The sequence below is a fragment of the Dermacentor andersoni genome, chromosome 4 (assembly GCF_023375885.2).
Source record: "Dermacentor andersoni chromosome 4, qqDerAnde1_hic_scaffold, whole genome shotgun sequence".
Taxonomy (NCBI): domain Eukaryota; kingdom Metazoa; phylum Arthropoda; class Arachnida; order Ixodida; family Ixodidae; genus Dermacentor; species Dermacentor andersoni.
The window spans coordinates 83,456,875-83,581,740 of NC_092817.1; the positions used below are offsets into that span (position 1 = coordinate 83,456,875).

General features: G+C 46.7%; 2 protein-coding genes across 4 annotated transcripts; both read right to left on the reverse strand.

Annotated features, from left to right (window-relative positions):
- Positions 1–16,627: 16,627 nt before the first annotated feature.
- Positions 16,628–68,930, reverse strand: RhoGAP102A (Rho GTPase activating protein at 102A). Of its 2 annotated transcripts, none has more exons than XM_055073983.2 (12): positions 67,964–68,930; positions 44,940–45,070; positions 43,960–44,116; positions 42,474–42,572; positions 39,613–39,833; positions 33,818–33,944; positions 30,197–30,252; positions 28,965–29,118; positions 21,387–21,538; positions 19,819–20,001; positions 19,584–19,684; positions 16,628–17,594 (listed from the first exon to the last, which is right to left on the reverse strand). In XM_055073983.2, exons 1-12 carry the CDS (start codon positions 67,998–68,000, stop codon positions 16,802–16,804), a joined length of 2,211 nt encoding a protein of 736 aa, XP_054929958.1. In that variant the 5' UTR covers positions 68,001–68,930; the 3' UTR covers positions 16,628–16,801. The 2 variants fall into 2 exon arrangements, with proteins under 2 accessions (XP_054929958.1, XP_050039304.1); XM_050183347.3 differs by having other exon boundaries at positions 39,613–39,836; positions 67,964–68,929.
- A 14,381-nt stretch (positions 68,931–83,311) lies between these two features.
- On the reverse strand, positions 83,312–117,835 carry RhoGAP15B (RhoGAP_ARAP and RA_ARAPs domain-containing protein RhoGAP15B). Of its 2 annotated transcripts, XM_050183354.2 has the most exons (19): positions 117,446–117,835; positions 114,824–116,608; positions 112,893–112,954; positions 112,739–112,812; positions 110,779–111,107; positions 107,542–107,793; positions 107,320–107,397; positions 105,769–105,903; positions 101,898–102,003; positions 99,303–99,492; positions 98,426–98,503; positions 97,011–97,082; positions 92,338–92,452; positions 91,493–91,629; positions 91,284–91,403; positions 89,744–89,826; positions 89,111–89,152; positions 86,994–87,094; positions 83,312–83,415 (listed from the first exon to the last, which is right to left on the reverse strand). In XM_050183354.2, exons 2-19 carry the CDS (start codon positions 116,583–116,585, stop codon positions 83,378–83,380), a joined length of 3,774 nt encoding a protein of 1,257 aa, XP_050039311.1. In that variant the 5' UTR covers positions 116,586–116,608; positions 117,446–117,835; the 3' UTR covers positions 83,312–83,377. The 2 variants fall into 2 exon arrangements, with proteins under 2 accessions (XP_050039311.1, XP_050039310.1); XM_050183353.2 differs by lacking the exon at positions 83,312–83,415 and having other exon boundaries at positions 83,564–87,094.
- Between the last annotated feature and the right edge of the window lie 7,031 nt (positions 117,836–124,866).

Genomic DNA, 124,866 nt, shown 5'->3' on the forward strand with positions numbered 1-124,866 from the left:
TCCATGAAAAATATTTTGAGGAAACAAAAAATTGTGCAGTAAAGGGTTAAAAACGTTTGCACCCTTTGGGGCTTATCTTGTCCCACAACGATAATCGTCATCTACCTTGCCCCCAATTTCTGTCTTTAACGCTGCGAGCCAGCTAGTTCCAGGCCGCGAACGACATGAACGTAGAAGAGCACGCATTTGGGCTGGTTGGTTCATGATTACCCCTGATTCCTCTGTTGATTATTATTACCCCTGTTCGTGATTCTCCCCTGCGCATGCTGAATTCTATTGATTCTGTGCTTTGAGATAGCGGCGGACTGAAAGAATAGAGACACTTGGTTGTTAGTCAGCGCTGGTGTCTGTGTCCCTCTCCTCGTCCTGTTGTTTAGAGCTATTTTACTGCTGGTAGACATGAACGTGACATAGCATCTGCTGTGGTACTGCACCGAATAAATGGTGTCCGAATTTACACGTTCTAGAGGTGGCGCCCTCTGGGGAAACAAATGCAAGTCTTGAAGGCTATGCTTTTGCTGTTTGTATGCGGCGGTAGGGATTGCGGGAGCCGGAAAGCGTCATATAGACATTATGTTTTGGACATCACCTGTTTGATTAGGTTTGTTGCATTTAAAGGAAACCGTTACAATCTAGTGACTATCGGAAGCAACATTTTGATTTAGGCCAGCAAATGTTTTATAAAGATTGCCGATCTAAATAATCGCCAATGCTATAACGGATGCAGTTTACAGAACTGCGATATCTGTTTCTGGCGCAGAATTGCTCATTGGTAAACTTCGTGCTTTCTTTTTAACCCTTTGAGGGTCAAAGACGTAAATATACGGCGCCGCGAACAAGTTTCAAGTGATCGATGCCGTATATCTACAATGCCGTCTGTATGTATGAAATAAGCGCAAGATTTTAAAGTCTCTGTTGCCCAGCGAGTTCTGTCACCCTATACGGATACAAGTTTCTATCTTCCTTTTTTTTTTCCCTCCATAGTCTATTGGTTTTAATTCCACGGCTAGTACACACCAGCGCGTAGACGACCGCTCGCGGCATCGCCGTGCGCGGGCGCACGGCGGTTAATTTTGGTTTCATTTGTCGCGCTCGCAGAAACTGATGTCTATCTGTGGTTTTTAATGTGTCAAAGGGTCACCGCCATATGCTAAAATCCCTCAATAAATATCAGAAGTAGCGCCATCCTTTGAAGATTGCCGCCGTCCTCCTCCCCTGCGCTTTCTCTCGACGCTTGGCCCTCCCGTTGGCCCAACGCCGTCGCGTGCTCTCGCGCGCTTTTTTCTTGCTTGATTTTTTTTTTCTTTCGCCGCCATCGTGGTGCCAAACATGGCGAGCGGCGTACGCAGGCACCACGTTTAGCGCCTCCTTAGTGCTTTTGTAGCGTAGTTCCGTGTTTGCGATGCCGCGTTGCTGTGCCTTCGGGTGCAGCACAAGCGAAAGTGACGGCAAGCGACTATTCTGTATTTGATCTGCCGAGCGAGAGCGGCGCGGATGAATTGTTCTGGCTTTAAAGAATCAGGCGGACTGACTTCAACCCAACACAATGGTCCCGACTCTGTGAGGTAAGCGAGCGATTCTTCGCTCATCACTAATCTCATATGCTGCTAGCTGTTGCATGCGGCTTCTTTAGTATTTTCGCCCTCCTAAGTGCCGCATGTTCGCGCTGCGTTTATTTGCAACTTTCGTGTCCGACTTCAGTCAAGTCGTCTTCAAACGCACGTGCTTTTTGTCATCACAGGCTGGCTGAGCAGACGTAGAAATAGCACTGAACGTACTGTAAGTGGCGCAGTGCGTATCATCTGTCACATCCGTAACTTGCGCGGCTTCAATGGCTTCCACCCTGTCAAGGCATTCCCCTTGCAGCAGCATCACAGTGCGTGGGGACGGGTTGCTAACAAAGATAGCGCTGGATCCCTCAGTGACTTCTACGGTCGCAAAAGGTAGCAGCAGACCTTTTCGGGTGCAAAAGCGGTCGGATGGAGAAAGTAGCACAGTGGTCTCGGAGAGGCTGTTGCAATAGACGGATACAACCGTTGACGAGTTCGGGTGGGCTGTGTGTCATCTTTGACGGGTAGCTTGTTCGAAGTCGAAGGACTGTCGACCAGCGTCAAGTCCGACAATGGCGAGAGTTCCATATCGGCGCGTGCGCAATAAATCACTGCATTGCAGCGGGAGAGAAAATCCTAGCCTAAGATGAGGTCATGCGAGCGTGAGGATATTGACACGTGTACTTTACCTTTTCAGGTGACCCCTTTTCACCACCTAACAAATGTTATCGCACAGCGCAGGACGCGCCTGCATGTATTGGGAGTTTCTCGAATGTTATCGATGGTTCTGTCCACTGTTATCACCGAACCTTGTGTAATCTGATTTCATGTATGCGCAACGCGAATGGTGTAGAACTTTCTCGAAGACACGTAAGCACCAGCGACTACTCTGGAACCTTCGATGACTGATGTATAAAAGCCAACGCGCTTGACCCGCTGAGATTTTCGACGATTGGCGACTATGTTCGCCGCTATCGTTCTTTGAGTGTAGCCTGTTTTTGAGAACACAGGTTCGTCCAATAAAACGCCACTTTCGTCATTCACAGTTTTGCTGCCTTCTTCACCATCACTACTACGTGACAATATGATCATATATGATGATGAATTCGACAGCGTATAAAACGTCCGCAATGACAAGACGAGCGGTGCACGCCGCTATGGGGTGAATACGCTGGGCGCTGGCTGTATGGATAGTCCAGGAAGTAGCGTCGTCACTTTTCGAAGCAAACGGCTAAGTTGCACAGTCATAACGGATACGGCGGCGCCAGTGTCCACAAGCGCAGATGCTTGAACACAAACACGTCTATCACACTCGATGGGCTTCGTTGAAGGCTTTCAGATTTCGATAGCGTCGCAGGCTGTGCCTCGTGGACTGCGACGACTAGTTTTTCCCCTCACGAGCGAAGGGACGAGGCCGCATCGGCGATAGTGAGCGACGACGTGCAGAAGGCGAGCGGCGGGCCTCGGGCGTACTGCCGGTGGCAAGACACAAGGTGGGTCATCATATGGGCGGGGAGAAACGACAAGACGACTTGTCGGGTAAGATGCGGTGCTAGAAGGCTGCAGGCGATTGCAAAAGCGTGCCACGTGGCCAGCGTAGCTGCACGCAAAGCAGATGGGCCACCTATTCGCCTTGGCATGTCCTATCCATGGCACATCGATGGGGGCGAAATGCGAAAACACCCGTGTACTTAGATTTAGGTGCACGTTAAAGAACCCCAGGTGGTCGAAATTTCCGGAGTCCTCCACTACGGCGTGCCTCATAATCAGAAAGTGGTTTTGGCACGTAAAACCCCATAATTTAATTTTTTTTTATCCGTGGCACAGGAGGCGTTGTACGAGGCGGCTGGTAGACTGGCTGCGCGGTGGCCTGCGGTCGGGGTCTTGACAGGACGTCGGCGTAGGTGAGAGGTGCACATTGCGGAAGTGGTTGGGGCCAGGCGACGACATCGGCGTAGCTAAGTACACTCTAAAAACAGTTTGCACCCTTTGGGGTGTATATTTGTCCCACAACAATAATCGTCATCTGCCTTGCTTGCGTTTCCTTTCTTGAAAACTCTGCGCTCGCTACTTTCCTGTCGAGAATGCTGCGTCACACTGATAACGCGCATGCCGTTCGTGACTGGGAAGTACCGGGCTCGCAGCGTTAAGAAAGGAAACGCGGGCAAGACAGATGACGATTATTGTTGCGGGACAAAAATACACCCCAAAGGGTGCAACTGTTTTTAGAGTGTACACTCTTAAACAAATGTACGCCCTTTGGGGTGTATATTTGCCACACTACGATATAATCATCAGTCTTGCTTGCGTTTCCTTTCTTGAAAACGATGCGCTCGCTACTTTCCTGTCGAGGATGCTTTGTCATGCTGATAACCCTCATGCCGTTCGTGACTTGGAAGTTCCGGGCTCGCTGCGTTAAAGAAAGGAAATGCGGACAAAACAGATGACGACTATCGTTGTGGGGCAAGATACGACCCAAAGGGCGCAATTTTGCTTAAGAGTGTAGTGCAGGCGCGCGGATCTGTGGGGGCCAGGTGACGACGTCTACGGAGCTTAGTTGCAGCCGCAGGAACAGTTTGGCGGAGCTCAGGCAAAGCATTGATCTCGTGCTCAGAGGGAGGTATTCTTGGTCGGGGGTTGAAAGGTGGGGCTAAGTGCAGCGCGGTAACTGTCTCTCAATAGAGGACACCTCAACCGCACCGCGAAAAGATGAAGGGAGAGAAAGGTGGGGTGGAAGTACAGCAGCGACAAGAGAGGATCCCTATAGGCGCGTCACGGGACAAGCTCAAAGATGGTCGGCATCATCGGCGAAGGTTAGCAGAGCACGGAACAGCATTCCGGCAGGAAAGTTGCAGCCCGAAACGTGCAGAATGTGTTCCACCGCCAAGTAAGGGAGGCTATACTGACGGTAGACGCTGACGAGGGATACTCGCGCTGCGGTGGTAGCCGGGCACTCGTAGAGCAGGTACTGTCGTGCTCAATGGCGCGGCGTAGCGGAGGCACAAAACGCGAGGGGAGCTTCTGCATGTATGATGCGGCTGCGCAAAGGTCAGCAATGATAGTTGGCGGGAAACCTCCCCACGGACGAACGCCTTCATTTCCTCGAGCAATGCAGGCTGGTCCGAAATTGTAGTCAAACCAACGAGGGGTTCGTCGCGCGATGAAGAGCGACGGGTCGACTACCGCTGCCGCCGTAACTCTTCACAGCTTTGGCACAATGTGATGATTTCGGCCACTGAGCGAGGATTCTTGGCGAGCAATAGGTTGAAGTCGTCGTTTTCGAAACTTTTCAGCGCGTGTCTGATCCGATCAGACCCCGCGATGGTCGAGTATGCTTTCTTGTATATGTCAAGGATGTCTTCAGTGTAACTGGTGAATGATTCACCCGTCTACTGAGAGCGCGCCCTCAAACGCTGCTCGGCGCGCAGCTTACGAACAGCGGGACGACCAAATACATCGACAAGGGCGGTGTTGAAGGCGGACCAGGTCGCGAAGTCTGTTTAGTGGTTGTTGTATATGCTGGCGACACCCTCGAGGTAGAACGGCACATAGTTCAGTTTGGCTGGCTCGTCCCACTTGTTATGCGCGCTGACCCTCTCCTATGTGGTGAGCCAGTCCTCCACATTGGTGGTGTTAGCCGCGCCAGTGAAAGTTGCAGGGTCGCAGTGACGAGGTACACTGCGAGGTACACATACGGTCGGTGCAGGAGAGGTTGTTTGCTGGGAGGCGTCCTGAGACATGACAGATGGCAGGGTATGGAATCGTAGTTCCAGCGTGAGAGGTTTGAGGGTAGAGCACTCTCCACCAAATGTTAAGGTATTCATTTGATCGGACTACAACATATATATACAACTACAACATATATATATATATATATATATATATATATATATATATATATATATATATATATATATATATATATATATATGAAGCCAACAAACAAATATACCAAGAACAACACAGGGAAAATTACTTGTACTTACTCACTGAAGTAATAATTAATTAATTAAGCTTACTGAGAAACAGGAAGAAGCGCCATTACGAAAGTGCTAAGCGCTTGTGCACGCAAGCAGTTTGGGACACGTACCAGGAAAGCTTGAAAATTTACTGTTCTGCCCTGTCTTCAGCTAAAGATAAATACTTCACTCATGACCTACCATCACTTTTAAAATCTAATCCGAGAAAGTTCTGGCACATTATAAGCCCAGATCAGGACCACACTAACATTTCTTTACACAACAATAACACTTCCATACCAGATAATCAGTGTGCTTCTACTTTAAATACTTATTTTTCTTCTATATTCACCACAGAAGATCAGGCTGATCTGCCAGACACATCGGAGCTGAACTACCAATACATGTCACCAATTGAAATAACATTTGAAGGCGTCGCATGCCTGATAAATAACCTGAAGCTAACCACATCCTTTGGCATTGACGACATTAATTATAAAATTCTGAAAAACACCGTCACAGCATCTAGTAAAATTCTGTCTTACATTTTCAGGAAATCTTTAGAGACTGGACAGCTGCCTTCAGATTGGAAGATAGCAAAGGTCATACCCATATTTAAGTCAGGTAATAAACACGCACCGAAAAACTACCGTCCAATATCATTAACATCTATATGCTGTAAAATGCTCGAACATGTCATTGCATCAAATGTCTACAGTCACCTGGAAGCCAACAAATTTTTCTTTTCTAACCAGCACGGATTTCGGAGGAACTTCTCTTGTGAAACGCAATTGCTAGAATTAACAACTGATTTGCATGCTAACATGGAATAGGATCTCCAAACTGATTGTGCTTTTCTAGACTTTTCAAAAGCGTTTGACCTCGTAGCACATTGCCGTTTGATTTTGAAATGATGTGCTCTTAAATTAGATTATCTTACATTAACATGGATTCGCAATTTCCTTTCTAATCGTCAGCAATTCACAGCAGTTAATAATTTTTCCCCTCCTCTTTCGCACGTTACTTCAGGTGTACCATAACGCAGCGTTCTTGTGCCATTACTATTTCTAATATACATTAACGACTTACCCAATAGCATTTCCTCGCACGTGCGCATTTTTGCAGACGACTGAATTCTTTACCGTTCCATCAAATGTGCCGATGATCATGCAATCCTCCAAAAAGATCTTGAACTTATTTCTCTTTGGTGTAAGACTTGGATAATGAAGCTTAACGTTTCTAAATGTAAAATTATCTCTTTTAGCCGCAAGCATATTAAATATACGTTTCCTTACCACACAACATCACTATTTTGCATGATACTCAATATAATTATCTTGTTGTTCACCTAACTTCGACTCTCTTGTGGTCAACGCACATTGCATACATATGCGCCAATGCTTCAAGATCATTAGGGTACATAAGACACAAGTTGCATAATTCTACTAAAGACATTCGTAAACTAGCTTATCTAACATTTGTTCGACCTCAGCTTGAATACGCCGCATCCGTCTGGTCTCCCCATCAGAAATACTTGATCTGAAAACTCGAATCTATCCGGAGTAGGGCTGCACGTTTTAGTTAACGTTGTTCTGACTATAATAAAAGCATAACACAAATTAAACTCGACTTCTCACTACAGCCCTTGCATGATAGTCGTAATATAGCCCTGCTATCATTATTTCATAACTATGTCCATGATACAGCACCATCAGTCCTGCCTCTTGAACCTCCTCATTACAGGTCACACCGGCTGTACAATCAGTTCAATTTCATGCGTATCTACGGAAACACTAGTTCATTTAACTACTCCGCTCCTCCAAGAGCCATTCGCCTTTGGAACAATCTTTCTAACGCCATCACTTATGAAAGTGGCCAGGAAAAATTCCGGCATCTTCTAGCAACGCATTTCTCAAACTCTACATAACCTAACGTGCTATTTTTTCTTGAGTTTCCTGTTATTATTGTGCTACTACTCCTTAAGTACTGTTTTATTATAGCCAAATATTGTCCCGCTCGCTCTGTAATTCTATTGGTTATATTTTCCTTTGTGCAAATTTCTTGTTCACTGACCTCTCGCGTTCAAAAGCATTCGCTTTGTCTTTTGCACAATTTTTAACACTACATTACTGCATGTTAGCGCATTTCTTACACTGTATTTTTTGTATACGCATTCACATATGTATTCTAAATATTGTATAACCTTTGAGTGTACTCTCCCCCTTTGCACAATGCCTCTAGGGGCCCGTAAGGTATTTTAAATAAATAAATAAATAAATAAATAAATAAATAAATAAATAAATAATGGAACTGAAAGTGTATAAGAAATCCACTTTCATTTCCATTAATTTATAATTTCTGTCGGATGACGGCGCCAATGCATGCTGCTGGCTGAGAGCTGCCGAGGAGATAAAGGACCTCCTGCCACTTCTCCGTAGCCAGTCACGCAGCGGTGGCCTCCGCGATCAGTCCGCGACCGCCGGAGCTGATCGCGGAGGCCACGACGCAGCCGACCTTGTTCACCGAACGCACGCTTGAGAGCAGCACAATACGACTGCGCAACCACTCCGCCACGTGGCTTTTTTTCATATTTCGCAGGCCTTCTTTGCAACCCGGAAAAAAGGGCTACGTGAGACGTATCGTACAGGAAATAACTCGATCGGTGGTTTCTAAAGGTGCTCTACAAATCTGCGTATCCTACTTGGGGTCCTCTGCCAATAATTAAAATGTTGGGTAATTAAACTTAATTAGTGGGTTATGGGGAAAACAAAATATTGCCCGAGTACAGGCCAGTGCAAATAGTATGCGTCTGGTGTAATTCGCTTCCAACGCGCCTTTCGTTTTTAAAATCTTAGCTCAAGATACGCGGGACACCCAGTATATATTCATTTCTGTTGCATGATGACCCGTTTCACATAGTTTGTCGCGCACATCACCTAAGGGTGCTTTGTTTTGTTGCTTCAATGTGAAATTTGCCCATATGCGCCTATTCTTTATAATGACTTTGATTAGGTAGTCAGCTCTAAACGCCATAGGCCTTATCACTTCGTATGAGAAGACCTGCCCATATTTAAAATATATATTATATCAACGTGCATCACAGTTCTATAGAGTTGTATTACTCTTTGAAAACTTCTAACACATTTTTTTTTTTCCAGCTGAGAAAGATTATCGGACGGCGACATGTCCGAGCGCAGGCGATCGCGAGGAAGTACGAGAACCACCCCACTTCCTGGTACGTAGACACGGCCAGCACCGCGAGAAGCACCGCATTCGTCACCAGCGTAGTCGATCAATCACGGAAACTAAATAAATGCGTCGTCGATCTCCAGAGCGAGCGCTGCGGAGGCAGTTGAACTGGCGACAGTGTTAGGCATCACGACGAGACCGTACTGAGAGTGCGTCAATATTATGACGGACTCTCAGACTGCATGCAAAAAAATTTTCCAGGGCCGCGTGCACATCGCATTCCGAGTGGAGCGCACCAGCTCCCGCTATACATACAAATCGTGTGGTCTACGTTTTGTCGAGTCCCTACGCGGCAATCAGAAGGCACACGCCTACGCCCGAGCACTGCACACCAGAAGCCGCGAGAGGGCCGCGCCGAGCAGTTCAACCCCGAGCCCAACCTACACACACATCCTACGACACTATCGCCATTCACGAAGAACACTACCGCCGCCTCACAATGACCTGACGCGAGAGGAAGCCGTAATATGGCGAAAACATCAAAGAAACACGTATCCACGTTTGGGTATCTGTCACGCCATGTGCCTTGCGCCGTATTCCCATAAGCGCCCACACTGCGATCAACGCGTGACGCTTTAACACATGGTATGGGCTTGCGCAAGCACTCCCCAGCTCATACCCATAACAGACCCCACCACACGGCAATGGGAGGCAGCGCTGTCCAGCTCCGACTCGACGGACCAGCTCAACCTGGTCAACCGAGCGAGAAGGGCAGCTCAGGCCGCTGGACTCCTGGACTGAGGGGACCACCCACTGCACAGCGGAAGAGATACATACGCTCGTGTGCTCTTTTCTGTAAAGTTTACTCTCTCTCCCACCTCTCGATGAGAGAAATGAAGGTCTAGCTTCTCCCCTCTTTAATATTGCGCTCAATCCGTGGCACTGATGATGATGATGATAGCAACTTTATTGTACCGCCGGATAAGGAGGCCCCTACTCCCCGTCCCCGGCACACAGGCCTTGGGGACGGGGGCCGGAACCTCCGCGATTAGAAGCAAGCAAAGAGGTCTTGACTCTTCGCGGCTTCTTCCGCCAGGCGGATGGCGTGTTGCTGTGGAGTAGGGTCCTCGCTCCGCAGCAGGGCTTCCCAGGCCTCTCTACAATTTATATTTGCTTTAGCCCCTGGTGAGCTGGCGCATTCCCAGATTATGTGATCGAGGGTCCCTCTCGCCCCACAGTGTTTGCACTCATCGTTTTCTCTATCATGCATAACATGGTATGCCCAGACCGGGTTTACGAAGTTCCCAGCTTGCAGGCGCCGCCATGCGACTGCCTCTCTATTGTTTAGACTTTTATCCGGTGGTGGCACCAGTCTCCTGCGTAGCCGATAATTTTCGACAATCTCTGTATAATTTTGCAGACGCTCGTCCATGTTCCGGCAGTCGGGCGGTTCCACAGCCACCCGGAAGTAGAGAGCTCGGGCTAACTCGTGGGCCGCCTCGTTGCCAGGAACGGACGTGTGTGCAGGGGTCCAAATTAGGCTAATTTTTCTGTTCAGCCGTCTACTGGCCAGAACCCTTGCCGCTTCCGGCGAGATCCTGCCCTTTCCAAAATTCCAGATGGCCGTTTTGCTATCGCTAATTATGAAATTTGCTTCCGTTCCCACGCAAGCGAGCGCTATCGCAACTTCTTCAGCCGTTTCCGAGTTGCGGCTTCTAATGGTGGCGGCCGATACGGGGGCACCTCGGCCGTCGACCACCGAGGCGACAGCCGCACCCGACTTGCCACTTGCCGCGTCCACGTACGCAACCGACTTGCTGTCCATTGAATCAAAGCGTTTGATTAGTGCTTCTGCTCTTTTTTCCCTCCTCTCCGTGTTGAATATGGGATGCATGTTACGAGGGAGGGGGGGAATGATTATATTTTCTCGGCAGTCCAGCGGGATGTTTGTCTTGCCTCGTAGTCCCCTATCTGTTTGCAGGCCTACCATTTCGAGGATAGCTCTGCCCGTGGTCGTCCGGCTTAATCTTTCAAGCTGCGAAATTCTGACAGCCTCCGCTATTTCGTCCCAGGTATTGTGCACTCCCATAGAGAGGAGCTTTTCTGTGGAGGTGGTAATTGGTAAGCCTAAGGCCCTCTTTATGCACCGTCGGATGAGCGAGTCGAGTTTCCTCTTCTCCTCTGACCTGATGTTTAAGAAAGGCGTAGCATAGCACACGCGGCTTATTACATATGCTTGGGTTAGTTTAAGCAAGCTTCTTTCCTTCAGGCCTCGTCCTTTCAGCGCGACCCTTCTAAATATGCCAAGTGCTTGCGTGGCAAAGCCCTCTAGATTTTTTATTGTCCCATCATTATATCCGTTTTCCTGTATGAAAAGTCCTAGGATTCTGATTTGGTTAACCTTTGGGACTGGTTTCCCCTCTATTTTAATGTCAAATTCCCAGCTACGCTTGCACCGGAGCGACTTTGGGTTGTAGACGAATAACTCCGATTTTTGTGGTGAGCACGAGAGACCCCTACTGGCAGCATAGTCCACGACAGTGTCCGCCGCCGCCTGCAGGCGCTCCTCGATGCTCGCATCGCTCCCCTGGTTGGTCCAGAGGGTGATGTCATCCGCATAAATACTGAAATTTAGCCCCTGTATGCTTCTCAGGGCTTCGGGGAGGCCCCTCATTGCCACGTTGAAGAGGAACGGGGACAGAACCGAGCCCTGCGGCGTGCCCCTGCTTCCTAATTTCAGTTTTGGAGATGTAATATCTTGGAACTTCATGCAGGCAGTTCTGTCTGACAGAAAGTCCTTGACATAGTCGAATGTTCGCGCGCCTACCCCGATTTCTTGGAGACCGTGGAGTATCGCTTCGTGTTTAACATTATCAAAAGCCTTTGTCAAGTCCAGGCCGAGGATTACCTTGGCGTCTCTAGAACGTGAGTCGATTATGTCATGTTTTAGTCGGAGCATCACGTCCTGCGTACACAAGCCCGGTCGGAAACCGATGATCTCGTGCGGCCACAGGTCGTTCTGCTCCATAAAGTGCGTCAGTCTGGTCTGGACTACGCGCTCCATCAATTTCCCCATGCATGAGGTTAGGGAAATGGGTCTTAGATTTTCTAGTTTAGGAGGTTTGCCCGGCTTTGGAATTAGGATCATGTTTGCCATCTTCCACTGGCGTGGCAGGTGGCCTTTAGTCCAAATTTCTTGCATGTACTCCGTCAGAGCGCTGATGGAGGCATCGTCCAGATTTCTTAGAATTTTGTTTGTTATCCCGTCAGGGCCCGGGGCTGATTTGGTTTTTAGTCCCAATATTACTGCCCTGACCTCCGCCTCCGTGATGGGTGCGTCGAGCTCCTCATTGGGAGCTCCGTCGTATTCCGGGAGGGGGGTGCTATGCGTATCGCCAATGTACATGGTGATCAGTTTGTCCATAAATTCCACGTCTGTACCCTCATACGCGTGCCTGGCTTTTGATAATCTAATTCCCGATAGGGTTTTCGAATTAGTCGGATCTAGTAGGTGTCTCAGCAGACCCCACGTTTTGGAAAGGCTCATGCCCCTCTCCATCTCGTCGCATCTGCTGCACCAATTCTGTTCGCATAATTTGATCGCGTAATTTTCAATTTCTTTGTTATGTCTAGCAATCCGCCTTCTAAGATTACGGTTCCATTTTTGCTTCTTTAGTCTGCGCTCCATACCACGTTTTGCCTCCCACATGTGAAGCAGTTTGCTATCTATTACTTCCGGGGCATCGTCCCCTTCAATCGTCTTGGTTGCCTCTTCAACGTGACGCGCGATGACCTCCGTCCATTTCTCTATGTTTGTGATTTTCCCTATGGCAGCTTTCTCTCGCTTCTCCCTAAATAATCCCCATTCAGTGATCCTCGGTTGACGCACACGACGCGTCTTCACCCTTTTTTTAAGGATCGAGGCCAGAACGAAATGATCACTTCCGAAATTGAGCTCCGAGTTTTTCCAATTCAGATCTGTCATGTTTTTTGAGAAGGTCAGGTCAGGGGAGGTGTCTGCGCACACGCTGTTACCCACCCTGGTCGGACAGCTAGGGTCCGTGTGTAGGGTGAGTCCTAGCTCGTGCGCGTCCTCCCATAGCTGCCTACCTTTTGGATCTTGCTTAGCGTAACCCCATTCCGGATGCGCTGCATTAAAGTCACCTACTATTAGCAAGGGATTAATCCCGGCTGCCTGAATAGCTTTGCGAAAGAGGGCCCTGAATCGCACCTTTCTCTGCTGTGGAGTGCTGTACAAGTTTAATAGGAACACGCTCGGTTCCTCTTTTCGTCCCGTAATAATTTCCAGAAGCACTGCCTCAATGTCTCTCGAGTTGATTTCGTGCACGATTGCCGCAATATTCCTCTTAATGAACGTAGTGACGCGAGATTTCTCACCCCTGTCACTTGAAAAAGCTTGGTATCCCGAGAGTTGTGCTGCTTTGCCCGTCTCCTGCAGGGCTATAGCTAGCGGTTTCTCATCTAATAGCGTCAAGTACTGTTGCACTAACGCTCGCTTGCGTTGGAAGCCGCGACAGTTCCACTGCCAGATTACAGACTCACTTTGCGCGCCTCTGGCCATGTTGGAGCTGGTCGAGTTGTTCCTCCGCTTTTAGTTGCCATTGTCCGATGGCTACTAATTCTGCCCTTTGTTTTTGTACTTCACCCGTAAGGGCTTGGATCTGGCTTTGAGTCTGCTGTATTGCTCCCATAATTTGGGCCATGAAAGAATCAAATTTAGCTTCGATTTTGGCTTCTAATCTTTTCTCTAGTGCCACCAACGGATCAACGTCTTCCCCTTTGCGTTTCATTGGGGGTGGTCTAGCCGATTCGATAATCATATTTTCCTCCTCCGGTGCCGCAGGCTGCATGGGAGTCGCAGCCATAGGGACCGGGCGGGTTGGTTTCGATACCAATTTTGGTTGCGCGTTGTGGTTGGAGGGGGACCCCGTGCACGCCTGTGATTTTGATCTATGCAACTCTTGAGTGAGCTTATTAATGACCTCTTTAAGCTCCCCAACGTCTTTCCGTAATTTATCGATCTCCTCATCTTTCTTATCTTTTGCCTGGGAAACCCCACTGCCAAAGCTTACATTGTTTCGGTCCCTGCTCTGCTTCCGCTTCTTAGTCCATGGGTTCGCCGGGTCCCTGGAGCTTGATCTCCCCCTTTGTCTGGATCCGGAGCGGCCCCTGGTGCGGGACCGCGAACGGCCACGCTGCTGTTGCCCTCCGGTGGTCTCCTCCAGCCTCGGAAAGGAGTCGGTTGTGACGCGAAAGTCCTCGTTTCCGCGCCTGACCTTGGAACAACCCCTGGGATTCACTTCGGCAGTCGCTCCGGCTTGCTGCTGCTTTTGAAGTTGCTGCTGCTGTAGCATGTTGGTCTTTCGTTCCCACTGCCTCTTCTTCACCTCGTAAGGAACACGGTAGAGTTCTCTGCATTTTCTGTCACCGAGCGGGTGTCCTTTCCCGCACAGTTGACACTTGGGTTCACATAAATGGTCTTGTGGTGGTTGTTCCATGCCACAGCCACGACACTTCACATTCTCGGGGTCCGGGCAGACGTCCTCGCGGTGTCCGAGCCGCCCGCAGGCGTTACAAACTTCGTACTTCTTGCGGTAGATTACGCAGCGTTGCGCCACGGGCGTAAGCCTCACCCACCGCGGCACCTCTTTGTCTTCGAACAGTATTAAAACTGTCCTCGACGTTCTTCCGAGTCGTCGTACTCCCAGGACCGGGGGATTCCCGTAGATTTGCAACCTTTTCAAGATGTCTGCGTCCGAGAAGGACAAAGGGACTTCATGCACGACGCCTTTTCCGCAGTCGTCCGGCATAGCGACGTACGTAGTCATTTCAATTTTTTCCCCTTCGAACACGAGGAGCTTCAAGTCGGCGTATTTTCGCTTCCTCTCCGCGCTGATGGTAGCGACAAGAATGGAATGTTGCTTCACATTCATCAGGATGACGTCCTCTCCGGCGGCGTCTGGACTGACGCCAGCCTCCCTAAGTATTACGTCTGCCAAATACGCACTTCTGTATTTCATTAGACGTACGAGACCGCCGTGCGGCCTCATGACTACTTTCTCGGCGCCATCCGGAAGTCGGGCAAATTGCCTTTCAACCGACTTAGCCGCCATCTTCCTCCCTGCGAGCTTCTCGGCGGCTCGCTGCCGTTCCATATGTCGTGCCTCGTTGTTCACTAGGGGGGCCGCTTTTCCTTTCTTCTTTCTAATGTACCATTGCCCCGGCACGTTCAATTCTTCCGGATCGATCTCCGTACCTTCTACGGTCTCCATCATAGTCTTCGAGCTGCGCCTCCGCCGCCGCCGCCGCCGGTGGCGGCGTTTTTCCAAGGTGGGCCCTCGTTTTCCCACGATATTGAGACTTTGAAGCGTTCGACGCGCTGCATGGTGAGCTAAGCCTAAGGCTCGGCATACCGTGGCACTGATGACTTTACTGTGACGTCATCGCCAGCTCGTATACTTCGCTTTCTGCCTACGTACGTATGCTTACCATTGTGCCCACAGTCTGCGTGCTTCAGAGACCGCAGCACCAACTTGTTGCGAACGTGGAGATCTTCATCTTTATAGATTTTGGGACAAGGCTGACCGTGTGTGCCATGGCGCAACGGCGACTCGAGCTAAAGAGCACCTTGTGCGAATATATAAACGTGTGTAGAGAATAAAAGGAGAATAAAAAAATAACTTTTTAAGGTGCTATATGTTTTTGGAAGGCGAGTTAAGTGTTGGTGTAAATGGCCTTGCGAAAATATTGCGAGCGACTGTGAAAAAAAAAAAAAAAAAACGGCCGTGGCTTAGTTTGGTTAAGCCTGGTGATTGCGAAGCAATAGTGTGTTATTCTCGGATCAGCTGGTACTCAGCTTCATGCCGACGAGAGTCGGTGGAAGTCTTGGGTTATGCTAGTGTTATGGCTTACAGTGAATCATCTAAGAGGAAGTCATCCGTCGAATCCGTGTATGCCGACAAACATTTCCCTCACCAGCGTGTCCATTACAAAACCTTCCAGTATCGATTGGCCGACGGTGCGGTAACACTCCATTTTCTCCGCGTCGTAAGATATGCCCACTCGGTGCTTGCAGTAGCGTTCGTTAAAGTACGGTAGCGTTACGCCGTAATAAATGTTAGGGTTATTGTCCCCGTCCAAAATGCGATACAGTTTGTTGTACGCGCCCCTGGTGAGAGGAGCGGGAGTTAGACCGCCGTTGGTGGCTACTGTCTCGCCTCGCGACGGCGTGAGATGGGGCCCCGTTTTTACACAGCTGTTGTGACGTCACACCGACCGTAGCGCCCCTGGTGAGAGGAGCGGGAGTTAGGCCGCCGTTGGTGGCTACCGCCTTGCCTCGCGACGGCGTGAGATGGGGCCCCGTTTTTACACAGCTGGTGTGACGTCACTCTAGGTCACGCGGTGTGACGTCACGCAGCGAGGTCACGCTAAAGGTCAATGGTGCCTACCACTGCCTCGCCACGGAACGCTGAAGTGCGACCTAAAGTAGTATTGCTTCGCAATAAAAAAAAAATTCGAGGCAGTATCGACCACATCTTGCACAGCCAGAGGCACTTTCCCTCGCCCATCGCTCGCTCCGCGCCCCTGCACAGCAGTACCGTGCAATGGGAAGTCGGGAAAGTGACGGCCAGTGCAATAAAGAGTCGCGAGACCAGTGCACAGACGTTGGAAACTCGTTGCATCGTGCTTGTAATTTGCTCCAGTCCTCAAGCGTACACACTCGTAGAAGCCATGCGCAAGAAGAGAAGCACCTGACGTAGTGCTGGTAGTACCCAACAAAGCCAGGTGCGCGCCCTCCACTATAGAAGCATCGCCGCTATGCGAGGAACGCCTCGTGAGAAGCTCTCCTCGTTTGCAAGCGTGCTTTTTCGTCTCTCCCAACATCCTCCCCAATGAAGACGAAAGAGACGCCACCGTCATTTTTTTCTTTCCAGGGTGATTAAAAAAAAGAAAAGACAGAAAAATAATGTCGAAAACGGCATTCTGTCGACTGGGGTCCCACGCTCAGCAGAGGCAGCTGGCCGATGACGAGAGAAGTGTGCGGAGGTGTGGACACAGCGTCTGTGGGATATCGCGCGCTCACTACTTGTGCCGCTTGTCCGTGTGCTCGGACGAGATGATCTCGCAGCGCCGCCACTTCTCGGTCTGGAAGCGCACCTCGCGACTGTCCCTGCGTGGCACGGGCCGCGACGGCGGCTGGGACGCCGCGTCGCCCGAGTCGCGCCGCGATTCCGACGAAGCGCCGAAGAAGCTCAGTATGGACGACGCTGACTTGCTCTTGTTGATCTTGAACGTCTTCTCCTCCTTCTCCTTGCTGCTCAGGAACCGGCGCGAAGATCCCTTGGACTTGCGAGCTGTCGGCGTCGGCGCCGCCTCGATGGTCAAGGTCACCTCCTCCTCGGTCGTCGTGGACGGAGGCGATGCTTCCCGCGTCGACTTCCTCAGGGGCCTCGCCGACGATCGGTCCACCGCCACGGTCGACTCCGACGTGGCGTCGGCGAGGTACGCAACCACGTTGGGCGCCGAGGGCATTTTGAGCGTGAAGGACACCTCGACGTCGCCACCACCTTCGTCAGCGTCGTCGCCGCCGTCGTCGCCGCCGTCTGGACCGCAGCCCTTGGACGACGTCGCGGGAGCCCGCCGCCGCTCGCTGGCCCCGCGTGCCTCGGGCGTGATCAATATGTAAGGAACCGAGTCGTCCTTCTGCTGCGTCGGTGCAGTGGAGCGACGTTCCCGGCCCCGATGCGTCGTCGTCGTCGTCGTGGTGACGGGTCGCATGAGCACTGTCCGCAGTTGTTCATCTTCCGGTTCCTCTTCGTCGTCCTCCGCGTTGGCGCCGTCGAAGACTTGGTCGCTGCCGTCATCATCTTGAGATCTGCGAAGACGGCGTGGAAAAGGAAACTTAGCTCTCGACGTGGCTGCGCTTAGAACTCGATGACAAAGCGGCTGTTTCCCTGTCAAGAATTCATTCATTCATTCATTCATTCATTCATTCATTCATTCATTCATTCATTCATTCATTATCCACTACACTTATTCTAGCTTCAAAGCTTTACTTTAACTGACAGATCGCCTTAAACTATACACGCATATGCTATGTCGCCTGTAGGAGATTGTAAATGTTCTAAATGGTTCATTTTCTGAGGCTTTTCATGCTTTCAAGATTTTACCGGGGATCTTTCTTTAATTTCTTCTTTTTCTAGAAAGAAAGGAGCGACGAGTGCACAAAAAAACGTAGCGCTATATGAGAACAAATGAGCGCGATGTTCCAATGTATAAATGAGCCAAAAATGGCGGGGCAGCTGCTGAAACCAGGTCTCTAACCGCTGTATATGTGGGTGCAACTTTGTATTCGCAGTTGCAGTGGGACTGCGCCCACTTTCAACGAAGAAAGACGCGTGTATAATGTCCTGAACATTGCTTCTCCACCCGCGGTGTGCTTGCCTGAAAGTACGGATATCTGTGAAGTCGGCCTGGAAATGGAATGCGATCAGTGCATCGTGCGTTAGATCTATGGCAAAAAATGCGCCGCGTACCACAAGTAGCAGTACGGATTGAGCAGTTACATCACTCGCTGTATAGACATTGCTGTATATGACGTCACTTGCTGTATAAACACGTTAAGTGAACCACGGAAATCACTTCGCTAGCGATAGGGAAATGAAACATGAATTGCAGCGCGGCTATTTGCACTCCTATAAACGACGGCTTTCAATTGTTGGCTTATGACTGTACCATAAGCTTATAAGTTAAATAAGATACTTGAGAAGAAGCCAATTAAGGACCGCGTAACGAGTGATGAAACGAGAGATATAACAATTGCGACGTTAAGAGACATGAAGACAGAAAATGGGTATAGCCGCTGTTCTGTATAGCCAAGTTTAAGATGAACAGATTGATTTGGCCATGTCATATAATGCGTATATAACAGATAACCGTCGGTCTATTAGAGTTACAGAATGGCCGCCAAGGGAAGAGGGTATACACAGTAGAGGACTCCAGAGAACAAGGTGGTGTAATGAAGTTAGGAAATCTGCCCACATAGGATGGTGTCGGCTTCATGGTGCAACATAGGGTTGACTGGAGACGGTTGAGAGAGCTAAAGCCTGTGTCCTGCGGTGGACGTAAATTATTCTGACGAGGACGATATCAGAATCACGCGCGTCTGACAGCGTTACAATGTTGCGCAGTCAATACTGCGAGAAAAGCCCGGGTTATTGTGGGCCACAATGTAATGAACAAAGAAAAAAAGAGTATTAAAAAAAGGAACACTAAGGAATAACATTAAGTCAGTAAAGACTGATAAAGTATTCTTTCAAAATTTCGTTTTCGTTAATATCGCGGTAATAGGTTGATCATTAGAAGAAAATGTAGGTCAAATTTATTGAAAATGTAGATCAAATTTATTCTTTTAAATATTTCTTACAAACACCCAGCGCCGGTACCCCTGTGTGATGTCACAGATTTCAAAGCTTTTTTTTTCGTTTTTTGGGCTCTTGTGGCTCTAACAAAAATTCTCTAAACCTGTCGAGTTGAACGTTTGGCTCCTTGGCAGTACACTGTAGTCCATCTTTGCCGATAAAGAATTAAGCTAGTCCCAATCATATGCCATAAAGATCTATGACGTCACAGCTAGCTGGTGCGGGAACTTCGCGGCGGGCGTCGCCACCCGTCTTTCAATTTTTTTTTAGTCTTTTCTAGTCCTTATCACACCTTGTTCTCTCATGGAATAACAGCGGCTTTCTGCGTAGTGCAGATGAGCAATCTGCTAATACCGATCGACTTAGCTTTCTCCCTGGCATCCCTTTAAAGTGAACTGACGCGAAGGTAGGGAACCGGGACAAAGGAAAAAGAAAAAGATTACCCAGGTGCGCTGTAGTAGCGCCTCCTGAGGAGAATTTCGAGGTCCTCGGGGCTCTCGACGAGTAGTCTTTTGTAAAGACTGTCCAAGTCTTCAGCCGAGACCTACGCCAGACGACAGACAGAGGCAGAAAAGAAGAGAACGAGGACGGTTCGCATTACACGGAAGGAGGAAAGTAATGCACAGTTGCGGACAACATGGCACGTTCTCGGGAACGCTCACTGCGAGGCGCGCTCACCCGAAACAGTTCCTCGTAGTTCTCGATCAGCTGCCGCACCACGAGGATGACCTCGCAGCGTTCTTCGGCCCTCTCGAGGTTCTCCACGATGAACTTGTCCTTCTCGGAGGTCTTGCTGAAGCGCAGAATGTTCGGTCCCAGCATGGTGGCCAGATTGTGGGCGTCCATCTTGTTTCCCGGAAGCTGCGGTAATACGTGCGCGTATGCACAGGCGGCGTTGCATATCTATCCATGTGCTGCGTCCGAGGCGACGATAACGCTTTTCAGTTGGCGTATAACTGTACAATGAGCACCAACTTTGAACCGCAGCGCTGTGCGGAACAATTCGAACTGTGTATACGGTCAACGAGGACCAGAACGATTACGCGAATCTCAGTGCAATAAACGTACAGTGCGGTCTACTTAGAGAGCTGACAAAACTGTATCACGCGGAAGTGGTGGAAAAATAAATGTGAAACCGGTGCTGTGTGGATGAAATGGCATGTGTTATACAGCATGTCCCGCGTAACTTTAGCCACATTGAAAATATGTAAATGCCGCGTAGCTGGACAGAGCCAAGATAATGTTGTTTGCTGTCGCATAGAGATACTCAAATCACTTTTTTTCAATTCCGCCTAATTAGACAATTAGTCTTTATTAATTAATCGACTTCTCAAATATTATAATGAGATGAAAAGTGTCAATGTGGAAGTCGTAGAGCGACATGAAAAACTCCCGATGCAGCTTTCGTTTGCTAATTACGTGCTACATAAAAGTGTTTTTCCGATCGTGAAAGAAGCCCGCAAATGCACGCAAAATTGCGGCGCGACCAGGCGCGGACTGACCGCTCGGGGCACTTTGCGTGTTTTCGCGGGCTTCTTTCTCGCTCAGAAAAACACTTTCATGTAGCACGTAACGAGCAAACAAAAGCTGCATCGGGAGTTTTTCATGTCGCTCTACGACTTCCTCATTGGCACTTTCCACCTAAATATAATATTTGAGAAGTTGATTAATTAGTTAGTACTAATTATGTAATTAGGCAGAATGAAAGAAATAATCTGAGTATCTCCAAGCGACAGCAAACAACATTATCTTGGCTCTGTCCAGCTGCGCGGCATTTACATATGTTTAAAGTTTGGCTAAAGTTACATGGGACACCCTGTATATGGCTCACGCTACGGAGGTTATATTGAGCGTAGCATCATTTGTATAATCGAGCACAAAATTATTGTCTTCACTGCAGACGCAAAACAGAGACCGATAGATTGTAGCGTATATGCAGTGCATTTTCAGTAGTGCATGCGCATTGCGGAAGTATGCAGACGAAAACTGAGTTAACGCTTTGCCGAGCTACGCCCCCCCTCCCCCTCCCCTGCCACCGCCTGCATGCTCTAGCTTTGCCGCAACACACATGCACAGACAGTACTTGGTGGTAGCGGATCAAGTAAAGGTCAGGGGCCGTATTCTGAAACGATCCACTTCGGCGATAGTATCGCCAAAGCGGATCGTTTCAGAATACGGCCGCTGGAGGCCAAGTAGTCGTGCAGCTTGCTCCACTCCCGCACGTCCAAAGCGCGCGTGGCACTCACGGGTTGCCCTGTAGAAGACTTCTTGTCGACCGCGTGCTCGGCCACGGTGCTTAGGAACTTGAGCAGGGCCCACAGGGTGTCTCTGCTGTGCGTGGGTAGGAGCCGCACCAACTGCCGCAGGATGTCCAGCTGCTTGCTGCGCTCCCGAACACCTGCGAGAGCAACGGTGGGCGATCTTGAGCCACGCCACTATAACCATATAGATCCCCGCGCAGTAATGCCAAGGTAACGCGGCAAGACTTTCCAACGGCCACCGTGTCGACGCTTGCCGCAACACTTTAGCAATGAAGAACGCCCACATTTCTTTGGTGTTCGTTCTTCATATCGCGACGGATTCGACTGCCGTGACGGATTATAAACTCCACGGAATTATATAACGGTTCAGTAGTTATACATGGCTGTTTCAGCACCATGTGTAATTTTTTTGTCTCTTCAACAGAGAGAGAGAGAGAGAGAAAAAAAGTTTATTGCTCAGTTAAGCGGAGTTATGGCAGGTCTGGGTGGGGCCCTCAGTCCAGGGCTCCACTGGCTCTTGCGGCTCGCTGAGCTTGGTCCAGGAGGGCCAACTGGCTCCCCTGATCCTCGCTTGCGAGTAGTGCCTCCCACTGCCGTACGAAGTCTGTGACGCTTAGAAAAGGTGAATTGACGTTGCTTGGCCGAGCCGTACATTCCCACGTTATGTGGGCCAGCGTGGGTTTTGCGCCGCACCACGGGCAGGTGTCGGCGTAATGTGTCGGGTGCTTCTTGTGTAAGAGGTTTAGGTGTGGGTATGAGTTTGTTTGTATGCGACGCCAGTCTTGGGCTTGTCTTCTGTTTAGTTTGCAGTGCGGAAGGCCGTAGGTCCGTCTCTCCCTCCTCTGATTCTCTAATATGTCGCGCACTGCGGACAGTGGTTCCTCTAGGGTTCTGGCCGCTGCTCGGTCGTTGCTTCCTCGAGCTATGCGGTCTGCCCTTTCGTTCCCGTCGAGTCCGTTGTGCGCGGGGCACCATGTAATGCCGTGGTCCAGGTCCAGTCGTGAGCCGAGTATTCTTTGGGCGCTACGCGGTAGCATTCCCCGCATGAAGAGTCGACACGCTGCCTGCGAGTCTGTAAGCACATGAGCCGACTGACCCTTAAAGTCGGCGTCTCGTATCGCCAGCGCTATTGCCGCTGCCTCTGCTGTGCATACCGAGGTAGTCTTAACCGTAGCGGTTATCGTGGTGACTCTATTGGTTGCGGCGATCGCGTAGAAGTCCCTGCGAGTGGTTGCACTCGCGTCCGTGTAGTAGACGGCCGGATCCTTGCCGAATCGCTTCTGCAGAGTCCTCGTCCTGGCCTGTCTGCGGCCTGCGTGGTACCTGGCACTCATATTTCTTGGTATAGGTGAGACATGGACGTGCTCCCTCAACTCTCGTGACAACAAGTCTGTTTCGTCTCCGCAGAACAAGGGTCGAGCGTTGTATCCCAGTCTTTGGAGAATAGAGCGGCCCTGGGGCGTAGAGCTCAGCCTTTCTCTTTGCGATATCAGAACTGCAGAGGCATGTTCTTCATATTTGTTGTAAATACCCAACCGCTCCAGGCGCTCCGTGCTGACTGTATTCGGGAGTCCCAGAGCAGATTTGTATGCCGTTCTGATAAGGGTGTCCACCTTCTTCATTTCAGTTTGGTTAAGTTTTTGGAACGGCAGGCCGTAAGTAATGCGGCTAATCGCAAATGCTTGCACCAGCCTAATAGTTTCTTCTTCCGCGAGTCCGTTGCGGCTGCGTCCAACTCGCCATATCATACGTGCCACACTCTTAACGGTTGGTGTTAAGCTCCGAATTGTGGCATCGACGTTGCCATTCGCTTGGATAAGCAGGCCAAGCACTCTCATTTGGGCGACTTCATGAATAGCCTTGCCGTCGAGATGTAAGTCTATCCTCGGTGTGGTAGTTTTCTTATGACGCTTGCTGCGTACGCACATGAACTCTGATTTTTCGGGTGCGCACGTCATACCCGCGTGCTTGGTGAAGTTCACTACCTTGTCTATGGCCTCCTGTAATAGGTCCTGTTTTTCTCCGTAAGAACCCCGGTGTGCCCACAAGGTTATGTCATCGGCATAGATCGTACATCCGAGGTCCCGTGCTTGCTCGAGTTCTAGGGCCAGTCGCCTCATCCCGACATTGAAAAGAAGAGGTGACAAGATTGAGCCCTGTGGAGTTCCTCGGTTGGGCATCGCGAAGACGTCAGAGCGCGTGCTGCCCAATCCAATCGTTGCCTTTCTGTCGCGAAGGAAGGTAAGGACGTACCGAAACACCCTTCTTCCGCAACCTATGTCTTCCAGACCTTCGAGGATTGCTTCGTGAGAGATCGTGTCAAACGCTTTTTTGACATCGAGCGCCACAACTATCCTGGCTTCTTTGCTTCGTGGCGGGTCCAAAACTTCGTCGCGAAGCATAAGAAAGGCGTCCTGTGCCGAGACGTGTGGCCTAAAGCCAAGCATAGAGTGGGGAAAAAGTTCATTCCGCTCGATGTAGTTGCTCAGTCGTGTTTGGATCACCTTCTCAAAAAGCTTCCCTGCACACGACGTCAGCGATATTGGTCTCAAGTTTTGCAGATCTCTGGGTTTAGCCGGTTTCGGTATGAGTATGATAGTAGCCTCTTTCCAGTCTTCTGGCAGTTCTCCGTCGTCGGACCATACATTATCGTTGAAATAGGTCGCAAGCTGGTGCAGTGATTCCTGACTCAGGTTGCGCAGCATCGCATTTGTAATGTGGTCCGGACCCGGTGCGGTGTTCTTACGGAAAGATTGTGCGGCTGCATAGAGCTCTGCCGTTGTTATGGGCGCGTCCAGCTCCGCGTTGTCTGGTCCCTCATAGTTGTATTGCACTGATGTTGTGTCCGGTACTCCTATGTAGACGCTCTTAAGATCCTCAATGAGGGCATCGGCCGTGCCATCGTATTCATTTTCAATTAATTTCAGTGTTCTGTTTGTGGTGGTCCGTGTTCCTGTCGGATCTATCATACTGCGCAGAATAGCCCATGTTCGTTTTGTGCTAAGCGTTCCTTTGAGTGCATCACAAAACTGAAGGAAATTGGTGTCTTGCAGCTGCTGCGCGTACTCACTGGCTTCCTGTGCAAGTCTGGCTATCCTGATCCTGAGTTTTCTGTTGTGTCTCTGTCTCTTCCAACGTTTGGTCAGACTTCTCCGCGCGTCCCACAGGTGTAGTAGATGCCTGTCTACTGCCGGTGTTTCGACTGTTGTCGATATCTCCCGTGTAGTGCTTCTGTGTATTCTCCTGATGAATTCCGTCCATTCTGTAGCACTATCGCACGGTGTGGCCTGCCTTTGCTTCTGTCTATAAGCTGTCCAATCGGTTATGGTGGCTTTTCCTAATTTATGGCGAACCCGCGTCGTGTTAACTGAGACACTAATAATGCAGTGATCACTGCCAAGGTCTTCGCCTAGGTTGGTCCAGGTAATACCTCTGTCATTGTTGCTGAAAGTTAGGTCCGGCGTGGTATCTTTGACTACACTGTTTCCCGTTCTGGTTGGTTCATCCGGTCGCGTCAGCAGGACCAGCTTATGCTCCTCCGCGAGGTCGGCTAGCCGTTGGCCCTTAGGAGTGCCTCGATCATAGCCCCAATCAGAGTGCGGAGCGTTAAAGTCCCCTAGGATAATTGCCCGGTCGTTGCTTTTCACTTTGCGCAATGCGGCCGTCACTAGCACGTCGAACTTTGCCTTCCTATCTCTAGGTGGGCTGTAGACGTTGGCAATAACTGTCTTTGGCTTGCAGCGTCTACATGGCCATACCGTGAGAACCTGATGTTGGACACCGCAGTTAGGGACGTAGTCCACGCTCACCGCTATGTCCGCCCGTGTCAGTGCTGCTATCTGAGGATGGTCAGGGTGCGTGTGCATCTTGTATCCTCTGAGGTTCGGTATGTTCTTGCCTGGTTCTTGTATGCATATTATATCCGGGGGAACAGGCGTCGCATCTATAAAACTCAAAAGTGCTGCGTGTTTAGTTCTAAGAGTCCTGCAGTTCCACTGCCAGACCTCGAGGTTTTCGGCTACTCTCGTGTGGCGATTAGCCATCTATAGTACTTTCGCTGTCGGTCAGCTCTCTCTCTTTAGGTCTGCGTGCAGGAGCTCCCGGGCTGGCACATTTTCGTTTGTGCGGTCCCTCTTTCGTGGCATGAGAAGAGGAGTCCTCTATCTGTCGTTTGAGCTTGTACAGCTCTGCGAAAAGAAGTTGGATTTGTCGGGATATGGTATCCAGTTTATCGTCTTTTCCTGTCACCTGTGTGTTCGCGTTCTTGGTTTCTCCTGGCTTGGCTTTGTTCGTGCGGGGCTCATTCCTTTGTTTCAAATCAGCTAGCTCCCTTCGAATTTCTGCAAGGCTGTCCTTTAAGATTCTGTTCTCCTCTAAGATTTTTTGATAGGCTGGACTCTGAGTTACTGGATCGGCAGTGGGAGACACTATTCGCGCCCAGCTTACCTGTTGTGAGGCGATGGCCGCCTTCTGATGTTTAGCCTGCGGAGCCCTCTCCTGTTTGAGGGCTAGAGGCTTGACATTGCGTGCCAAGGATGTTGACCTAGATCTCTGACGACTCCGCCGCCTGGTACGCGATCTCGATCTGGATCTCGATGTTCCTTCTTGTCTGAATTTGGAGGGGGTCCCCTCTTGACGTTGAGGGAGCTCCGGAAAGTCACTGAGCTCCAATTCTTCGTCTTCTGTTGCAAACCACCGGGGTCGGTGTTGTTGAGCAGCTTTGTGCGCTCCGCTTCTCGGCCGGCCTTGTGGTCGTGTTTGCTTCAGGCGTTTTTTGCAGCTTCGGTCGCCGGTGAGGTGCTGCCCCCCGCAAGCGGCACATCGCGGTGAGCACTCGTGTCCGTCTTCGGGCTCGAGCGCCCCACAGATTCCACACACTTTTGTGTCCGGTTGCGGGCAAACGTCCGTGCGGTGGCCGACGCTGTGACAAATCTTGCAAACCTGCACCGAGTTGCGGTATGGATGACACGCCATTTCCCCACCGCAATAGTAGACGAACCGCGGTAGGACCGTGCCGAGGAATGTGATGACTGCGCTCTTCGAGTCCCCTAGCATTCTTGCCTGGATTATCTCGATGCCCTGGGTACGGACTCGGAGGTTTGCCTTGATTGTCTCTCCGGGCGTGTGCGGGGGCAGTCCATGAATGACACCTCTGACGGCGCCTTCTCCTGTAGCAGCGTACGCATTGAACGCGTGCGTCTTGCCATTGACTGTGAGAGCTGTGATCTTGCGTAGGAGATTAGCTGTCTCTTCCTCAGACGTTGAGACTATTGCGATGTTTGATCCCTGTTTTATGCGCAGTATAAAATGCTCACCCTTTACTTTGTTGTGGCAGGCCGCGATCACTGCTTCTGCGAGCATCGGACTGGTTAGAGTTTTCAACGGGAGTCCTTGGTGCGGGCGGAGAATGATCTTGAAGTCATCCCGCGGCAGTGGTGGTAACTTGTTCCGTCGCACCTTGCGTCGGCGGATGGGGGGCGAGTTCTGTTCCTTCTGCGAAGGGTCGTTCCGTTTTGCCTGCAGGCGTTCCTTCGCTTGTTGCCGTTTTTGGCGGAGCGTTAGCACCGTCTGCCATCCCTCTTCGTCGGGTTCTCTCGTAAACCGCCGCAGGTCCTCAGCGTCCGTGAGAAGCGTTGTATTAGTTTCATCTTTACGAGGAGTTAAAGCTTCGGAAAAATCCATGCCGTCTTCCTCCGTACTGGGTTTCGGTTGGGACGGCACGCCATTTGAGGCGCCCGCCGCAACAGAAGCGATTTGAGACGCCATATGCGTCGGTGTCTTGTGTCAGACGCTGCACCGACGCGACGCGGCGGGAGCTCTAGTAATATGCTTCACATAAAACACAAATGGAGCATTAAGAGAAAACAAGTACTAGCTTCTTCCCATGCACAGAGGAGACAGTTGTACCTAATTAATTGCGAAAGCTTTGCTCATGAAATTCATGGCCGTGGTCATTGAAAAAGAAAAGGTTGCACGATGCTGGCAGTGTGCAAGATTTTCAACGACCCGGATTCTGCGGCACAATTTGTCCCTCAAGAAAGCCAAACTTCTTACTGTTTGGGCTCAGCGAGCACTCTTGAAAGCAGTGATTGTTTACCCATAAACAGCTGTTACGCGAAAGTGTTCACATTACGCGATAGCGAGAAAGGGACGCCAACAGCAGCGGAGGGCACCACGTGCTGAAGCTGGCTTACCAAGTCAGGTTCTTTGCACTGCATATTTTACTTCACGTTACGTCGCGTCGCCTATAGCAGGGCAAATGACCTGGTCGAGTTCGCAGACATTTGCTGCGCGCTGGCATCTATAGACCTGAGCCTTAATTAATTCAGTAAAAGAAGGCGGGCCTTGTCCACCAATGTGAAGCAAAGCTCACAGTGCAAAGTACCTGGCTTTAGAGCTATATAGGACAAGTGCAGACACCCTAGAACCCTCCTCCAACCCCCCCCCCCCCCCCCCCAATACGATAACTACTACGATAATCTGCGAAACGCGCGGTAGTCGGGCGCCTCTACTTGAAAGCCGAATGTGCTCAAGAATATTTTGCAAGTGGCATGTTTATGAGGAGTTAATGCAGACGCGGTTAATGCGCTGGAAAATATCTCTGACCGACTCCTCCGCCCGACTCGCTGACGCTCCCTAACGCTCGTTTTTTCGGAAGCACTGCCCCCAACGAATGGCTCATTCCGTCTGCTTCTCGCGCACGAGAACAAAATGCAAGTGCTTCAACTCTTGGCTCATTGTATGCCGACGACCTTCCGCGGATGTCCCAGGAGTGAAACAGACTTCATGCTAACGCGCGAGGTGTGTGCAGACAAGAGCGCGGTCAAAGACCACTGGTTTTGAAATGAAACGGCTGTTAGTTCGTGATGCTGTGCGCACCATCCTTATGCCGTTTATTTTTGTTAGTTAGTGTTCTAGCCTACGGAAAATTGGGCATGAAGCAGGACAATACTGCAGCTTTGCTACCGAAGAACAAGGTGATATTATTGAACGCGTTGTAATATGTTCAAAACCATTCAGTTAGATGCACCTTTAATAAACATATATACTTCTATATCTGCAGCGTCACTGAGCACAAATCTAAAGCCGAAGTCATTACCCTGTCATCACGCGGTAACAACAACAAAAAAAATTGTCCCTTTCAAAAGTTTTACTTCTCTTATCTAAGTCATTCAGTCATTCCACCGGCTATTTCGTACCTCAACAGAAAGACTGAGAGAGAGAGAGAGAGAGATTGTGGCGAGGTAAAGGCGCCATTTCGTGCTCATGCGCCTATTCATCAGCCCGCATCAATCGTCAATGCGCAGTTTACCTTCCTCCCACCGAAGCTTCTGCACAGCTATCATTACTCTTTGCCAAGTTATCAAAGGACTGGAGTGACTTGCCGCCTGCGACTGTGGCCTTCTCCAAGTAACCCATCAGAGTTTCAAGTCTTTACTTCCTGAAATCATTCGCCGACGCGAAGCTCACCCTTAATGTGACATAGCTTTTATTAGCGGTTTTTGAGGCGTTCAAAAATACAATAAACGCATGAAAACAGTTGGGAAGAAATGCGGCACTCACGCTGAGTGTACAAAAAGGGCTGGTACAGGTCTCTGGTCAGGAGAGGCTGCGGCAGGTCTCGCAGATACTCCTTGAGCAGCTGCGCCACGTCGTGCGGCTGTGGTCGCTCCTGGTCCAGGTGAACCTCGCGGCCGCTGTCGAACTCCTCGCGCAGCTGCGTTCATTTATTCATTCATGCATTCGGTCATTTGCACTGAGTGCTCTTTGTGCTACGAAACGGCATGCGTACAACAAACTGTAAAGTTTTGTGGCCTGTACTGACTCTGGAACTGCGGTTTCGCTGAAGTGTTGAGACATTCGCTATACAAACGACCTGTAAGTACAGGTGGTCTAGTTGATCACTGCTTGGCAGCCATTGCTATCAAGCGCTCATTTTCCGACTTATTTTGCTTGCGACATACCATTCCGTACATTTTATTCACGAATTGAGGTATTATTGGAAACTGCCTTTCACGCATAGAGCACGCGATAAGAATGCAAATGAGCATAAATTCAGACTCAAACAGGAAAGAATAAATCAAAACGGCTGCAATGAATGATCACTTCAGAGCGTGACGTACAATTTCATGCATATTTGCTCTCTATAAACACACTGTAATCTCAACTCTTCGTGTCGGGTAACTCAATCACAGCAATTTCGATTGTTCTGGCAGACGCGGAGGAGCAAGGACACGTGCTAGCGTCGCGTGACTTTTTTTAATAAGTACGAGATATACAAATGCTAAACGCGAAGGAAAAAAATAAAATGCTCCGATTAAGCCACGAAACTTCAGAGGATCAACATTGGGCGAACAAATTAAGACCTAAACTTGAAGCATGCAAAGCACGATGCTGTGTCCTGAACTTGTCTTTGTCATCTGACAAAGGCAAGTCCTCTTGTCGGAACGTTGGCTCCAGGCTAACGTTTCTTTTGCTAGCTTATATACCGCGCATATAACTAGCAAGTATACAATTTCCTGCGTGCTTTTTTCTTGTTTGAATTTCATGGGATCAAAGTTCTCTCATTTGTCTCGTTCACGGAGACGCAACTATGGTCAATCGCCGTGAGTGGTTCATAATGACAGGCCCGTATTTCGGTATTGCCACTGACATTTGTGCATTTTATAGAAGCACAATACTGTGAATGTTTCTCTTTTAAATGCAATTTCATTCACCCAATAACAAAAAGAATAAAAAAGAAAAAAGAAGATGAACTTCACCACACTACAAACAAGGCAGCGTTGTATCATTACCTGGCGCACTCTCCGCTTGGAGCCGCTGACCCTAAATATGCCCACGGTGTTGAGACCTGCAAAGTAAGAACGGCACACTGTTAGCGCCCATGTCCTGCATCACAGAAAGCAAAGGTTAAAAAATAAAGAGAGTGATAAGAGAGGGGGAAAAGAGAGAGCAAGAGGCCTTTGCCGTCCTTGACGAAACCACTCGCCAGATGTGATTCACTTAGAGCAGTTCACTGTCCACGGATGTCTAGATCAAGGTGCTTTGATCAAAATACTGGTAGGTTAAGAGGTGTCACAAACGCGCTAACTGCCGCCTTTCCACATAAAACGCAAAAAAAAAAAAGAGATACTTCTTGCCAAGCACAGGTATGGAACAGCACGCATTTATTTGCATGATTAGCGTTTCTTTAAGCAAGCTCTGCTAGGAGGCACTCACACAAAGAAAAACAATATCGGAGTGTTGCGTTTCAAGTAAGTTCTTTGTGCTAGTGCGACAGCAGCTTAAAGCTCGAAACAACGCTTGCCGTGTCCGTCAGTCCGTCCTGTTAATCTAGGATGACGGCCGATGTCGTCAAGTCGTCGTTGTTATTGTGTAGTCGTCGTCAGACCACCGCCTTGTGTTCGCCATGGGGCGACGCAAAACGAAACGTTGCCCGTCGCCACTGAGATTTCAAACTCTTGTCCCTGCGGCAATGCGTGGTTGGAAGTTCTAAGCACTAACCTTTGCGGTTTAGCGCTTGGTAACAGGTGGTGTCCAAAGCCCAAAGCCACACTCCATGTAGCGACGGCTCTTTCTGGGTAACAGGAGCTAGTCTCGAAGGCCATGCTTTTGCTAAGCCTAAATACACATAAAAGAAGCCGTGTTTTGGGTTTGACCCATTCGTGCTGGCTCTCGCGCTCCACGCAGGCTCTGAGAGTGGTGGCATCAGTGGCAGTATCGCGGAGGACACGACAGACAATGCCGTAGCGGACGAGAACGACATTGTGTGAATCGCAAAAAAAAAAGAAAAAAAAGAAAGAAAAAAATTGATTAAATGACGCTGTCCACGGTGAGAGCCAGTTGTCGCCACAGAAAACGAGTTCAGCACTTCTGAGCCATAACTATAGCTGAAGTCTGCATATTTCTTCGCTTTCGTGTTTAGTTAAAGAGTATACGCGGAAGAAGGCAGAAGGAAGGTCAGAACAGTATGATCAATGCTAACAGCGAGCGTATGATGCGTTAGCATTAATGCGAACAAGATACTGTAGCACGTACTCAGCCAACCAGACTTTGTTCGTACGCGCGCAGTAAAAGTCCTGAAACCTTTGTTTTCGAGCGAGCATTCTAGTAGCAGAGTCAACACTGAACTAAATCACAACAGGTCTTCCAAAAATTGCATTCAGTCTTGAACCGGTTAACTGTGAACTTACAGAAAGAAATGTCTTCGCTAACTGAATATATTTGCGACAAATCACATCTCCCTCCAAGTCGCGTTCGCGCTCATTTAACGCTGACTATCTCTATCGATATCCCGACCTCTACGCGCTTCTGAAAGCATCAAAACGTACGTAAGGGGTACCTTTTAAAGCTGGTTTCACCACATTAAGAAACCTTGTGTGGGGAAGCTTACACCTGAAATTTATCTTGCTCTAGAGGTTATCGCCTCTAAAAAGAAGCTTGCGAGTGACTTCATTATGGTGCTTCTTTACAAACCCATTTCAATTTCACCACACGGAGCCTTCAAATAAGTTTCAGTTTCGCCTTTTAGAAAACCCCGCTAAATTTAGCAGGAAACTTGAACAATAAATAAAAGAGACAGCAAGCTGCAAAAGTTGCAAGTATGTAGGGCCCTCCCGCTGGCGCCAGATTGTCGCATTTGAAACACATATTGATGAATGAACTTTGCTCAGATGCGCACAAGAAAGCTATTTACGTGAGCTCAATGCACGAGGCATTTCTATTTTTTAATATATATAACTGAACGCATCAAGATTATCTGCTTACAGTCTACGGGATAACTACGGGATAACATATTTATGTTTTCTTGACAAATTAGGGGGCTGAAAATGTGCGACTGGAAGTTTTCTCCAACAGAAGAAGAGGGAGAAACGAGGGGCCCGATTTTTGCTAGTCACAACCATACGAAACCAACAGACAAATGAAGCCAAGAAAAGCATAGCCCAATTTACTTGTTTTTAATTGAAATGTAGAAGTGATAACGTAAATAAAAATCAAAAGGGGCGAAGAAACAACTTGCTGCAGGTGAGATCCGAACCCACGTCTTCGCATTACGTACGCGATGTCCTTCCCAATTGAGCTACCGCGGCGCCGTTCTTCCATATACAATTTTTGGGAATCGCATATACGTACTAGATCTAGCCCTGGGAGTGTTAGCCAGCGCCGCAACTCACGGCAATGGCGGCGGATGTCTAACATAATTTCTTTCGCAAGCGTCACGTAGAACGTGAACATGGGAGTGGGAGACTGGCCACTAAACCCTAGTATATGGCCCCTGAAGGCATCAAAGCTGCCGTAGTCAAGACGCTCGCTGTGTAATGAACGAGAAGAAGCGGCTGCGTCCTCTGATACAGCCTACCAAAATTCTTTTCATTCGCTTTAATGTCCGTTTTTAATTTCTACATATAAGTTAAAGAAAAGACAGTTACCCTAATATTTTCTTGGTTTCATATGATTGGAAGTTTTCTGGGGTCACAACTGAATTGCTGCCACAAACATTTCTACGATTATCTACTGCTTTTTGTTACACTGCTTCTTTTCCAGAGTTTTACTGAATACAACATTATACAGGACTTCCACGCTCGGCCGGGCGTTCCGCTTGCATTTTTAGCAAAACATGTAGCAACCAAATATAGTGCTGATATAAAACAATGTTGCTCCCTGCAGACGTCATTTAACCTATAAACTGGCATTTTAAACAACCCAAGGTTAGGTACAGCCGGGCGCGCTTTTGTATGGGCGTCCAGTTGGTTCGAACGTAAGGCCAGTATGGGCGCCAACCCATATCACATGGCATCACTATACTGTCTCGATAGAAGCCGCTCGCCCTCCAATGCACATTGACGGTCCTGAGGTGCGGTGCCACCGCCTCCAGAAAACCGGAGAACGCTGTAGCTGACCGTTTCTTTCTTTTCAATTTATAGCGAAGCTGTGTGTACGAGAGTTCCGCAACGGGGCTTTTTTTTTGTGCGGTGGCGGTACCATGTGGCGACATAGTCGGTATCGAAGAGGCACAACCTTACTGTAGCGAGCGGAGCCGGCGCAGCATACATAAAAATTCGTCGGGTATAGCGGAGAGCATGAAAGTGTCAATTATCGAATATAGTGAAGCGTTTGCAAAGTCTTGAGCAGTTTTCAGGCAGTGGTAAACCAGGCTTCTAGGACTTCCGAAAAGCGCGAGAGTTCTCTCGGACAGCTTCGCTGTCTTTGATGTATGTGTTGCTCGAATTTGCATACTTTTGCGAAGGCCACTTTTTTTTCCTTAACAGCGATGGCTCTCGGAGCGCCACTCGTCTTAGGCGTAGACATGCGCAAAAGTAGGTTGGAGGCGAAGAGAGTGGAGGGGGGGGGAAGGCCACGAGCTTCGGATCGAAAAGGTCACGTGCTTTGCGTCAGCGACACCGAGGTACGCGTACCGTAGTTCTCGAGGTAGTGCAGGCAGCAGTTGATGACGCGCGGCACCTGAGGCCCGTGCACGGCGAGACAGTCGTCGTCGCCGGGATCCGTGGTCGAGCTGCGGTGCCGTAGAGACTCCACCGAATCCTGCATGTGCGGAAGAGGGCAGGGGTCTTACGCACCTGCTCATAGAAATAAGACAGCCTACCTTAATCTAACCCCCCCTCCCCCCCTCCCTCACACACACACCCCTGCCAACCCCCTATCTTTCTTTTAGTGTTGTGCATTTGTCGTCGATCGACTGCCACTTTTCGGGTCCCGCCGGGTGTAAGTGGGCGGATCGTCGTTAATTGTCAATCCTATATACGGGAGTGCCAAATATTTGAAAGCGGGAGTAGTTGCGGCCTGTTTCGGCTCTGGATGGTCTTCGCCCATACGCCGAGCAAAATAAAAAAAAGAAAGAAAGAGAGAGCGAGCGAGTGAGAGAAAAACAAGAAAGAGAACTATCATTGTAATTTCGTCACGGCAACTATACGTAAAAAAATTCCATAGTTCCTTTTAATACGGGGTGATCATATTTAACGTTCATGGAATTTTTGGAAATAGCCTGTTGCAGATAGTAACATAATTCCAGTCCTTGAACTAGATCGTTAAGAGAGGCGGACATTACTCAGGCGAAGAATTTAAACACATATTCAAATGACTAACGAAACTGCACTAATTAACTTCTTAATTATTTACTTTACGCCACATAGTGCAATTTACAAATTGTAGCCGGTGAGTTTGTCAGGCGTATCCACCTGCACATGCACAGCCAATCATTACAGTGTTGGATGAACGGCCATACCCGCAGCGCACGCAGAAAACAGCATTTTTCTCTAGTATTTGTAGTTTTTCATTTTTATTTATTTATTTTGTTTATTTAGCATTGATTCAGACACAGTGAAGATCTTGGATGGTAAGGCTAAATGGACAACAATAGTCTACCTGACTAAGGCCTTGTCACCCATACATTGCTCAACGGTGAGGTAGCATAGCATAAAATATAGCGTGCGTACATATCAATGGCATGCATTTCATATACATAGCATACATTATAAACATACGTGCATTAAATACCTGTAGCATTCATTACACAGCTTTCTAAGTAGGAACATATTAGGTCCAACAAAGTAATATGTGTAAGAAAAAGAAACATAAATGTATATACAAGCAAGTTCTACAGACGTGCAGGATAAGTAACTGAGCTCGTACACTAAAAAAGAAAAAAAGAAAAAAAACTTACACTAGAACTGTTCGTAAGAACAGATGACACACAATCATAATGTTCAACATATTAGTAGCTAAGGCGCCCTGCCATTGGCGAACAGCTCTTGCGAAACACCGCCCTGAAACTGAGACAGCAGCCAAAAGCGTATCCCCGCGGCATTAGTTATAGCATCCAATAGGGGCCCAGTGAGGAATAAATAAATGAAAAGCGCAATATTGTAAACTCGCTGACTTTAAGGTCTTTCAAGCCGTTGGCGAGCCAGAAAGAAAAAAATCGTTAGCACGTGTCGTTCCTTCGGGCAGCTTTCCAAAATCACTTAGGACGCGCCGTGAGTGAACGTAAAGAAGCGAGGTAGGGCCGAACAGACGACGGGGAAAGAACGTCTTCGCGAGTCAGAGGGGAGGGGTGGAAGCGGCGGGGGGGGGGGGGGTTAAATGCAAATGAGGAACTTCAATCGTACCGCTCGGTGCTGAGTGAGTTACTTCGTGGGAGCGAACCGCGCCGACTCGGGGTGCGCGCGGTTTTCTTGTCACACTTAGTGCGCGGCGACGGAACGGGAAGACGAACGCTGCTAAATGCGTCTTGTCCGGACGGTCTGGTCTAACTACTGCCGTCGTCGTTGTCTACACGAGAAACAGCTTGGGAGACGCCGAGTACAGAACAGACAGCATTTCAAGGCAGGCCTGCGCCGGAAGAGAGGCGCAGGTTCTGCTGGCGCTGGTTGGCCATGGGCTCCTCGTTGCCACTTTGCGAAGGTCGCTCGCTCGCTATAGATTTAGTTCACGCGCTGACTAACAGCGCGACGTGTGCCACGCCGAGCTATACGCACGGTGCGGATTTGCTTTGCAGGCTTGCGGAAGGCTCGTCAAAAAAGAACAATCAGCGTGACCGTAACTAAACCGTACTCTTCTCGGGGCTCGGATGTTAATGCGATCTTTATTTCCACCACGTCGAACGTGATGGTCGAGGTCTGGAGCAAAAACTGTCGTTATGACGACGCATGGCAGAGCGGACGGAGCCAGCCACCTATATAAATAGCAACACGAAAATTACACACTCTCTAATTGTGCACAAAACACTCGAGGAAAAGAAAATGAAGACAGGCAACAAACAACTACCAAATGCTGGCGGAACATCTCTAAATAATAATCGAAAAGGCATCCTACAGTAAAAGAGTAATGCTACAGCAAGAGCTAGTACTATCGTCGGAATGAAGAAAAGAAAGATTTAAATAATAAATTCCCAAAGTATACTAAATTAAATTCTTGGATTTTAGATAAGAACTATTTGATTTTCAGTCACGCCGAAGTGGTGGACTGCAGAATAATTTTGACCACCTGGGGTTCTTTATCGTGCCCCCATTGCACGCTATACACACTGGCGTTCTGGCATTTCGCCCCCATCAAAATGCTGCGGCCGCGGCCGAGATTTGATCCCGCGACCTCGTGCTTAGCAGCGCAATGCCATAACCACAATGCCACTGCGGCGGGTCGCAAAATATATGGGTTGAAAAAAAATTGAACAAGAGTGAAACACAACTATGAAATATCACGAATACATTATGCGGAACGAAAAACCAGAAACCAGTTACGTAGGTCCCACGCACTGTGCGAATAAATTGGTGTTATATTTGCGAAACATTTTGCGGGATAGCTGGCTATAGCCAGCATCGTTATGGGTTATGTTACCAGCTGTACGAACGTGTTTTTTGCAAGGCGGGCAGTTGTGTGTGTGACGCAAAGCGCGCGCATGACGGCAGCAGCAAGAAGATGACGATCGTATGAAGGCGATGGCATGATTTCTACTGTACGCCCGTTCGACTCGAGTTTACGACAAGACGATTGTCCGGTTCTACATGGGTACTGAACGGGCGTATACACGAGAGAAACATGGATAATGACGTCATCTACGACTAAACGCTATGCTATCGTACGCGTATATATATATATGCCATGCTTGGTGTATGTTAAAACGACAATGGGGCACAACTGTACTCCGGCGCAGGGACGGTAAAAACCTGTCCGCTATTCCGGCAAACGGGGTGGTTTGGGTGGATTGCCGGATGGGCGGGGCAGTAAGCGTGAGCGGCCGGAGCGGATGCAGCTGCCTGGTGGCGTATAGAGTTCAACCAGACAAACACAGTGCTAAAGTTGCAGTAACCTACTATGTTCTCCTTCGCTGCTGGTGCAAAATACACTACTACACCGCCGTCGAAAATTTACACCAGCAGCTAAGCAGAATATAGTAATTGGCTTTGTGTTTGTGTGGTTAAGCATTGCATCAACAGCTGGCGCCACCAATCTGGCCGCTCACGTTTACGACCCCCACGCTCATCCGGCAAACCGCTCGCGCTTGCCGGAATACCGGACGCACTAAAATTCTCTAATGTCACGCAGCACATGCATATCGTTAGCTGCTAAGGAAGTAAGGTTGGGGAACATGGGCAGATCCCGAAGGCGGTGCGTGCCGTCTAACTCAGCGCGTGAAAGCGCTAGCTCTCACGAGGGGAGAACGCATGCACAGGGCGCGCGCCGAACCTCGTAAAGGGCACTGACACGAGATCAGTACGCGTATACGATTGTGGCCTAATGATTATAGCACAGCGGGCTGCTGCGCAGGAAGCGAGAAGTCCGATTCCACCGTCGGCCTCATTATATGAGGAGGTCCGAGACGAGGCGAGACAAGAACATACCTACCTACTTAACGCAAAGTGCCTGGAATGAGGCAAATAATGGTTCGCCGTAAGACTGGCGCTACAAAACTGAAAACTAATCATTGCTTTAGTTTGATTCCTGAATAAAGATACATTCATTTCAAACAACAGTTTTGCAATGCTTGATTTCTCCGCGTACTGTAACAAAAGTCCCTTTTATGTGAGGCTATGCAATAGTCTAGGCAGCACGCTATTTAATGTTCCTAATCCAGGCTATGAGCGTTCATTTGCAGCAGTTCCATAGAGCGCCGCACCACCTGTTTGAACTCGACTGCATGTTATTACATTAACATGCCTTTTATTTATTTTCTTTTACGCACGAAAGCTGATTTTTGGTATAAACGGCATGATATCTCGGTCGCAGCAAACGTGAAGTTATCCTAAGTATGTTGTCATAACGAAGATGCGCGTCGTAAAAAAATCAACAAAGCACAAATAAATCACGAAATATAGAAAATCTCAGCCTGTTTCGAACATGGTTCTCTTTCGATTAGAAATTTGGTTCAATAGCCGCAGGCACCATCGTAACGCGCATGCATCTACAACACGAAAAAAAAAAAATAGCCCTTGCGAAAACTTGCAGCTATTTGGGTAAAAAGCGCCGGCAACGGGAAACTCCGCAGAGTAAAACATGAAACTGGCGCGGACACGGCCTCCGAGATCGCACAGCACGCTGCTGTAAAAAGTGGACAGTCACTTAAGTACCCTTACGTTATTTGAATGCGAAAGCATGAGTACTTGTCTAAGTTATTACCTTCACTTAAAACTCCACCCTAATTAACCTTAATCCATTTTGCTCTAATTTGTACCAACCTTAATTCACGTTAATCCACGTTAATCCACCTTAATTTACCTTAATTCACTCTAATCCACTCTGATCTAATGTTGGGAATTGTCCAGGTCGCTTTTTGGGGGTGCGGGCTACGCCGTGATTTCGCACTGCGGGCCGCAGCAGGTCCAGAGCCAGGAACGTGACGTCATCACTTGGTCACGTGAGTTTTTTTTTTCTTTTTTTGCCATCCGATGTTACCGCCGGACGCCGGATTTTTTCGCTTCATGGGGCGTATAAATAGGTCGGTAAAATGAGGGCGTCCGACAACGGCGCGAGGCAGGCTTTCATCGATCACGTCTTCGCTGTTTCAGAAAGAAATATGTTGCCTATGGGCTAGCTGATTGGATACATATACATATATATATTACAACTATGCAGCGCAATCATTTTCCCATCCATGTTCGCGAGAGAATTCAAAAGCTTTTTCTCTATGGCCTTGCATCCGTTCTCTTGGCCCAATGTCTCTTTCTCGTTGATGCATAAAGCTACCGGGAACGCGGAGGCTGATGCCCGAGCTGAGCGTAAGGGCAGTAGTCCAGTTGTGGGCCGGTGTCCAACCCTATTCATTTCTCATCATCTGTACCGCTGAGTGGCCGATCTGCACGATATAGCGAACGAATGCCGGATGGCAAGAAAAAAAAAAGAAAATAGAAGAATCGTTACGTAATACGAGCCCCGCATGTCGGCGTCGGCTCGATTTTGTGCGTCATACACACATAGGCAGCTTTTCTATTAGGAGGCAGCGAGCGGCTACCCCGGCCACACACACACACGCACACACGCACACACGCACGCACACACACACACACACACACACACACACACACACACACACACACACACACACACACACACACACACACACACACAAACACACACACACACACACACACACACACACACACACACACACACACACACACACACACACACACACACACACACACGCACACGCACACGCACAGAAACATCGAGAGGGGGCCACTCGGTCGAGACTCGCCTTCCTGGAGTCCTCGGTGGAGAAGTCGGCGAGCGAGGACAGCGAGCTCTCGCTGGCGTTGTCCGAGCGGCGCGACAGGGCGTCCGCCGCGGCCACGTCCGGCCCCAGGTCCCACGGCGACCAGGGAGCCGGCTGGGCCAGCGTCGAGTCCGGGAACCGCTGCCGGTCGCTCTGCACCACCTGCTGCAGCCCCACGCCGAACACCTGGCCACACGGAATGTCTGCTGCAGGAGAGCAGAAAACGGCAGAGATGATTCTTATGCCATATGTGTGTATGCAAGCCACAAATCGCGTTGTAGCCAGTTGGGAGACCATATAGAATCATCGCTTTAGAACCGCGGTTTGACAGCTTTACAGCAGTTAATGTGAACGTTGGCTGATTTATTAGTTCACGCGTGAGGCGAAGATGAGAAAACTTACATTTTTTTTTGCAGATTCGCATGCTATAGTTCTCGAAGCATGATGCCTGTGGAAGCAATTAAGCTGATTTGGGAGAGCTGGTTCATCGTTGACATATAAGCTTTTACAGAGCAGTATAGACAGTGCTCGTGTGTGTGTGTGTGTGTGTGTGTGTGTGTGTGTTCCTCTGTCTCCGTTCTCGTTTACCGAGCTACAAAAGTCTACAACGTCAACATGCGGGAAGTTTCGTATGCCCTTACTACCAGAAAGCTCTGTTTGTAAACGTGCCACCATCATATTTGACAGCGCGCATGGCGCCACTTGTCACAAGCGCTGACAGGCACGCCCATGTGTACCGGGCTGTCATGCTGACGTGAAATGTCACTTGCGATTGCTGCACATTACCCTAGCTTACACCTACATGTTGCGCGGTGCCTGATTTAGAGCACGGTATAAGGCTTATTTTATGTCTGACTTCACCATTCAAGCTTTTCCATGTACAAATCGGATTGCTATCTCGATTCCAAAAGAAAGTATTCGTTATTGGAAAGCTATTTCTTCCCGCAAACTATACATCAACAGTTCTTCTTTACCAAACGTAAGTCAATGGCAAAACTTACTGTATGCGCGGCCGTTTTATTTTTCTTCATTTTTCGCTTTTGAGCTCGGTCATCGCTTTAGTTTGCTAACACTTAATGCACTGCAGATTTGACATTCTCACGGGACATTCACATCACTTGGTCATTGTAACTGCACGGTAAGGCACAGACGTGTCGCCTCGTCAAGTTGAATGTCTCCCATGAACTTTGATTACTGTAGCCCTCTCGTTAATGCTAAAACATGTGCCGCTGTTGTCCGCAGTGTACTTACAGACCAGGGAACCTACTGCGCAGTATTTTCCCTCGGAAATGTCTCCGTCTCACAAGACTTGTCCGTTGCTCAGAACGCAAAATGACTGACCAGTCCACCTAACCTCGTTGAGGCATCCCTGATATATTGCCTCAAAAAAGCATATAACTAGGCTGAGTGCACTCGACAAGTTTCAATAGCGTAGAACGTTGCCAAATCGGTCGACAATGGGGTTCTGCCATATCAATGTACTGTATGCAGATAAAGTCAACGTATAGCTCACCAAAACAACCATGCGCCGGGAAAAAGATCGCCGAGGACCAATTCTGAAAAGTTTACATTTTATGCGCGATACGGTCGTGCACCATACTGCGTGCATGGCCGCCTCGAGCAGATGTAATAGAGTGCCCCCCCCCCCCCCCCCTTGGCGCCTCGTGATTTCTAAGGAGCTTAGTCGATCTATTGGTACCCATGTCGTAGCGCGTCTTATGATACGCGACGTTCTCGGAGCCTCATTAACGCGCTGAACGTCATCGACTTCTTCGACTTTTTATGAACGTCGCAGCTTCACTGAATAACTCTCGGCAACTGATAAGCACTGTCTTGTTTAACCCAAGTGCTTTTACTGTCCACTGTGTGGTCTCTGCTTCGCAGACGTCTATCCTCTTGGAAGAAGCATACGATTAGGTGTCATGACAACGTGGTGTTGTGAACTCAAAAGTGGATAAACTATGACGGTGACATGCAGGACGCGACGGGAAGGCAAGGGGAACTAGTGCCATTCGCACATTCGCACCAGAGCGCGAATCCCAGCGCAGTTTGGCGAGGGAACTTACGCCCTGTCGCCGCGCGCCTTTCCAATTTTATGCAGCCCGTCTCACGCGTCTCCGAATAAAAGAAAAGAAGAAAAGAAACGTGCTAAACATGTCGCTCCATCACAACCGGCTCTACGAGCGAAAAACATCGGTAGCAGGGGTCGCCAAACTCACCACGGGCCTGTCAAGTAAACCTCTCCGCTCGCCTGACGTCACTGAGTGGTGGCGAATGAACGCGCGTACCTGCTTGAAACCAGATTACTCGCAGCGCGACGCAAAGCTGCAGGTTTTCGTTGGCACACGCGATGGTGCCATCCACTCCCGTGATGCCAGGGCGTGACTCAACGTAGTACGTCACGTGTTTACTAACGCAGCGTGCGCGTGCGTGCGAAGTAATAGTTTCGCTGTCTGGAAAACTCAAAACAGGGGCGCGACGTCTAAGGAGGTTCCGGAAGAGCGAACGCTGCGGTATGCAAATGAAACATTGCCTTAGGAAGCGCTGGGGGAAAAAAAAAAGAAGCGTACATGGTCTTCAATATGCGTGAAACAAAATAACCCCAGCGCTCGACGTTTCCTGCACCCTGTGGTAGGTTTTGAAATATGTGCGATTGGCACAACTCAACAACAGGATTTCGTTGAATAATGCTGGAAGTCAGTGAAAACTCGCTTCTCACCAACACGCCACGCGGAATGCAAGAAACGCCGCGCGTTCCAGACGTCACGTTTCAGTATCACTGACTGCACACTCGTACGTCTCGAGCTTGACGGACCAAGACGAGTACATGCGCGTATTCTTACCACTTTCTTTGCGACTTTCGAAAAAGCTCGTGGTAATGGCCTTCTTGCGAAGTAGGGCGGGCCGTCTCCGAAGTTTCGCCGAGGCCTCCGTGCTGTCCTCTGCACGTACAGACCACAGATGAAGAAAGCTGTGAGGCGGGACTCCTTCAATGGCTACTGAGGCTGAAGATAAGAGTACTGTTATATGCAATTCGCTATTCAATGCAGCACGTGCACAGCGATATGAACTGTGAACTGAGAAGCCTTCGCGTGAAACCACCTGTTGGGCTTTCGACATAGGCTCACCAGTGTTTAGGATCAACAGGAGTGATCTACAAGCCCACACGATGTATGTGCCGACTCAAGAGTATACGCTCCCACGAGCAGCAGTCAGCACATGATGCCACACGCCTCAACACCCATGAAACCGCTAAAACGCGGCCTGAGTCAACAACGTTTCGTACAAGATCGCATTTATCTTTATATTGGCATTTCGCCAGCACTCAATGGAGAGAACTGCAGGTACACTGCAGGACTTTCGTTGTCCACACGCTTTGTTTGAAATGATTCAAGCCTGCAGTGCAGAGCGGGAGGTCGCTCTTGGTGGTCCTCAGGCACGACAAGCGTATGTGCTAGCTGATGAAACCGGACCACAGTGAGCGAACGCGCGGGCACACGTTTAAAACCTCGAGAGCTGCGGAAAAATGAAAGAAAAGAAAGGAAAGCGGGTTTGCACAGAGCTTTTACACAAAACCGAGGCTACTACACAAATTCGTAAGAACTGCTCGTGATTCGCTGGCCGCCTTCGCTAAAAACAACTATATATTGGCCGGCGCCGGTTCCTCCGAACTGGTTTAGCGTTAGACTATTTAGTTTATAAACACGGGCTCAAAATTTTGTTGACCCTTTCGACTGCAGCTCGTGACGGCGTTTATGAAAATTGAGGCCCACCGACGTATTTCAGACCTAGTTACCTCGCGGAGCTTATCCATGGCACGCATGATATGGGTACTCTTGAGCGGAATCACAAGAACTAGTGGAGCAATCGAACGGTAGTTGAAACTGGGCCGCTGCAATTACAAGCCACGTCATGCCATGGAGCAAACCGCACAAGGGCACAAAAAACAGGAAACTTGTTTACACAGTGCGAGACCTATAATATACGTGACCGAAAGTGCGTTTGCATCGCGTGTACCGTAGGCCGCTTGTTGGAGACAACTTGGTTTCGCTAAAGCGTTGCCGGTTGGACTGGTGGCCGTTACTCATGCTTCTCGCCACGCGACTGACTTTCCTTCCACGCTAGCCTTAGCAGTTGTTAAGACGCAAAGCTTAGGTGTGCCTGATCGCCTCCTTCTGTCGTCTTCGGTGCACAGAGTGCGTGCAGCGTGACTACAGCGGTGGCCTGCCCAATAAGGCAGCATTTAGCTGAGATGGCAGTTATCTCGACCAAGCGAATTACAGTAAACGGCTTCGTATTGCACTGGAGCACTGGTATATGAGCGCCCACCTCTGGGTATGTCTACTTTGCAGCCGATGCCGATGCTTTGCAGCCTATTTACAGCCAGCGGCCGGAAGCCCATGGCCTCCGCCTCGGTGAGCGCCACGAGCGTCGTCGGCCGGAGCGTCAGTCGGCCCCCGGTCCGGGAACGCCACCGGCAGCAACCCTGCACGCGCCGGTAGAGCATCTCGTATACAAGCCCCCGGGCCAGTGCAGTACTGACAAATCAAAGGTGCACAACGGCTGCGTGTGCGCCTGCGCGCCTGCATGTGCTTCCGTACTACAGGGATATGGTACGCGATCGGCTCATTCCATCGTTGGCATCACTGGCTTTCGCAGCTACGGACCTTAATCGTCGTCTAACACTTTAGCACATTCAGACTCGAAACGTTTCACAACTTGTGTTTTCGACATTCTCAATTCTCTCTCTCTCTCTCTCTCTCTCTCTCAAAGCCAACCCTGACAAGGTGAGGTCTCCTTTTAGAGACAGCGAAGGTCGTAATGTAAGCGCATTTGGAGTCCTGCGTTTGCCCATCTGCAGTGAATTCGTCGCTGCAAGCTCTTCTCTCATCCCCTTCCTTGAGTCTTCACCCTGCTTATTTCCGTCTCGTAGTATAGTTCATTTGTTAAGATATGGTTTCTGAGAGAGGGACACGCATTTGAAAATCATTGGTAAACTTTTGAGTGACGGCGCCGAGTGCTAACCTTGCGCGTAGTCACGGGCGTTCGAACGTCTTTTGAGCGTTTAAGTCGGCAAAATAGTCAAGACAACGATGAAGAGAGCAAAGCTTATGCAACCAAAGCGAGTCTTAGCGTCTCTGCAGTTCAAAGCAATATTTAACTGTGGGATTTCGCTTCTCGGATCCATTACAGAACTAGCATTTTTCTTTTTTCTTTTGCTCACATGCAGTTCTTTTTCAAGTTTATCATATAACACACCCATGCCCTGTGGGAGCTAAAGCGAAGGAGACGCAGCAAGTGGCACCCACCTCGGGGGTCCAGCTGCAGATGCTGAGCGTGGACACCCTGGACTGGGACTTGGCTCGCGACCTCCACAGCTTGCGGGGAACGTTGGACAGCCGGCCGGACGGACGACCAGCGTGCTGCTGTTGCTGCATTCCTGAAGAAAACGAGTTCAGCCCCCCGAAACGTATTACTTGAGGTTTTTATTAATGCGCTAACATTCTTAGGATACTTCAAACACTTTCCGGGGGCTATATCTATTTATGTTTGCATCTAACCGTTTTCCCGCCTACCTGTCTAGTCCGTGGTCGAACAGTTAGTGCATCGGGCTGCTGTGCTGAGGTACCAGGCTGCGAGACCAACCGTAGGACCAACTTGGATCAGTGAGTATGTGGCAATGTGTACATAAGTGCCGCTCTTCAACGAACCTCTTTCACGCCTACATGGATCATTTTAGACGTGATAATGGTTGGCACCGTTGTTCGGAGAAACTATTTGACGCCGACTAAGAGCACTAGTCGGCGTCAAATACCTAGTGTACATACACACTAGGTATGTGCCACTCGGTCTGTGCTAGCGTTGCATGAACCTCGTTGATGCCAACTTGGGTCCCTATAGGTATGTGCCAGTAGGTGTGTGCCGCTCATCAATGAAAGCTCTCGGCACCTACTAGGGTAGTTAGGTAATGTACCCGGGAGATTTGCCATGTTACAATGACGAAAATATCCCTTAAATTTCTTCAATGCTGAGAGGAATCGAATCTACGTCACAAGGGTTCCTGAAGGACAGTAGCCCGACGCATTAGCAGGTACGTGCCACCCTTCAACAAACCTTTCACCAACTTGGGTCACTGAGTGTGTGCCACTGAGTTAGCGGAAAGCGAGGGAACAGTTCTCAGCATTTGCAGGCACCGACGCGCCCCGCTTCTCGGAGGCCACGCGCGGACTTCGCGGCATTGCCACTAGGTGGCGCAGCACGTCCAGAAAGAAGCGTGAGAGAGGAGTACGGTTGCCGCATGATGCGCTTCTTAGCTTTAGCACGCACCGACGCGCCATGCATTTCGGAGGCCATGCTTAGCGGTGGCGGCGCTAGATGGCGCCGACTGTTCTTAGGGAAGTGTGAAAGAAGGGTCCCGCCGCAGTAGATGCCTCATAAATAACTCGTTTCGACGGTGGCAATATTTTGCGTCGCCATATTGATTCTATGCTAACGCATTACCGTCGAGAGTCATCGTTTGATGAGTCAATCTGTCGCAATTTTTTTTTCTTAAGGCTCAGTAGTTTCCGATTCATGCTGTATAAGAGCGCAAGCTCCATTTTTTATTTACTTGTTTGTTTTAGGCTGAGAAGCACGCTACATAGGTACAAATAAAGTCATACATGATCTGATAAATATCACAACAAATATTACTGCGCTCAAAGTTTCTTCTATTTTCTTACCGCCTTCGGCATGCGAGGCAAGAAGGGTATTGCCTATGGCGCCTGAGCGATTCTTGAAATTTATTTGCGCAGCGTGGTAGTAGAAGCATGTCTTATCGAAATTTCACTGAGTAGGTCAATCAAGAAACAGAAAACACGCTCATGCGGGAGTAAAATTGGCGGGAAATGAGGCACTGGAACAAAGTCCCGAACGCCCTTTCTTTGGTCTTTAAAGCGCTCCCTCCCACAGTACCACGGAGTGAATCGCTCAAACGAGTACAATCACAGAGTGGTAATGCGCGTATAAACGCTGACAGAAATTCTCGTCCCGAACGGCTTGCACTTTGCTAGTACATTTTCATGCCAACACAAGAGACGGCACGAGTGTACTTCAACTTCGATACAACCCATTCGCACGATACAGCATTCCTACGTGCTCTATGGCAGAACCACGGCGTGACGCAGCACTTTCGAGACGAGTCAGCTCTTGAACTGGTTACCTTTATGTCCTTAGTTGCAGCTGCGCATAGGGGCCCGTCTAGGTTGAGGCAAAAAACCTTCACGATACTACACGCAAAATATCAGCCGCTAGCAGCAAGTGTTACGCGACCAGGGGTCCGTCTAAACATTTTTGGGGTTATAAATTATAAAATGGACATTACACTCGTTCTATAATGTGAGATCCTTCCGATGAAGTACACAGACACATCCCGTTAGATTAACAACATGATTAAACCTGTAAAGCTCTGCTGCCTTGCTCAACTTTATCGATATTTATCTCAGGATTACAAAAGAATACTGAGATCGGAAAGCTTTGGGTTTTTTTTCGACGTAGTAGAGATAACGAACTGTCTTAGATAAAAAAAAATGAACATGCAGATAATAGGTGTCTGACCGAAGAGCTTCCAGCGGAGAAAATCACGGTGCACGTCCATTTGTTTCTTCAAGCGTCAGCGTCGCCGGGGTGATGTTTAACAGCGCAGGCGTCGAAGTTCTCGAGCCAGACGCACTGCCGGTCGGGCTTAGGTCCAGAAGTCCACGTAGACACGCGGACGGCCACCCGTGCTGACAAACAGTTGTTGTTGTTACTGTTACTATCCAGGAAGCCCGTGGCTCGTACCCACTCCCGTATTTGGCCACAACCGGGTGGGTAAGCCGAAATGGCCACATAAATTAAACGAATAATAACGGTAATATAGCATTATCAATAACGAATGATGACGAATGCTAAATTAATTTGTTAAAGGGTAACACACCAGGGGCATAAAAATTGAAGATCCGAGCACGCCGTTTTGTTCTTGATTTTCTTCTCTACAGGACCTTTGATGTGCACTGTTGATCAGCCGAGTTTTTGTCTTTCAAACGCAACGTTCGCTGGAATGAGTTGGAGAGACACCCGACGAAAAGCAAACTCTGATGCAGCTGTCGCCCGCGTTGTCAAAGCGCAGCAAGTTAGTGTGTTTCACATTGGTTAATGTGCTTCACATTGGATTTTGACACAAGCAAGAGTAGTAAATAGTAAATATATGCAGTATGATACAAAACACGCCAGACTAGTTATAGTAGTCAGTTTAAAGCATCTCACAATAAAAAAACTGCTGGAGAGGATAGAAAACTGGGTAAGTTGGTATTAGTTCACGGTTAATAACAGCGCACTGAAAACGAACACGAAGGGAGGCCTAGGCACAAGTGCTGGCTATCAACTGGAATATTTATTGAGGAAACGAGTTAATGTAAATTTCTCTATTTTATACTGTTATGATTAGCCATAAAATACAGCTGTTTGTCCAATCAGTATAGGAATACTAAATAACGATCACTTCAAAAGTAAGAATAACTGGATTGTTTACAAAATATATATTTAGAAGTGAGCAATACAAAGGAAAAACTTAAGCTTGGAGACGAACTTCCGTGTTCTTTTTTGGACATAATGACTGGGTTCATATCATGTATGTGGAAGATTTAAGCGCTCTTGGTAGTGTGCGTTTAATGTGTTCGCTGTAGGCTCTTCTGTGTGAACATGCTTGCCAAATGTCTAAACTTCATGTAGAATATTCAGCCTCTTACTTTTTTATCAATAATGCGATATCAGAAATTCAAGGAATATTATTTTTAGTTTCATTTTATACTTTGAGATTAAGCGGTAATTACATACATCATGTACTTGCATCATACGGTATCTCCTTTCCTAAAAATGGCGCTGAAGGGTGGTCCTGTGCGACGTTATATGCACGTTTCTTAACATTTCTTTCTGCAGGTTGTGCAGTTTCTGTAGTGTTCTCGGTGCGTGCTTTCCCATACAAAATGGCAGTAGTTTAGATGCGAGTAAAAGAAAGCATTGTACAAGAGCATTTTAACGTTGGTCGGTAAAACCAGTTTGTTAGTATACGTCATTCCTATGACGCTAGAGAGCTTTGCTGCTATGTATTTGACGTGGTCGTCCCATGTCATACGTTCAGTGAAAAATACTCATAATATTTTAAATGATCTTACTATTTCGATTTCTGAGTTAATAAACATAACACCATAGTTTACATGCACACATTTGTCTTTCGGGCAATAAAAAATGGCCTTAGCTTTGGCTGTTGTAATTTTTGATGAATTCTCCCTGTCCATTTCGCCAGCAAATAAGCATTGAATTAGCCCTTGTAAATAAATCTGACGGTGGTGTGGCTAAGAACAGTAAAGTCGTATCACTGGGCGTATATGACATGTTCTACTTCAGTGTCTATGTGTACGATAAACTAAAAAGAACATGGTCCAAACTACCTTTGGGGACTCCAGACGGGATTTTCTTAGTGTCAGATAACTATGCCTTTATGTCTCTGTATTGTTGTCTGTGCTTAGATAACAACGTAAAAGCAACAAGCCTTTTGCACTTAAACCGTAAGCTTTTATTTTTTTCCATCGCAAAGTGTGGTTTAGGTAATAAAATGTTTTATTGAAGTTTATATAGATACCTAAGGCAAGTTTCTTTGTTTCAAATGTATTTAACGCGAATTCTTTTTGTTGAAACAAGGCAAGTTACGCAGGTACATGTTTCCGAAAGCGGAAATTGTGCTGACGCCATCTCCGCGTCATCGAGGATGTTGTCGTCTTCGTCGTAGTGCCGTTATTTCTCTTGTTGTCGTTGTCATACCGCAGCTGCTATGATTTCCGTCATGCCATTACTGATATTTCCATCATTTCAATAATTGTTGGCATACTGTAGACGCTGTGGTTTCCGTCGTGCCACCGCTGCTAGTGTAGTCCTCGTGCCGTGGTTTCTACTGTGGTCGACACACCTTCGATGCTATGGTTCCCGTCGTGACGTTGCTGCTATCGTCATGCCATACCTGCTATTGTCACCATCGTGCCGTTGTTGTCGTCGCCCGCCGTGGTTGCTTAGTGGCCATGGTGTTGGGCCGCTAAACACGAGGTCGCGGGATCAAATCCCGGCCACGGCGGCCGCATTTTGATGGGGGCAAAATGCGAAAACACCCGTATACTTCTTAGATTCAGGTGCACGTTAAGCAACCTCAGGTGGTCGAAATTTTCCGGAGTCCCTCCACTACGGCATGCCTCATAATCAGATCGTGGTTTTGGCACGTAAAGCCCCATAATTTTTTTTCACTATCGTCGTCATGCATTTGTCGTGATGCCTAATGTCTTTCTGCTATCGTTTCTGTCATAGTCATTCTCATGCCGTAGATGTTATTGTTTCCGTCGTCGTGCCGTTGTTTGTATTGTTGCTATGTCACAGCTGCTATCGTGACTGTAGTGTCACTGTAACTGTCATCATCGTGCAGTTGTCACCTTTGTGCCACCATTGCTATAGTGGTCGTCGTACAATCGGTGTCGTTATAATGCCGCAGATGTCGTCGTTGCCGTTATGCCGTGGTCATCTTTGTGCCGTAGCTGTTACTGTCGTCGTTGCTGTCCTGCCGTCACTGCTATCGTTGTCGCTGTCATGCCACAGCGTCTATTGTCACCGTCGTGTCATTGTCACTGTCGTCTTCATACAATTGTCATTTTTGTGCCACCGCTGCTATTTTCGTTGTTATCGTGCCACAGATGCTATCGTTTCCGTCGTGTCATTGTCATTGTGCCGTCGCTGGTAGCATTGTCGTCGTCGTCGTCATGCTGTAGCTATTATCACTGTCGTCGTGGCGTAGTTACTGTTGCCATTATGCCATTGTCATTTTTGTGCCTCAATGCTATCGCGTAAAAAACATATTTCTAGTACAACAAAGCGACTTGGAAATTGGCTTTTCCACATAAAGATGCGCCATGTGGAGAAGCAAGCTTTGAAGGCATCAAAACTGTCCTACGTGCTTATTCGAAACTGCGTCGACGTTTGCGTAAATAGAATATCGACTGTTGCATTTTGCGGCAAACAGAGCAGCACCATGTCAACCCAGCTATGGTGATATTTGCTGTCCTCAGATTTTGTGAGAACGGCGAATAGTCATCCGTAGCCTGTGGCAAAAGATTGTAGTCAAGGGCTCGCTAGGAATTAACATCTATAGAGTGAACAATCGAGTGGCAAACGACGACAATGGTGACTATGTTCTGTTCCTGAGGGCAGCAAGTGACACTTTACCGTCAAACAAGATCACTTCGAAGACTCTGAAACTGTCACACACAAGCAGCTGGAAGAAGCTTCAAGTACGTGACACATGCGCCAGCAGTCACATACAATGTCGTGCTCAGCCTTCTTATTGGTGCAATAACGAACCCTTTGGTGTGAGTGAAAAAGGCGCCTCTGTCGGATGACTCTGACACCAGCAGATAAGTAGAATGACGCATATACGCGCATCACCACTGGGAATGTGAGTGCGAGAGTCAGAAATAAGCTTGTGGACAGTCATACGATTACAGGGCACACATTTCTGAACTAGGAAATATTACTCGATACATCACTTTGATTGAATTCTCGCGAAGCTCGAGAGCAGTGGTATTGTAGCCAATCCACATTTATTGAAATATTCGTTCACAGCAAGAACTTTCTGTCCGTTTTGTGACGGGGCACTTCTCAACTTCGGCGACTCCGCTGCATCGTCGTCTCGGTCTGCCTGCGCAAAGGCGTCCCTGAAATGGCAGCTGAAACAGCTTTCCTGTACGAGACAAGGGGGAGGGCCGCGGGATAATCACGGACAGCGAGACAACCGGAAACAGCGGCAGTGACACATTGCTCAAACGCGCCAATCCTTCCTCCAGCGTGCGGAACAGCCCGAGCCACGTCGAGTGCACTTCGCTGCACGTAATTGCCGAGCCGTCGTGCGGCAACCCGCTTCCTGCAGCGCCTCTTTATTGCAGCACTGCACAGCAGGCGCGCACACAGACAGACGGGCTTCGCCGTGCGTCGCATGTGCGCCGTCGCGGTTGCACCGCCGCCCTCCTCCCTCCACGAGGCGGGCTCCCGGCAGTCGGTCATCGCCGCTCACGGCGCGGCCCTCATGGCAACCCCGCCGGGCAGCCCCGGGTGCTCCGGGCTCTGACGTCAGAGAGGCGCGCCAACAAAATAAACGCCGGCCCGCGTCGCGCGCGGTTCGCTTCGCCTTGTTCGCGCGTTGCACGCGCGCGCTGCGCTGAGGCAATATTTTGCTTGTTCGCTTTCGGAAACAGTCTGTTTAATGAAAAGCCCGAGAAGCCTCAGGTTGGCCCGACGTATTTCGAGGAGCCGAGAACAGAGAGAAAAAAAAAAAAAGGAGAGAGACACGGGGGTCTTCCCCCAAGAGAGCGGCGCGGCTACCGCCCGCTCGACCCGCGTGAGACAAAGACCTCGGCGTGGCGTGCACGCGACTCCGCGCGCGTGCGGTCGCCGATGGTGAACAACGCCTGAGTGGAGACAGACGCGAAAGCGATGCCGTCCGTGCGCTGTTAAACGCAAGGGCCAAGCTCACGTCGGTGTCGCCAAGTCGATGACGACGTACGCTACTGTGCTACGGTAAAGCAGCGGGTCACACGTGCTTGCTTATGTACAACGGCCAAACCGCATGGGGCGTTTGCGCCGTGTTCGCGCAAGGGTTTCGCCCCGCCAATTTTTACGCCGCACGATGATCGCAATGTAATCAAGGTTGCATGGCAGTCAATGTGATGTCAGATATTGTATAACTGAAGGAAGGAGAGAGGGAGGGGGCACCACGCAGGGCGCCTTTCAGCTCTGGTTATTGTGGCGACACTTCGCGCTGTGAAATAGATGCCGCGACGCCTCCGGCGTTAGCACGTCGGAAATACATTTGATGTGGCTGTCGCTTTAGATGGAAATTTTATGGTATCAGCTGCTTCCCTGTGGTACAACCTGCAGGATTAAAAAAAAAAAAAAAATGCGCCGCCTGCATACTTGAACTTTCTCTCGTCAAATGCAAACCACTGTTTTACAAGCTCATAACTTTCATGCACCAATGCTTAAGAGAGAGAGAGAGAGAGAGAAAGAGAGAGAGAGAAATGAAGTAGATTTTTTGAAGTTCGGTTTCTAAAAGCTCGCAGAACGGTTAAGAACGTGCAAAACGAGTGTTTAAGCGTTATGTGGGGTCGGCTAAGCGTGTTCGCTCCCAATCTCCTCGAGCTCGCCGAATCGTTTGGCGGTCCGAAGGTCTTGCTTCTACCATGACATTTCAGTTGAAGGTTTAAGTTGTATAGCGTTCTAGTTTACACTGATACGCTCCTCTACAGTGCTCGAGTGCTCGCCGGCCTTCTAAGCATACAATTCCTAAACACAGCCGAAGGCGCTATGACGACGACGGCAAGACAATTGGATGACGATTGCAAAATTACGAAGATAGTATAACGACATCAGCGTGACAACGACCGTATGATAATGGCGTGTCGATGACGGCATGGCGGGAATCGGATGACGAAGCTGGAACGAGGACGATGGAACGACCACGAAACCGTCACGACGATGGCATGACAACGATTGCATCACAATGACTGCACGAGGACGACGACGTGACAACGCAGGCCTAATCCGGAGTGGATATGCGACAGCATGATTACGATGAAATGACGAAGACAGTATGACGATGACGACAGCATGGCAAGAATGGGACGACGATAAGTATGCGACGACAATGGCTGTACGACGACGATGGCGTGGCGATAACGCCGTGACAACGACTGTATGGCGATGATAGAGTGACGGTGAGACGACTATGGCACGCTGTCTGGGCACTAAGAAATATTCAGTAGCACATACCTAGCGACACATACCTATGAGAACCGTAGACTGCGATATCTCCTGGATCGACCCACCAGTGCGGCCGGCGCGAACAGTGCGAAACTGAGCAACGAGCTGAGAAAAGTGAACGATGTAAAACGCTTTTCCAAGGTTCGAGTCGTTGGTCTCGGAACTGTTCTCGCGAGGGTTTGCGCCAGTCTCGCGAAAACCCACGTAGAGCAGTTCTCCCTCATTTTGCCCGCTGCAAATAATGGATAATTTGAGCGTTTGACGTACACTGGTGCTGAACAGCCCTCGTGCATTTAATAATAAAAAAAAAAACATTTTATGACAAACACAAAACACAAGCCTACAAAATTTAATCGAATTGCATCGCTACAGATGAATTATCTACCCGGCGGACATCGTTTGCGGGCAATTTTAACAACTTGCCCACAGATAGGTCGGCAAGGGTAATGCGACAAGCCAAGCATTAAAGCTTTGCTTCGGGTGCTGAATCCATAACGCCGGAACTCAAGTTGCATTACACAGCCTTTCAAAAACAGCAAACAATATCCAACAAGGAGACATTCGCTAAAGCTCGACTTGTGCAACGTCGCACCCGTCCTTTATTACTTTTTGTTCTCATTCTATGTTTTACACAGCATCTTCGCTATACGTACAAGGCCCTCCCAATAAGCCTGAGCGCCACCGAAAAAGCACTGCATCTCCGTTTGTTACCACAAAACCTGCCGCGAAAACGTCGATCTATTGGTCGGATCGGATGTCTCACCAAACGCCAAATATTCCGATTCCCCCTGCCGGCACGCCAAAGACGCATTGGCTTAAGGTTAGTGCGGAGTGCGCCTTGAGCGCTTAATCTGGTGTGTTAATGAAGAATTGTGCCACTGGTCAGCAATTAACTAGACCATAACTCTCGATCACGCGGGTGGCTATCATGCGGGTAGAGTCTGTCCCGAGTCCATAACCTGAGCGTATTGCCTTGTAACAGGAAGGGAAAAATCACAGGCATGGAAATGCGCTGCAGCCGCACAGTCGAAATGTTTTCAAAAGGCGCGAAAACTGTTCAAGGACGGTGGTTTGGACCAGCGTCCCACAATGCTCTGTCCCGACGATGACCCGTTGCCCAGCAGTCTATGTAGCAGTACATGCAGGATAGAACAACAGCCAGGACAGGTTGGGTAGCGGCCAGGCCAGGATGGGTAGCGGCCAGGCCAGGATGGGTATACTGACCAGGCCAGCATGAGTATTGGATAGCTTATTGCAAGTCACCCCCGATTCACTCTCACCTCATTCGGGTGCAGTGATCTTGTGTTCAGAGCCAGTGAAAACCTTTCTTCACAGCTTTTAAAGCAGAAAAGCTGACGCAGAACTTTCCGTTGCGCGCGACGAAGTCAGCTTCTCGCTCGAGCTAAGCGCGCTATAGCGAGAACCGCATGAAAGCACTTTTGTGCCAAAAGTCATTTAACTCAATTACGCCGTATAAAAGTGAGCTCGATATACTTGGGCTGCGCCCCCATATCTACGCGCTCGAGCGCCAAGAAAGAAATAACTAATCGCCCAAAAACACCTTCCCCACCCACGCACGCACGCACACACCACGTGGTACACGTGAAAGATGGGTGTCTCCTCCGCGAGCGTGGGCGCGACAGCGAGCGGTCAGTCACGTGAGCCCGACTTAAAACCGGGGTTCGAAAGGTGAGGTGGGTGGGTAGCGCTAGCAGAGCGACTCATCGGCAGCGGCCTTGCACAACAGCACCGGCGCGGGGAGGTGGTGTGGCGCATGGTGCGATGGCAGACGCGCGCTGCCACTGACGACTCCGTTCGCTCTCGAACCGCCACCGTTCTCTCGTGGCCATTTGTCGCGCCTGTCTCCTCCGCGGTCCCTCCGCCTGGCCGGACGACGTGCCGTTCACTCAGCCGCTGCTGCGCCGACGCGGGCGCACCACCCGACTTCGCCGCCACGCAACAGCAGCTCGAATACGAATGCCGTATTTACTCTTGTAAGGCCCGCGCGTCTTCAGGAACTTCGTAGGCTCGTGACTACACACCTGCTGAGCTCGCGCGTGCTACTCCGCGGAATAGGAAAACTTCACTCACTGTATTACTCGTCACATTGACTGTCGCTGTATACCTGAACGGTTCCCTACTCTGGTGCATGCAATGGCGAGCGACTGCGCTCCGCGGCTAAGTTTCTTTTGCTCCGACACTTCCGAGTTTAGAACAGCGGTGACGTGGGCCTCATTCGAGAAAATACGGTATCTCGCAATGGTCCTCCCATGGGTGGGATGAGCTGTCTCCCCGCTTGCGGTTCCCTTTCAAGCAGTGCGCGACACTTTGAAGAAAGTCGCGCGTATTTATCTTCTTCCTCTTCTGAGGGGGCTCGCCGAATATCGGCTGCCATATTTTTTTTTTCGTCGTTCCCCTCTTTTGGTCCGTTTTATGTACTTGCGCGGTGACTTACGCCCGAAGCTATGCGCCGAGGTCGAAAGTGGAACGATCTCCGCCAAGGCCCCGCCTGCTGTTGCCTCTCAACCCTGTCGCACGGTGCAACAGCGTTGCGCTGATATACGACTCGGCTGGTTACGACTCGACCCGACGCCGGCACCGAGGTGGTGCACGTTCAGTGGGAGCGAACATCGTCCCGGAGGTTTGCACAACGCGCGGACGAGGCGCACGAGGCTTTCGCGGAAACAGTTGCCGTTAGAAGTCAGCACTGTAACTTAAGTGTCGGCATTCGACACGGCTGGTTACCCGGCGATGGAAACACCTTGACGTTGCCTTAAACACGTCCTTTTTTTACGGCCGTTTTGACGTTGGTCTATTTAGAAAATGCGAAACGCCACGCCGTTTCGTTTTAAGAGATACCCTGTGGATAGACTCTTCATAAATGACGACCAGAGAATCACCGAGCCAACGAAATTTCGACAAGGGGACTTGTGTTTGTTCGGGCATAATTATTACTGTTTCCAAAATGCCTTACATATTTTATTCTCTAGAAATAAAGCTGCAGAGCCTACCGTAGAAGCAATGGAAAGGCTGGCCCACGGGCCCGGTAGCGATGTCCGCCGAACACGCACCTTGTTGACCCTGCACATTATTGATGTTGAAATATGTACAAGCTTGAGTGATTGAAGCATGGGACAGCCTCATATGTTTAAATTATGGGGGTTTACGTGCCAAAACCACTTTCTGATTATGAGGCACGCCGTTGTGGGGCACTCCGGAAATTTCGATCACCTGGGGTTCTTTATAGTGCACCCAAATATAAGTACGCGGGTGTTTTCGCATTTCGCGCCCATCGAAATGCGGCCGCCGTGGCCGGGATTCGATCCCGCGACCTCGTGCTCAGCAGCCCTACACCATAGCCACTGAGTAGTCACGGCGGGTCGCGATAGCCTCATATATATCTGTACAGATGATGTTAACGAAAAAGAAACACAATAGTAATAGATTAATTCAGCTATGGGGATATTTCAAGCAATAGGACAACCTGAGACCACCTGTGTGACCAAATAAACAGCTGTTGTATAGATATGCATGTCTACCCATCGCTTTTCCGGTGCTAAAGAAATGAAATACGTGTACTGAACGGTGTGGCGATGAGTTGCCAGGAACCTGCACGGTCCCTTCAAAGCGATCGTATCAACTGAGCCAGGTCGCTGTCACAACCGGTTTCACCACAGCTGTTTTCTCCCTTTTTTATTTTATTTTCTTTCTATTTTTTGTTATGATCATGACGCGGCTACGGCGACGTCACCAGTTTTTTTTAACGCCACCAATAATTTATTTAAATTATTGTACTATTATCACATGTGCCAATCAGTTATTATTTTTTATACTCGGCAGCCCTACAGCACGCTTTTTTTTGCGCACACACTCGTAATGCGGAAAAGTAAGATTTCAAGGCGACCTGGCGAGAACGGTTTTCGCTACTTGGCCTCCTTCCTCCCCTTCATGCTAAAAAAACGTTGCTACCACCACCACCTCCCTGACGAAATTTTTTCAGGTGTTTCAATTGTTCATTATCACTTATAATGCTGCCAATCACCTATATTTACACCATTATAACGATTAAATGTCTTCGCAAATTACGCATATTTGTGCAGTTGCAAGCCATTATACTATTCGTGTGACAGACAGATTTTGCTGGGTTACTCTCTAGATAATGCTTACGTAATAAAATTTAAGTATTAGAAAGATAAATTACTGTTCTGCCTTCTTTTGCAGCTTCGAGTCTCGGATTCAACGACCGACATGTTTGCTTCGCCTTCCAGGATCGACGATTTCCTTATTGATTCAAGTTAGAATTTATTTTTTATTTTCTAAATTTCTCTTTCAAATCACGCGCGTCTAACCATTTTCTTTTTTCCTGTTGTCGTTCACGTGTAACCTTCATATTTACCTTTTCTCGTAGCGCTTACTTTTCATCAATGCTAGCTTTTTCTGCTGTAGTTCTATGTCTATTGTAATTTTGCGTTAACCACCCAACGAAATCGACAAAAACAAGGGGTAAAGCCCCCAAAACTAAAAGCGCGACCTCTTTTTCATTTCCTTGAACGAGCGACCAAATGACCACCCGTGGAACACTCGTCTCTTGTGCGTCCGTCTCTCCGAATACCTGCAAAGCATGCCTCCGCCAGCAGGCACTATAATTGTAGACGACCATCTGTATAGAAACGAAGGGTAAGGTGCGGAGTCGAATCACCCTAAAGTAACAGCGGCCCGGAAACTAGTTCCAAAGTCTCATTCGCGTTGGCTTAAGCTGTTAGTTACTACAGCGCTTATGTTACGAAACACTTAGTTACACAGTCAGTTACTTAGTTACTACAACGCTTACACTAAAGCAACACATAAAATACGGCGCATTGTGTCTTATTTAGCGTATCGCTTTTCTCTTTCGTGCTCGGCCAAATGCGAAACCGTCGCACCTGGGACTCTGATACACTATCGGCTTCAATAATCCCAAAGCCCCGTCAAACTATGCCGGACTATACTTGACGCAGCAAGACACGCGGAGAAGCTCCGCCCCCCCTGTAACTTTCGCGGCTTGCGCTTCGTGGTCACAGAGTGTCCCCCGAGTGCAGCAACTTCCATCGCGGTGCGAGTCGATAAGTCTGCCGCACTCAGTCTGGCAGTTCGCGTTGCGCAGAATGAAGTGCAGCTTGCGCGCTTGTGCTGACGTCATGCGCGGGTATGCACGTGGTTAGGCACCGCGCATGACATTCGCTGGCAGTCAAATTTCGCTATAGCTTTCCCGGATTAAAAAAAAAAAACGCCATTTATTCAGCACAATCAACGGGCCCACCTGTGCGTGCGCGATGCTATCCATAATTTCACGATCTGGGCTCGTCGGTGTACTAAGCCACAATGAACGACGTCAATTCGGGCCTGCTTGGCAAAGCGTAGGTGTGGGAGGTCGCAAAGGTGCCCGTGTCGTTGCGCAGAGCTGCACCCGTACACAGTGAGTATCTTCGTGGTTGTACTTATCGTCAGTAACACGAGTCCAATAGTCGGCTCGCACATCGTCTTTCGACGCATATACTTGAAGGCGTCCGCTGAAATTAACTGATAAAACTTCGGCCCAATAGAAGGGAGGTTCGGCACTGTGTGATATCCGTCACTTCTTTCTTTTTTTCCTCGACAGCGATTTTTTCTGGCGCCGAAGACATTATCCCGTATTTCAGAGCGCGTCGAATAGCAGTTGACGCCGATTTGGTCGAAGAGGCCATACCACACAGGTAATGTATAAGGTGTGGTATTGTAGGCACTGATGAGCACCAGTGTTTTTGCTCCGCTCACAGAACTGTGCACAGTTGCCGTAAAACTTAACCTTCAGAATAAAGACATCTGTAGAAACTTAAATAAAAGAAAAAGAAAAGGAAAACATACGCTGTGAGAAGAAAATATTGAATGCTTTGGAAGGAAGACGCATTAAGCCAACGTATCCAAGTCCTCGCAACCAGAAATCTACAGCACGCTCCACGGAGAATAAAACAAAAAAAAACTTAGAGGACGCTTAAGCTTCGCCTTCAAGAGTGGAACGCGATAGCGTTATCGCACCCCGTTCGCACCGCCCACTCATTCGCTCGGCATGCTCTTGAGTCCCACAATGACGAAACGTACGCCTGAGCAAGCGGAACGAACCAAAGAACTCGGTGTCTCGGAGGGAGAAACGATCTACGCGAGCCAAACGTCGTGATCGGCACGGACAGCCGGGCCGCGACGCGCCATGAAGGCGGACGCGATCATGGGGCTGACGCCTCGATGGGATCGTCTTCTATCTCGCTTGGGAGCACCACGCAGACGCATGACTCTTCGCCAGCAGCACGGCACACAGGGGACGCTTTCCCAAAAAATGTGCTCGAACTGTGTTCGGGTGAAGTACGACGGTGGCGGTACGCGTATATCTTAAAGAGACGGTAAAAGATATCACCAGACCAGACGGGGCTGGAAAGACACCGCTCGGAACTCTTTTTGTCCTTACTACGCTTAAAAACAGCCATTTCTTCAGAAACCATCAACAATGATTGTCAATGGAAGCGAATAGCCGAACGCTAATCGCTCTAATAAAGGAATGATACGCTTGGAGGCGTACATTTGTTGTACTGAAGTTAGTTCGGTGGCGTTTGTTGTTTGATTGCGTGATTCCGTAGAGACTAGCGCCGTTAACCAGCACAGCTCTAGCGACAGTGTAGGTAGACCGTATATCAGAGCTGTGAGAGGTGGCATTCGACAACGAACGCGCCCCGCACCTTTTGCGTCGGTGCAAGTGGCGTAGTCAGGGGGACCTTCTCACCCTCGGTGCCCCCAGTCAAATGCGTGCCCCCACTCCCACTCTCTCGCCACCCCCTCCCTTCGGTACAAGTGGTCGGCGCCCTTTGCTCGAACCTCCGACTAGCAACCTCTGGCCACCAGCCACCGATCAACGAAGACGGCCGGAAGAGCCTTAAAAAAGCTATTCGCTTTAAAAGGATGACTGACTAGCGGAGTAAATGAATATTAGATCTTCCCTTCTTTCAATATCGCTGCCAAGCCGCGACGCCAACGACGTCAGTATAACGTCCCACAGATCTTTCCGGCATTTTTCAAAACCAACCTCTTCGTTTGCACCGAAAAAAAATATGTCTAAATACGAAAGTTGGCAAGTGAGGTTTCATTCATTCATTTTCGAATAAGTTTTTTTTTTTTGCCATAAGCTACTGAATATCCCAAGCCAGATGTTTCCATGATCTATTGTGCTAAGCCCGTCGCGGGAGCTTGGAGTATTGCCAGTCAGATTCCATAGCTAACTCTCTTTGTGGCGTACGAAAGATCTGCTCCGGATACAAATGACCCGTTTGCCATTTCATAAAATGTAATGTTAATCTGGTCTAAGCTAATGTGTCGCGATGTGTATCACCTCAGATTGGACGTACCTATAGGCAATCCAACTACACCCACATGCTTCAGCCGCTTTTGCTGGCAACAGCTTCCCGCGGGGGAAGTAAGCCGCAGTTTATTAAAAGCGAGCTAATAATTCAGTACTGAGAGGTCTCCATCCGCAGTGTAATAATTCCGTACGCTTTGCATACCATTCTGAAGGAAATTGAACATTTGCAAAAATGTTCTGCGCATGCTCAAGAAAGATATTTTCCGAGCAAATGTGCTTAAGAATGCTTAAGATGGCGAATTTTGCCGTGTGGAAATATGATCGACGTGCGTCATTGTGTTACTGGTTTTAGAAGAAATTCTGCACGTCTTAGCAAATTGGTCTTGCAGATGACGTAAGCAATACTCAGCCGAAGAAAACATTTTCGCCAGGAACAACCAGTCTTTATTTTCTAATTAGCTTACATTGAAAAAAGCGTCTGATCTGTGCGAGGAATCAGCTGGGCGAGAAGCGGTGAAATATCCACGACAGGAATAGTGGGGATATGCCTTATTTTCCAACTAGATATTGTATCTGCAGCGGCAGCACCAAAGACGGCGCGCACTATTTTGCAAGTCGGCAATTTGTAAGGATTGTGCATTGGGGACATATCGGGGGCATGAAACTGGTGCACTGTTTGCGGAACATTTCAGTAACTAGACGAGGAGGAGGACCCACACCGTCCTTCCAGACCACATCTTTTTATCATGCCGACGATACTCAAACCAAAGAAAGATGTTACTCGAAGCTCCGCTCTGCAAAATTAGGTTAGGATTAATTATACCAGTAATATTATCATTTGGGGCTTCGACAGTAGGCTATAGTCACAGAGCTGTTTGTTGCGCGATGTTTCTTTTTTTTAACTCAAACAAAACGATAACCCTGCTAATTATTTTATAGCTTTATTCTACCTATCAGATCAGCATCCATTTCACTGAAATTGGTTTTCTTCAAATGCTTTATTAACATGGCATTTATTCTTCTCTCCTTAATTCTCCTCCAAAAGCAGCATGTGCGTGCTTAAAGCGTGGTTTGGCGGAATACCACGTGCGCAGCCAAAAGCAGCAAGCGCGTGCTTATAATATAATATAATATAATATAATATAATATAATATAATATAATATAATATAATATAATATAATATAATATAATATAATAACTTCTTTATTTCCATCAGTGATGGAGGAGAGTGCGGGTAAAAGTCGCATTAAAGGAAGCGACTTGACTAGAGCCCGCGGCCTCCTTTACAAGGCAAACAGCAATTGAGCAGGATATATATATATATATATATATAGCTATTGACATAGCTATTGAAGCCGGGTACGGGTTTTATCACGTTTTGCTGGACCAAATAAAAGGTTATTCACTCACTCACTCACTCACTCATTCAACTCCTCGTGCACACTGCACGTGTATCGCATTATACATTCAGTGTTACATACAGTTTGATATATATATATATATATATATATATATATATATATATATATATATATATATATATATACCTCTTTTAAAATGTTCCCTTCAGTTAGACTGACTGCTCGCCCGCATACCAGTCTATTCTAGTATCTCTTTTTGACTTTCCTTTTATTTTCGTTTCTCGTCTTCAAATAAGAATTTTCTTGAGATACCTCCTGCCGCCCGTTTCTTGGCCTATCCCCCTAAGTGGGTACGAGCCATAGAAGAAGTCCATCACCATCGACTTAAATCGCACTGCCCGACGCCTCGATCACAGAGAGCGGTGTGTGGCTGGGCTGAACCTGCATTCCCGTGCTTTCCTTTTTTTACTCCCTGGTTAGTTTCATTCCAAGTCGTCATGCGAGGGAAAACCAAGCGAACAAACACGGGCAATAAAATTTGGCAGTTTCGCGCGAAGCCGAAGCATTGAAAGCGATAGCAGCGCTCCGCATTGGCGCTGAATTCGTCTCAGAACGCTGGCGTGTCGAGAAGCATCGCCAGGTGACGTTGCAGGCGTCGCACCTCGGCGGTGCTCGAGACGAGAGCGAAGGAAAACCGTCGGGCGTTGGTTTGCGTTCAAAGGAAAGGATGACATGGATTTAGCCCGACGTACGCCACGATGTGGTATGCACACGGCTGCTTTGCAGGAACTGCGCGCAACCAATGGAAGCCATAACGCTGCCTTGGCTCCGGCATATTATTATTATTATTATTATTATTATTATTATTATTATTATTATTATTATTATTATATCCGCTCACTCTAAAGGCCACCCCACATTCACATTCAGCGTTTTTTACCGGTGTTGCGTTTCTCGGCGTCGTCGCACGAACGGCGCCAGAGAGAGCGTCCACCTCCACCCCCCTCACCCCACCCCACCCCGAGCCACACGAGCGATACGCAGACCAACGCCGATTGGTCTGCGCTCATCGAGCCGCTGCCGTCGTCGGCGGCGAGATTGCTGAGAGTGCCGCCCCCAGCGTCGACGTCGGGCGACAAAACGCCGGGAAAACGCGGAACGTGGCGCGCGGCCTTAAGCGCGTACTATCACGAGGCCTGCGGGCGTCCGGTTTCCGACTGCAAGCAGACTTTTCGGTACCCCACTTCCTTCCCTCAGATTGTTTACATCCATCTGTCCCCCATTATTTGAATATGCTTCAGTGGTGTGGCATGGAACGAGCAATTAGCATTTCAATTGAGCGTGCGCAGAAAAAAAGTTCGTGAGTATATATTACCATCGCTTTCCGACCTCACGCGCCAAAGTCTTTTCAAGTCTGAATAACCATCCTACACTTCCGTCACTTAGCTGCAGACGTAGTCGTACCGACGTCCTCTTTTTACACAAAATCATTCATGGAATTAATGCATGCTCGAATCTGTATACTGGCCGTTGCTTCACTGCGGGTTCCGCAGAAGACTACAATGAAACATAGGCCCTTCCAAGTTCCTGCCTCTACCAGCAGACAATCGCCTCTCTACAGAATGCAAAATCTTTACAACTGTCATTTTCTCCATCTTGATATCTTTCAAAACGTGTTGTCTCCTTCCTGTTCCGACATCGCACTTTCTGTTGAGCCTTCTTTCTAGCTGCACTCCTCTTCTGACTTCCCATTGTTTCTCTCTCCTTCCGTACATATACATGTCTCTCAATCTTGTGTTATTGTTGGATTGTTGATTATCATGTACCTGGTTATCCAGTTTCGTTTCTCTATTTTGTTTTAATTCTTTTTTTTATTCCATAACTTTTGTTCAGTTGTTTTATCTTTTTCTGTTTTTGTTTTTCTGTACGCCAGTATTTAGACCTCCGGTTGTTCCTGGGCAACTAAAGTAAGGATTGATTGATTGATTGATTGATTGATTGATTGATTGATTGATTGATACTTCATTTGAAAACATATATACACTCGGAAGAGAGGAAAATGGAAAACAGGGTAGGTATTCTGTAAGAGTCCACCTAGTGGACATGCCCATTTCGTTTGCTGCTGAAGCGCTGATTGGCTGTGGCACTTCGCCGCTGCGGACGTGCAGCCCAGCCCAGCCAATCAGAACTACAACAGCCGACGAAATGCAGATGTCCACTAGGTGGACTCATACCTCACCAGGATCAGCCTGGTAACTGCCGCCAGGAAGTACACAACGGCTGCCTACTCTTCAGAAAGGAGGTATAACTAAACCAGGCAAATCACACATGTAAACCATTCTGGACGTGCTGCCGTAAAGCCGATGCAAGTTTTTGCCGATACCTTATTTTTGTACTGCATGGTTCACGACGAACATACGTTGGGACCATTGCTATACCTTCGCGAGCGCAAAGGTTTTCGCGCTTAACTTGTTACTGTTGAAATCGTCTTAAAAAAAAAGAAGGAAGTGTCGCCGATGTAGTAATAAGGACAGGGAACCGAAACTAAGGATACACGCACACACGCACACAGACACAAAAGCAAAAAAAAAAAAAGAACAGGAAGAAGACGCGCCTCTTGCATCAGAATTTGCTGTTTCTTTTAAGCTTATTTCGAGGCTAGCTCCGATTTCCATATCGAAATACACGTGAAGCACAGATATGTTCTAATGAGACAACTGCTGAACCGTTTGGAAAGAAGTGTTTCACATAAAAAAAGAAATCTGAAATTTTAACCGAGGGCCTCACCATAGTTCTTTACAGGAATTGTCAAAACATGGCAAGCTTAAATAATATTGAAGCAGAAAGTTTACAAAATCGCAACACTGCACTGAAAACAGATGTAGTATTTGTAAACTGCGTCTGTTGAAGGGAACAAATTTGACTTATGAGTTTTGCAGAATACGTAGAATTCTGAGAATTATATATGAAGATTATTACCAGAGTTCTGATACCGTTTCTTATTATCGTTGAGTTGCAAATTTGTGAGCTTGATGCATCAGTTCTTTTAATGTTGGGACTTTCAACAACTTTTCTAGAACTACTGATAGCCCAAATTACAACTCTGTTCCAATAGTCGGTAGGTTCTAGCGTTTTTCTTTAAATGCAACGCATCTCATAAAATGCGGCGCAGTGGATGCTGATAACAATAGTTTTTTCGTTATCTTGTATTTAAGGTAGGAGCTCGTGAGTTGGATTTCTTTTAACCCGTCGCGGCGCTTGCATTGCGATAATGACGGAATACAAGATCGCTCGGGTGCATCTTGACAGCGGTGAAGCTGATTAGCCTGTGCAAACGCTGACGGCATAAAAAGTTTTAAAGGCCAGCAAAAAAAAAAGAAAAAAACTGCTCTTCCATTCTGTGAAGAAGGATAGCCAGCGAAGCTGTGAATGTGGGCCCCTTAATGGCGAACTGCACCTCCGCCCCGGGTGGGCCCGGTATTGCACTATTTCCGGCATCGGCCCACGTAGGGGGAGTGCTTAAAGGGATGCAGAATAAAAAAAATTATCGACGAAATTTCTGGCTTCAATGACAGCTATCGCACCGAGAGTGATCAAAACAACGCTCTTTCTGAGCAGAAATGAGCGAAAAGTAATTGTTTTAATGAATATTCCTCAAATCGCCGCTCCTAGCGGGGTCCTATATGAAGGCTCCGGCAAAACCGGATATTGCTTCACACTTACGTGTCTCACCGCTTCTCGCCCATTGCGAGCGATCGCAAAGCCTCGGGGTGTCATTAAAAAGGCAGCGCCTCAAACCTGACGCCGTGCCGTCTGTTTTCTCGAAGCAGCGCAAGCAACGAGACGCCAGAAGCGTTTGAAAAGACAAGGCGAATATTCGTGGCTCTGCCATGCACTGCCATCGCAAACACCAGAGACCAGCGGAGCTGGGGGAAGGCCAGTAAAGTAGTGCCAAACCGCACACAAGAGACACGAGCGCCGGCAACGCGTCCCTAAAGCGTCCGCCAAAAGCGTCTACTACGGCGTCCGCGATTCGCGTGGCCAACGCCGTAGTAGACGCCGCGGTTGTCTCCACTCCGATGCGGTGTCACCGGAATGCCGTTCGTTCCGGTCGTTGCCGGTCGTTCAGTAGGCCGCTCATCTAAGTCGGAGTCATAACCTCCGCTCATGCCATCACTCTCACTAGAACTTAGCATTGTGCACGGCGCAATTAATGCGGGGAAAACAAAACAGCGTGCAGCTGATCAGTTCGCCCCGTCGCTGCTCAAGGCAGATGTGACGTCAGATCCGCCGGCTTGTGGTTAGGAGCGCGTGGTGTGGGACCCGATGGTCGCTCACAGAGCGTCAAAAATAAATCCATCCGCTCAAAAATAACCCGAGTAATGTCTACATACAAGAGCAATCGTGTCTTAGGAATGCAATCGAGGTGCTTTCGCAGTATTCTTGGATTTTTATTCTGTATGTGAGCCGGCTTCACCTCCACCGCGGGTCGGTCCGGCATTGCACTACTTTCGGGATCGGCCCACGTATGAAAAATTGTTGGTCTACGTGCAGGGAGACGAGATCCGCCAGAACCTAGCAATAAACAGCTTCAGTGTATAAACTTTTCGAATTCGAAATTCGCCAATAATGACCCTGCAGAGTGGGAGCTATAATCGCAGTTTCTCAATACTCAAGCAAAGTTTAAATAGCCAGACTCTGACCTCGTTGTAAGAAATGTCGACGATTCTAACGTGCAGTCGGAGGAGCAGACGTCGAGTTCGGTGACCTAATCTTCTGCATTATAGGGTCTCACATCAGCGCCGTTCCGTTTGTGTGGACGCTGCAGTTGTTAAACAGAGTGCCGGCGGGGCTATAAGAATAACGCATTCGAGCGCCCACTGTCAGTCCGAGAGTGGAATAAATAGGCAAGGAGTCGAGAGTGAGAGCTACCCAAATAAAACACAACCTGCTATTTCGATCTCGCGATGTGGCCGGCAATAAAAAACGCAACTTCCGCCCGTGGAGAACCACACATTGATAAAATCAGCAACGTTCTGTCGTTGAAAATATTTCTTTTGAAAAGATTGTATAAATAAATTGTCAATTAACAAGATTTATTTATTTATTTATTTATTTATTTGCTGTAGGCGGCCGACACTGTTGGTCGATTTGGCGCAAGCGCTGAGCATCTACAAACAGTTTGACGAGCAATCTGACTGCACCGTAGACTATAAGAAGAATCACGCGATCATTTTGAAATATTGTGAAATAAATAAAATAAAAATAAATAAAAAATTTTAATATTCACCACCGACCAACTATAACAGCAACACGAACGCATGGCCGCATTTCTGAAACATACGACGCAAGCGACTGCAACCAAGGGTACCAGCCGCAGCTGAGCGCAGACTCGGCACGCCTTAAACGAAGTCTGCACGTCGCTCGATGGGAGCATTCAAATGAATCACAATATAAGAAAGTACACAAAGCGCCCAAATAAGGCTGCGAACACGTGCTGCAAACCGCGCTGGTTGCACGAGCGGATCTCGCATTTACTGCGCAATTAATACCGCACATCCCGAACATCGTGCGTCCGCGCAGCAAGCAGGACTCGGCGCTTTACAAATTGCACATCAGCCACCGACTCACGGTCAGGCAGTCGTAGCATAATCGTACAGCGCACATCTTCTGAATGAGAACCAACCCTGCGTGCGAACGAAAAACGCACACGAAAGCCCCGAACGCCTCTCTCACCTTCGCCGTAAGCGTCTTCTTCGCTAGTGGCTCCCATGCATGCACTCGGACGCCGAACGTCGAGGCGAAGAACTGTCGGTCAACACTCGGCGTCGTCGCTCTGGCCGCGTGTCCCGCATAATCAGTGCCGCAGAAGGAAACACCGGGCACGCCGCACTCTTATGTGCTAGCTCACCACGGGGCACTCGATTTGGCGGCGCACCGCAACCTCCGATCCCGCGCGTTTTGCTACTCGCCGCAGTCACGGCGAGCGTCGAGGTCTCGTCTCAAGGAGCGGAGACATATCCAATGTCCCACGGCGCCACTCTGGCTGAACGCGCAACGGCGACTTGTAAGCGGACCAGCGTCGACTCGTCCGTCTGCAGCGAGCAACGTTGCACTGTGATCGGCGCAGTGCGATCCAGAAAGGCGTTCGTCGTGCAGACGCCGCCGCCGCCGCCGCAGCAGAAGACGCAACTGCCGCATGCAGCGGGCGTGGACGCTGGCCGAAGCGGTGGCGACGGACGGACGCCGCAGGCAGGCGTGGCGTGGCTTGACGCGCTTGTCGTCGACACGGATGGCGTCGTGCGTGGTGCTGCGCTCGGTGGATTCAAATTTGCACGAGCGGTCGCAAGCACGGTGACATGGCGGAGGGGAGACCGCGGCGCGCGGGCAGATCCCGGAGGACCTCGCGCGGGACCGTTCCAGAATAGCCGGGCTCCGCCGACGTAACTGGTTAAAAATAAACGCCGGCGCGGGCCGGCCCGGTGTGTGCTTACTCCGCGCTCTTCCTTTCGGCACCGCCGGGAGCGATCGCTTTCTTTCTTGCTCTTCTTGTTGGCGACTGCGGCCCCGCCATGCTCCTCGAGCAGCCCCGGGCTGCCGACGCCGCGCCAGCGCCGACACCGTGCCGAGCGCCCACCGGTACGATGATCAGCTGGTGGCACCCGCCGCTGGCACGGGCACGCCACACGCTGCGGCGACTACGCTCGGCCTGGGCGGTTATGTCGGTGAGCATCGTAAGTGGGCGGACAGACGCTCCGAGGCAAAGAGCAGGGGACATTCTGTCATCGGTCTACCTGATGGAACAGCGATTGTTCAAGGGACGTGTTAGACGCGCAGAAGGCGGACACGAGGAAAAGGAAACGGGCAACGCAAACGCCGTTCCCTCTTCTTGTGTCTGCACGCTTAACTCTTTTTTCTCTAACATGAATACCTACAAGCTAGCTTTCGGTCCTTCTACAACCTTTGTTTGAAGGGATGCTAACACAGATCGCTGTTGTGTTTGCGACTCCTCCACACTGTCGCAATTGAACAGTTATGCACTGAATATCTTACTCGCCGCACGCGCTTGGTTTCGCCATTCGTGCATCTATACAGCAAACCAAATGCAAGGCCATTGTTTCGGTTCGAACTTCATAGTACACTGCAGTGATTTGCGTTACCATGATAACCTGTGCTCGAAGCTGTCTTTGGTGCCGATACTTCGTCGGGATGTTGGCTGCCAAAGCGCTGCTGACATTAGCTCCGTGTGTACTTACCGTAGTATACACGGTCGCCGACCTTCGCTTGCAGCAAGATTGAAGACGAGTCTCATTGAGGGCTAGTCCAAGTGAGAACAGCGCCAATTTGGAGGACCTGATGGCAATCTTCGACGACCATATGCATTACCTTTACACTTTTACTGTACGTTCAAACTGTATTAGTCAAGCGACAGTGTCACAAACCAACATGCGGCTTCATGCATACCACTTGAATGTAAGTGCGGCAGTTCGGCTTCGGCCGATGTGATACGGAAGTCCTATGCTGCTCTACACGGGGTAAACGCTGGCGCTTATTCCTAACGTATTTTTTGATGCGACGTCCAGAAGAAAAGCTCTACTATGTCTTCTGCAGCGGCCGCAAAGTTAGTCAAAAGACGCTACTTGCTTACCTTATCGACGAGCAAGCCTGTGCATTTAAAGTTGTGTTCGTGAGCTTGTTGGCTGGTATAGGGACAGCACGGTGCTCGTGATATTCTCCGAATCTATTGTGTTTGAAAAGCCATAGCTGAATTGAAAATGGCTTTACCTCGGGAGCGCCTGTCTATAGATACATGGGAATGGAGATTTGTTTTGCTTGGCATCTACTGCGCCGAAATTGATTAGGCTTGCGCAAAAAATAAAAAAAAGTCTAGTGATTGTAGGAAGCAGAATATCTTATTTAGCTGTAAATCTTTTTTTTTTAATAGTAAACATTGAATATTGCAAAACAAAAATTGCTTGTCAAGCTGACTATCTAACTCAGTAATAAATAGCGAAATAAAAATTCTGTAAATTGCACTTAATAAGACATATGAAGCGGACAAATTGATGGGTTATGCGCGATGTTTTCTTTTTCTTCTACTTCAAACACCCGGAAAAGAGAAATTTCACAAAAGCTACTCGAATCGAGCCACTACAGATTAATTACCTGCCTAGGCGGGCATCATCTGCAAGAACAATCAAAGCTATTCATACGCTAAATAAACTGATCAAATCATTAAGTTTTTAGTTACGAACTTTACGACATGTGTTTATCGTGGAATGTTGAAAAAGAGTTGCCATAAAGGTCTAGTTTCATGTCTATACACTTCTAAACAGCCATGTACACGAAATAACTGGGGTCAAATTATTCGTGAAGTTTACCTGATTACGCACGCAGTGTCTGCGAAACGCGGTTCACATTGCTACACCTCCCCCCCCCCCCCGCGTAACGTAGTATGGTGGGGTATAAAATCAAGCTTGGCGCGATAAAGCGGTCTGTCTCAATCCTGCTGCCGAAGGGACTGTGCATCCAATCGGTAGTTGCACACAGCGCCATTCGTAACACGTATGTAGTAACGAGTGGGACGGTAAGATTATTTTACGCCCCGCTTCTACGCCGCACACTGGTTGGACAGTGAGCTGCCTTTATTTATTTATTTATTTATTTATTTATTTATTTATTTCAGTTTTGTTGCCCGCAGCGCCTACATGGTGTTGCAGCGAAGGGGGGGGGGGGGGGGGCTACATAAAACATACGAAACATAGAGCAGATGTAGGTAGCACAAGCAATATATGATATGTCACGCATACATATGTAGAATGGAATAAAGAAATCGCAAGAAAGAAAAAGGAAAGGAACAGCAAGATGCGCGAAGAAACAACGTTGCAGGAATGCGGCAACAGAAATCAAGGCCATCCTGGAAACCTCATGTCATGACAAAAAATACAAAGAAAAGCGAGGAAAGCACATCCGAGTACATGAATTGCGGTGCCGCATGCATAATAAAGTAAAGTGAATAACTTTTACGCCAATGGTTTCGTTCTACATGGGAATTTTGAAATGTAGAAGCGTGGACTTAAGATTTTATGACAATTTTCCTTACCTTCCGATATGAACGTGTGCCCTAACGCAGGTAACTGGGAAGTCAATTAATGCGATTAGTTTGCTATCGTGTTTCTATCGTTTTTTTCCTAATGATGCCCGTCTGGCCAAGTACTTCCTCCGTAGTGACGTAATTCGTGTAACCTTTGAAATTATTAAAAGAAAAAAGGAAATACTTTATTCACCGCTCTCTAGTATACCACTAAATTGTAGGCAGAAGCTTTACAGAACACTATAATTGTAACACTTTCCCGTAAACAGTTAACTCGCATATCAGATTTGTCGGCTTTAGATGCGCTAACAGATGCAGATTACAGAACTGAAATATCTGTTTTTGGTCCAGATTTACGGATTTGTAAACTTCATGTTCATTTTTTCCAATTTTGGCATATGTAGAAATTAAGTGTTCTAAATGAAAATATTGCTTTCTACGGTTGCTAGAATTGACCTTTTGTCTCTCAAATGCAACAAATTTCATTGAAACCGGCCCAGCGGTGTGTGTGTGTGTGTGTGTGTGTTCCACATTCAAATGCATGTGATAGTAAAAACTACTTCGCCAATTATAATTAGAGAACATAAAATTCACAAAGTCCAGACAGAGCAGGATTCGCTTGTAAGGCAAACAATCGATGAGTCATAATCATCATAATCATCACCACCATCATCGTCCTCACTATTATTATTATTATTATTATTATTATTATTATTATTATTATTCGTGTAAACATACATAAACGCCGTACATACAGAGACCGAAGGAGAAGCGGGCTAGCGATTGCAGCACGGCCGGAGATAGGTGAATGGCGTACTTTCATCCGGGCGTGAGCTTTGTATGAGGCGGCGATGCAGTACTCTTTATAAGAGCAGTCACTACTTTTGAAGCATTGTCAATAGGCGCCCGCAAAGCAAAAAAAAAAAAAAAAGCCTCACGGAGTTCCCTACCCCTTCTTTTATTGCTATAGCAATTATGCGAAAACTCCTGGGGTTTCGTGCTGTCCTGAGTGCGATGACGCATGCGCGAACTGCGCGGTAAGTTTTTAAGGTCACGTGAACAGCTTAGCTTCGTAGGCGCAACGCGGTAAATGGCAAAGGAAGCGACAGCACTGAATGTTCGCCTTGGGACAAGCAGGCGCGCTCTCCTGACCGAAAGTGCTCGCGGTCATCAAGTGAACAATGTTCATGCGTGCTATTGGACGCGCGACACCATGCGTGTTTAGTTAGTAAGCGAATGTTTACTGTACTTTACACTGCCGATAAGACAACGAGCCTCACTTCGTGTAACATTGTAATACCTTGCTATCGTTGACGATACTTCAATATCATGGCTCACCAACTAGCCCATCAGTATACATTAAGATACTTCAACTATACAAAACAGGAAGATTCTGCAGAAACTGCGTTTATTATATCATGTTCAAAATTAGTAAAACTTTCTTTGCTTGTCAAAAAGCTATAGGCTTGACCTTTCTGGGTAACCTTTGATACGCTGTTTCACTTGGTCGCGGAAAGCACAGGCGCCATAGGGCTCACTGTCCTTATAAAGCAAACATACAGCATGGTAATAAACCAGTAACAGAAAACATTCAGGTAAAGAAATTCGAACGCACTGTTGGCTGAGCTATATCTGAAAGTGCTCCGAGAGCAAAAGCTTACTGGGATGGGGAACCACGCAAATTTGAGTTCTACCTGCAGCCGACGCCAAGTACCATCAAAAGCACGGTCAATGCTTCGTCGTGCGTGCGATGTTCGTAAGAAAATTGAATCTTCCGACGGCCTCCCTTGTTCCGGAAATTCTGTGGTTGTTGGTCTTAGGCGACTGAGAAGGCAGAGCGGCGGTGAACATTTGAACTCTATGCGATAAAATCTTGTATTTTCCAATTCACAAATGCGATCCAGCGTTGCGCAAAAAATAGAAACAGAAGCTTAGAAAAAAAAAGTGAAGCGACACGCGCAAATACTTGCGAAACCTGTGTCTACAGGACAGGCCATTCGTTACGTCTACCACTAACACTTGGCTTCTGCTCGGTGCACGTTAGTGGAGCGGCTTAGCAGACATACTGCACTACCGTGAATCTCGCCCTGCTTCCGTAGTTGCTGCGTTGCATCACCTTTGGCTCAACATCTCAGTTGATTGTGGAGAGAGGGAATGAGGGATATTTAATTTGATAAAGGTAGACATATTGGCATTGAATGCGCGGCTTTGGCCCGCTAATCCAAGCGGAGGTGAGAGGAATGGGAGCGGCGTGTCTGGACGCTTCCATCGTGCGTGTAACTCAAAGGGGCTACGGGGCTGGCTATTTTTCATAGCTTCAGTGCCTAGTGGTAAAGCCCAAGGCATTTGTCTTGGTGAAGTAGCTTGGGAGGGTTTGACGCCACTAACCTATTAGGAATACGGGGTTGGCTCCTTTCCATAACTTCAGTGCTTGATAGCTAAGCCTGGAGCTTCGACTAAGTAAAGTTAGTTTGATCGGGTTTGACACAACAAGCCCACACCATGGCTATACAGACTCTGTAGTGCTAGACCAAGGGGTAATTTTGATCAGCTGGGGTTGTTTATCGCGCGCCCAATTGTGAGTAAAAGAGCGTGTTTGGGTGGGTTCCTTATCTGACAGAATGCGGCCGCTGTGGCTGGGATTCGAACGTCGTGCACAATGCCGTGTTCTCTGAGCCATCACGGCCGGTATAGTGGTGTAAAATGAATGAATGAAAGTGTGGCAAAGCTGGTCGCCGGCAGGGTGACCGGTCAGCGGAAGTGGAGTTAAAATAAAAAGACGTTCGCTATAATATTTGAGTATCCGGAAGAACTTGTGTAAACTGCACCGGCTAACCACTTCTCCCGCAAATGTTCTGGCCGCTGCTTATACTGCGCCGTTTCAGTTGGACACAAATCTTCATCACTTGTGGCAGACGCTGTTCACGTAACGCGATGGACAGCATCTTCAGCGTGTGGGCCTTTGCCCTAGCCGACCCCCATACCTTTAACGATGGGCTCATAGCTCACGCCATTGCTCAGGCTCAGACTTCAGGATTAAAAACAAAAGTCCTAAGTTCACACTTATGTCCTTCCTTCCTGCGTCACATAACGCACACTGGCGTAAATAAAAGGGGCGTTCCTCTCAAAATTGAGTTAGATTAGATTCGAAGATTTCGCTGTTTAGAATAACAATAATAACATTAACTGTCATGATGTCAGCGACGGTCCAGTTTAGGACACCGTAGAACAGCTTTCAATATCTATTTCTATTCAGATGGCAAAAAAAGGGTTTTGGACTATTATACCGTAAAGACATATATATATATATATATATATATATATATATAGTGTGTGTGTGTGTGTGTTTGCTCGAATTTCATGCTGAAACCTCGGCGCCGGTACCTCTGTGTGTCATCATAGGCTCCAAATTGTTTTCTCTTAGCAGTGGGAGATTCGCCTCACCAGCTTCGGATGGATGGATGGATGGTTGCTATGACCGTCCCCTTTGGAACGGGGTGGTGGGTTGCGCCACCAAGCTCTTGTTATTATTTGTTAAAAAAGAAAAAAATGAAAGGCACAAAAACCCCACGATGAATTCCCATAACCAAACTTTCTGAACCCCTATTGTGAATTTTGTTTTTGCACGCCTCCGTTATTTCTCGTTTCCCTTACTTTTCTTCCACCAATCATCCAATCGCCGCTTACTGATCTCTACTGCGTACATGTCTACTTTCTCCCTGCTCTCGCTGAACCCAAGGACTTTAAGGAAGCCAAAGATGCCTAAATCGACCACTGGGCAGATGTCTTCACATTTTAATACAACATGCTCCATCGTTTCCTTAACTTTACCGCAGCAAGCACATGCTTTTTCTTCCTTTTTGTATCTCGCCTTATAAATGCGTGTTCTAAGGCATCCTGATCTCACTTCGAAAAGTAATGAGCTTCCCTTTTAGTTATCCTAAATTGTTTATTTCCTGATTTCGTTTTTTCCTCTTAAGTAGTTACCCACAGCAGGTTTCTTTTCCATTGCCGCACCCATGAGATTATCTGAACCCCTCTGACTTTCCGCTTGATGTTCTTTGTTTCCATGTTGCTCACCATACAGGTCGCACATTTACTGGTAAACTTCCTAGTGCTTTTCCTCCACTGTGAATAAATGTTTTTTTCTTTACCTGAAGACTCTCCCAGCCCATTTCCTTTCTTCTATATTCCTCAGTCGCTTTTCATAATCAATTTTACTGTGAGCTTCTCTCACTTCAAGGCTTCAAACCGAATGAGCAGCGCCATCTCGTGGACAGGGAAAGGCAGGCGACCAGGTCACACGGCTTCCTGGTTTGAGGAGGCCACCCGCACGGAACTCGTCTACTCTTAATAAAGTTCATTCTCTCTATCTCTCTCGTGTTTGGGTTGTTTTGAGGCGACATAACATTACAAAGCTAGTTTAGTATATGGTTGCATTTAAATGTAATCTAGTCTTTCTTTTGTCGATGAAAACATTACCTACACCCAGTGTCGACGCTGTCAAAATCCATGACGTAAATGGTACTTCTCGGCTGCGTAGAGTCATCCGTCCTCTGTTATTGCGCTCCTCCTACTTTGCCAAACCTTTTCTCATGGTGACAGTGAGGGGCTGAGCCGTGCTCCCCATACTATTACATAATATAGCGACTTCTCCCCTTCGCACTTGCTCTCTCTCTCTCTGCAGTAGCATACATCTGATAACTCAATAAAGCGATCGCGTGCTGCTCTTCGGTCGCTCGTCTTCGCACTAAAGAGAACGCCAGTTTAGACTGCTAGAGTATTTTCACAGTCTCACGTAGAAGGCATCGAATATTAGCCGGTATACGACGACGCTCGTGGACTTTTGCGAGCTAACCGCCATCTTGTCAGCCGCCAATGTCACTGTACATATCCGTAAATGTATTACGCGCTTCTCCCACCTTCGTAGCAGTATTATTGAATACTCTATACTTTCGTTAATTTCGCGTGGATAAGTTGACTGTTGGAAAATAAAATAAAAATCGAACTTCATTAAACACACACACGCACACGCGCGCGCGCCTTGGGAGTGGCTTTTTTAGAATGCAATGCAGTCGATCTTTACAAATAGTCAAATATCGCTCCAAAGTAGACGCCGTCAGAACCCATTAGGTCACGAAGAGCGGAAACTTCAAGGCGGTGTCGGGGCCGCCCGTCTTTCGTTTGTGCATTTTCTCTTAATTGTCAGGCAGGACTTGTTTCTTTTCTGTACTGTAAAAGGGCAATTTACTAAGACCACTTTCTTTTTCTATTTAGTGTAGTTATCTTTTATATTTAGTATTTAATATTGTTTTCTCTTTGGTGTCCCTTTATTAACTTATTGCATCCTTCTTCGATGTGCCTTTGATGCTGCTGTCGCTATACACTGCAGTCGTTATCTTGAGTAACAATCTACATCTTCGCGGATTGTTATAAGCTTTCCCTTAACATGTAAGCTGGTAGAGAAAATCTTTAAAGAAACCGCCGGCACACGACAGGAGTGCTCAGTGTCTCGCCATATGACACGGGCTAGACGCCCGCCTTATAACACGGCCACACGCCGTATACCAGCTCGTGTCATTCAGCGCAGTCCAAAGAAAGCATGAGCGCTACTATGAAGCGTCACACCAAAAGAGCATATTCATCGGGACTCGACAGCACGACATCGGGATCAACAGTAATCATATCAATAAAGTTTCACCACATCGATATTTTTTTACTTCTAATCAGTTGTTCAGATCAATCAATCAATCAATCAATCAATCAATCAATCAATCAATCAATCAATCAATCAATCAATCAATCAATCAATCAATCAATCAATCAATCAATCAATCAATCAATTTTAATAGCTATTCTAAAGGTAAAGCGCTTGTCAACAAGTCGGCAAACGCAAAAAAAGGAACACTTCGGAAGTTCCACTAAGAAGCAAATACAAAGAAATCACGCGCATTTTTTGACAAGTACCATTTCAAAACACGTGTCGTTACTATTAACTGCCGTCGCAAATGTTTCCGGCATAGTGTTTCATGTCCTACTGTCCTGGAATGTTATGAGAGGTGACCCCGGCAACTGTAATTTCCGGGTCCTCCTCGTGCATTACCCCGAGTACAAATAAAGAGAAATTTTGAACTAAGAAGCTTTCGGGACGTTACAAGGTAATAGCGAGCAATGATGCAGTTCTTGCGGAACCACTCTAGGATTTCTTTTTAGTGATCTGAATAAAACGGGTAAATCATGGCAGAAGCACGAGTCCGCGAATCGGTGAGCTTGGCAGTTACCACCGCATCGGCCCGAAATAACAGGTGGCTCGAAGCGCGGTTTTCTTAAATGAAATGCGCATGTCGTAGAATTCTTCACCTTCAAACGATCTATCTATTGGGTGGGAAAATGTCTGCTCCCAATGATTTTTGCAAAGGCTAGATTGCGAAGAGTAAAACACACTTTCGAATGTTTTACGGAGAGCTGGAAAGTTGCGACAGATTTTTCCATATTTTCTAGTCACGAAAAAGTAGCCCGTGCCAAGGGCATTCAAGAACAACCTGACAGGTGGCTGGCATACGGCCAAGAACTGACGTGGTTTGGAAATGGATAGGTTTCTTCTACCCTAATGCTATTCTTTTACGCACGAAACAAATTCACTACCGCTTGTGCGCGGTGATATCTGGCAAATGCCCCCGTATAGGTTTGTTACTGCAAAAGCATATTGATGTTTTTAATGCGAAAACATTATATGTCCCACTACGCAAAAATTCGGCGGCGTCGGTGTCTCCACCGAGCGATGGTACCAAAGAAAGGCTGATGGAGCAAAGGGTAAAAATGCGCCCAAAATACTCGGTTTGACGTCAAATTTCTCAGGGAGGTTCCTGTACACAGAGTAAATCAATATCCTTGAAAGGAAAATTTGTTAAATTTTGGTCTGGCTGGGATTCGAACCCGGGCTTCCGGGTTGCGAGACGAGCACGCTTCCCTGACGTCACGGTGACTCCACGGTTCTGGAAGGTGCGCCTAATGCATGCGTCATTGGTCAAGTGACGGAGCAGCCAATGGGGAGGAGGTGGTGCCACGTCATCAGTGTAGAAAGTGAGTGTATAAAATCAAAAGCATTAATGTCTGATTGAGCGCCACTGAGCGGCCCCTCGAGTTATGAACTCCTCGCGGGCAAGCGAGCGAGTTGAGACGCTTGGTGCATTTTGATTTGGCCTTGCCGAGGCGCGGTTAGAACGCAGGCGTGAGCTTACACGGACAAGAAAAGCACGAAAAAGATAATGCACAAAATGGACTATAATGCTTTCGCATTCCCACACATAAGCAGTCTGAAGTGTCTCTGACAAATTTTTGTAATGGTACTCTGTATAACCGAACCTTCCAAATCTACCTGCACGTATGTACCAGCCGCCTTGAAATGTGGCTTCTCCACAAATAGCATAAGCACGTGGAGAAGCCCACTTAATTTATGACCAGCGTATTGTAAATTTAGAGCGATGGTGTTCTTTGGCTATTTTGCATAATTTCGTGGAGGTTCATGTTTTACTCGCATGCGGCAGCCTCTCTTCGGATGAGAGGCGTGCAGAGGAATGATAAAGTGTCCCGGAAGGGCAGTAAGGGGGAAAGTGTAAGTACGCGCCAAGCTGAGAGGGCGTCGTGACGTGAGGTCGGGAGGAGGAAAGGCGCAGCGAGGTTCGGGAGCGTCAACCTCAGTTCTCCAGCGAGTATTTATTTACCTATACGGACACAGCAAACCGGATTATATAGTAGGAAATCGACCTAAAATATAGGGTCAGTGAGTACACCCACCTGTTTTCCGCCTATTGAAGCGTTAAAACACACAAACTCTGCACATACGATGACGCCTCATATATAATGATTTTTACCGCACACGCATATCTCTTAGTGTAACAGCGCATAACAGTCAGCGGCTCTTTAGGTTTTGTTAAACTTATTTTTGGAGTCGCGCCAGCGCCTGCGTCAGTTCTTATCACTCTTCCTGCTTCGGATGTGTCGCGAGCTTGTCCTCTATTCGCCCTTGGCGTGGTTTATATAGAAGTGCCTCCTCAACGTAGACATTTTGCTGCTGAGATGAAGAGAAAAATACTTCACGCCGAAGTAGCTTATCGACGTGATGCTGCTACAGAAGAACTTCAGTTTGGGCTAGTTGGTGTTTAGAGCATATCATATTGACCGCAAATAAAGACGGGGACAGCGGAAGAGAACACAAAAACGACCACCCGTGTCGTTTTTGTGTTCTCTTCCGCTGTCCCCGTCCTTATTTGCGGTCACTATGATATGCAGTGATGCTGCTAAGAAGGCTGAAGCTAAGAAGCGTAAGGGGGGCGGAACCTGACGGCAAACGTGCAGGGCTTACGAGTGAAGAAAAGCAACACGCTCTACGCCGTAGATGTGAACGTTATCGCTATCGCTGAGCAAGGACAAGAGAAGAAAATTACGGTATAAATTCTTGCCGATGACAATTGAAGTCGTTGATAGCTTGCTGCAATTTTTCTCCATTAATTACAGCCGCATTACACAGTTCAAAAGGAAGTGTCGCGGCAACGCAGCGAAGTTCCAGAAAGCTATCGCTGACTTTGATTACCATCGGCAATCATATACACCAGAATATTTTTTCTTCAATGTTTGTGTGCCTGAATCTCCAGATTAATAGTTCCTTAAGCTTGTGTATATGTAAATCTGAAATTGCGATTGAAGGGTTTCTATTAATCGGGTTAAACTTTATAACTGATGCCCATCATCACAATCGGCGAAGCCCCAACTAAGAGGAGCTGATGTTCTGACGAGAAATGGCGAAATAAACATTGAGCTCTTCCACGTATTCGTTTACTTCAAAGACCTCTTCAAAACATTTTTTCGCGAATATATTCTTTGAAAAGCATCGCACTCATTCCAGCGTGTTGCTAAGGTTTAAAAAGAAAGGGCTAATCGAGCTCCCTTTAAAACGCATAATTCGATTCGACGAAACTTACTTTGCCTACATATGCATCTCAGCGGGTGTTCATTTCTGTACCTCTGGCAACGACTGGCCGGCGAAGCTGCTAGGAAAGCGATTGAAGAAGTGAACTTTGTTTTTATACCTTTATCGAGGACTGACGCAGCCCAACACTTAAGCAAGCTAGCGCACCGCAAGGGACTGCAGAAGTGGCGCACACCTGAATTCACTCACTATCGGTTGGATTCTCTCGAGTCATCTAATGCAACTACGGCTGTTATCTGGTCTTCATAGACGTGAGGCAACAGTGGTGTGTTGCTTACGCCTGGGAATTGCATTCACCAATGGATATTCATTTTTTATTGGAATGGCCGATAGCGCCGAGTGTAATGCCTGTGGCGTCGAGCATACCATATAAAACCCACTATACTACCGCACGTCTTTTGAATATGAAATACATGACTTCCGCACACCTCTGAATCAGCTAGATGGAAAAGCTTTCACATTGAACAAGATCTTAGGACCATGGGCTCGCATATCGGAGCTACAAAAAAAGGCCACAAAGGCGGTGCTGCGATTTCTGAAGACTACAGGGCTGAGTGACCATCCGTGATACGAAGCACAGAACTGTCACTACGTCGACGATATCAATGTTCAGTGGACTTTCTCGTTAACTTAATTTTTTCCTCCCCTTTCCCCCTTCCTTTAGTGTAGGGTAACCAGCCGGGCTCAGTTCTGGTTAACCCCATTGCCTTTTATTTATCATTTTCTCCCTACCACTATCTGCGGGTTTGGTCTGGGTCATCGTTTTCTCGCATGATGGGCAGGCAAGCTAGGCTTCACGACCGACAATGCAGTGCCGTTGAGCGCCCCTCTGTTTTCCATAATTGAACGATAAATCACAACGTAAAACTTACACGCCCCTATGCTTTATGTGCGAGTGAACGCGTGCGAAGGTGAGCCGGCAATCGCGGCTCAATCTCGTGCTCGCAACGGCGGAAAACGGGGAGGAAGCGCGCCGTCTTCCGTCGCGCGCAAGGCTTCGGGAGGAGTGTAGGGAGGGCGTGCGCGTTCAACTCCGGGTGGCCCGGGCGGCAGCGCGCGCCCGGCCGGGCCGCTGTGTCTTGAACGCCATCTGCAACCGGCAGAGAGTCCGCGTTGATGCGAGCGGCAGCCCGAAAGTCAATTCACTCGCTGCTGCTGCCGCGTTTCCTCACTGCAGCGTTTCGATAGCGAGTTTCCGCGGTCATCCAGTGAGTTGTTCATGTTGGCTTGTGCTCGAGTGAGACCATGCTCGTTAATTTAGTTAGTATTCCTTTGTTTACAAGTTCATACGCCGATAAAACTACTTTTCTTACTTCGTAAAGCTGCCCACTAATTTGCTATTGCCATCGATGCTTCGCCTTTCGGGCGAAACTGCGACTTTTTTTAAATCGCCCGTGAAAATCATCGCGCCGTTCCGCTTTTTCACGTGTACTTACGGAAGAGGCGGATATTACTCGTGCGACAAAAATATCCAGGGAGGTAAATAAAGAAAGATACACTAATAATTTTTTAGTTACTGAAGTTGAGCAGTATAGTGAAGCCAAATTGGCAAATATACTAAAGTTTGCACCGCTCTCGAGAAATGGATGCAGTGGTGGTCGATGCTGTCAAAACTGTCACACATTTCCATGCGAATACGTCAGATAGTTGAGTGCAGCTCTGGCAGAGCACCATACAGGTGAAGTTTGAGGACTTGGATTCTATGGTAGCGCTTGGATTCATTGCACCTTTACTCACCTTATCCAGAATTTGAAGACAAGAAATAGTGCCCTTCAAATAACACGGATGTTCCATTGGAGTGCGAGAATAGTAGGACCAAGTTATACAGCTTGATGCATGCACAGCAAGGCAATCAGATGTGCTACTTTGCATGTGTTTCAGAGAGAACTAAAGGCAGTCATTGAGAGCATTGGAATGCCAAGCACTACAATGAAGAGCAGATGTGATAGAGACAACACCACTTTGCACATTAAAATTAAATTATGGGGTTTTACGAGCCAAAACCACTTTCTGATTATGAGGCACGTCGTAGTGGAGGACTCCGGAAATTTCGACCATCTGGGGTTCTTTAACGTGCACCTAAATCTAAGCACACGGGTGTTCTCGCATTTCGCCCCCATCGAAATGTGGCCGCCGTGGTCGGGATTCGATCCCGCGACCTCGTGCTCGGCAGCCCAACACCATAGCCACTGAGCAACCGCGGCGGGCGACTTTGCACATACTATGCGGAGGATGGTAGTCTGGCACTGCAAGTACTGTAGCACTCTGCAGAAGTGGAAGGGTTCGTTTCTTTGTGTGCGCTGCCACATTTCTCACACGATGATTAATAAACCTGAATGTCAGTGAATGATAAGCGTCTGCACACTGTAATAATGATGTCAACAGATTGTAGATTACATAAATTTGTTGTGAAGTTCTTGTGATTGCACACTTATTGGAGGAAATTCAGGTTCTCATCTGTCGCCATAACATCTTATTCCCTCCCAAAAGCATGCAGTCTTGTAGTTTTTTCCACATGCAAAGTTCTAGCTTTCAACTCAATGCGAGCTTGAATGGTTTCCATTCCAGGATTGCCTACAAAAGAGCGATTGTCAATGACCGTTTCAAGCATATAGGTTTGCTGGTGGCTAGTTATACATTTTTATTTTCAACTTATTTTCTGCTCAAATGAGTCAGCGCACCATCTGAAGCCCAATTTTAAGAATGTGCACCGACAGAGACTAACCGACAAGAGCTCCAAAATTGTTGGTGAACAGTTAAACTAAAAACCTCAAACTTCAACACACCAAGTGTAGTAAACTTGGACTGATGAATTATGGTACGGATCAGGAAGCTGCACTTACACACCCGACATCAGCAACACAGAAATGTTTATTTTGATGACAGTTTAATGTCAGTTAACTAGTAGTAGCAATTAATAGTCGTATGGTATAGTAGTAATTAGATAACAGTAATTTCAAGTTGGGTAATAATGCTCAATTGCACACGAAAGTTACAATGGTCAATTGTTGCCAACTTCCTTTATTTAACAACAAAAATAAAGCTGGGAAAAATGCAGGGAATATCTTCACTCTGCCCAGAAAATTGGAAATTCCAGATCTGAAACTGACAATAGAAACACATACAAGAAAATAAAAAAAAAAAGAAACCTTGCTTTAAGTGAATTAAGCTACATTTACTTAAAGAGTTGACAGCCGTGATCATATTTCACTGTGTCAAAGTTACCGTCTTCAGCACACACAAACACAGCAAGCCTGGCACAACAAACATTTATTTAAGCCAACGAGTACAACAGGTTCATAAAACAAAACAAAATACTTTGAAAAAGAGAGAGAAACAAGCTTTACACCAGGCACTTGATCCACAGAGAGTAACGTGACGACAGCATGGCACAAATGTTTTATAGTTGCCACTGTAAAACCCTTCAAAAAAATAGTTACTCTACAGTAAATGCACCATTTGGTCATTTGTAAAATATGCACATGCATGTTGGCAGCCATGTGCATATACCAAAGTGGAAAACCACTGCGTATAAAAAGAAAAGTTTTCACAATTTAAAGGAAAAAATAACATAGCTGTATATATATATACATATATTTGTTCGTATAATATCACTTTAACTTCAGTCCATTGGTACTGCCCTGATTACATTTATGTGAACAAACTTACTGCCAAACATTAGTACATATAAATGTAATGAATTGAAAATTTAACGTGTGTGCAATGTAAAAATCATCTGAACAATTTGTCATTTGCAGACTGGCTGCAGCCACATAACAGTTATACAAAGCTGCTCTTTAAAAAATGAATTTGCTTTCAAAACCTGATTTCTTCAAAAAAAAAAAAAAAGCACAGTTAATTAAGTGTTGCAAAACAGATACTTGTGATGGCTTCATACAGCAGCATTCTTATTTGCAGCTTAAGGAAGAAAAATGCGATACTTGTTTCCGTAATATGTTTCATGCAGATGGACAAATTAAATTTATCATATGTTGAAAGTTGATATTTGGTTGTTATTCTGCTACATTGCATAGCAAACTAAAATGGCCATGTACACACTGTGTTGTCATAATTGCGCAAATATAATGGAAGCCCGGATACAATGAGAGGAGAAGCTTCCGACAGCTGGGACAAAAAAAAAAAATAACAATTTCCCTGGCTCGCACTAGAGTGCCAATACTACATGCTTTATAAAATTATGATGTCTGTAGCCATGCTGGTGTTGAGATTAAAGTCAAGGTGACAGCACTGAAGACTGCTAAAACTGAAATTGTCTCACCAATAAAAACTGCACACTGCAAAAGATCGAGACAGCTGAGTAGGCCACACTAAACACTGCATAAATATCTCACATTCACAACACGTGTACTTGTTCACCACAAAGCACATTGTCTATTGTGCAACAGAGTGAGCAACACAAGCATCAATGCACTGGAGGCAAACGGAGTGAAGTGCACCGAAGACTGACACTACAGAATTCAGGATGCAGGCGGTGTTCACAGTTGGCATGGGTAAAACAATATTGCAACAATGCGCGAGCACGGTAGGCTACCCGACTTCAACCGCATCCCACATCAATGCAATTAGGTTACCGAAATATGTACATTTTGCTTTTTGGTTCCACACAGGACACACCCTAGCATACAGTTCAAAACATGAAACAGGAAACATTCATCATTTCAGGAAGTCTGATACAGTGGGAAAAGACGTATTTGGCAGGATTAGGCTCAAGATTGATTAAATTCAAGAATGCGCACTTCATTTACCATGAATGGCTTTTTCAAAGTGGTACAGCGGTGACTAACCCTCCCCCCTTCCCCCCCTCCCTTTGATCAAAGCAGTACCCTGTAAAACACTTAGCATCAAGCTGGCTTAGCCTTGAGTCCCACTAGAATAAAAATGCAAAAAAAGGAGTAAGACACGTTCGTTGTATAACACATAACTACAATAAAATGGGTTTCCCGAGTACAGCTCCACACAGTAAACTAAGCTACACGAAACTGCAGACGAGACTCAAGTGAAAACAGTCACACTTATACAGGGTGTTTCAGCTAACTTTAGCCAGAGTTTAAAAACATGCCGATGCACTCTACGACGATGTGACCAAATGCATGTTGCTCACTTTTGTATGTAGTGTGTCACACTATTTTGTGTTTTGCTTAATTAGATAATTAGTCAAGATTAATTAACCAACTTTTGAACCAAAGAAGTTGGGCAAAAAATTCCAATTAGAAAGTTGTAGAGCGCTTTGCAAAACGTTCAATTAAGCAGTTTATCTCTGTCTATTAAGTACTGGTGTTTTACAGCTTATTGTGAATGCCCGCTTAAAAAAAAAAAAAAAACGTGAGATACCCGCTTGCAGGTTGCGATTGCAGCGCTCCCAAACTGTCTGCATACAACATAGAATCGAGCAGGGCATGCTGCTGCTTAAAAGGCGACAGGGCAGTGACGAAGGCATTGGCTGTGCAATTTACGCCAGCGATGTGCTTCCCTCGCGGTGGTTCATGATAGCGATATGCAGAAGCAGCGGCAGCATACCTGGCTAAATGCTATGTTTGTTCGTGCGTAGAATGTTTGGGAGCAGTGCAATCAGGACGTGCAAGTGGGCGTGTCACGTGGTGTTTCTTATTGTATTTTGTGGCAGTAAGCTGAAAAACACTATAATACTTAATAGATAGAAAGACAGAAACTGTTTATTCGGAAGTTTTGCAAAGCGCTCTGCAATTATTTAATTGGAATGTTTTTCCTAGCTTCGCTGCCTCAAAAGTTGGTTAATCTTGACTAATTATCTAATTAAACAAAATACAAAATATAGCGTGACACACTATGTACAAAAGTGAGCAACACGCATTTGGTTGCGTCGTCTTAGAGTGCATCGGCACATTTTTAAACTCTGGCTAAAGTTAGCTGAAACACGCTGCATACGGACACTGCAAGTGTGCGCATATACTTCGCTTCAGCAGCAGAAGATAAAACAGACCGTAAACAACCAGCACCCACAACAGCAACAGTGGCAGCTGGAAAGAAAGTCTACAGTGCTCTGCAACAGTTTACAGATTGTGCAACTTGTCAGCCAAACCATATTGCCTGCACAATCTGACGCGGTGAATCTTACCAGCCGTTAGACATGCACAACATCTCTTTCTCGCAGCAATGTTTGCTCACATGCTTCAACCAGACAGACTCCCTCTACTGTCACAACCAGACACAAGCTATGCAAGAGACCAAGGTGGCCGTATGAGTCAAAGAGCCAGGGTGCATGCTAACGTGTGTTCAGCTTGCAGTGGCAGGTCGGTTATCACATAAGGCCCATGTTTAAGCAGGACCTTCATCTCAACATGTGGCTCTGTGGTATATGCAAAGCCTAAGTGGTGCACCTCTGAAAGAAGCGAACGAGCAAACACGACAGCAAAAAAGAAGATGGTTGCACACACATAAAGCAGAGTCTGACTATAGATGTGTGACAATGTAGTTCGGACAGTGCTCGCATGTCTGATAGACTTTTGCTGCCAGCAGCACTAGAACTAGTACAATACAAAATGAAAGCAAAGAGATTCAACAAACTCGCACAAGTGACAACTAAAAAAAAGCTGGATGCCACTAAAGGGAAAAGGAACTCATATCCGTCAGGCCCGATCAGGACAGCAGGTCTGGAATTGGCTCAGGAGGAGGGGGGAAAATACCTTTGGGGAACTCGGCATTCAGCATTGCCGCCAGCCACTTCTCAAATTCCTCCTGGGTGGCCAGGCTCACACAGTTGCCAAAAAATGGACGGTCCCTCGTCCTACAAACAAAATTTAATAGGGAACCACAACAGTTTAAAAAATGCTGTTAGTCTTTGCACACCGACAGCCAGCAGCACACCTTAAATTCATACACCTCTGCAGTTCACCTTAATGGATGAAAGTGTTGCTCTTTTGACAAAACTAAATTACTGCATTCAATAATGCTCCTTCACAAGTTGTGCTATGAGGAGTTGCTTCAGCAACACTCCTCAAATCCAGCAGTTAAGAAAAGAACACAGCAAGTGATCGATTAGAAAATCCCTGAAGCTTATGGAAGTGCACTGACTGCTTCAGCCTTGTGGCAGCGCTGCTACCCCATCCTACGGAGTTGATAATCTGCAGATCTGGCCGAAATTTTAGAGCATTATTTGGCAAACCAAAGCTTTTCTGACAGTTTTTCATATTCCATGAGTACCAAAGTTGCTACGTGTATTTCCAGCCCTTCCATCTGCCCCTTCATTTTTACAGCTCTACTACATTCACTTGCCATAACTTCGTTTTCACAAAATGTGCTATTCTGCTTTTCTTCCCTGGATAATAAGCTTTACTACGCTTAGGAGGGGCTATACTGTGTACAGTTGCCGACCGTTTATTCGGACCTCACGGGGACTGCGGAAATGTCCGAATAAACAGGTGTCCGAAAAAGCAGATTAAGGGGGAAAAAAAAAAACCTAAATCCCTTATTTCCATACACTTATTCGGGCTCGGCAGTAGGCTTGAAGAAATCGTAAATGCGCCATTGCACGCTCTTCCGTTTACATGCAATCAGATAAGCCTGAATCTCGGAAAGGGTCGTACGGTCACTATAGGCGGCTGAAAGCAGTCACTGCTTGTACATGCTCCGCATGTGATGGCAGCGTAGCACATGGTGTGTCATCTTTCGACTCGGAGTCATTGTCCGGCGGTGCAGCAGAAACCTGACAAATGATCTTGCCGTCATCGAGTTCTGCACATATCAGTACAGCAGTGTCAGCACCTGTGGAACTGTCAAATGAGACGGTGTCCGGAATCGCAATGCTCGGCAGAACATTTTCGGCGTCAGTAGGGAGCGCATCGGAAGGCGACAAATCCTAGGCCTCCCGGAACCTGCTTGACGGCATTCCCCAGCGCAGTCTGCGCGGGCACTGTCGCCGCAGTTAAGACACTTGACGCAACGTTTCCGTATGCCGCGTTGGACCACCGCAACCTTGACATAGCACACAAAGCAAGCATTACCGCGTCGTCACACCGACACCAGTCGCACAAATGAAAAACGTCGCCTACTCGCAGCATCGTGCACGAAGAAACAAACAAATCAGCTGCTGGATTGTGTTGACATGGCTTACTAAGCTGAGACCGGAACTGCTGTAGCAATGGCTGCAGCCATGAACCAGGCAGAAACGATGATCATGAGCGGGGATTTGCAGTAGTGCCACTTCGTGGGGCAGCAAGGAGGCTCCGTTCAAAACAAAAATGGCATTCAGCAAGTCGAACCATGCACCGGTCAGAGTCGGTGCATGGTGCTCTCGATCGAGTTGGCTCAAGGAGTGTCCGAAAAATCCGACGAGAGGTTGCAAGGTGTCCGAACTTTTGGCAGTTGTTATACATTATGGTCTATGGCGAGAATGGCGGTGCCGTGAAGCAGACCGAATAATCGAGCAATTTTGGAGTCCGAAAAATCAGTCTGCGACTGTACCTGTACTCCACTTACTTTGTGCATATTTGGGCTACATGAACAAGGGAGCACGTTGGAAGTATCAAAAGCTGGAACTGTTCCACAAGGATGGGCGGTCTGGGAAATTCTAGTCTAATTACACTACTTTGCTTAAGTGTTGCATACATTATGAAAACATTACTGCAACATGCACACTCACTAATTACATACAGGACCTTTAGCATTCAACAAAAAGAACACTATTTAAAAATGAATGCAACAGTGTTCTTGCAGGGCTGCATTTGAGCACTGTGCAAAGCAAGATATAGTGGCAGGAATGGGGACAAAGTATAAAATAAGATTAGATAAAATTGCTGCTTGCCTCTTTATGTCTCCTTGACGCATAACAAATGTAAAATTCCACCTGCAAAATTCAGATTATGTCAGTGAGATACTGCACAGCCAATCACACTTCAGTATGATACGCTGGATGCCAGAACATACTGAAATAGGTCAATTTAAACTTCAATTCATAGGTGCAGAAGGAAGTTGGCCTCATTGTGAAATGTCCAATCAGTATACTTTTATGTAATTTTACACAAGGAAAGTAAACACTCAAAGATTCTTTGTGCAGGGCATCTCGTTAATTACATATCATAACTACTGTACATTGAAGCACATCAGTCACTCCTATCAAAGTCAACTGCTGAATGTGCAACACGAGTGTTGTGTTGTAGTGGCCAATTGTGATACTGCTAGCTATCGCTCAATGGTAGAAAGATGATGATGACACCTGACACAACAATGAGCAATGCTCATATTTTCGAAGTAACTTTATTTACAGGTAAATTTTATAAACAGGATAAATTTGTAAATTAGAAGCAATTGAAGCAAAATAAGTCCCAAATTTATTAAATAGGGTGTTTGTGACAGGGCCACAAAACTTGGTGGGTATGACAACATGGCAAAAAGGGTATGAGAAATCACTAAATGGAGTTTGAAAAAGTAAACCAACTTGGAAGGCGGGCTCCGCCGTGATTCGCACCCCATGAACCAGAGGACGTCCTCAATGTTCCATTGGTTCACAAGCTGACTAGCCTGCAAGAAGATGCAGTGTTAACTAGAAACATAGTGCAAATTCCCCGAGCACTGACTAACTTTATTCCTGCACATAGTGACAATTTGCATTAACTAGCAATTTGTTTACTAGTTATATCACTAATGCTATCGCATCTGCAAAAACTGCAGCACACCCCCACTGATTTTTTCTTAAGCACGAAAGCTTGGTTATTGAGAAACAGGGTTTATTTTTTTGTAGTAGACTGCTGTAACAGACATTTAAACCAAAGGCTAATTTTCCTGTTACGAAGCTCTCCCCTTTGATGATCTCCACAAAATTCATGCAATATGCATGTCGTGGTTTATGCATAAACTGCCAAAAGATTCGAAACGACGGCACAGTAGAGAAAGAGAACCTATTTCAATGAAAACAAGTTACTCAGGCCAGTATAGTAAATGAAAAATTTTGTGTTAACAAGTGATAAATCTATGAATCATATCATGTTAAGTAATTAAATTTAAAGGACACACTGTAATTATGAAAAAGAAGGCAGTCACTGCTCAAAGTATGTCCACCAGTTAAAAACCTGCCAATAGACCTTTTGCATAATGCCGACAACCCTGTGCATTGGCTTCCCACCTCTACCGTGAAGGACAGACATGCAGGCAAGCGCATGATGTGCATAGTACGTTTGTGGGCCACACACACACTTTGCTAGAGGTCTCACTGAGTTTAGTGTGGCGCACATAGCGTGTTTGCTGCATAACATGGCCCTGCAAATGCTGGTTTGGTTTCGTGAAATGGGACAGGTGGAATATTCTGGCATGCTTCTGTGTTACTGTACACTGTTCAAAATAATTTTTTCAGCAGTTCAAGTAAAAGCACCCAATAACTGAAATGAATTTAACCTATAGGATAACACTAAAGAACAAAAAAAGAAAAAAAAATCTCTGGGACCTCTCTTTGTAACAGCATTTTGTTTATACAACAGCTGTACCTGAAAGTTCATATTAATAAACCTGACTACTATTAAAGTGATTGTAGTTACATCTCCCAAAGCTGCACAGCAGGCTGCAAGGGACTGTAAAGGGCTTTAGATTAATTTCAACCGCCCGGTTACACTACCTCCATCAGAGTAAGATCACAATGTTTGCGTATCGAACCTAGGACCTAGTGATCAATTGGCATTTATGAGAAAAACAAGTAGTACTGAGGGGCACCTCCTTGCTTTGGGACAATACGATTGAGCATCCCTGCCATCTGGAAAACAAGAGAATTAGGTGCAAAGCATATCAAGGTCCATCATACATTGCACTTTTACCGTTCTTGTGCAAACAACACTAATGTGTAGAGAATCACTATTGTTAGGTGGTTCAGTCAGAGAGAGAAAAACTAGAAAACAGCTTATCAGAGGGGACCAACGCAAATGAGCAATAGGTGCTACAACATGAAGAGAGTGCACACGAAAGAGCCATAAAGATAAAGGAGCTCCAACCTTTGAATCTTTGTACTGCGTTATCTTGCCACCCGTAAACTCAAGGACCGATTTCTTGAAGCTCTTCTGACGAGCCTCGGCATAGCGAAGCTCACTGAACACAGACAGTGGCTGACGATTCTGAAACACGACAAAGCCAGTGTTGCCATTAAGAATGAGAACACTTTATTAAACGAAACCACACACTGCGGATAGTATACAGTACTTACCGATACAAGAGGTGCTATTTCATCATAGACGTAGTTGTTTTTGATACAAAGGTAATTGGACTTTGCAAACGATGCATCCCAGTTGGCCCAGCGCACGACGACAGAGAGGACAGGCTCACTGTGATGTAAGGGTCGTTCTGAAAGAATACAGCAATGAGAGCAATGTTCACTAACTTGGAAAGGCAAGGCGAAGCCAACGTACTTTATTGTGTGCATTTTAAGCTTTGCATTATCTGGCAAACTAGGTGACCTGGCATTACGACATACATACAGTTAGTGCTTCTTCACCCAGAGCTGAAGCACTGAGTGGTTGATGTGGTTTAATGCCCCAAAGTAACATAGGGACTCTATGAGTCAGCGCAGTGGAAGGCACCCTATTAATTTTGATTCCCTGTGGTCTAACGTGCAACCAGATGCGGGGTGTCACTACTTGTTTCCGGGTAAGTTGGTTCATACTTCTTGCATTGGAAAAGACGTGAGAACATATAAAGAAATGACCAGACATGAAAACGTCTATGTACCAATGCTTCGTACACAAGCATTTTCATGTTCAAGCACCATCAGAATGAAGTCATCGCTGCTGGTAATGGAACCTGTGACGTCATGCTCAGCAGCAGAAAGCCACCGAGTCAGGTGAGTAACTGAGCAAAGAGAATAGTAGCCATACTGGCAGCCACATTATGAAAACAATGCCTCAGCTCGACTAAGACCAACACAACAAAGCTAAAAATTCAAAATAACTAAAGACAAAGTGCTCTCCAAATTGATATTAAAGTTCACAAACAACCCTAAGAGGTTTATGTGTCGTGCTCCTGTTCCAGAATGGTTTAAATTTGGCTACTAACCCAGATCTTGATCACAGACAACTTCGAAGACAGCCATTTTGTTGACGGGCTCCTTGATATTCAGCTGCTGCATGGTGTGCTTGCATAAAGCACCTGCTGTCATGGCAGGAGAGAGCTGTGGAAATAAGGATGGAATATTCTTATTGTAACATATTGGCACAGGCATCTCCGCTGTGTACTAAATAGAAGGCAACACAAAATAATTTCTGGTTTAATACTTCATTTTTAAGGAATGCACAGAAAACTGCACATACTAGTTACATTGTGGGAAAAAAATTCGTGGAGGTTCACACATGTTTAGTTGTGAGCGATACGAGAAGAAAAAGTTTATTTCGTTTTCAAGGAACAATTACTTGTGATCTGCGAGTTTTAATCAAGTCTATGTAACAGGAAGCTTTCTCATTAAACATTTAGTCCAACTGTACACTTTTATGTGGGAAATGTACATCTAGATACTAGGAAAGCAACTGAGGTGTTTCCTTTCATATTGCTTGAAGGGGTATTTGCTACAGGGTCAAACGATATGGACACAAAATAGAAATTTTACGTTAGGCTAGATTAGACTACCCTTCTGTAACTGTGAACAGTACAAGTCTTACTATCAGCAGAGGCTAAACATGCCAGAAGAATGCAAAAAATAGAAGGCAGGTGGTGATGCTACCAGAAACGTGCGCACCAGTTCTTCATGATCTCATTGATTTAGCAGCTTTCAATTAGCATTGGTTAATGCTTATCAACAATAAAAAAAGAAGGACAGCATCACATTTAATGTTAAGTGACGACACAACCTGCCAACTTTTATCCACTTTCCGTTACGGAAAGGGTATGGACGGGCAAAAATATAAAAAAAGCTAAGCGCTCACTGTCACTACCGCCACTATTTTGACGTGCAAGTTCGAAATGAGGTGCAAATTTTAGCCCTTCAATTTCTTCATTTAATGTAGACCCACTTGAGCGAAAAAAGTGTAAATGAAAAACTGTAGACAAAATATTTTTGTCTAAACTGATTCATACTTTTCTTGGAGCAAGAACATGTTGCCTCACTTTTAATATATCTGTGCAACCGAGCCCATTCTTTAGTTGTCCCAAGGATAACAGCTACCCTTACGCACCCAAGCAATTAAAAACATTTCAGCAGAGACCATTGGAGGACAAGCTTTAAAGTCATGTGATAGCTTCCCGACAGACCTGCTGAGATACGGTGCTGGACACACCGATTGGTAAGCTCTATTGCTTAATCCTATGAGATGTGCGGTTGTTACAATGTCGCACTGCCTCCAGGATGGGGCGGCAGTTCAAACCACATTAAAACCATTGCAAGGGCACTCACTGTGCACTGGTGTCAGCATCTGCTAACCAAAACACTACCTTTGATTACACTATCTCCAAAAGTGGCCCAGCCTCATCACACTGTCTCCGAGACTGGCCCAGTTTACTTGGCCAGACGGCTGTTCCAAGTACAGCAGGGCTTTAAACCAGCACCCAGCAGCGAGGAAAAGCAAATCGTAACCTCCTGTCTGGTAAGCAGAGTGCTAATGCACTGCTCCACATGTAACAGCTGTTCGATAATGCAGCAAGTTAAACCTGCACTATATTTAGTATGTGTATGGTACAAACCCACCTGGTGCATCTTAGTCATTTATAACCTATAAGTTGATTCTACATGTCTATAGATGCCAGCACAGTGGCTGATGCATGTACGCCAGCGTCAACACATGCTGTCTTATAACTAAAATTTTTCTTGTTCAAAAGTGTATCAGCCAAAGATTTGTGCATGCGATACCCCAGTTTCTAGTGAAAATGGCAGGCCCGTCTTAGTCTGCTTGTGCATCACATTGAACAAGTTCACGACATTATTTATGCAAGCATTTTTTTGTTTTACTGTTGGGAATACAGTCGAACCCACTTATAACAATATTGAAATGCCATAAAAATTTCATTGTTATAACCGATAATTGTTATAAACGGGTTGCATGAAAAAATCTAAGTAGGATGATGGAAGAGCTGACGTGAGAAAACTATAATGGTGAGAAGGACAGTGCTCCTTCTCACCACCTTCCTCCATCCAGCTGCTGATTGTGTTCACTCGTTTAACTGCTTCCTGGGTGCTCCGATCGTATGTAACAAGCCACGGCTGTCGCCATTAAAGGATGGCACTGCTATAATGACTGCAAAGAGGGGTCACGGGTAGTAAGCGTTATGTGGGCTGCTTCGAGGCATCGCTTTGGTGGCCCCAGAAGGGGCCTTTTAAAAAATGCGAGAAGGCTGCCATGGCAGCCTGTTAGCTTGAGCAATCAAGAAGAAACACTGAGGTGAGATCACCACAAGCATCTCGCCATGTACTTCTCACTGGCTTGCATGAGAAAACCCTATATCCGTCAGCCTTGCATGCTTTACACGAAGCTTGTTGACATTCTTCTCCAAAGCATCCAGGTGCTCCACGGAAAGTTCCTCATGAAAACGAAGCCCCAGAGGGAGGCACTTAATCATCTGTGGGACCTCCTGTGAGGACAACGTTGAGGCTGCCTGCCTTACCGCGTCATCGCTGTTGTTGTCACTATCGCTATCTGATGCAAGCACGTTCATAGACGATCGCCTCATCGGTTAGAAGGACTTACTGTATTTACTCGATTCTAACGCGCCCTTGATTGTATCGCGCACCCGTTTGAATGTGACCTAATGAAAGAAAAGTCCTTTACAGTACCGCGAACCTCACTCTTTTATACAGAAATACAACTTACTCTCATTTGGAAAAAACAAAGATTTACTCCCAATGCACTAAAGTTGCGATAAATAAAAAAAGTCGCAGTTTCGTGCGAAAGGCAAAGCAACGATTACGTTAGCGAATTAGCAGACAGCCATACAAAAAGTAAGGACAGTAGTTTTATCGGCCGTATAAACTTTTAAACATTCCCTTATTAACTAAATGAACAAGCATGGTGTCACGTGTGCACAAGCAAACATGAACACGTCTCACTCAATGATCGCGGAAATTCTTTAAATGCTGGAGTGAGGAAGTGCGGTGGCAAGAGCAAGGGAATTGACCTTTGTGTGGCCTCTCGCTTCGACGCGAACTAAGCGACGACAACACAGCGCAGTGCGCCTAGCTATGTAGACTCTTGTCTCTGTCGCAGATCACTTTCAAGAAGGGGGCTGCACGGCCACGTCGTACGTAGCAGCCGCCAGTGTAGAACGCCTCTCCTGTCTGCACCAGTCCCGCACGCAAGTTTCGGGAACTCCGAACGCCCGTAAAGCGGCCCGATTTCCGTCCGTCTCCGCTCCGCACACATGATCGTTTTCCTTTCAATTGCGGCATCGTGATGAACTCGGCATGTCTTTGCAGTCGGCACTTCTATGTTGATAGAGCAAACGCAGAAAACAGGAAGGCGGACAGTGGACTGACTAACCTAAGCACACTTACTACAGCGCACAGAGGAAGCTACGGCAGCTAGGCTCGAAGCGCGTACGAGGCGGCCATATTGAAAAGCCGATGGCGATATGGTAATGCAGATTTAAGTTCGTACTAGATTCTAACGCGCACGAAATTTTTGGACCCGCTTTATCTGAAAAAAAGTGTGCATTACATTCGAGTAAATACGGTAGTTTCCAAGTCTGTAGTAGTGCGCTTTCTTTTCACTGGTAATGTTGTGCATTGCCGATGATCAGTGGGCACATCAGCAATCTTCCGTTTTGGCGGCGAGTCAAACGAGGCTGAGAAACCACATGGCCAGGAACGATTTCGACACAACCAACAAAGACGAATGCGAGCGATTAAAGCTGTTTACAGAACTGCGCTAAATGAGGATCCAGCGAGCTATCCGGGAGCAGTGCAGTTGGCACAGTCCATTTGTGTTTAGGAGGGTGGCGCGGTGTAGAGCTATGGGCGCAGCCCATTCGTGCTCGGAGGGGTGGAAGGGGGACAAGAGAGAGATGCGTGGAGAAGGCTGTAAAACGAGCACGCGGAGGCTGTTCGGGCAGTGGGCCATCGTGCAGCGGCCCAAATTTCTCATTATCTTTTTGCTTTTCAAGGGTTTTGCTTTTCACTACCTTTCATCATGGACACCCAGCAGCCAGACTTTACCATTATAACTGATAATGCGGCATTGGGGAATTGTAGTAAGCAGGTTATTTCACCCTGGAAAACGTACAAAAGTTGACGGTACAGCAGCTTGTCATTGTTATAACCGATATATTGTTAAAACTGGTATTGTGATAAGGGAGTTTGACTGTACTATATGTTATCATGAAGTTGTTTAAGCCTTTAGAGAAATTATGCAGGGTGTTAGTAAGTTCTTCCTATAGTATTTGCATTCACAGTGCATATAAGGTTGGCATTTGCAATGCTTATAAATACTGCATTCACAATGTTGAGAGAGAAAGTGTATAAAAACAAACTGTATTTGAGTACAGCAGGACACTGATTGCTCAAGATTCAGAGGGCACAACAGTATCCTGTAATCTATAATCAATGTTTGTTAGGTGCACAATTTAGGGCCAGCCTATACTTTCGTGTACATTATCTTTGGTATTTGGTGCACATTATCTCATATGCAATCTATGTGCATCCAAAGACCTATAATTTTGATTATGATGTGCTCATATAAGTTTTGCATGTGTCAAAGTTAAAGCACACTTATAAATAAATATGTAAATGTGTAGCCACACATACTTACCTTGACATTGATGCAGTGACCCCAATCTTTGCTGTAGACGTACACACCGACTAGAATGTCACCAGCTGGTCTCTGAATGAATTGAAATGAAACAGAGGTGGAAATGTCCAAGATCATTTTGCAGAAATTTTTGACGCAAGTAAACCTTCATTCCTGAGTGCACTGAAGCAGACAAATTCTGATCTTGGAGCAGTCTGCAGAATGGAAATTTTAATTTATAGCATTATTATGATTAACTGTGGGCAACAGTCACAATACCTTACATTTTGCCGCATTAAAGAAGTGTTGATATGAGTCTTGAAGGCATTTGTTATATTTTTGTACTAAGTACTGGTGATGTAACTAGAGGTGCTTTCCAACAGAATATGTAAAGAAGCTAGGGTTAGTGAACACCACAGTGGTTTATTCAAAGGTATTTCCTGGTAATGTAACAGCACCAAGTAGCCCAAACTAAGATATAGCATGTGACTGACCTTGCTTCGCCACTCACTAGGCTCACTAGAATTCTGCGACGTCTGGAATTCACATTGACTGATTCGGTGTAAGCTGCCTGAATAAGCTAAACGCAGTGACATTCATCCTCTCCAGGCTTCTCTTTTTCCAAGTCCTCTCACCACAAGTGCCTTCCCTCACTGCTTGCAGCCTCAGCTTTCCTCTTTTTGGTTGCAGTGATCGCGCTGCGCAGCACTGTGGTTGCTGTGGTATCAGTGAGGGGGCGTATTCTGTAAGTGTACACCTAGTGGACATGCCCATTTCGTCTGCTGCTGAAGTTCCGATTGGCTGGGCTGGTACACATCAGAGGAAGACAGGCGCCCCCAGCCAATCAGCACTTCAGCAGTAGACGAAATGGACATGTTCATTAGGTTGACACTTACAGAATACCGCAACAGGATTTGAGGCCACTGCGATTGTCACTATTGAAGGGCTGTGCATCGTGGTCAACAGCAAGCAGGTACTGTCGTGGCGCGAGCTCGAGTAACATTGAAGAAAAAAAGAAAAGAAGAAGTAGAAGAAGATGAAGAAAAAGCAAAAGGCAAGGTTGGCAGCACGCAGGTACTTGCACACTTGTTTCCGCGAAAACGACACCAGCATAATCACCTGACTGTTCCACCAACAGGGAGGTGCGGAGAAGCCCCGGACCTCTTCACCAGGCCTCTCTCGCCAACTTGGGCAACAAGTGAGGTCTCGGCAGCTTTCGACCCAAAGCTGCCAAAACTGTTCTGGCGCAGCGAGGCACAGTTTTGGTAATTTTTCTGCATTCAGCGCAATTTGGCGCAGCTATTTGAGTCAGTATCAAAACGGTGCAATTGGCGCAGGATTCCCACCCATAGTGAAATAACGAGTGCCATGTAAGTTGCAAAAGCATTATGACCCAGAATATCGATAAAAGAAAAACGACATGACTTCACAATTACCTGAGCAATTTTCGCTTCCCTAAGGAGATCCATGGCTGCCTGAATTCGTTTCTCCTTTTCCATCTCGGCGGCATCCACCTGGCAAGTAAAGGCAGCCCCAACATTGATGAATGTTCCATTTTTAATACACAGTGTGACCTGCCTTCTGAATGACCTACAGGCTCACTACATGAAAGGCCTAAAGACACAGTTAACTGTCACCACTTCAAACTCCTAAAAATAAGTCATTTATTTAATTATCTGAAGTCCAGTAATTATTGTTCAACTTCAAATGCAGAGGGTAGCCAATGTACAACTTTGTGATTTCATCGCATTACTTCACACACAACATCAAGATGTGTGCATGGATGTAGCTACAAGCATTTATTTGAGCAGAAATGCAAATACACATGTGCTTGCGCACAGATGCTGCAATGAAAGCAAAGGGCAACATGGCCAAAACTTTAAATTAAATTAGGGGGTTGAACATCCTTAAACTGTATAGTGGGTTATGAGGGACAGCCTAGTGTAAGGCTGCAGATTAGTTGAGCTACCTGGTCTTATTTTACGTGCACTTAAATCCGAGTACATAGCGTTGTTGCATTTCGACCCCATCAAAACATGGCCGCAGAAGTCAAACATTGAACCCGCAACCAGTAGCAGGACACTAGAGCCAGTGAGTCACTGTGGCAGGTTGGCCAAAGCTTTCACTTTGCATGACATGACATCCAGATTGATGATACATGGTGCAATAATTCACCTGACTGGTACACAGAGGCTTCTGCAGGGTATGAAATAATTGAAGCCAGATAGGCACGAATGTGCAGTGATTAAACAGAAGTTTTAACTTTGCTCGCAAGATGGGAAGCTATGAAAGATTGCCAAAATATAACTGTACCTCAAAGAACCAGGAATAGCCAGAAATGAGGTCAGCGACAACATCCATGGAGGCATTGTTCTCCTCAAAGCTGGAGCTGGTTGACGACTCGTTCTCGAGGTCTCCGACCATCTTGTAAAGCACCGACGGTCCAAACACGGGTGCCAGGTTGAGCACAGGCATGAAATTCTTGTCACTGTGATCACTGATGCTGTAAATAACAAGTTCACAGAACAGCTTATAGCAAGCTAACCATGAAAGCCACTAGCAAATGAAAAGGACACCCGAAGAGCCCAAGAAAGATGCAAAACACGCCAAGACAGAAACCTCAGCTAGTGTTGAACGTACAAACAAAAAGAAGGCAGGAATGTATGTTCAGCATTAACTGATGCACAAATAAAAGAAGCTGGGTTAATTGATTCAATGTTTAGAAATAACAAGAACAAAGGTGGATGGCATGGGTGCGGACTAATCAACTGGTAGTTAGTTCATTCAATTAGAATAAATTGCATGTTGCAAGTACACAAGCTGCAAACAAGCTAAGACAAATGATAAGTGGATGTTGGAATCAGGTGTCTTTGAATAAACTGCAAGGCAGTAGTCAGTGTCTGTGTCATCTACCTTAGTTCTTAAAATCTGTTGTGCCCCTGTGAAGCTCTTATGGTGCCAATCTATTCTAATGCACCAACTAGACCAGAACAGTAATTAAAAGGGGCTCTAGTAAAGCACTGCAAAGATGAACATCAATGCCAGTAGCATTTTAGCACAAACACCATTTACACTGTCAAGAAAGCCAGTGAGCTGCTCAAAACGACAGATTTGACACTAAACATTTGATGCAGCACCGATGCAAAAATTACTAAAGAAAAATGTTCACACGATTCTACTTTCAACAACTGCCATGCTCTAGGCATATCATATAATACTGATTCCACATCGCTAACACATCTGTAGAACTACATTCTTTTTACCAGTTTGTTGCATGCCTGTGTCTTACAGAACATTGTGGCTATGGGTGACCCCAGCAAGACACCAACGGCTTGCTTACAAAATGTAGTGAAGTGCCATAATGATGCACATGGTGTGTGAGAAAAATGATCAGCAGTGTTTCAGAGGTGGTAGAGAAGCTGGTAGAGATTTGCATTACACTTTGGATTCACATGGGGGCCCAAAATGTTTCTTTGGAATCAGTGCTTTCCAGAAAACTCAGTTGTGAATTCCTTGCACAAAACACTGGCCAACTACTTCAACCTTCTTTTACAGTCTCTCTCTCTCTCTCACACGTACTCGCACACACACAAACACAGACATGCACTAAATAAAAGCATAAAGTGAATGTCCAATCATCAGTGAAAAATATAACCTCACAGCTACACTACTCTTTGTCCAAATTTCGTTGGCACGACCAGAGAGAGACAAGATAAAAATATTTTCCAATTACTCTGCTCCAGGGAAGTTCTGAACAGCTGCACATTACTTTTCACCCCTTTCAAGACTTCCTTTCATTTCATTACTCATAGTATATCAGAAGCTCAACCACTCAGCCACAGCAGTACCTAGTTTCTTCCTAGTGTTTCTTTTATTATTTAGCAGGAATTTCTCAATGAGCTTATAAACTCACAGTTGGATTCCCATGGGGGCCAAACTCACAGGGTGTTCTGATGCTCTAACATACCCCCTTGCTACGCCCTTGCTCAGACAGAACAAGTCATGCTCCTAATTACATGCTGTCACAACCTTCCTCAACCCTTTTTATTTGCCCTAATCTGCAACTTTGGATTAGATTTATCGCTATTTAGTTTCCTTCTTTTCAACATGACTCTGCTCAATGTGGCTTCCATTGGTGAGCTGGCACAGACTGTTCACGTCATTTAAACATGACTAATAGCTGTTTTTGACATACAAATGTCATTGTCAGGCCACTCAAAAGACAGGAAACGTTAAAAACTGTCAAAGAAAATAACACACCACCTTTAAGGCAACGACTAAGCACTCTGTGCTTATGTGTGGAGATATATAAAGTCTAGCTCAGATTATTATCGTGGAATGATTTAATGACTGGGAAGGAACAGCATTCTTAGTTGTTCAGTTTCAGGGCTACAACCAACTTTACAAGATTTTACCTGACTAGCACTGGATGTGTTAGACCTATGGATGACGCCATTCCTGGCCATCTGCGAAGACAGTGTTCTTGGCTCTGTGCGATGAATGATGTCATTTGTAGGTGCCAACGTGTCCAGTGTTAGTCACATGACATGTGAAAGTGATCGTATCCCTGGTAGTGAGCAGCTGAGAATGCCCCCTCAGGTTTCATTCTTGGGGAGTGCACACACAAATGAAACACAAGACAGGACAAACGTTGACTGAAATTTTTTATATTTCAGTTGTTAGACCAGCATTTGTCCTGTTTTCTTTCTGGTGCTTCGTTTCTGTGTGCACTACCCAAGAATGGATAGATTCCAACTCGCCCGCTTTTCAATCCTTCCCCAGGTTTAGCTGACATATTCACAGGCTTACATGGCACATCCAAGAAGTCGTCACAAGACACCTTTAAAGAGATCTGTGGCAACTGGACATTTCGATCTGCACTGGCTTAGCAGTAAGATTTGAACTGACCTCTTGAGATGGCTGGCTAACTTCTTCAGCAGCAAATAGTTCACTGTTGGGAGCTCACTCAACAGGTTTTTTACCATCTTCTTCCTTTCGTCTGGATTTTGACACTCTGAAAACGAGACAGAAAATGTTAGATGCAATCACCATTTGGCAGTCAATGGAAACTTACAAGCCAGGATATCTACTTATATATAATAGATAGTACATCCAGTTATCTTTAAGAACTGATTTTGCCTCAAAATTTCAAACTTCTTTTTTTTTATGTGTGTGCTTGGAATATAACATAAATGCACAGTAACCAGGGAGCACAACATTGAATTCACAAACGTTCCCTATTGTGTACGTAGTGGCTGTAAATTTGAATTGGTTCAACAGTTTTTCTATACCAAAACCATGCGGTAAAACATCCTGTTGCCAATTAATTCGGACAGATCACGTGCCTAGACCCACAATGATTACTACGATATTAGCAGTGTGGAAAAATTCCAAAACTTCAAGAACAAATTGGATATTATATTTGATATTCAGTTCATATTCAGTGTGACAATTTATTACTTGGAGCTTTTGGATACTCGTACTTCACCAAATATACAAGAAAAAATGGCTTTGGAACCTTCTGAGAAAACACTCTGCGAGGCTGATCCTGACGGCCAACTCATGAGGAAATGCTCAGCCATTCTGGCAACCACTGCTCTGAGGGGCCATGCTTGAGGTTTTATTGCTGTGCATAGGCAACAGCCTTTCAGCTGTTCTTGCATAATAAGTCGTCAAATAACGAAAGCTTATTAAGGTGCCTGCAGATTTTTGATGTCAATTTCAGTTAAATACTTTTGTTTCCTTGGTGGAACTCAACCATGTCTGCAATGGCACATTATTTTTTATACATGGGGAAAATATTTGCAATTTGAGTTGACATCTGAAGCCAGGCTGCTAAATATTTGTGTTTACTTGAAATTTCACTATTTTAATGACCCAATAATTATTATGAGCATAACAACAAACAAGCACCACTAGGTCCCAGAAAAGGAAGACCATGCCTACCTGCCTGAAGAAGTGAAAGAAGAGAAAAAGGGAGAAATAACACAACATGTCCAATCATGCAATATCCTGCAAGAAAGCCCTGCAGACCAATTTTTATGGCTATAAATAAAAAATTCCAGAAGAGCCCTGTAAGCCTTGCAGTGACAAGAGGCCTGGCTATTTAAGAGCAAGAAGCTAGACAATGAGCAAATAAAATGTCTGTGGTTGTGCCTCTTCACAACTTTGCATGGTCTGCATGGCAGTTGTGGATGGATGTACATTTTAAACGGGCCCTGAAACACATCTTGAATATAGTAGTAAAAAAATGTTGTTGATCTGTTAACTAGGCTTTTGTGAACATGAGAACCAAATATTATTGTACTGCATCCAGCAGGGAATTTACAATTGCATGTCAAAAGTCGTGAAAAAGCACTTGCTTGCACTGCTGCTATGTCGTTATGCAACATCATCGCAAGCGGCTGAACCCACAACAGCTATTGGCTGATATTGTGATCTGCAAGACATATTCAGTTATACAATTATTGTTTAATTGACTTCAAAATTTGCAGTTCTGCCCGAAAGGCGAAGCACTGATTGCGATAGCAAATTAGTAGATAGCTGTACAAAGTAAGGATAGTAATAGCTTTATAGGCCATATAAACTTGTAAACACCTGCTAACTAAATTAATAATGATAGATTGTGTAAGTATGACTAAACGAGGACGTAGAAAGAAACAAACACACAGAGACAGCACTGTCTTTGTGTGTCTGCTTTTTTCTAAGTCCTTGTTCAGTCGTGCTTACACAGTCTATCATGGATTCAAACCAAATAGCCCGTCAATGTGTTTCAACTAAATTAACCAGCACTGCGTCACCTGTGCACAGGTAAACACGAACACATCTCGCTTGATGACAGCGGAAACTGTCTGTGAAAACAGAGTTAGGAATTGCGGCAGTAGTCGCGAGCTAATTGACCTCCATGCATCTGTCGCTTCAATGCGAATGAAACGTCGAAAGCACAGCGCATACGAAGCTACCGGCACTGCGCGCACTCTGCAAACATCACAGATCGCTTTGAAGATGCGGCCCGTGCAGGCGCGCACTTCGGCCAAATCGTAGATCGCTTTCAAAACACACGAGCACCGGCAACGCTTCCCTATGGCGTCCGCCAAAGGCATTCACTATGGCACCCACGATTCGTGTGGCTAACGCCGTAGTAGATGCCATGGTTGTCTCCGCTCTCTACGGAACGACGGGCGAGGAGGGCATCGAGGCACCCTAGCAGCCGCCGGAGAAGAATGCCCCTCCTCCGTTGCCTGACCCCCCTGCCTTGCGCGCCACAGGAGAGGGCACACATCCGGGCCACGTTCTTCGCTCACGCACGCAAGATTCAAACGCGTTCACCGGCTCACCCTCACACGCTTTGACGCATACGGAACCTCACGGCGACGCCGACGGCAGAAATGCGCTTGGAGTGTACATATATTTGTTATTGCAATAATAAATGAAAAATATATATGTCTGTGATCTCAAAAAGACAGCAGAACCATTTCATCTTTGCTCTGCCGGTATACATGTGACAGCTCCCCTTTGCAGCGTCTGCTGCGCGTGGCCTAGGAGATGAGAAACATAGCGTAGATACTGTGGCCACCATGGGTGCCACAAAGAGCTGTCTAGTGTTCAACCTTTGGGCGGGGCCAGTGGGGCATTGCTCCCTAGTGCCTCCTTGCCATCTCCCCTGTGTAGCTTCCATCACACTAGTGGAAATGAAATGAGAAAGAAAGTTGCTGATCGGTTGCATAACTACTATACGTATTTACCGTATTTACTCGCATAATGATAGCACTTTTTTGTCAGAAAAATTGCCGCAAAATCGGGGGTGCGATCATTACGTGGATTAAATTTTTTGAGAAAAGAAAAAAAAAAAATTTTTGCCGTCCTGCATTTGCTGTGGGACACCAAAACAAAAATGGCGGCCGGCGGAGCAAGCCGAACACGCCGAACGCAATTTTTGTTTCTTCTCGTGAGTACATTACGTGCATTGTAATGAATATGTCGAAACATAGTAATGAATAATATCGTTAATATCGGCAAGTTTGTGGCAATAACGTAGCCATGTCCACTTTGAAGGGACAGAAACAGATGGGCGCGCTTAGCTGCCAGTGACATAGAAACACATGGCCGGCATGCTGCGGAAACTGCGGCATCTGTCTTCACTACTATCCTAATATGGCACGTTTCCGCTAAGGGTGGGTGAATATCTTAGCTGTGTTACAAGCGTGGGCGTATGAATAGGATACACTTTTAACGTATCAGTGTAAACGTGGCTACTATCAATGCCGCTTGTGATTTGTTGCGTGCCCACGAGTGCAGACGAGAGGAATCGAAAGGCACCTTTTTTGCTGTTGTTGACCACAACCATTATAAAGCCTACACATAATAAAGGAAACTTTGGTTGCAGTTTTTTTTAGTCATGGAAGTGCGGAAAGTGATGTAAGTAATGAAATGAGGCATCTACTTAAGAATGTTTGGTGCGTGCAGATCGCTTGGTTTGTCTTGAATCGTTCGCGTAGCATTCGACAGATAGTAAGCGCGATCAATGTTAGCTAGACTTGGCACACAACATATTGCTGCGGCAAGTTTGGGGTGCGATCATTACGTGAGTGCGATCATTATGCGAGTAAATATGGTAACTTTGTTTGTGCTTGAAGGATTCAAAACATCTTTGCTGCAGAAGATTCACGAGGTGATGTAATTTAATAGTTATACTGTATCACTCTTTGATTAGTTAAAAATGTGTTTCGGGTCCCTTAAGGTTGCAAGAAGATCCACAAGACAAGGTGAGAAAACTTACTGCTTGACTGAATCCAGTTACTGAACAGACAGCTTGTCAGGAGGCAGTCCTTGAAGCTCCTCAAGTAACGCTTCAAGGCATTGGAAACATCGTGTGGCGAGTACTCCTCAGTAGTCAGGTGCAGGTCCCAAGGATCTGAATAAGAACAAGGCAAGCAATGATCACAGATAAGTGCTGAAAGCTGGACGCAACAAGTGTCCCTGATTTTTCTTGCATAGCTTCAGCACACCCACTTCAAAAAATTCATACCAATGCTCCTTTGTAATGAATGTAATGAATGAATGTAATGAAACCATAAATGGAGAGGTGCAACAGTAATGAACCCCAAATTTTAACATGATTACAGTAAGAACTTTTTATAACAAAATGTTCATTTCTTAATTTGGGAGCAAGCACTCTGTACAAGTGGGGAGCTATGCTACATGAAGCTCCTGTAATCAAAGTTTCAAAGAAGCCCACAAAAGCATATGAAGATTGTCATGCGGCTAGTCATGCAATTAGTCCCGTGGTACCTTTTTTTTCGTGCAGGCCCTTTCTTTAATGCTCGGAAAAAACTTTTATGTAGCGCTTATTGAGCAATAGAAAGATGGATTGGGAATTTTTTATGATAGCCTACAATTTTCTGATTGACTATCTTGCTCTGATTACAAGCTTTGAGACATTAATAAATTAGTAATAACTAATTACATAAGTAGGCAAAATACAAAAGATAGTCTGACTTGCTCCAAGCGACATCAAATGTTAGCTTGGCTCTATCCAGCTACGTGCCACTTGCATATTTTTAAATTTTGGCAGAAATTATGTGGGACACATTGTACATACATATACAGTGCAACTGACGGAGGTCTGCTTTAGACCACTGTCAGCTGCACTTCACTCCTCAAAGAGGCAGGATGTGTGTCGAGTGAGCTCCTGAACAACACCTTGCAATGCGGTGAACGCAGTTTAAATCACAGCTCCGGGACCTCAAAGAGGTGCAATGTAATGTTAAAGCATTTCTCTAGCTTTTACCACTAAATTGCCACTGACTGAGTTTTCTGCTTTTCCCTTCCACACTTGCTCAAGTACAAAACCGTAACACATGGAAGCTACACTGATGCAGTATCTGTTCCAAGAAAGCGCTGTCAAACCCTGCTGAAACACTTGGCATAGTATCACATGCACAGAAGCTGCGCCGTCATAGTTTTCTCTTCATTGCCATAGAAATTTGTCCAAGGGTATGAGTACGATGCAGTCATGAATGAGCAATTAAGTAAAAGACATAATACTGGCAGCTGTACGCTGTTTGTGATGTGTGGGTGTTGAAACCTTTGCAAGTCTTCCCGAGATTTTTAAATCTTTATGACATTAGACGGTTCTGTACTAGTTTTTGAGGAATTCATGGAGTGCATCTATATTTAAGGACGTTTTAATTCCTTGAATATGTTTATTTGTGATCAAGGGTATCTTCATAGGGGTGTACAAAGCCAGCATCCCAGTAAACGTATACTCCAAGCACACCGTACCTGAAGACAGCGAAACAGACATAAGTATGCTCCGTGAAAAACTTACTTTGCAACATGTGTTCCACTAGCTTCTTTATCTTGGCACTTGAACCAGCAAGCCGGTAGATACCAGTCAGCAGGGTGCCTGCAGAGTAGACCAGATGTTTGATCAAACTCCACCAACCAGAATATGCAGCAGTCAAATGTTGTCTGTTGATAATTGACCTTCCGTGGACAGCACCACCACATTAATGCAAGATTCCAGACAATAAGGAAAACCTGCACCTACCATGCGTGCTGATGAAATTGATGCAGCGGTCTACTGCCACAGGGATGCCTTCTGGAGTGACGTATTGCTCAGACAGGGGTGCGTCTAGAGGCGTCTGCCATGCTGCAGTGACAGATGCGAGCCACGACTCTGTGTGCTTTGGGTGGTCTGCCTGAAGGTAAAGAACCCTTCCAGGGATTCTCACTTGGAACGAAGGACCTCGCTCCTGAGCCCCTCCATAGGTCAAGTAGGTCTGGTCAGCAGTGACCTTGCCTGAAAAACATAAGATACACTCAACATGAAGCGTTTATTTTCCTAGCTTATTTTCAAGCCTCCTTTTAAAGACCATCCTTGCCATCATATTAAAGTTGGAATTCTTAGATATTAAAATTAAGAGGAGTGTTTAACGTGCTTGGGCACTTTCTGGGACTTTAGAACATAGTCAAAATGGAAAGCAGGTCGAATTAGTCAATTTTGTATTGATAGAACTAAACCGTACTACCAATTCTAAATGACACCATAGAAACCAAACATATGGTGTGAAAATGGAGTTCGTGACACCAAAAAAGGGTTATATAACTTTTTTTGCAATGAAGGTATCACTGGGCTGGAACAACATTTAAACAAGAAGAAAAAGACACCTTTAATACGTTTTAAAGTTTTGATTAACAGTGCAAGGACACTAGAGGGGACCGAAGAGAGAATAGAGCGCTGCTGTTCAGCACTGTGTTCTCTCTTCTGCCCCCTCTGGCATCCTTGCAATGTTAATCAAAGCTTTAAAGCATGTTTTACCAACAAGCCCAATTTTACACCCTCTTCGATATGTGCTTACCTGAGAGTACCATGTGGCATTACAGTGCAGCAGGCATCTAAACATGCCCAGCCACAGAGAACATATTCAGTATTTGACAATGAATTATGTTTGAATCATGCACATGGAGAACACTGATATGCAAATATATCTAGATTTCAGTTCAAGTTTTTTCAAACATCAAGATGACCTTGTGGATCACTGATTATCAAGTTTCAACAGCCCACAGATTCGCGGATGAGGAAGAAACAGCTGTGAGCACTGACATTCAACAACTGTTATATTGTAAGATGCGACATTGTACGAATGCAATCACATGACCTTCACATACACCAGATGATTATGAGACAGAGGCACATTCACATCATTTACGACACAATGTAAATGCAAGATTGCCAGTCATGATCCAAACTAGTAATTTTTAATTTCTGTATCACCTTAAGCCCAATCTTAGTGACTTCGGTTCTTCCTTCACCAGTTCAACTGATAAAATACTTACATATTACTCTTTGTTTGAGCGTGACAAGGTGAAAACGGGATACTGGGTCAGTGGTCTCACAACTGCGGCAAATTCTGAATGTCATGTATATGTGCTTATCTTGTAGTCAGCTGCCTCATGTGAAAGCCATGCAATCGTGTTCTTAAAGAAGCGTGTCGCATTTTCTGAAACAAAGATTACTGAAAGCCAATGCTTGTCTGTTGCTCTTCTAGTTGGCGTACCATTCTATTTGTAGAAAAGAAGGCGTTCTAGTTGGGCTCTTTCCCCATCCACACTTGATTCCGGCCCAATAGTACATGGTTCAACATACCATGGAAAAGATTATGAGTACTCACTGTGGTGGCGCAGGGGCTATGCCATTCTGCCGTTCAGCTTGAGGTCGCAGATTCGACTCCCAGTCACATTCTGATCACTAGAGTGCCGAAACACTTGTGTACTGAGCTTTGGGTGCCCTGTAACTCTTTCACTATTGGGCATCGTTAAGCCCCTAACGACGGTTTGAAACGCCGCTTTCGAGACCTTCTGTGCCGCTCACAGACACACTGCGCTATGGGACATAAAAGATAACTACTGCATCTTTTTGATTTATAAGCAGTTTGCTTTTTTACAGCCAGATGGTAATTTTTGAAAGTGCTCCCAAGTTTTGCAATTGTTGAAGTAGAAAGCAAAAATGGCCGCCCACTATTGATGGTTTAAAACGCCGCTTTTGAGAGCTTCCCTGTCGCTCACGGATAGTCTGTGCCATAAAATGTGGAGGAGAGCTGTATTTTTGTTTTCTAAGCAGTATGCCTTTTCCCTGCCAGGAGTTAATTTTTGAACGCACGCCGAAGTTTCGTGATCGCCAAAGGAGAAAGCATGAATGGCCGCCTCCGGGAGCGACGCATGCACTTTGAAATATCGCAGAATCTCACGATTCCACTGCGTCTGCCGCTTATTTTATCGGTGGATCGAGCAGCAGTGACTCTGAGGATGCTGTTTTCTCGTCAGACTGACTCTGAGAGCGACGACGACGCAAGGCAACCTGGCACACCCATGGCCGCAGCCACACGCGCGAAACTGTAGTGCTTGCACTTAAATTTTTGTAGTGGAATACCTGCTGAATGAAAATGTTTGATTTTTTTCGGAGATAGTGTCTATTAGATGGCAATACATTTTTTATGTCTCATAATTTTTGTTACACTTATTTCTTATTAGGTACAAGCGCGTCTTTACAAACTTTGTTCAATTTTATCCCAAAATCTTGATTCTGGCAATTTGTGTCTTTTTTATGGCATACACCTCGTTAATAAAACTTTTATGAGTGAAAAGTGCATTTGTTCTGCTTTCTGTTTATGTATTACATAAAACATTGAGTGGAGTAGATCCTTCAGAAAAAAAGAAAATTGGCGTAACCTGGTAGCGTTTCCCCATGGTAGGGAAAGAGTTAAAGAACACCAGGTGGCAAAAATGAACCAGGGGCCCTTCACTACAGTGTACTTCATAGCCACAGCAAATCAGTTCTGTGAAAATCTGCCCATGCCCGATTGAAGAAGGACCATCCAATGAAAAAAGCCCGATGGAAGAAGGATCCAAACGAGAGTAGCTGGAGCTACAAAGAAAAGCTAGCCTCCTGGTTAATTGAGACAGTAAAGCAACCACCATGGGAAGGCGCAAGTCCTGGGTATGATCCACAGACCAGGACGAATTCTTCTTCAACTTCAAAGCTTTCTTTCTGAGAAATCTGTATGGGTTTCTTTTGTAGCCTTGTGCTACACTCGGGCGGATGACAATATTTTCCCTTCCATACCCTCATAGCCCACAGTGGGGCCGCTTTCGGACATTAAACCCAACAAGTTAATTTAATTTAAAGGTTACAAGTGACGTCAAGATGCCAGTGAAAATGTCACGCAGAGTACTTGCCTCAGACCTTACTCGCAAGCCTATTCAATGCAGCCACGGCTTGGCTTACCTACAGACATGACCTTGCGCAAGTCAATCTGCTCCACGTTCCCTGGAAGGTGCACACCGAGGGATCGCCCGCGAAGCACCACGCCTGCCGTCTGCCAGAAGCCAGTGGTGCCTTCCTTGAGGTGCAGCCGGCCGGCATGCTTGGGCTCCCCGTGCAACTGACGCGCACTTAGACCACTGCTCGTCTGCGGAGCCACCAGATGTGCAAGTCGCTCAAGCCACTCCCTTCGCTCGGGCAACGTTGGCACACCCAGCAAGAGGGGTCGGTTCTGCGACTGCAGCGCCTGGATCTCGAAGCACCACAGGTTGGGCACAGTGGACGTAGCTGGGCTGAATGCAAAGGCAAAGAGGTGACAAGAGGACATTAAACATTAAATGATCGAAATGTATGCCCTAAAAAAAAAGAATTGTTCATACACTGGCTAGTATTCTAAAATATCAAGATATTTTCCAAGAATAACAGTGGGCAAACAAAGGAAGTGTAAGCCTCAAGACATTTCGACAAGGGAACTTGTATTTGTCAGGGCAACAATTGGTTTCCTGGTTTCCTTGGCCATCTGCCTCCCCCCTCCCCCCATATAGAGGAGGGGAAAAAGCGAGCGCAATGAGTAAGGCAAGAGAAGTTTCGTTCAAACATATTTTCAGCTTATACATTGTAGATAACAATAACAAAAGCAACTTTGGGAAGTTTTTTTTTTGTCTGGCCATCTGCTTGTTGGTGTGCAAAATTTTTTTAATATGGAGATCACACACATGAACAGCTGAAGAGGATGATGGTATGGAACTTGGCAGTGTTTAAGCTGCTGGCCTAACGAAACAGTGTCTTAATTTTATTTCAATATGTTGAGTACAAGAGGGGATAGTGTGCAAAAATCTTATTGTGACCCGCCGTGGTTGCTTAGTGGCTGTAGTGTTGGGCTGCTAAGCACGAGGTCGCGGGATCGAATCCTGGCCACGGCGGCCGCATTTCAATGGGGGCGAAAAATGTGAAAACACCTGTGTACTTAGGTTTAGGTGCACGTTAAAGAACCCCAGCTCGTCCAAATTTCCGCAGACCCCTACTACGGCATGCCTCATAATCAGAAAGTGGTTCTGGCACGTAAAACCCTATAATTTAATTTAATGTTTTTAACTTATTGTGTCAAGTTACTGCAGAAATGAAGATGGATGAGGCACACCATCTGTCCATCGTCTCCCTCCTTCCAACCCTTGCCCCGCACAAACTTTTAGACACATCACACAAAACTCTAACCAGCCCGATTCATGTCTTCATGCAAAGGGTGAAAACTACACTCTGCTCGAAATGTGTTGGTGTAACAGAAAACATAGCAAAGTTCAAAAATTTTGTCAACAAGTACATCTACTACATAGTGTCTTATATAACTGGACTGCCCTCCACCTTGCTATTTTAGATGTATTACAAACCACTGTCTGCAGAAATCTATTTCAGTGAATGCCATAATGAGCCATAGAAGTCTGCCAGGGGACGACTATCACTGCTGATGAAATGTGAGCAGCCTGTAATGACTCACGATAGGTCAATATGCAAGAAATTCTAAGCAAGTTACAAATTATGCAGTGGATGCTGTATGTACATAACTGACTTGTGGCACAGAAAGTTGCTTAATTGTTTTTACAATGTCTAGACTGTAATAGAGTTCTGTTCCTAAGACCCTATATGTTATAATTATGCACTGCATAGTTCTTGCTTTCACAAATGAGTTTTGTTTCTTCATTTTAATCCTGAGTCCGAGAGGAAATTTGGAAACTAAATAATGTTTAGTTTCTGTCATAACTGTCATAAACTTTAGGTTCTGAAACCATTTGCTGCCCTAGATCATGATCAATACAAGAAAGTTTAAGCATTGTTTGAAGCATAAACAATTAACTAAAAGAAAAAAAATTAGACTGCAACACTGGAACAGATTCACACCAAGATATGATGAAACCAAGAAGACTACCTCGGTTCATTTCCAGCTACAGCAAAAACTGCCCCAATGTCTTGAGGTGCCAAAGCGCCCAATGGAATGGTGTCCTAGATAAAATATGAGGGTGCAGAGTAAGCGCCAGGTTATTGCTTAAGAATGCCGGAAAGTCAAAAACCATAAATCACACCTTGTCTGACGCATAGTAGCTCCAACAGCCATCATTAAGTGTGCACCAGCATTTCTGGAATCCTGAAAAAGACAGAAGCATTACCTCCACTGAAGAAGCATGCCACTACAGAACCTGCATGTGAGAAGCCTGTCAGCTACTCAAATTTGTTTACTATAGCTGAACATTTGCATTAATTGAAGTGTTATAATACTGACCATGAAAGAGTAAATCATAAGGGTGAGCATGTCTTTCCAGCATTTATGCTAAAACTGCAGTTTCTAGACGGCCCAGCAAACACAAGCATTTGTTTTCAAGGGCTTGACAGCAGACCAGTTGCTTGAGGTGTACAGCAATTTGAACCTGAACACTGCAATTTGAATAAACAAACTTGACTAAACATCAGTGAGCATGGCTGATGCATTCAGAGTTAGCAGCAATGGCCAACGGATTTCCCCAAATTATACATACTACAAAATTGAGCCCTGTTTGCACAGTGCAAATTAAATTTATACAGTTATCTTTAGTATCCTCACTGTGTTCCTTTTCACTGTCAATGATAACATACCTTGCATAGAACCTGCCATGCTAGTACAATGTACACCACATTTGAGAAGAGAAGGTGTTGGACAGTGAAGCACTTAGGCAGAAATATCAGCCAAAAGTAACTCAGTTCATGAAGATGACGGTAGGGAAAAATTTGAGAGATCTTTGCAACTCTGCAAGCGATGACAAGAAGGCTGAACCTCGAAGTTCTAAGCATGTGCTGGTGGGCTAGTTGGTTAAGCATGATTACAAAGACGGCGCCGAATAAAACAACACACGAAGAAAGGAGACACGAGACAAGCACGTAGGCGCTGCTTGTCAGGCCAGACAAGAACGTAGGCACTGCCTACGTGCTTGTCTCGTGTCTCTTTTCTTTGTGTGTTGTTTTATTCGGCGCCATCTTCGTAATCCAAGTTCTAACTGCACAATTTGGTTTATCACTTGCATAGGACTCATGCCAAGAAAGCGGCATCAAAGTATCATGCAAAGTTAACCGTGAACAATGTTTGAGTCAAATTTTTCTGACGTGATGTCAGTGCCTGCATGTGGACAGCGAGGGGCCATTGCCCCCATCCCCCCCGGTCATCTTGGAAGCAGGGTGGGCGAGGGGCAGATTGAGCGAGTCTGTACTACCTGTAACAAAATACGATACAGGAAGCAATGCTGTAGCAGATGCTACGATTGGATCTTATTTCCACCGTTGGGAATCGTATCCTGAAAGCACGCTTGAGTCAGGTATTTGTGGAGAGGCTAGACTAAGAGGGGGCCTCTTCCCCCAAGTCATGGTATTTTTTTACTTTTTTCATAGCAAGCTAGGTCACAGTGAGGGTAAAGCTTCCAGTAAGGTCTGATCAAAAAACATGTTTCGTTTCTATAACACACGAGACATTCCTGTCACAGTTGTCTTCAGGGAAATGCTGAAGAAAAGTCTAGTTTGGCAAGTGAAAGGGCAAGGGTGCTGCAAGATGGTGTCACCTCCTAATGGAAATTGCTGCGCACATCTATGATTGCCTGAATAGAAATCCTGACAGTCATGCAGTTTTTGTAATACTACAGTGTTCACTATATGCTGGCCTGACTGTACAACCTAGATGCAACTGAGAGAAAAAAAGAAAAGAAATGCTTGCAACAGCAACATACTTCAGAACAGCACCACACTGCACAATAAACACTATAAGAGATAAGTATATGTTGATAAATATTTTAATGTTTATAGTAATGCTCAAGGTCTGAAAAATAAAGTGAGCTCCAACGTTACTACCCTGCCCGTAAAACCAAACCAAAGTTTCAAGCAACAGTAATACCTGCTAAAATTAGCAATTAGTTACAGGCTGTAGCAACAGCTTAACTCAGACATTCAGTGGGAGTTTACTTGAGCTTGCAAAGTAAGTAAGCCAATGTCATACCTTTGCGGTTTGATCCAGCTTTGTAAACATATCCAGAGAAGTCCAGCTTGTCTGTAGTCCAGCAATCTTCAGACTGCAATGAAGAGGAGTCGCTTGTCGCAGATGTAGTATCTTGTCTAGAGGGACAGCGATCACTCATATCAGTGAAAGCTCTGCGTCCAAGTGGACTTTCAAATTGCGGGGAGTCTGGTACACTCGGGGAAGCATTCAAGGAAGCACTTCTTAGGGATGGGGTTGGGCTTTGTTCAAAGTCGGCCTTGAAGGAAACTGGGGCAGGGTGCTGGCTTGGGAGAAGAGCCCAATAAAAGGTAGATGCCGTTTTAATATGCGAGCTGGCCTTTTCTTCATCTACGGAGTTTGAAAGAGGCGTGGAACATCCTGGCTGCTGGTCAACTTGGTTCCGCTTTGCAAGTGAGGTCCTAACAGCTGGAATTGGGACCTGGGGTTCGAGGAGGCATTTTGCTTCAGGCAACACAACAGCAGTGTTATTCCTAGGGGGTATTTCAGGGGGCTCTGGTTCAGGAGGTGGCGGAGGTGGGTAGGATGGCGGAGGAGTTATTAATGGCACATATTCAGATTCAATGTCATCTGATGAAAAAACATCAAAAGCATCCATGAAATCCGAGTCTCTGGGTGAATCAGATAGTGAAGGAAAAGCTGCTCTTTGTGGCGGGATGTCGTAGAGCTCGGATGAATCTGGGAAAACGAAAGCGTTTTCAGGAGGTGAAATGCAAGGCCTTGGGAAAGGTTTGGGTACTTCGTATAGCATGTGTGCTGAGGAAGATAAAAGTGAGTCTTCTTGCATTGTGCACGCAGCCACTGGAGATTTAGGGTCGTCCTCCTCCAAGAGCTTGCTTTCCTTCGATATCGATGAGTCACAAGTGACAGGAAGTGGCGGAGGTGGAATTTCGTACGATGGAGGCGTTTTGAACACAACACTCTCATATTCAGTGTCAGTCAATGAGATTTGCTTCCTGAGGCTAGGGGGCGTGTCGTAGGTTGGTGACACCATCTCCTGCTTGTTTGGAGGAGATCGATGGACAGGAAACTCGTAGAAAACACCTGAAAGTGACAGCTGAGGCTGGTTCCAAAACACACTCACATCACGTATTGGCTTTACAAACTCCTGAGGAGAGCCCTGTGGAGTTACTGGTGGAGTTCTTGAGCTTTCATCTTTGGCACTCGAACATTCAGGTAGAGATTCAGCAGTGCTTGGTCCACGCGCCTCCTGGTCGGCAATGAGTTTTCGATTTTTCTCCAGAACTCCTTGAGGTACATCCTCATAAATGTGAGGAAAAAGTGAGGGTGGTAACTGTGGTGAGCTGGGAGCCTCCTCACACTTTTGGCGCTGAAGCTTTGGCCTGTTCTTTTTCAGAAACATTATAGAATCAGTATCGCTGACATCTGGCACACGGTTTGCTCTAGGTGCTTGTTCCACACGGGCAGGAGCTTCCATCTTGTCATCCATGAGCAAATAGATTGGGTTTGTGAAATGTTGTGCCATTGGCTTCTGGATGTGAGATGAGCAAGGCTGTGCTGAGGATGGCTCCAGCACAACTTCTGATGCGGACAAGGAGCTATCTGGTGCATATCTCAAGCTGGAAGGCTCTGACGATTCCATGTCTTTTTTAGGTGCTTTGAATGAAAGAGAGCGACATGGGACTTTGGTGTCAAGGGAAATTGGAGGAGAAATGCCTTGATCTGTGCTAGAGGGGGGAAGTGGTTGCGGCCTCCTTGGAAGGATCGGGGGAGGATTGTTCATGTCTCGGTGGCTTTCATGTCAAGCTGAAAAGCAAATTAATTTTTTTTTTTCAAAAGAACATTACTAAAAACAACTCGGGTTTTTACATTTGTGCTGCTACGCAACACCTGCCATAAAAACTAAAAGTGATACACCATTGAAAATGACAATACACAAGAGTAAACGAACTTGCACAAAAATCGAGGGTCGGCCTTATCTGTTATGTGACAGAACGAGAAATTACGCACGAGCGACACAGCAGGCTTTCCCGTAGCACGTCGAGCAAGGCAACGAAAACAAACAACTGGCTGGGCCACCTGCTTCGGCACAGTATGCGTCGCACTTTTGAGAGAAACTGCGACATGTCATGCACGTGGGGTGGCCTGCACGCTAGTGTCACGTTAATAGGGCACGAAACGGCTTAGGTCAAATGCATGCCATAGTGCGTCGGCCGGTATGAATCACGGAGCCACTAGCACGCCTGCTCTGGAACAGCGCTCAAATAGATCGACAAACAAAGGGCCTCAAATTGCCATCTGCGAAGTGCGACTGTTCAATGAAACGCAACTTTCTACCTTTCTGCCGGCCGTTCAAAACCCTCGTCGATACTCCAGGCCGAGGATTCGCACAACACGGTGCACTTGTTGCTCAGTCCCGTCTCGCGCTTGGGAGAAAGAGAAGTTCAGGCTAGAGAGCCAATCACTTGTGTCATCCATGACTCACGCGCACAGATTCCGCATCGCCTCATCTATAGAAAGCAAGCCTGACAGTAACAGCAGCTAATTAAGCTCGGAGTGAGCGGCACGTCTACGGACGCATACTTTATCGTGCACATTTGACGTAACGAGAGATGACTAAAGATGATAAAAGCATCAGCTTACCTCATTCAGGCACGGAGCGTGTTGTCAAAGCCGCGCTCATATTTGCCGGTACCACATGATACGCGAGCGTTAAAGAATGCTTTTAGCCATGCATTAAGCTCACAATTTCTGACTTCGACCAGTCAATCGTGTATTTGCTGCGCCAGCCAACGGATGTCCGGCGATTCCAAGCTTCCAGCAGCACTTTGTCAAGGTCTTCTCCGAGTTGTTGCGTATTCTTTGGCAACCTGGTGTCACAGCATGTCGAATGTACTCCACGTGACGGCCTACGATAATCAATACACAGAGAATATATTAGGAGAGCGTGCAGCTGTTTAGCTCAAGACACAAACCAGCAGGTTTTAAGTATGTAGGCAGGGCGGCAGGGCAACACGCAAGCATGGGGACATATTATTGTGCCGCTGGCGCCATCGGACGGAAGCGATCGTAAGTATACCACGCCTTCTTTTCAGCTGCCCTTGACAACGCCAATCAGACCGGCTGGATAGCTTTGGCGCGCCTGAGAGCCGCGTCCAAAATGAAGCTGTCCTGTGAAAAATGAAGCGCTCGTCCCGTCTACTTCATTTCTTTCTCTGGGTGCGTGTATTCTTGAATTTTGAGTTGCTAATATGAATACAAGTTCTAGCAACCAATTAGTCCGCTTAAATAATGGAAGCTTTATCGGTTTTATTAAGGAAGTTTGGAAACGTTAAACATAGAATATCTTTCAACGTCTAAAGCCTTGCTTGATATATATATATATATATATATATATATATATATATATATATATATATATATATATATATATATATATATATATATATATATATATATATATATATATATATATATAACTTGCTCTGAGACCGGCCTCGTACTTTTTGCCTAGCTTATTTATTTCTGTGTATCCGCCCACCAAATATAATAAAAATAATAAGATAAAGCAAATAATAATTACAGTTCGCGTAGCACGGATGGTATGATGCACGGGTAGACGACGTATAGTTGGGGGCTCCAGATTAATTTTGACCACGTGGAGCTCTTTAACGTGCACCTAAATCTAATTACACAAGGGTTCCTACATTCCACCCCCTTCGTATCGCGGCTGCTGTGGCTAGGAACTGAACTCGTCCCCTCGTGATCAGCGGCGCAATGTCATAGCCACTTATACCCAACGCAGTAGGCTGCACTGTCCAGCACTTGTGCATTTCCGCCACTAATTTCTTTCTCAACAAAGCAAAGGTACCGTGCAATCTGTCGCATTCTTTATTATTGCGTTTTACGAGAAACATCCCTGGCGAAAAACACACTTGCGCGTCTTGGATCTGATTGGTACATTCCAAACGGTAAAGCTTGCCGAAAATTTAGTGAGGGCAGGTGAGCTGACGTCTTCTTAGTAAAAATGCAAGAATTTGAAATAAATTAAGAGCTGACGCCTTCATTTTCTTTTCTAATTTCTACAAATAAAGACATACGTGGTCCATAAACCATTCTGAGGGAAAATATGTTATGATTTCATTTATTTATTTATTCAAACTACTACACGTGCATACTGAACTGGATATACATTACAAGTAGTGCAAACGAAACAAAGCTGAACTATAGTGTTGTAGAGCAGTAATTATGTCAGGCATATATATAAGACAAAAATAAAAAAAAATAATGCGCCGAAGTAGGTTGAAGAAAGAAAAAAGGAAGACTTAAAATTAATATTGAGATGCGGCGCTGTATCTCTCATTTCACACTTTCTTTGGGAATGGTGAGTAATCGATGTCAAAGGTGTCATGAGCAAGCTCAATGAGGTAAGAAAGACTTTGGAGACTCATTCTTACAGTGTGCTCGGACGGTGTTCTGTGGTACAATATGCTGCATTCGTATCAGTGAAGACACGAAATCACGTCAGAAACACGGGACTCCGGAAAGTGTGTATTGAATAGGGCTGGGGGACAGGAGCAACTACTCGTTTTCGCCTGCCCATGGAGGTACGTTTTTCTTTTTTTCATTAAGGTGGGGGTGGGAGGCGATTTGGAGGGGGGACACTGAATGAAACATGCGGGGCCATGGCAGCGAGACAAAGCGGGTCCTGGGGCGGAGGCGAGGGCTGCACTGGCATCTTCATAGCAGCGATCAAAAATTTCCAAGCTGCAAAGTCGAGGCGACTACGAAGACCTGGCTCGCAACAGCCGACCTCAACTTCCCTACAAGGGACATCGACCCTTGCTTCCCGATTGTTTCTCCCTCCACCGAACGAACGAAGGTGCACCAATATAATCGAAGTCCTATGACGAAGAGTTCATCATCATCAGTCAATTTTTATGCTTACTGCAGGGCGAATGCCGCTCCTAGCGATCTCCAGTTATCCCTGTCTTACCCGCCATGGTTGCCTAATGGTGTTGGGCTGCTGAGCACGAGGTCGCGGGATCGAATCGCGGCCATGGCGGCCGCATTTCGGTGGCGGCGAAATGCGAAAACACCCGTGGGTACTTAGGTTTAGGTGCACGTTAAATTAATAATATATGGGGTTTTACGTGCCAAAACCACTTTCTGATTATGAGGCACGCCGTAGTGGAGGGCTCCGGATATTTCGACCACCTGGGGTTCTTTAACGTGCACCTAAATCTAAGTACGCGGGTGTTTTCGCATTTCGCCCCCATCGAAATGCGGCCGCCGTGGCCGGGATTCCATCCCGCGACCTCGTGCTCAGCAGCCCAACACCATAGCCACTGAGCAACCACGGCGGGTAGGTGCACGTTAAAGAACACCTGGTGATCCAAATTATTCTGGACTCCTGCACTACGCGGGCCTCATAATGATGTTGTGGTTTTGGCAAGTAAAACCCCATAATTAATTAAATTACCCCTGTCTTGCGCTAGCTTATTCCCACTTACGCCTGCAAATTTCCTAATTTCATCAACCCGCCTAATTAGAGTTACTGTAAATCAGAAGCAGAATTCCCGTGAATCATATACAGTAACTCTACTGCGAAGAGTTCGACTTCTCTGATAGGCCGAAACAAGAGTCATCAGATTCCCTCGTCTACAGAGTCAAGGGAAAGGCGAATAATTCAACAAAGTCGCAGTTTCGCCCGAAAGGCGAGTCAGTTATAGCAGTAGAAAACTACTATATAATTGCATTAATTAAAGTTCTTAGTTTTGTAGGCTGCATAAATTGCAGGAAATATTCGCTTACTTACTAAACAAGCACGGCGTGGCACCTGCGCACATACAAAATGAACCGACCTCACTCGATGACCGCGAGCACTCGCTTTCGCAACTGGCATGACAAGTAGCGACGGCAGTGGGGAGCGCGCGTGCTTATGCTAACACGAACGTCCCGTGCTGCTGCTCCTTTCACCATTTCAATTGTGCCGCGTCTTCAAAACTCAGACACGCGACCAGCCATCTCGGCTCGCCCTCAGCCTGGCACCCGCCGCATGGCTAGAAGAGGAGACACGCGTGCTTTCAAGCACGTCGTCCCTAGCGTTGGGGGCGCGGGAAGCCCGAAACCACCATCCTTGTCGGCCCACTCTCGCATGCTTGCGCTTGCACCAGCAGCATACGGCGCATGGACGCTACTCCTCCCATTTTTGGGCTTGATTAGGAACGTCAAGGCGACGGCGAAAATTCGCCTGGAGCGTCCGTATAAATACTGTCATGGCAAAACACGGTGAACATTATTGAAAATACTTATCACAAGTTCAAGTTATTTATTGCACGAATAATTATACGTCGAAATACAACAAAACACTTCTCGAGTGTGTCTCGGTAGCTCTCAATATAGAATCTGCTGCCGGGCGTTTCAAGGCGTAATACATGCACCTCTATGTATCTCTTCCTTTTTTTTTTTGGACGCCCTCATTCCCATGCCTGGATGATTCCTGGCCTGACCGCGACTGTAGTAAGTTGCACACTGCTAAAACCTTTGTGCACGGCATTTCAACTTCCTTTGGATATAGCCAATGTGAATGACCAGTGCGCATTTTTGTGCCGCATGCTAATCGACGCTCTCGGGCGTTGAAAAAAAAAAAATACGGTACGAACTTAAAGGCTCTTACGCTCTAAAAACAGTTGCACCCTTTGGGGGGGGGGGGGGGGTATATTTGCCACACAACGATAATCGTCATTTGTCTTGCCCGCATTTTCTTTCTTTAACGCTGCGAGCCCGGTACTTCCAAGGTGCTTCCAAGACACGAACGGCATGCGCGTTGTCAGCATGAGGGAGCATTCTCGAGAGGAAAGTAACGAGCGCAGCGTTTTCAACAAAGGAGACGCAAGCAAGACATGTAGATGACGATTATCGCTCTCTAAGAAATGTTTACACCCTTTGAGTCATATCTTGCCACACAATAAACGTCATCTGCTGTCTTGTCCGCATTCCCTTGCTTCAACGCTGCGAGCCCGGTACTTCCCAGTAACGAACAACATACGCGTTATCAGCATGACATAGCATTGCCGACAGGAAAGTAGCGGGCGCGGGGTTTTCAAGAAAGGAAACGAAAGCAAGGCAGATGACGATTATTTTTGTGTGACAGATATACATCGCAAAGGGAGTAAACTTTTTTTTTTTGGAGTGCGTTGTGTGTTAAATATACACCCCAAAGGATGGAACTGTTTTTAGGGTGTAGCATAAAACTGACTGAAACAATATTTCGATTGAAACTTCAGGTCTCCATTGCTTACGGTTCTTCTGACATATGCATGATCTTGCTCATCGATGCTTCAGGTGCACATTGACAAGCTTATGCTAGCAAGGTGCACATACACCTGTATACTACGATCCTTGGTGAAGCCCCTGTTTTTGCTACGGCACTGTATTGTGGCGCCATCTAGCACGCACCGTGCTGTTGCCTCCGAGATTTCAGAGCGTAGCTTCGCGTGTTTTTCTGCCATCGCATTTTTGCGTAATTAGACATACAACACACAAGAGGCTTTAGACAAGATGACGTGAATGAGCGCAAACATGAAATATAACTTCATATCGCAAGTAAAATTTGCAGTGATAAGTCCTCTCGAAGGTACATATGGCGCACAAAAGGCTTCAGACAAGATGCTTCAGGAACTACTGCGAACACCCGTCTTCCTGACATATAAAACGCAGCGCGAGAACATCGCCGGCATATATTTGCGGCCCACAGCTGTGAGGTTGTATAAGCAGAAGAGTTTCGAGGGGGACGGTATGTTATTGTGCTCGATGATGAGGCGCATTTTATAGCGTCGTGCTATGTCTGCCTCTGAGGGTGGTGGTGTGAACGTCAAAGTTTCCAAATATTCACTTCCGGCCCTAGTTTCGCACCTCACGCCAGGGATACCTAAAGCCCCTCAATCCACGCGGCACGGTCGGCGGTGGCGTGTGGATGGAGGGGCTTTAGGGATACCAAGCCAATGTCCATTATAAATAAAGGAGTGAATTAAAATGAGAACCACAAACAAATGCATGGTAGATTATTTCGTCAACACTATCTATAGAAACGTTTCTTTTTTCTGGAGAAGAAGACAACTGTTTAGCGGAGATAACAAAGACCATATTTACGTCTTTAGAGCTGGCTCACAGATCACGGGGACCATGATGTTGCAGCGAGCTGGTGCTCGGCAATCGCAAAGTGGCGTGTCTGTAACATCCATCGTTCTCAAGTCGTCTCGGGCATAGGGTTATGGTCCAGGGGGGATATGCCCGGGCCCCCAGCCCAGGCAGCGCCCCTCCCCTTAAGCTCATCCCCGAATCGAAGAGGTATACGTATAGTTAGGTCGACGAATGCACATTGTGACGGCACCTCATCAGCGTCACTGCAATTACGTCGCTTATCACTACAGCAGTTAAAAATTTCTGCAGATCTTGCCAAACAAGAAAGGAAAAGAAAGACAAGAACAAGTAACAGGTAACTGTCATGAAAGTAGTCTGTTAAAAATAAATTCGGTCGCCCTTATGTGAACAGTATATACTGTCAAGTGGTGTATGATATCAGTCAACACTTCAAATGAATAAACCCTTTATAGCTGAGGTGAGGTGGTTCCACGGGAACGTATAAATAAAGAAAAAAAATACTAATCGCAAACATTTAATAATGTCGAATGTCGTCGTAAAAGCCACAGTAGAAACTCCCCCTTAGCGTACCGGCATTTCTGTAATAATTTTCGTTGCGAACAAAGCCCTTGCTGTCGTCTATTTTATTGTATTTTTTTTCTGCATTTGCTACAAGAAGCGAAATTCCTTCATTGAAGCGCACTGCTATCCTGCGCACTCGAAATTACGAGTCGCCGATCTTAAAGCACGGTCACAGACCGTCCAGCGTTGGGATGGGCCGTTAGGCCGGTTGGACTTTGTTCGTCGTTATCTGAAATACGCTTATCGCTTACGGCTGACCCGCACCTCGGTCATGTCACGCTTCCGCTCACACACAATCTCAGTCCTTGCTGCACTGGCCTCTGTGTACGCTTATCGGCAGGCAAAGCCTTGTTTCACGGTTATGCGTGAACGCTGTGACGCTTTTTTTTTCTTCCTTGTAAGCTTTCCACATATTTTCCGCGGTGAGCAGTCACCGCGACGCTTATAAGCCTTACAAAATCACAACAGAAATGTTATGTTTATATTGGACTTCATAATGGGCGTTCGATAAGCTTTATGTTGGGATACAACTGAGTGCTGCGCATGATTCTTTACAAGGGTAAATATGGGCAGGAAGAGATTCCGTTTGCCAGATTCCATTCCTTCTTTCATCGTTAATCGTTTAGCCGTTTAATATCGTTTAATCTCACCCGCGACCACGAGGCAGTGTTTTGGGAATGAAGTGCTCTTATTCACATCGAGCATGCGCGCACGCTGGATGTAAGGCTTCAAAAAAAGCCACCGTGTTTTTACGATAAACGCATTTGTAAGTTCAGCGCCGTGTGTGTCCCATCCTCTGTTCCGTTGTCCAGTGTACGTCTTTAGCGCTGTTTTTAAACGTTATCGTCCACCGCTGACGACCGGCCAATCCTGGTGATAAAGGAGGCGGAGCTAGTTGGAACATGGTTATGACGGCGCGTTTTGAGGACAGGACACAGAAAGAATGCACACAGGACAGACGCCGAAAGGAGGTGGTATACCGAATTCCGCTCTCTTGTGGCAAATGTTACGTCGGCCAGACTGGTCGTTGTGTTAATGAGCGTTTGAGGGAGCATCGAACAAATGTGCAGGCTTCCGTAGCGGGGAGTCACTTGGTTGACCACTGCAGAAGGTGCCCGTGTACTCCAGTGTTCGGATACACCGCTTCTTGCAGGACGTCCCCGCTTCTTGCAGGACGTCCTATATAACGTCATGCAGGACGTAACTAGCAAGTAGTCCTAGCGACTTGTTAGCTCTCTGTTTAGAAGGTCCTGACTTGGCGTCTGTGGAAATGCCTATGACGTTGATACATTCTCGCAAGAAAAAGAAAAGTAATAGAAGATCATAATAGCGCGAAC

What these genes read in the sequence shown, in the direction of transcription:
- RhoGAP102A (XM_050183347.3), bottom strand. Translation starts at nt 68,000, where the DNA reads ATGGGAGCCACTAGCGAAGAAGACGCTTACGGCGAAG. An exon ending in AGAAGACGCTTACGGCGAAG is followed by an intron (nt 45,071 to 67,963) that starts GTGAGAGAGGCG and finishes CGTTTTCTTCAG; the next exon opens with GAATGCAGCAACAGCAGCAC. An exon ending in CCAAGCGGAGAGTGCGCCAG is followed by an intron (nt 29,119 to 30,196) that starts GTAATGATACAA and finishes AAATGAACGCAG; the next exon opens with CTGCGCGAGGAGTTCGACAG.
- RhoGAP15B (XM_050183353.2), bottom strand. Translation starts at nt 116,585, where the DNA reads ATGAACAATCCTCCCCCGATCCTTCCAAGGAGGCCGCAACCACTTCCC. An exon ending in GGGAAGCGAAAATTGCTCAG is followed by an intron (nt 97,083 to 98,425) that starts GTAATTGTGAAG and finishes CAATTCATTCAG; the next exon opens with AGACCAGCTGGTGACATTCT. An exon ending in CGGCGGAGCCCGCCTTCCAA is followed by an intron (nt 89,153 to 89,743) that starts GTTGGTTTACTT and finishes TGAATTTTGCAG; the next exon opens with GTGGAATTTTACATTTGTTA.